The 121,896-nt window shown below is 37.0% G+C and overlaps 1 protein-coding gene across 3 annotated transcripts; it reads left to right on the top strand.

Moving 5' to 3' along the window:
* Positions 1-1,535: 1,535 nt before the first annotated feature.
* CUL3 (cullin 3) lies at positions 1,536-99,091 on the top strand. Of its 3 annotated transcripts, XM_004262640.4 has the most exons (16): positions 1,536-1,942; positions 21,759-21,956; positions 44,100-44,213; positions 60,026-60,186; positions 61,192-61,306; positions 63,420-63,648; positions 68,128-68,273; positions 69,016-69,192; positions 70,389-70,559; positions 71,177-71,284; positions 75,613-75,737; positions 76,332-76,428; positions 78,119-78,253; positions 85,815-86,001; positions 95,717-95,862; positions 98,619-99,091. In XM_004262640.4, the coding sequence occupies exons 1-16, from the start codon at positions 1,877-1,879 to the stop codon at positions 98,748-98,750; spliced, it is 2,307 nt and encodes a 768-aa protein (XP_004262688.1). In that variant the 5' UTR covers positions 1,536-1,876; the 3' UTR covers positions 98,751-99,091. The 3 variants fall into 3 exon arrangements, with proteins under 3 accessions (XP_004262688.1, XP_033282467.1, XP_033282470.1); XM_033426576.2 differs by lacking the exon at positions 21,759-21,956 and having other exon boundaries at positions 1,537-1,942; XM_033426579.2 differs by lacking the exons at positions 1,536-1,942; positions 21,759-21,956 and adding an exon at positions 23,128-23,203.
* Positions 99,092-121,896: the final 22,805 nt, after the last annotated feature.

The following is a 121,896-nucleotide window of genomic DNA, read 5'->3' as shown; positions in this document are numbered from 1 at the left end:
GACCTATTTTTAGCTTCAGTATTTACACAGATACTGCTTCAAGCAACATCCTTGTTTCTTAAGCTCTATTCTATTAGCAAATACCAGAAAACAAAACAAGAAAATATGATGTTTCTAATGGGGCATTTCAACCAAGTAGGGGGTGAAAGCACAACACTGGTAAATCTAGCTATCAGGATTAAGCTAATTTAGGGAAAATTCAACCTTATAGCGAACAAATCAAAAGGTATATTTCAGTCCACTTATTTTAAAAAAAAGTATAAAAAACCCAGTTTCCAAATGCTACAAAAGTATTACACTCCAGATTTTTTTTAAAAGGCTTTAAAAAATAAATTTAAAAAGTATTACTACCCTAGCTTCCAAATGTAGGGTCTTATTTAAAATGAGATCACAAACTCATATTCCTCTGCAGAGTCAGAAATCCAAATATAACATCAATTGGGCAAAGAGGTAAATTAGTAAGTATAATCCATAATAAATGAAAAGCAAAACTAGACTTTTTGATCACAATGCCAAAAATTTTTTTTCCCAAGTTATCCGCAAACTGGAATCAAAGACAAAAATTTTGGCTTTCAAAGTCTATCATACTCTTGTAATGGTAAAAATGATTTGGCAGGTTAAGGATAGGTTTCTAATCATCCTATCTTCTACTTAACACCATTTACCAAAATACTGCACTGCGTTAAGGGAGTTATCTCAATGGCAACGAAAAAGAGATCTTAACACTAATAAGTTCTGGGTCCCTCAGAAAATATCAGTGAATCTAGAGCTTATGCTGTTTAAGGAAATTTTGGGGATTTCCACCCCTCAATCCTGACAGCTGGGGTGTGCACATCCGATCTGAATACTTTGTTAGGCATACAGGAACCGAATTTCTGACACTGCAGGTAACTCCTGCACAAACTCTTCTTTCAACTTTCTGGCATCTGGTCAAGTACCCATCCCTAGTCCACATCCCTAGTCCAGTTCTAGGACGTGGTTATCCACCTAGCACCCCACGCTCCACCCCGAGACTACTCGCCTCCCGCCCTAGCTCAGCCCACCCCGGCCAGCCCAGCCCGGCGGAGCCGGACCCTGCCTACTGCAGTCCTACTGCTCCGGCTCTCCGAACTTCCCCCGCCCACTCCGTCCACGTGATCGGGGACCGCGCCGCGGTCCACCAATCAGCAGCCACCTCGCCCAGGATCCGGTCTCCAACGATCCCCTTTCAAAAAGTCAGCTTACACCTCCCGCCTCAGTCCCGCCCCTTTCCTACCTCCCCGCCCCTCTGGTCCCTCCCACCTCCCCAACTACCGGTTCCCCTTCTCTCCTCCCGTTGCCCCCTCCCGCTCCCAGGCTTCGCCCCGCCCAACCCAGGACAGAGCACTCGCCCTCTTCTCGCGAGATCTGAGCGTCCCCCGCAGCGGCCGTCCGCTTCCCCTTCTCGTCTTCCCACCCCCCTCCTCCCAATCTCTCCACTCTCCGGCTCTCTTCCCTCCCTCCTCCCCCCTCCACCCTCTGGGCCGGATCTCGTCTCGCTGAGGCGGAGGAGGAGAAGGAGGAGGAGGAGGACGTTCGGCCTGCGCAGTGAGATGTTTGTCCGTCGCCGCCGCCGCCGCCATCGCGGAGGAGCGCGATAAAGGGAGCCGAGCCGGGCGTGAGGGGCACCCCGTGGAGCCGCCGCGCCAGCGCAGCCCCCCAGCCAAGCCCGAGACGCCGGAACCCGAGCCGCCGCCGCCACCGCCGCGGCCGCCCAGGGGCCGGCCAGCTCCCCAGCCCAGCCCGTGGGCCGCGCCGCCGCCCCCAGCGTCGCCCCTCGCCTGCCCGCCCGCCTTAAATGTGACACCGGCGCCTCGGAGTGCGACCCGAAGCCGCCGCCGGGGAGGGGACGAGCACCATGTCGAATCTGAGCAAAGGCACGGGCAGCCGGAAGGACACCAAGATGCGGATCCGGGCCTTTCCGGTGAGTCTCTTCTCGGAGCCTGGGACCCCGGGTTGGGGGCCCGGCCAAGAGCCGCACGCGAGGCCCGGGCTGAACTCCCCCAACAGGCCGCAGGCCCGGCCTCCCCTCCCCCACGCCGCCGGCCGCGGGGCGCTAGCCTTCCCGGCAACTGGGCGGCGCGGGGCCCCGGCGCGGCCGCCCTCCCGGGCCGTTCCCCGCGCCCGTCGCCCGAGTCTGGCGCCGCTCCCCCGCCCCGGAGCTGCGCCTCCGGTCGCTCTGCGGGCGTCGGCTGCGGCTGGGGCCCCTTCGCCGGTCCCAGATTCTCCCCACGCTCCTGGGGTGTAGGCCCAACCCCTAGTACTCCGCTCCCGCTCGGTTCCCGGGACTCCCAGCCCTGCAGGTATGGGGACTGTCCAAGTCCTTCTTGTTTGGGGGGTGTGTGTAACTTTTCACGTGGGATTTCGCTGCGGTTGAAAAAATCACCCAGCCTAAAAGATGGCCAGCCCAACGATGAGGGGGACTGTCCTCTCCCGCTCTTCCCCTGTTCAGGAAGGGCTATGCCATCCACCTGCCCCCCACGCAGTGACAATGGTTCCACGTAATGCTCCATAGTAACATACCAACAACGTTCTGTGTGTTTACAGCATCTTTTATCCACAAGCTTCCAAAGCACTTGACAAACTCTCTTGTGCAGGAATTGCCTTGCCAATCAAAGGGAAATAAGAGAAAACAAATTGGACGGTTGGTTCTCCATTTCTTAGCCATGGAATCCCAAAAGAATGAGTAGTCACCACCCTGAGTTGCTTTACTCTTAGGGACAGCAAACGTAGTCTGTTTAGAAACTTATTCTTTTTTAGCATTACGTTGAGTCATACCCTTGCAGTGTTTAGTATATGGGGTATAACTTTGGATGTCATATCTGGTTCAGATAGCCAATGGCAAGCAATTACAGTGTACTATTGGAACAGAGGAGCTGGACATACTTGCTCATGTCGCTACAGTAACAGGTATATGTCAAGATAGACAAACTAGCAATGGAAAAGAAGATTTTAAAACAGTAAAAGTAGAGAAAGAACTTGGGTTTCCTTTCTTAGAATCACAAACACAGTATATCATGCAAGGAGGGAAAAGAGGGTTTGTATTCACTTCATGAAGCATGCTTTTTCTAAAGTGTAGTTTGCACTTTAGAGGGAAGACTTATTAATATAATTGTCCTAGTTGAGTAAGAAAGCGACCCAGAGAACTTGAGGACCTCTCTGAATTCTTAAAATTTAGAAGAAGGAAATACACCTTATGCAGAACTCTGAAGTTGTAATAATAAATATTAATATCAATGTGAAGAGTCTTCAGGGTTTATGTAAATAAATGTAGGATATACTCAGGAGAATTAAATGTTTTGATGCTCATTAAAGGGATTTTATATCTTTGAAGTTTTTTTTCTAAGTAATCATGAGAAAGTACAAAGAAAGTGAGAAATGTTGACAGAAGAGAACTGATGAACTTCATGTGCACGTTTTTCCTTATAATGAAACAATGAACTGGGTTTATGATTTTGTGAGTAATGTTAGTTCTCCTGCTAAACCAGTTCTGAATATTTTTAGCAGAATCTAGAATTACTCAGAATTTTAAATAGTTTAGTACAAGAATTTTTTAAGAAAAAATTAGCTATTCTTAAAGTCTGAGTTCTTCTAATTCAGATTATTACTAAAATGTGGAGTAGTTCACATCTGACATCAGCTTACTTATGTGGATATTCTGATTAACCAGTTGTACCTTTATGTGTAGTCAACTCTTTGATCTCTTGGTTTTGCCTGTTCCTACCTGTTCTTCCATTCCTTCATTCATTCAACAAATATTACTGACGACTGTGTGCCAGGCACTGTCCTAGGGTCTTGGGATATATCGGTATAGCTTGAAAGACCAGTATCCCTCCCTTCTGGATCTTGTATTGTTGGGAGGAAGTGGTGGGAGAGAATTTCATTATTCCTTTAGCTGAAGAGTATAATAGTATGTGACAAGTTACCACATACTACTGAAACTGATTTTTTTTTTTAAGCAGCATTATGGTCATGAGCTAGTTTAGACCCTTTCTGTCTAAAACTTGTTGCCCTCAAAGTTTTTCTAAAATCCTTAAATGAAGTTTGTAAGTGGCTAGTGTTTGATATTCAATACTTAATATCTGCTAATTTTTAAAAGCATTAAGATTTTTTTTTATTTCATAAGTATTAACATCACTCATAAGTAGTTCCTACTGAAAAGAACCATTATGTTTTTTAATGTGTAACTTTTAAAGTCATAGTTCTTTGAACCTTCATTCAGGATGGATACATACCTCAGTGGTGTGGTATTTCACTGATTAATTTGGTAACTGAGTGCTTCTAGACCTTCAGAATTTTTTTTTTATTCCAGGTTAGCAGTCTTTTACAGAACTATAGTCTCCATGGATTGCTAGTCAGAAGTAGTAAATGCATATTATTCCATAAAGAAAATATTATGTTCATATGTACTCGTGTGTACATACTTAAAACTGTTGTATTTTACATTACCATTTGAGATAGACAGTTACTCTAAGGGAAATTGCAGTGTAATCGAAAGCCTCACGTGCTCTTTTCAGAGTGTGTTTTATAAAATTGGTGTGTAAAAAGTATAAAAATATGTTTCGGGATTGTTTTGTTTTCATTGCAAAATAGTAAGTGAAGGTACAGGATATTTTGTAAATGTGTAAACCTACTCCAGCTATAGTCCCATCAGTAAAATCAGTTTCTGAGAAATTGGTTCTTTTTAAGGTGGGAAACAATGAAGAGCTTTCTGCACTTATAGATTGGTGATGGAGGAAATATTTATTCCAGTTTGTAAACTTTCCTGCAGTGGACAAAATACATATCATTTCACATCTTTTGGGGTTTTTTGGTACCCAAAGTAACAGCAAGGGCCACAAAACTTTTTTAAGGAAGAAGTCTGTAGTTGGGAAACTTCTGGAAACGATATGGATTTGGACCAAAGAATGCTGCCCCCAGAAGTTCCTGGTCCTCTTTCCTTGCTGTTGCCATGTGTCTCACTCCTGAGCTTTTATTCCACTATGTAGGATTAGTTGCTGTCAGGTGAACCTTTTGTCCTTATCTTTGAAAAGCCATTACTCACCATCTGTACTGTCCACTGTCCACGTGGGCTTGAAAAGCTTGATTGGTTTGGAGGGGATATGGTTGAATGGAAATACTGGTCTCTCCTCTGATTTGCCTTCTTGTCTGAGCCTTCAGAGTTTAGGAGACGTGTTATGAAAGTGATTGTCTTTAGAGTGTGATCTGGAAATGGTTTCAGTTTTTGGTTTATAGAAGCATGCTAAATCATGATAATGAATCTCTGGTTGTAGTGTCCACTCCATAGTTCTAGATGGGCTTCACAGAGCACCACCTGTGTGGCGTGAACAGTTACTGATGTAGAAGTTATTGTTAGATGGAACCCGCAAAATGACTGAGATTAGAAAGAGATGAATTTTAAGATCATTTGTGATGTACTTAAATACTTAAGAGGACAAGAATTTAATGACAAATGGGGACAGTTAATGTTTTTTTTTTTTTCCTGGCTATAGTGATATTTGCTAGATATGGAGGAACAGCTTTGATCTTCAAAATAGGTTTCTCTTAGGGAAAGTAGTTGTTGCCTAGAACTAGCTGGACTGTACATAGAGAAAGGCTGAATAATAGTTTTGGAAATCACACAGGGCGGGGAATTAACTATAAGTTTGTTTTGCATTCTCTAGTGTTTTGTTACAGAGATGTTATGGAGTAAGATATAACATTCATTAAAGTGTTGCTTTCACTTAGACTGATTTTGTTCTGTTTAATGGTTTTAGGACAGTCAGCTGTGTTGTAGCTGTTAGTACCTCTCAGGCTTTAGAAGTTTAAAAATAAAAAGATAAAGTAGTTATCTATAAAAGTATATATTTTGCGTTATCTCCCTAGAAAGTTCACAGGAGCCAAGAAAATTATTACTGCCAAATTATTAATACTAAAGTTACTGAATTTGAAACAATCTTAGTAGTATAGAATATAATGTGAGAATTTGGCCTTTTAAATAATACACTAGTCACAAAGTTCTTTCAAACAAAATAGAGAAAGTGTCATTTGTACATCATTCATTCATTAAATGTAGCTAAGTAATAATAGCATTTCTCTATTTCAACAAGAATATATAATTAAGACTAGAAAAAGTAGTATGTCTTCCCTTTGTGTTATAAATTGGGAGACCTTAGAGATAATTTTTTGCTGTTATCTTTATTCAAGAGTATCTGGGTGTTAACAGTTTTGTTAGATTTTTATAAAAGTTATTGGACAATTTGTAGTTTTAAATAATGGAACTTTGAAAATAGTTCTTGTTTGTCCATTGTAAAGTCAGCAAAAAAGTAAAAGTGCTACTAGTAAGAAATCACTGAGATAAAACATGAAGTACATTTAGTGTCTTTCTATTGTGAAAACTATTCAGTAGTAGTCTGTCAAAGCTATGAATTCATTTTAGTAGCTTTTCTAATTAGAAAAGTGATGCATATTCATGATAGAAAATTTAATAAGTATCTAAACTTATAAGTAAGGAAATAAATATCACCTGTAACCCTGCCACTTGGAAATAAGCCATATTAACATTTTGATGTGTTTCCTTTTAATCTTTCATAAATGTATAAGCACACAGTAAAACTGAGGTACGACCTTTTCATATGCTGCCTTTTAAAAAATATATAGTATCTCACTGTACATTTATTTCCATGTTAAATATATAGAAAACATGATTTTGGATGACTGGGTAATACTCTCCAGTACCTTGGCTTATACATTTCCCTACTGACAGGTATTTTGATTGATTCCAGTGAATTCGTATTTTCTCTGTTATAAAGAATGCAACTGAGACTATTTAGGCACATAAATATTTGAGCCCATCCATGATTATGGAATTACTGGGCTCGACATAATTGATACATATTACCAAATGGACCTCCAGAAGGGTAGGAGTAATAATAGTACCACTCACCGAATGCTTATATGCCATACAGTTGTTCTCTGTACTTTACATGTGTAAACTAATTTCATTTGCACAATAGAATACTACTATTATCATCTTTTTTTACCTAAGAGGCCTTGAGAGGTTAAGTAGTTTGCTTAAGATCACTTTGCTTGTAAGTGGCAGAACTAGGGTTCTTTCTAACCTAGGTAGTCTGGCTCTAAAGTGAATGCTTTAAGAATTAATTACATCTCTCAAGCTTGTATCAGTAATGTCTACCATGTAGCAGTGTCTTAGCTAACATATCTTTAATTTTGTAGGTGAAAAAAATAGTACTTCAGTGCTTTATTTTGCATTTCTTTGCCTACTTGTAAGAGTAAAACTATGGATAGTCTAGGGAATTTTCATTTAGTTTTACATTAGAGTATTCAACATATGTTTTAGAAGTATGACTAAAAAGTAAAGAGACTGAGAGCATAATAGTTAAGAGGGTGGGCTCTGGACTGTCAGAGTTTGAATGTCAGCTCCACCTCTTTCTAGTTGTGTTATCTTTAACAAGTTACTTAACACTTCTAGCCTCAGTTTTCTCCTCTGTAAAATTAGAATATTTATAAGACCTATTTTACAGGGCTGTTGTGAGATTAAAAAAAAAAGGTATTAGAACAGGACCTAGCACACAATTAACTATTGTTATACCAACATTTAGCCGTGATTATGCCACAGTTTATATATTAAAATTGAATGTTATTTTTGCAAGTAATTTTATTTACTGTACAGTTATTTTAGTGATGCCGCCATTTTTTGGTGCTTACATTTTTAGAACTTACATTTTGAAAAGCTTACAGAATCAATCTGTGAACCACATTAAGAACTCAGTGTCAGGATATAGGTTTGGTACCACTGGGGTGCTTCGAAAGAATGCCACTGGCTCCTGGATGAGGGGTAGATTCAAAAGAGAAGATCCAGTAGTGATTATCACATAATCATCGGAATAAGTATGTAATCTTTCTGGGGTAACTTTATTGAAGGAGTAAACACTCATTTGGTGTGTACATTCTAATATGTACATTAAGTGTTTATCTAAAAATACATTTTGTTTTTATTTCCTTCCTTTTTTTCTTCCACCCTCTTTTTTGTTTCACTCATGAACTAGGCTGCGGTCCCTGCCCAAAGCTTATACCAGACACCCTTTTGAACCTGGAAGTACTTAGCATAGTGTTAGACACAGTGTGGGTGGTTAGTGAATGATCGATTAAATGAGAAACTAGCCCTTTAAGACAAACCATAGAAATTCATTACTTAGGTAAATCGATGCAGGTAGTACTCCAAAATGTTTGAACTCTTTTCAGCTGTAAGTGAAGTCTTAATTTGTAGGTCATTAATGATCATGTGGCACTTCCCTTAAAGGTTAGTCAGTCTAATCTCTTGAAACTGTAATGACTTGAAAGTAAAGGTAGTATGTACTGGCAGTAACCTTGGATTGGCGTGTCAGAAGACTTAATCTCTGGCCTAGTCTTTTCTGTTTACTAGCTGTACTCTACATTTTTTCCTTCCACCATGACACCTTCCTCCCAGCCTGTTAACTATACATGGTGATCCCCTACTTCCATTGCAGGTTGACTACCCTGTATCATCAGCCTGTTCTGTGAATTCTTTTCATCTGAAATTTACCTTTGCCCTGAGGATACAGGCTTATATTCTTGAATTGAGGTATCTTTTTTCCTTATAATCTTTGAATCACTGGGCCCAGATGCCATTCATTGCCACATCTGTGATCCTCTTGTGTCTTGGGCCCTCGTGAACTATTTTTTTGAGTGCTTCCTGTGACCATCTCCTAACTTCGTACATATGCTCCCTCAGTCACTGAAGACTTCAATACCTTATTTACAGACATTCTCTGTAGCTTAAATTGTAACTTTATCCAGTGCATGTGGGCAGAGTCATTCTTCTATTCATTCTAAAGTATGTTTATTGTGTGTTCCTACTAGAGGTCTGGCACTAAATATACAGTGATGATCAAACAGATCTGGCCTCTTCTGTATTACAGTGATCTTCACTTTGTCTTGGAGCTCGTCATCCCGCTACTTTAGAAATCTTAAACTTCAATATTACATTGTATCCTAGCTCCTTCATTTATTAGATGTAGGACTTGAGCAAGTCACTTAACTTCTGCCTGTTTTGTTCTCTCTCTTGTAAAAGGGAGAAAACAATATAGTACCTACCTCATAAGATGGTTGTAAGGATAGAGTTAATACATATAAAGCTCTTAGTGTCTGGCACATAGTAAGCATTATGAATAAATACAGACTGTTATTATTTCATTATTCTATCCTACTTGCTGCTTGTTTCTTTCTCACATTAAATGTGCTCTTGGATTTCAAGAAGACCCCTTGCATTCTCCCAGGCTGTGGCGCCTGTTGCTAGTTGCCCCTTCTTTCCTGCCTCCCAGAGCGAGGCCAGAAATATCAGCAAAAAGCATCTTGAACCATTCCATTCATCTGCCTTCACTGCTCATATTTTTTAGACTATTGTGCACTCCTGGAGAAAATTCCAAGACTGTGGTCTCTAAGCTAGTTGGACTCTCAGTGCCTCTGGGCGATATTTTTGTGTCCCTGGTAAACTCCCTCTCCCCTTTCCTGCATGAGCTATTTCAGACTTTAATCACTGTCCTTAAGCTCTTTATTGAGAGTTCTCTTATCTCTCTTTTTCAGGAAACTTAACTACTAAAGTTATCTTGTGTAAGCTTCTCTTTCAGTTATATTCATTAACCTGTATCTTTACTCATTCTCAGCTCCTTCCCTTGGGTCTCAGAGAAGGAAGATGTTCCTTTTTCTGTCTTCCCTACCATGGTAACTACCATACCATCTCCCTTCATAGCCAAAATTCTTCAAATAGTCAGTATCTCCTTTATTAGAACATGATTTTCTTTAGAGGAGGCAGCAGGTCTTTTTGTATTGATCTTTGTCAGTGCTGCACAGTAGTAGCCAACAATGTTGAATGAATAAACTGACAAGACTGGTTTGTTTTCTCATCTTTAAGATGGGAACTATGGCAATCTTTCTCACAGGTTAATTGTGAGGGTTAAAAGAAATAATGTCAGAAAGTGCTTGCTAATAAACAGTGGCATCATTGAGACAGTTAAAATGATTTTCTAATCATAAAGTTAGTATTTTCAAGTAAAAGTAATATGTTTCATGTAGGACATTTATTTTCAAACTCTTATAGGGTCTCCAGGACCTAGGAGGAGTGGAGTAGGTATCTTCAGAAGTTTCCCTCTCTAGTCATTTAGAGCAGTTTGTACATTGCTCTATGTGTAGAAGATTTCTTTTTAAAAAGTTCTATAACTATTGCTTTAAAATCACTGTCATTAATCAAGCCTTTTCAAAGTTGAGGAGAGTCCTACTTTCCCAAGTTGGTAACATTAACCAACTGAGAAATTGAGAACTGATCCTGTAGTTGTTGCAACCACTAATCCAGAGCTTTTGCTGCTAGAAGAGCTTTTGCTCTTTATTTTTTTAAGTCAATTTTAAAGTTGAAAATTAAGTAAAATTTCTTAATTTGACTTCCATTTATCTAGTGATCATTGAGAAAGGAATGGACCTGAATTTGCTCTTTAAATGAGAAAGGTTACTGCTAAGCAAATGAATAAAGACTTCAAAGGGATATCTTTTACCTACTTTAAGAAAATACAAGATTCCTTAGAGACGGTTTTCTATAAAAGCAAGCCGTCATTGCTAAGAGGAATGCTTTAACGTACTGATTGCAAGTCATCCTTATCTAAAGCAGCTCTTAACTGAGCAACACTTAGCCTCTTCTATTTGCCCTGTCCTCTTGAAAGTAATCATGAAAAATTCTTTTTCTCCTTCCCTTTTCAATTTATTTAATAGTATGAGAAGTTGCTTTATAAGATGAGTAACTACAACTTGTTCAGTGTCTACCTTGTGTTAGGCTCTTTGAACTATAATTATCTCAAATTCTCAGAACAATCTTTAGATGTTACTTCTGTTTTAAATCTATCCTGGAGCTCAGAGAGACATAGTAAAATATGTGTATTACATATATACCTATGGAAGGGCAGAGCTGGAATTCAGATCCCAGGTGTATCTGTCTCAAAAATTCATGTTCTTTTCATTACACCACACTGCCTTAATTATATTCCGTTAAGAATTTGCTAGATTCTGAAATATTTACTTTCATAATAGGAATATATTGGAAAGTTAATTCTAAGCTTGCCGTTTAAATGATTACCCAGGGACAGATCTAGGGCCCCTGAAGCTTATACACTGCAGTACTCTCTTTATAAAAAGGATTCAAAATTAGTTTCCAGATCTTGGAAGGAGCTTTTGCAAGCTTTAAACCTCACTAGATTCAAAGTATATGCACCTCTCATAAGAGAATACATGTTATAAAAACTTTGAATACATGTTATAAAAACTTTGAATCGATGGATGCCTATGTTGTTCAGTAAAATTTTAATATATAAATTGCTTAAGGGGGTCATAGTGTGTATTGAATAAAGCAGTCAAAATCATAACCAATAGGAAGGATATATTAGTTGACGTATTTCTTAGTTAACACTTTCCTTTTTAAGTTAAAGACTGATAGTACACATTTTTAAACTTTTTTCAATTAGAAATTTATCTTGTAAATATATGTTTAGGGCTTCCCTGGTGGCGCAGTGGTTGAGAGTCCGCCTGCCGATGCAGGGGACACGGGTTCATGCTCTGGTCCGGGAAGATCCCACATGCCGCGGAGCCTGCACGTCCAGAGCCAAATGGAGAGGCCACAACAGTGAGAGGCCCGCATAGCGCCAAAAAAAAAAAAAAAATATATATATATATATATGTTTAGAAAAAAGTGATTTTATGTCTTTCAGAATGTATTAAGAAGTAGTAGGTTAAACAATGAAATGAATTTTGAAGTACGAAGATCAGGTAGTTTAAAATAAGCAAATGAGACATGAAAGAAGTGTATTATTTTGATGAACGTTACCATTAGCCAAAAAAACAAGTAATTTATTTGGTCCTATTTGTTTTCATAGTTTAATTTTTAAGAGCCAGAAAGGACTTTAGAGAGAATATGTTCTAATCTTATTTAATACATGGGGAAGTGGAGAACTGGAGAGGGTGATTTTACCCAAAGGATACTTACAGCTTGAATTTATGGAAGAACCATGACTAAAAGCCTTATTTCTGGTTAAAAGCTCTTTTCTCTAGACCAAACTGAAATAAGCATATAGCCTTAATAATTCAGTGTTAATATTAGCCTGTTAATTATAAATTGATTTTGTAATATCAGACACTCAGGTGATTTGAGTTGACATGGTGTAACGGAAGGGTCCTTAGCTCAGGACACATGGATTCCTTCATTGCTCTAACTAGCTGAGTGATTGTGGATAAGCTACTTAGCTTCAGTTTCTTCATTTGTAAAATGAAGAGATTTTAATTTGGGGTTTTCTTAGGCTTATTTCCACTCTTAAAATTTCAGTCTAGAAAGCGAATGCTGGTGTGTTCTCCTTTGCTTTAAAACATTTTGTGATGTTGCAAATGTCACCTATCTTTTCAGCCTTAGAATAAGAATGGTATATTTCAGTGGTGATGATTAAATGCTAATATGAAGCAGTGGAAAAGTTAGCTATGTTCTTACATACTTCTTTTTGTGTAAGTTGGTAGTTTTAGAGAAATTTTGAGATTTGATATCAGATTTTTGTAATAATTTTATGTTATAGGCCTTTTGCTGTCATATCACATTTAGTTTATGGTTAGGTTCATTCAAAGACAGAGCTAACTGTGGCAGTTCGTATTGTTTTACATGTTTTTTTCTCTTTGGAGTGTGTGTAGCTGATTCTGGTATAAACTACTTTGTTATTGTCCAACAGTTTTATACATCTTTACACTTTATCATAGTTTTAGAAAAACTGGGTTTATCCATTTCAAAAAAAAATAGCGATGTAAGCTAAAGAGAACAAAGTATTGTCATTTTTTATTAAAATTCATAGTTTTAGATTGTAGGATAGAAATATGGAACTCAAACATGCACTTAGATATGAAGTATTTTTTGTCTGTAGCATTACTACTACTACTTTGAGATTCCATCCAGAAATATATGATTCTTGCTTTTCTATTATTTTTGTTTTCCAGATGAATGTTTAAGAGCTAGTTTATACACGAGCCCTTACTATTATTGAGATTTAATAGTATATTGAGAAATACAGCAAATGTTTTTATAATTTTAAAGTGTTGATCTTACAGATGTAATAACTAATCTTCTTAACAGGGAGAGTCTCTATGTTTGAAGAGTTCTAGTCAAGATGAATATTGTATTCTCTGGATAAAACGTGTTTCAGGGTGCCAATAACATCTCTTTATATCAGCGAAAATAGCACCAATAGGAGAGTGACAAACTTCTTGACTCAGGGAGAATACTTATGATTGCATATTATTTTTTGTGGTCATCATCAGACTATGAAATGTTACATATACATTTTTTCACATATGCAAAGACCATTCACAGAGATATCGTTGAAAGAATATTGTTAGTACTCTTAAGTCACTTGTGACTTAACTGAACTTTAACAGGCTAATGTGAAAGCTTGAACTTAGTCTTTGAAAGAAATGTTCCAGATTTTTAAATTGATTTTTGAACAGCCTACTCATGTTGAGAACTGAAATGCAGATTATAATAATTGAACCGTCTGTTGATGATTTAACTGTCTCATTGTAAATGTTACTGTTCTGTAATTTAGTGATATTAGAGGCCAGTTGAGTGTAGCTCAGCCTTAATTGTGATTTCATAGCATTTTCCCGGGCTACTATGCTTTTCTAATTGATAATTGTCATTATCAGTCGTTACTTTCGGCAGCACAATTCCAGCACAGAAGGCTGTATGTTTCTTCCTTGTAGTAAAGAAAAAGAAATTTATTGAGCAAGTGATGTGTGTCGGATGCTTTCACAAACTTTCTTAATTGCCATACAATACACCATTTTCTCCCATTTCTCTTGTTACAAGCAGATGAGGAAAGTGAAGTTTGGAAGGTTAAATAACTTGCCCAAAATCTGAATGTGTCCCACTGGGCTGTTTCCTCAAAGCTTGGATCTTTGGCTATCTTTTGATGGTTGAGGATGTTTAAAAATTAACTGATGAATAAATGGGATTATTGGAGATGTCATAAGTCATTGTGTAGCCATTGGTCATCAAATAGGTTCATCATCATTACTAACTCTAACGGGACTGCATTCAAATCAACTAAGAATCATAACATGTATTAAAAAGGATACAATAAAATAAGGGAACAGAGACTTGATATTAGTCTAAGGTGCTTATAATCTGGGAGGGAACTTCCTTACAAAATTTATGGCTTAGTTGTATTTATCTAGAATATTGCCATTCCTCAGATATTTGTACCAAAGCAGCTGTTTTGAGGCTGAAGCTCAAAATTAAGATCAAGCATTTTTCCTTGTTTATTTTTTTTCTAGCTGTGTCATTCTGAATTGCCTGGAATTTCAAATTCTCACCCTTTTCCCCCACCCACCCTGTTCTAAATTTCTTGTAGAAAATTATTCACAGGGGACTAAAGACTTTTTGTCCTTTGTATGTAGTGGATGTGAAGAGTACAGTTCTCTTCCTTTTAGTTTTAATTGGCTAATGCTGTAGTTCTCCAGCTCTCAGTAATTACAGAACCTTCAAGATGTGTAAGTGTATAATAGACTGACATCCTTTTAAATGCAGCATTTTGAAGGTTTATGTTTTTATATCTTTTAAGTAATGTAGATGAAAAACCAGAGATGTTTGTGAAAGAAAATAAAGATTGTTAGTGTTATTTTTGTTATTGATACTTACTAGTGAGGGGATTATAATCCTGGATTGGGGACAGGGAAGTGGGCAGAAGTCACTTTTAAAAAATAAAGTCTTGTTTGGTTTCTAAGAGGTCTCACTAAACCATGGACATTTAAGAATACTCAATTATATCTTTCCTTTGAAAAAGAGCTTTTGTTTCTTTTCTTGCTAAATGAATTTACTTTGCTGAACACTTTGTAACTTGAGCTTGTTGGGGAAAGATGCAGTATATATCTAAAATAAGCAGACATTAAATGTTTGTGTATATACGTATGTGTGCATTTTATCATTTTATTGTTTTGCTGAAGCATTGTTACCAGATCCCTTCCTGAGTGTATTTGTAGTTATTGCAACCTGAGTAAGTCAGTTTCATCAATGGGATTAAAATCCTGCTCAAATACTTTGGAATATTACTTTAAAGTGTTAGGGCTTTTAAATGACTCTGAGTGAAGTCTAGAGTGATGTTTTTAATGGTTAACATTGATGACTTAGAGTTTATCATCTAGTCCTTTTAACTTTCATTGACAGTTAATGTTGTATTCTCTATCAAGGATAGGTGAGAAATTCACCCATCAATTAATCAGTAATGTAATTATTTTGCCACTGCTCATTTGATGCCAGGACCAAAGCGGGTATGTAGCAATATGTACTTGAAGCCTGTTTCCTTGGGTGTATTGTTTTTGGACTTATTTGATTTGGGGAAAGACTGTAACTTGTAGATCTCCTCCTGAATAGCCTTTTTTTAATCCACTATTTTCCTCCTAGTTAACATTTATTAATAAAGTTAATGATTAAGCAGCCTTTTGAAGCATTTAGTTAGGTGAATGTGAAAATACTACTTGATATATGAAATTTGAGAGTCTTTTGCTTGTACATTATTGTACTTTATTTCTGTTTGGAAAATATATTATTTTAAAATTACATTAATCGTTACATCAACATGTTAAATTATTTTTCAGTATCATTGTGCTTAGTAATTCAAATGTTCATGTTTTCAAAATTACATTGGTATAACATAGGTAAAACAACATTCCCCAGACATTTGTTTATGGCCTTCTAAGTAACATTGGAGAAAAATGCACAATCCCTCAACTATCTCATAGTCTAATGGAGGAAAAAGATTCACAAACAGATAATTATGCAGCAGTATGGTAGGGTAGTGATAGATATAACCCGAGTATTATGAAAGAGCTGAGAAAGAGTTGTTAACTTTGCTTGAGGAGGTCAGGGAAGGATTTTTGGAGGATGTGACACCTGAGCTGTGTTCAGAAGCTATGTAAAGAATCAAAGAGGCAGAAGAGGGGTGTATAAAGAAGACATGAGAGGGTGGTGTGTGGAGGGGAGGTGTGACAGTGGACAGGAATAACCACTGGTTTAATGTTGCCAGGAAGTGAATGTAAGATAGGTAGTAGTTAGTGAAAGATGAAGTTAGAGAAGTAGGCATAGACTGACTAGATCATGAAGTGTTATGTTCCCTTTTAAAGCACCCCCCCTCAGTTGCTAATGAGAGGTGGGTTTTGAACAGGGGTGTGATGCTGATGTGGTTATTTTAATGATTTTGAGGAAGATGGATTCCAAGAGGTTATTAGAGTTCATGGTGGCTGGAAGGCTGTTGCAGTAATCTAGATGAAAGTTTTAGGGCAACAGTATTCAGGATGAAAGATTGGGAGCATATTTGAGAAATCTCTTGGGCCTGATGTTGGTAGCACTTGATGATTGGATGAGAAAGGGATGAGAGAGAGGAAAGAAGAAAAGTTAAGGCTTACGCTTCTAGCTTGTATAACTAGGTGGTTTGTGTTGCCGCTACTGAATTAGAGAATACAGAAAGAAGATTTGGGTGTGTTTGGAGAGTGAGTTTACCAGAAATTTTGGACATGATAAGTTTGATATGTGTCTGGAAAATTTGGTTGGGCATATCCAGCAGGTGGTTGAATACAGTAGTTAAGGCTTTGGGTGAACTTCTGGGCTGGCAATATAGATTTGGGAGCAATTAACATGTAAGCCAGTAATTTATCTTCTTTGAGATGAGGACCAAACTTCTTGGGAAATCTAAGAGCTAGTGACCCACCATCCAGAAAAGAAGTGCACACACATTATATTTGCAAAATTTTATATGCAGTTTTAGGAGGCTCCAGAATCCCTTGCCAATCTAGAGCCTTGTAAATTTTAGAACCCTAGAAGTATATATATATAGTAGTTGTAACTATGATAATGAATGGAAGTGCAGCCAGTGTAGAGTGAAAAGAAGAACCAAGGACAGAGCTCTGGGGATTAAAATGATTTAAATGACACTGGAAGAATAGGAGATATGAAGTAGGGGAATATTGTTTCTGAAAGAAGGCTACATTTTACTGACTTTCATTTAGCATAGTTGTCCTCTTAAGGTACTTTTGTTTTAGCTGTTTATTTGCTAAGCCTAAAAACTATTTTTTTTCCTGACATTTGATGCCCATAGATGAGAGTTCAAGAGATTCTGTCAGTTATTCAGCATGTGAGGGATTATACCGTAGTCCCTCGGTATCCATGGGGGATTGGTTATAGGACCTCTTCAGATACCAAAATCTGAGGATGCTCAAGTCCCTTACATAAAATGGCATAGTGCAGTCAACCCTGTATCTGCGAGTTCCATGGGTATGGAAGGCTGACTGTACTGTGCCCTAGGCTGGGCTGAATTCTACTGACATTTGCATTTAATCCTCTTGATAGTCTTTTTGAGATAGGTATTGTTATTAAACCCACTTTTTTACAAGTGAGGAAATAAAGGTTTAGAAGAATTAAGTAATTTGCCCAAGGTTGCGTGGCTTATGAATTTAGCAGAGCCATGACGCAAATCCAGGCCTGTCAGACAGCAAAATCTATACTCTCTACTAATACACTGTACTGTGTTTACCAAGATAATCAGTGATTATACTGTGATATTACTTTACCCTATTAGCACAGTGGGATGGGAGGTGAGTTCAGTGGTTTGTACTGGATTTGAGAATATGAATTCCGATTCCAGCTCTGTGATTTTGGGTAAGTCATTTAATCTCTCTCGGTCTATTTTGTTCTCCTTTGTTTGAACATTTTTATACCTGAGCAATCACCAGAAGAAACATTTTTGCTCTCTGTCTTCATTTCTATCTATAAAGCACAAATACTGAGGAAAATACTACATACCATCTTGGATTTCAAAATAATGCTTGATTTATATATGTGAGAAATGATTCTTTTATTACAATGTAAGAGTATTTGTACAATATTTGAAGCCTCTTAGTTTATATCTTTAAAATACTTTAGTTTCTAATAGAAAATTTAGTAATTCATGCTGAGTAGAGACTTTTTGTATGTTTTCTAGCTTTCATGGGATCTTATGTTACAGAGCCTGAAAAGATCATTTGAAGTTTTTGCTCAACTATTAGCAGTATAGTTATCTCTGGAGTTTTTAGTCCGCATTAACTTTACTCTTTTTTGAAATTGGTTTGAACGTTCTGCTTTATATGTTCGTTGTTTAACCGCAGGGATGGTGTCTTAGCCTGCTTTATTGTAACCTCTACATATGCTGTCAGCAAACTAAAACCACGTTGCACATACATGGAGTATTTGAGGCCATCATTATCACGTTGTCTTGTGGGCTTTATTTGTGAAAAGTTGCAAATAGCAACATCTATTTATATTTTATATGGATGGCATCCTCTGTATGAGAATATCTGATAAAAATAGGTAGTAGTTTAGATGTAAGGGTAAATTCTCTTAAGGCCATTTCAGAGAAGTCTCTGATAGACCTGGATTTGAATAATATTTGAGTAACAGGAAAGAATTTGTTTTCTAAAGAGTTCCTTTTTAAGCTCTCCAGAAAAGATCAGAATAATAAGACTCAGTTTGAGTCATCTGCTTAAGAATCCTCTTGATTGGGAGTTGAGCTTGTTTGACTGAATGAACTGTTTTGCCTACCTACTTCTTCCTCTTTCACATTCATACTCATTGTACAGGACTTGGAGAGGATTCTTTTTTTTTAACCACTTTATTGAGGTAAGCTGTACATATTTAATGTATGCAACTTGATGAGTTTGGAGGTAAGTATTCATTTGTGAAGCCATCACAATCTATGCAATAAACATATCCATCACCTCCAAAACTTCCTAGCTGGAGAGGATTTTTTTAGCTTGGTATCTTTTATCCATTTCAGGTCAGAAGTGTACATGAATCTGATAAGTAGTTGATGCAGTGTTTCCCTGGTTGTGAACGTGGAACTTGTAGGTTTTCTGAGCATGAAGAGGGCCGCTTAGTCAGAGATTAGTAGAAAATCAATCAGCAGGTGTAAGTGCTTGTTATATGCCAGCTGTTATTTTAGTGGCTGAGGTTATTCAGCAGTGACGAAAATCCCTGCCTTCATGGAGCTGACATTTGACTGGGAGGAGAGAGGCCAGGAAAAGAAGTAATGTGAGGTTGGAATTTGAGGGTCACTAGTAGGAGGAGGCTGCTGTTGTAAATAGAGTAGCTAGTTAAAGCTTTATTTTAAGGCGACAGTTGAGCAGAGTTTTGAGGTTGATCAGTGAATGAGCCACTTAGGTATCTTGGGGAAGCGCATTCCAGACAGAGAGAGTAGCAAATACCAACTTGAAGTGAACTTGTTTGCCATATTCCAAGGAGTAACAAGGAGGCTGGTGGGGCTGGAGCAGAGAGAGCAAGGAGGAAGAATAGATGAAGTCAGAGAGATTATCAGGTCGAATAAGACTTTGTAGAATAGCGTAAGGACTCTGACTTTAACTACAAGAGAAATGAGAAGTCACCGAGGGTTGTGAGCTGCCGAGTGACATGATTTGGTTTGTTTTCAGAAGGTCACTCTGATTGCTCTATGATATTGGGCAAAGAGCAGAAACAAAGACCAGTTAGGAGGCTGTTGTAATAATCTGAGAGATAATGGTGGTTTAGGAGCAGTGGAAGAAATGAGGAATTAGGTTCTGGGTACATTTTGAAGGTAGAGACAACAGAATTGCCTTTTGTTTTACAAGTGAGGTGAGAGACTAAAGAGGACTTGATTACAGACTTTTTGGCCTTAGCAACTGGAAGGATGGAGTGGATATCTGCTCAGTTGGAGAAGACTGCAGGGGAAGCCAACTTAGGGGAAAAGATTAGGCTTTCTGTTCTAGACTTGATTGAGATGCCTAGTAGATTTTCAAGTAGAAATATTGAGTAGGTAGCTGAACATAAGACTCTGGTGGTGAGGGCTCCAAACAGGTTATATAAATTTTGAGGTTAACTTAAAGCCATGAGACCAGATGAGTTAACTTCACCTAAAAGCCGAGCGTGGATAGGTAAGAGGTTCAGACAAGAGGTTGGAGGTTGTGGTGATGAGTAAGAAGCAGTAAGCACGCTGACAAATAGGAGCAAGTGGAATAGGAAGAGAAATGAGATTGTAGTGCTTGGAAGGCAGGTGAGGAATCTGTGTCAAGTGGTAGGAGTGATCAGCTCTTTGAATTACTGCCAGAAAGGTCGAGTACGATGAGAAGTGAGACTTTGTTAGATTTAGCAGCGAGGAAGTCACTGGTGACCTTCTCAAGAGTAGTTTCTGTGAAATCGTAGAGATGAAAGACTTATTGGAGTGGATTCAAGATACAACGGGAAAAATGTGACTTGGAGACAGTGAATATAGAAGTCTTCTCCGTAGCCCTGTGATTTTGTTGTAAATGAAAAAGAGAAAAATTAGGTGGTGCTGGAGTAATATGTGGGGTTGTGAGGATTTGTTTGTTTGTTTGTTTTCAAGATGGGAAACTGAGGGTATTAAATGCAGGTGGAAATTACCTAGCAGGAAGGAAAATTTTGATGATGCTGGGAAGGGAGATTGCTAAAGGGAGGTCCTTGAGTAGGTGAGTTGGGATGGAACTAGAGCAATACTTGTTAAACTTCATTTTGTATAGGTATCACCTGGGGTTCTTGTTAAAATGCAGATACGGTTCTGTAGGTCTGGGATGGGGCCTGAAATTCTGCATTTCTAACAAGTCCCTAGATGATGTCTGTGCTATAATTTGAGTATAAGAACTTGGCACTTTGAGCACAAGAACTAGCAGGTTATATTGGTATACAATCAGGTAGGTTAGTGGATATGGCCAGAGTTTGTGCAGTGTCTCTTCAGGTTACTTCTGTTTTTTCAGTGGAACAGGAAGCAATTCATTATCCTGGAGTGGATGGAGGAGATGGTGTAAAATCATCCAGGAAAGTAGAGTCCGTCTAGAAAAGTAGGATTGTGGGGTTGTACTAAGGGCCGACTTGTGGTTAGTGGTTATGAATTTAAATTCAGATGGATTGAATATGGTTGTATGTATGTTATTCTGTAGTTGCTTTCAGCTGTGTGGGTGCATGTGAGGCGTAGGTGGGCAGTTGGTGTTTAGAATGGCAAGTATTTTGGAGGGGGGGAAGGGGGCAAGTTATTTATGGGTGTATACAAGGTGCTTAGAAATGACGGACCATGGAATCTAAAGTGGGAAAGGAGGAAAATGAGAGAATGCTAGGTTTAACAAAGAAAATGTGTGGTTTTATTGGTTTTTTTGTTTTTTAATTACAGATCTCCTCATCTTTAATTTGCTAAGGAGCTCTGCAGATCTTCAGGAGAGGAAAATAGTGTTCATGTCCCCAATTTTTTTTCATCAAGGAACCTTTCTGTCTCTCTCAGCTCATATTCTACTAAATAAATTTAGGGAAAATATGTCTTACACTTTTTGGCTAAAGCAAGTATTAACATCAGGGATTATGATTTTATTTAAAGTGGAGGGTTGTGCTGCAGATAAGAAAGAAGGGAGGTGTTAAAAGGATTTGTTAAAAATGTCTTCTATCAGCTCTAAAAACTTATTTTAAAATGTATCCCTTTATTTCTGTTAAAATAGATTGTTAACATCCTTGTAAGTCATGCAGATTTATAATCATAGCCATATAATAAAATATTTACTATATGGACAAATACAGAAAGATTTTCAACCATTGGTTTTTTTTTTTTTTTTTTTTGTCTCTTTCTCTCTTTTGGATATTACAGATGACCATGGATGAAAAATATGTAAACAGCATTTGGGACCTTCTGAAAAATGCAATTCAAGAAATCCAGCGTAAGAATAACAGTGGTCTTAGTTTTGAGGAGCTCTATAGAAATGCATATACAATGGTTTTGCATAAACATGGAGAAAAGCTCTACACTGGACTAAGAGAAGTTGTTACCGAACATCTCATAAATAAGGTATCCAACTTTAAAGGACTGTTGCTAACTATATTGAATCTAGAAGTATTATTTTTAAAGGTTCCAGGAAGCCTATAGAAATAATAATTAGTAGCTATATTATAAAACCTCACTTAAAACTTACAATCAGCTAAACCAGAATTTTTGATAATTGAGAGAAGGTGAAGTTTGTGATCTTTGATAGATATAATCTCGGAAGCAGACTTTTAATTTACATATGCTTGTTTATTAATATGTTAATTACAGATCATTATTTCTTTCTTTAAAATGCTTAATCAGCCCATTTTAGCTTTCTCTTCTTTCTCTATATATTTGAAAATAATAAGACTACATTGTTTAAAAAATATTGTCTAAGTCTTTTCACCAAATGAAATTAACTTTATATAAATTTTTTAAGATAAATTAGTGTTGGACTGTTAACATTATAAAATGGTTCTTTGGTTCCAAAAAGATGTATTTGTTTTTTTAGAGCAAATGTTTTTATAAAGCAGACTCTTCCACTGAAAGTATGTCTTGCTTTAAGATTGTCAGATAAGATGTAAAATACCACAGATAAATAAAAACTTCTCAAAGTTTTTGTGTGGTATTAAGGTATTTGTTTTTTAAACTTTATTTTTAAAAAATGGAAAGTTGCATCAGTAGTACAATGATTTACCAGTTGTCAACATTTTGCCACATTTTAGCCAGTCTTTCTATTGGTACTTGTTATTACTGTTACTGGTATTATTATTATTGCTGGACAGTTAAGAGAATAAGTTTTAGATTCATTTACTCTTAAATACTTTGGAATGTTTCTCCTAAGAACAAGGAAATTCTCTCACTTAACCAAAGAACAATGTTCAAAATCAGGCAGTTTAACATTAATATAAAACTGTTATCTAATATGGTCCACATTCAAATTCACCAGTTGTCCTGTGTGGAGGTGATGTCATTTATAGCAGTTCGTTTTCGGATCCAGGATCTAATCCAGGATCACACACAATTCCTCAGCCTTTCTTTGTCTTTCAGCACATTGACATTTTTGAAGAGTATAGGTCAGTTGTTTTGTAGATTGTCCCTCAGTTTTTGGTTTGTCTGATTGTTTCCTCATGACTAGTTTCAGGTTATGCATTTTTGGCAGGAATAATACATAAGTGATGTTGTGTCCTCAGTGCATCACATCAGGAGGCACATGATGTCAGTTTATCCCATTATTGGTGATGTTAACTTTGATCACTTGGTGTCCGCCAGATTTCTCCACTGTGAAGGTACCTTTTTTCCCTTTGTAATTCATAAGTAATTTGTTCAGATATATTTTGAGACTGTATAAATATCCTGTTCCCCAAGAAACTTTCATGTGATGGTTTTAGCATCCATTGATGATTCTTGCATGAATCATTATTGCTACGATGGTTACAATATAGTCACTTTCTATTTCTACTCTTCCTTCTGTAATTCTTTTCTCTTAAATGGGATTACATGAGCAGGTAGCTAGTATCTCATGAAGCAAGGTGATTATGTTCTTCATGCATTCAACAGTTTTTTGTTAAGTGCCTGCCATGTACAGCTTTCTAAGAAAATCTAGTAGATGCAAAGAGATATGATGCTGTCCCTTCCTAGGTTTGTTTTTGCTTTTATTCTGATGGAGAGATGATACACACATTTAGGTAACAGTGTGAGGCATTATATAATTCAATGGCAAATGAGTTGTATGGGCAATAAATGGCTTAGGAATTCAAATGAGGGAGAGATTACCCTGGGCTGTAAGATTTCATGGGAAAGGATGAAATTGAACTGAGCCATGAAAAATTTGGGATATAAGTGAACAGTGTGGAAGGTGTTCCAGGATGGCAGATGTCACATGATTATACAGAAATAAACTTGGATGATAAGTAGAGTTTGACTGAGGTGTATAATAATTTATGGGGATTAGTGGGGTATAGTGTTGCAAAGTTGGTTTGGGCACAGATTGGAGAACTTCAATGCCGAGCTAAGGAATTTGGACTTTACAGTGGAGGTTTATTGGAGGTTTTTAAGTGGATGATAATGTGACAAAATATTTTAAGAAGATTAAGATGAGAATGATATAAATGTAGAATGGGGGGGATGTGTGCTATAAACAGAAGACCTTGAAAAATCTACGTTAAGGTGATAGGCTAGAAATGAGTGGATGATGTCAGAAATTCTGAAGACCAGGTAGAATTTGGTTACTGGGAGAATTATGGTGCCACCAATAGAATTATTGTGAACTTATAGTGGAAAACTTATTTGGAATGCGTAGAGGAGATGACAGATTCTGTTTTAGGTTATATTGGAAATTTTTATAGTTAGAAAGCACCTTAAAAATCATTTTACATGTGATAAAATTTGAGTGTGAGATTGTAATAAGATGTCCAAGTAAAAATATGATGTGTTTGGAGATATACAGGTTCAGAGCTTGGGCAGGAACTCAAAACTGGAGATCAAGATCTGACATTTGGTAGCATGTACTGAGGAATATGTGTTGGAGTGCAGAAAATGAAAATCCCAGAGCCAAGGGATGTCATCTTCAAAAGCAAACTGTGGTAAATAGGTGTGGGAAATGAAGACTGATTTAAGAAACTTGACATCAAAAGAAGGAAGAAAAGTAGAGTGGGGGAGTTTTGCCTAAAGCGGTTGAAGAGGAGAAGATTGGAGCAACTGAATTTTTGGGTATGGAGAGAGTGTGGAATTGAACAGTGGAGAAGTGAAGGTAGAAGAGGGGCATGTTCTCATTTGCCAGAGGTTCTATAGGGTATGATAATAATATCCCCAGCTAACTCTTATTTAGCATTTACTACGTGCTAGGTCCACTTCTAGTGCTTTTAGATGTATTCACTTATGTAATGGTCACAACCCAATGAGCCAGATACTACTATTATCTCTATTTAAAAGTGAAGAAACAGAGGGCACAGAATTGGTGATTTGTCCAGATGCATGTAGCTAGTAAGTGGCCTAGCTGGAACAGTATTGAAGTAGTGCGGCTTCAGGCCGAGTCCTTAATTTTTCTATAAATCTGCTCCTGAGGCATAATGAATTGATCAAGATGCAGTAAATATATGCTGAAATTGAGGGTGCATGTGGGGTTTTAGGAAAATCGGTTCAGTTTTTGTAAAGCTATAGTCCTTTAAACTTTAGTTCTTGGTTTATTTATAATTAAAATGAAGGAGTTGGCAGTAATATCTTTGAGATGCTTTAGTTCTAAGACTATCATGAATCTAATAATTAAGCAGTGCAAGTTCTGAAAATGAGATGAAGAGACTTGGAGTAGCTCCTGTGGGGAATATACTAAGGGAACTGGCAAGTGAGGAAAGAGATAGCTCAGTAGGAGTTGTCCTGAATGTGTGATCTATCGTGTGTTTTGTTTTTTTTTTTAAGCAGTGCTTTGCAGCTTGGGCACAGATGCAGAAAAAACATTTGTAGTTATTTGGTTTGGTTGAGAATCGGCTCTTTCAAAAAGTGAAGAGTGGAGGGGAAGCCAGAGTGTGAGGTCAGTGTTGATGTGATTGATATTTGGACTCTGAAACATGGTTAGGTAGAAATCGAAGTCATGTGAACGATAACTCCATGGTAACTGTAAGAGCTTCAGCATATTGTTAAGTCTCTTAAAGTGGTCCCATATCTGAGATTAACTATCATTTCAAAATATAGGCATTTCCCTATAATACATTCCAGAGAACATGTATTCAAGTTGATTATGCTAAAGAATTACAAAGTGTATATGCTAAACTTTTATTTCTCTTACAGATGTTAATGATATATCAACAGCATCTGAAAATATTCTTTAATTTTTATTTCTTTCACAAATACTCATTTGATCACCTTAAGCTAGTCAATTTCTGACTAGGGGATGTACCATTGTCAGCATATCTAATGATTGATTTCTTTATTTAAATTGAATTAAGTTTTTGAACCTCTGTTAGTATCTATGCTTTCATTTTTGTGTTTTCCATTGATCTTATTTCACTTTTATAAGACACTTTAAAAAGTCATACAAATACGGTACTGTCTGAAGGGGACACTGTTAAAGGAAGTCTGTTAACTGATAGGGCCATCATACAGTAGACCAAAATGTTTGTCCCCTGATGTCGGAAGTCTCCATTTGTTTACTAGATGGGACTTAGGGATGTTTTTGATCTAATGTGCAGAAATATAGTTTGCATGGAAATCAATATTGCCTGTCTCTACATTGCACCTTCTGACTGGAAGGTAAGAGAGTGGTTTAGGGTTCTGTGGTATCAAAGTAACTGTCTCAGTCTCACAGAATATATCCCTTTTTATGGTTCTGAAAGCATTCCTATGTGGTCCACTCCTCATTTTTTCGTTTACTATGCTTTTAGCAGTTAGCTGAACTGCCTAAGTAATAATAATATTTTTTTAAAGCAAAGTTATTTTCGACTGAAGTGAACCTTTTAGTGCTATGGTATAGACAGCCAGGACCTATCTTTTCACATTGAAGAATTCAGAGGAAATACAATTTTTTCATGGCATCAGAGTTCGTTGGTACTCCGATTTCAAGATGAGAATAGTGAACATTTTGAGGAACATTTTTGGTAAAGCAGAGTGGTATAAACTACAAGAGGGCAGCTGATGGGAGGATAGTTCTTTGCAATGAAAGTAGCTGATAATGGGCTTCGGAAATAAGTTTACAGAATTGAAGCAGGCATAGAAAAGCTAGATGCTGTTTCTCTTTCTTAGTAGTATATTCTTCCTACTAGAAGAATGTTTCCCCAAGAAACTGACACCCAAAGGAATTCAGTAAATTTCTCAAGACCGCAAAGCAAAACTTAGGGTGTGATGTGGCCTTTGTGCCTTGTCATTAAAAAAAAATTCTTGTGTTATTTAGTAAATATGAAGACATTTCAGAATTCACAGGGATTATTTTCTTCTAAGTAAAATACCTTTAAAAGTATGGTTATGTTGGAGAAGAAAAGTTGTGCTACTTTCCAGTTTTAAGGATTTTTAAATTACAGGTCATTTTGTCAGAGCCTCAAAAGTATCCCTATAAGATTTATCATCACAGAATTTAACATTCAAAAGTATTTATTATTTGCTAGGCTGTGGCTCGGGTGTAAGAAATATATTGGTAAATGGGTTGCATCTGATCCCTGCATTCATGGAACAGATAAAGTAAACAAGTGTTTAGTTATAAAAAGTAATGAAGAAAACAGGGTACAGTGATAGGGAAAAATGATGAGAGCAACTACCTAGGCCAGGGTAGGGTTGTTTGAGAAAGTGGTGGTGTTTAAACTGGGACTTGAAGGATGAGAAGGTGCTCATGAGAAAAGTGGGTTGAAGAGCATTGTAGGCAAAAGGGAATGGTTATGGAACATTTTTTCTATAAAGTGCCAGATAGCCAATATTTCCAGATTTCTGAGCCATATGTTCTCTGTCGCAGCTCCTCAACCCCTCTGTTGTAGCACGAGAGCAGCAATAGACTACACACAATGAACAAGCACAGCTGTATTTCGATACAGCTTTATTTTTAAAAGACAGAAGGACTTCCTTTGCCAATACCTGGACTAGAGAAATTTGGAGGGGCGGGGGCATGTCGTGAACAGGGAATTAAGAGTTGGCGGGGAAGAATGGAACAAGATGAGTTTGGAGAGAAAAGCAGAAGCTGCATCATGCCAGGCCTTGAAGCCATGCTGTAAGGGGGTCATACTTATTGTATGTACTGTAGGTAGCCATTCAAGATTTTAAGCAAGACAGTGATATGATCTGATGTAGATTTTTTAAATATTACTCTGGTCGCTATGTGGTGAATAAGCTACAGGGCCCAAGAGTTGAAGTGGGGGCAATAGGATAGAAGATAATTCAGATGAATGATAGTGGCGATTTATACCAGTCTAGTGACACTGGGGATAGAGAAAAGTTTTCAGATTCAAGATTTATTTTGGATGTAGAAAGCTTGTTAACTGTGGTTAGGTTGATTGTATGGAATGAGGAAGAGGGAAGAATCCAAGATGACTTCTAGGATTTTGGCTTTTGAACAACTAGGAGTTTCCATTTTTTGGTATAGATTTGGGGTAGAAAAAGAAACTCCATTTGGCAGGTTAATTTTAAGATGCCAATGAAATGAGATATGTAAATCTAGTTCTCTTGAGAAGTTTGGACTGGAAGTGTAAATTTGGGAATTGTGAGCATATAGATGATACTTAAAGCCCTGGAAGTAGATGAAATCACACAGGAAAAAAAAAAGAAGAGGGCCCCAGGTTGAACCCTGAGGAACTTAAACATTTCAGGTAGATTGAGGATTGCAGTGGAGACAGAAAAATGGCCAGAGTTAGTGGTACTTTAAGATTCAGCTCTAACCTTAAATTATAAAATAATTTAATTTTGACCTTTATTTAGCAGCGTTGTGGTTTTCACAGTGTGTGCGTGCGCGCGCGTGTGCGTGCGTGTGTGTGTGTGAAAAGACAATTTTAAATTCAAAAATAGTGCTAATCAGGGACTTCGCTGGCAGTCTGGTGCTTAAGACTTGGTCTTCCAGTGCAGGGTTGTGGGTTCGATCCCTGGTTGGGGAGCTAAGCTCTCACATACCTTGTGGCCAAAACCCAAAAAAACATAAAACAGAAGCAGTATTGTAACAAATTCAATAAAGACTTTAAAAATGGTCCACATTAAAAAAAAAAATCTTCAAAAATAGTGCTGATCAGTTCTATTACTTGAGGGCAGGGTTAGGTTAGGGTGGAGCCATATTTTTTTATGTTTTTTTCCCCCCAGCTTTATTGAGATATAACTGACCAAATTGTCAGATATTTAAAGTGTTTTGTTTGTTTTTTTGGAGTCATTTCCTTTTAGAAGATTCCTATTTGGGATTCAAACTTAATAGAAATTCTCTAAGCTCATAGTAAAGTAATGGAGGACTTGTCTTTTTTTTCTACACACTGCTAAGTACTCCATAATAATAAGAAATAATAATATCAATAGAAGTAATAATAGGAGTTTAATGATAAAGAAGTTAGAAGTAGATGCAGTGGAAGAAGTACCGGATAGAAAGTAGGGAAAGGTAGGCTTTAGGCCTGATTCTACCACTAACAATCTTGAACAAACTACTAGATTTTTCTGGACTTCAGTTTATTAATGTATAAAAGGAGATTGGGATTGGTTTTGTTAGCCTCAGTGGGCTTAAAATTATATAATGACTAAGACTTAGGAAAATCATGGTTTTTGCAGTTTACCATTGTCCTTTCATGTGCCATAATATGTGTTTAGAAGTTTTTTCATTTTTAATTGTTTCTTAAAGTCAGGGGAGAAACTTTCTTTGGTTTTAATGTGGCAAGAACTTTATTTTCCCAATTTTGTGATGATTAAGTTTTCTTAGATTTGACTGGTGCTTAATTTCCCCTTTTCTTTCAAATTATTAGTCTATAGTAATAACTAAATAATGTGGAGTCTCGTAAGTGAGCTTATAAAAGCTAATTCCTGTACTTTGAAAGTTTGTTCTCCTCTTAGAAAAATAGCTGGACAAAAAAGATGTTGACTTCTTAATTCTAGTAGTACTCCTTAACTCTAGTAGTACTAGAGTCAACTCTAGTTGACTTCTTAACTCTAGTAGTACTCTAGTAGTTTATTACTGCTAAAAAGAATATTTATTCCAGTGGTTTTCAAAGTCTTTCTTTCCATCTTGTTCTTCAAATAACAGCTTACTTTAAATGTGAGGAAGGCAGAATAAGAGGAGCTTCATCCTCCTCGCTTTACGTTCATTCAGAAAACTGCCTATTGAGGACCTGTTACGTGCCAGGCATTAGGCTAATAAGCATTTGTGTTATATCAAAGATCCCTGTCTTTCTGGAACTTATATTACGGACTTACATACTTGAATCTGTGCCTTGTAATCCTGATCAGTTCTCAGCACTTTGCTTTCCAGGTAGGAAAAATGAAGCCTTGAAGGGGAATTTCAATTTTTAAGTGACTTTCTTGTTGAGTAATTTTTTGTAAAGTCTCCTTGTAGAATAACATCCTACCATTTGTATTTTGTATGTAGGGTCACATTTGCTGAAAATGATGTTTCTATGTAAACTACTTGTTTACAGTATATTAATTTTTCTCCCCATTTTTAGAGGGAGAATGGGAAGAACCAGAGTTTTAAGTATTATGTTTATTCATAGTTATATTTAGATGTTTATGTAGTAGTACTAATTGCCTGAGGGAATGAAGTTGGTAATTTTATGGTAAGCTCTGGACTATTTTGTAGGCCAGTTATTTAAACAGATTTAGCTTTAGCTTTTTTAGTGCTTTTCCTTTATTTCTAGGCAAATGTGAATGAATGTAGAGACTTTTAAAATGGCATTTATGTACAACACAACGTAAATACAGTGATTGCAGTTAATTACGAAGGACATTGATAGAAACACTAAGGACTAAGATTTTCATTAGCAAAGACAGATTCACTTTAGAGGCCCACAGATACTGAGTCTCTCCTGTGTTTTATCCACCAAAAAATAATTAAGACACCATGCCTATCAGCAAGAAACCTCCCAATTTTAGTGAGGGAATCAGATTTGAAGGGGAATTACTTTGCCTGCAGAATTCAGGACAAAGTAGAAAGAGGAGGTCACTTGATGAGCCTTAAAGGATTATGAAAGATTCATCATGTAAACAAAGGCAAAAGATAGTCTCAGTAAGGAAAACGGCATGAGTAAAAAAGGCAGCTAGGTTTGAGCATTGTCTGGTGGACCAGTATAAGTGTAAATGGAACATAAAGGACTTCACATGCATTTGTAGGAAACGAGAATGGTAAAGTTAGTTGGACTAACATTGTAGGGCATTAGGCTTTTATTCTGTGGGTGGTAGGAGCTGTTGGGTTTTAATTTTTAAAAATAGATTGAAATGGAAAAGATGGAGTAAAAGGTTTAGTAGGAGTGCCATTTTCAGTGCTTCTTTGCCACTTATCTTTCATTCTCCTGCCATCTTGTCTTGTCCTTTTTCCTAATTTAAAGTTGTTGGAAGAAACTAAGAACCCATTACATTGAATATTGGATCAGCTTAGGGTGATGACAGGAGTCAGAAAGAAGACGAAGGCTCTCAGCTAGGTATACAAACCCTTAAGAAATATGATTTGGAAGAGTGACTTGAATATAAATAGGATAATCGCAAAAGAGAAAGATTATTAGGGATAAGGTGAGGAAAATGGGCTGTTAGAGAGTCAGAAAGATACCAATCATAGAATATGAGGGGCATAGGAAATTGAGTAGTTTCTACTTTGAAAAGATTGAAAGAGAAATGATGTTGGGGAAGAGCCAAGTTTAGAGTGTTATTTAGCAAGTTCACCCATGTTAAATACCAGCTATTCCCACTTAAATTGTGGAATAGACAGTAAGCACTGTGAGGGCAGGTACTCCTCTCTATTGTAGTTTCTAGTGATGTTCTTTTAATATTTATTAAGCTAAGACCTGTTTCATTCATTTTTTGTGTCTCCTGCTCTTCATATTTGCTCTCCGTAATTGTCTATTGAAATGAATCTCTAAGAATAATACTAACAGTCAAATGGAAACCATCATGGTTTGTATCCATGAACTGCAGAGATCTGTTTTGTCTTCTGTATGTGGGGTAATACTTCTACCTACCCAAGTTAATTACTCCTGAATCTAACCACTTTAAGCAGAGTGTGTTTCACCATTTAAAAGCACAGTGTAGTTTTGGGGCTGTATACCTCTGATTTCTTGAGGCTGGAGTCTGTCTGTCTGCTGGGAACCAGATTGTGTGATCTTGTGGAACTGTTTTTTTCCTCCATGGTATTCAGGAGAACAAAAAGACTAGTTGCCATATTGCCGTGCTTTGTATATATTTTACTGTTTATTATTTCAGTGTCCCTGTTGTTCAGAGTTTAACTATGGTATTAATGCTATAATGTACTTGATGCTTTTAATGTATATCTTATTGTCTTAACCATTGGGAATGAAGTACTTTACAAATGATAAGCATATTGTCCTTCTATGGTATACTGCTTTTTTATTTCTGTTTTCCTTTCCAACCGTTAGGTAAAAAGCTACCATTTTTCATGATACTACTTTGTCCTTAAATCCCGATTTTCCAAGTTGTGTTACTTTTTTAAGAAGTTCAAAAGAATATTTGAACTAAGAATGTATTTTTTAGAATCCCAAATTTGGATTTTTTTATTTTCTTCAACATGTAGCAAATTTTCTTTGTGAAACTATGAAAATCCATTGTTCTAATTGCCATCATGTGCCCTTGCTTTGGACCTCACAACTTCTTTAGTACTATTCATTGGATTTCACTTTGTATTGAGGCCATATGAATGCTAATATTAGGCTCCTGTTTCCTACCCTCCTGTATTTATAGAGATTGTAAAGTGACTGCATTTTGTATTCTCCATGGTGCCTAGCACCCTGCTTCACTTTTTGGAAGTAATCATTAAATATTTGAATTGTCAGTTCAGGGAAAGATGTTTATGTATCCTTTTGAATTAAGAGCTTCGTTTTGGACACTTTGTGAAATTCTTAAACTTATGTCACTAACTATGTATACATTAGTAAACTTATTTATAGAAGAATCTTCTGACAGCAGTCAAGAAAAACGTTTTCCCTGTAGTGGCTATCTTTAGGTTTGTTAATGATACTGGTATGATTCCTTTGATCAAGGTTGCCACCTTTATTCTAAAAATTAGTGAAAATAATGAAAACAGTACTGTCAGTGTAGAAAATATCAAGAGGGCAGTGAATTTTATTCCATTCAGGAATCTCTTGTCATTAGTGAATTCTTCGAAAGTTTAAAATATCTACAAAAGTTAAGGTTAGCTCTCCTCATCTTTAGTAGGAGTTTGCTTTGAAATACAAAAATCTTAAGGTTGTACAAAAATCTTAAGGTTGTTATATGTATTACGAGATAGCAACATCTATTCACCAAACTTAATGGAGGTTGGCTCCATTACGAACTTCTCAAAGTATGAAGTAAAAGAATTCCTTCTAGTTGTGGAGAAATTTCTGTTCTTTAGAGGAAGGAAAGCAAGAATCAAGTGGAAATTGAGAGTTTAGAAAATACTGTATAAAATATGTGAATATATAGGTATACGTGTTTTATTTATGTTGCTTGTTTCAGAAAATTTAAGGCACTTATGAATTTTCTGAGTATCTTGTTAAAATGCAGATTATGATTCAGTGGGTCCAGCTCACCAGTGATGATGATGATGATATTGACCATGATTCTGCTCTGTGCATACCACACTCTGAGTAGCAAGATTCAAATACGTATATGAATAATTTTAAGAATATGTAATACAAGTAATATTATAATAGAAGCAAATGCTTATATAGCATTTACTGTGCGCTAGGCACTGTTCTAAGTATTTTGTGTATACTGATTTTATCCACACAGCAGCTCCTTGAAGTAGGTGCTATTTCTGTTTTTATAAAAACTGATACATAAAGAAATTAAGTAAGTTGCTCAGGGTCACACATCTACTAAATGTGTGTCTGTGATTTGAATCAGGCAGATGGGCTTTTTAGCATCTGTATTCCTGTGCTGCCACTGTTCACCATGTAATCTTTTAAATCAAGAATTCTCGGTATAACGGGAAGAGCTGTGGAGCTTTTTTCAAAGGATGTGTCGGATTAGGAGACATACCGTCTACACTCCATGGCTTGGCTTCCATTGAGATTTACTTATACAGTAAGCCACTTTTATTGATAGGTTTATGTCACATCACTTTGGTGTGATGAAGTGAAAAATATTTTGAGATCTTCAGGAATTATTCTTTAATGGCATTTCTAGGAAAAACAGGGTTTATATAACTGGTAAAATTTGTAAAGTGACAAGCCCCCAGATCACATACACAGGGCTCTGAAAAATTCAAATGTTGTGAGAACTTATATGCTATTTTTGATCATGGTAAATGTTGCATATTTATGTAAATACTCTGGTTTCATCAGGTGCGACAAGCAGTATGTTTTAGAATTTAGAGCCAAGAACGATACTTAGCAAGTATCCAGTGGCTGTCTCAGTTACAGGCACACCTTGTTGTGTTTAGCTTTACTGCACTTAGCAGATAACTTCATCTTTTTTTTTTTTTTCACAAATTGAAGGTTTGTGGTAACCCCCTGTTGAGCAAGTAGGTCAGGCACCACTTTTTCAACAGCATTTGCTCACTTCACGTGTCTGTCATATTTTGGTAATTCTTGCAGTATTTCAAACTTTTCATTATTATTATATTTGTCATGGTGATCTGTGATCCGTGATCTTTGATGTTGCTGTTATAGTTTTGGGGTGGGAGGCACAAACTGTGCCCAAATAATATGGCGAACTTAATTAATAAACGTTGTGTGTGTTCTGACTGCTCCACTGACCAGCTGCTCCCCTGTCTCTCTCCCTCTCCTTGGGCCTCTATTCCCTGAGACGTAACAATATTGAAATTAGGCAAATTAATAACCCTAATAATGGCCTCAAGTGAAAGGAAGAATGGCGCGTCTCACTTTAAATCAAAAGCTAGAAGTGATTAAGCTTTAGTGATGAAGGCATGTTGAAAGTTGAAATAGGCTGAAAGCTAGGCCTCTTGTACCAAACAGCCAAGTTGTAGATGCAAAGGAAAAGTTCTTGAAGGAAATTAAAAGTGCTTCTCCAGTGAACACACGAATGATAAGAAAGTGAAATAGCCTTATTGCTGATACGGAGAATGTTTGAGTGGTCTGGATCGAAGATCACACCAGGAACAATAGTATTCCTCTAAACCAAAGCCTAATCCTGAGCAAGGCTCTAACTCTCTTCAGTTCTGTGAAGGCTGCGAGAGGTGAGGAAGCTGCAGAAGAAAAGTTGAAGGCCAGCAGAGATGGGTTTGGAGGTTTACAGAAGGGAGCTGTCTCCGTAACATACAAGTGCAAGGTGAAGCAGCAAGTGCTGATGTACAGACTATCAAGTAATCCAGAAGATTTTCAGTGTAGACAAAACAGCTTTCTATTTGAAGAACATGTCATCTAGGACTTCCATAGCTAGAGAGGAGAAGTCAGTGCCTATCTTCAAAGTTTCAAAAGATAGGCTGACTCTTGTTAGGGGTTAATGCAGCTGGTGACTTTAAGTTGAAGCCAGCACTCATTTACCATTCTGAAAACCCTAAGCCCCTTAAGAACTATGCTAAACCTACTCTGCCGGTGCTCTATAAATGGAAGAACACAGCTTGGATGTCAGCATGTCTGTTTACAACATGGTTTACTGAATATTTTAAACCCACTGTTGAGACCTACTGCTCAGAAAAGAAAGATTCCTTTCAAAGTATTATTGTTCTTTGACAGTGCACCTGGTCACCCAAGAGCTCTGATGGTGATCTATAGACGATTAATGTTGTTTTCATGCCTGCTAACACAACATCCATTCTACAGTCCATGGATCCAAGGAGTAATTTCAACTTTCAAGTCTGTTTATTTAAGAAATACATTTCATAAGGCTATAGCTGTCATGGATAGTGATTGTTCTGATGGATCTGGGCAAAGTCAAATGAAAACCTCCTGCAAAGGATTCACCATTCTAGATGTCATTAAGAGCATTCATGATTTGTGGAAAGAAGTCAAAATATCAATACTAACAGGACTTTGGAAGAAGTTGATTCCAGCCCTCACGGATGACTTTGAGGGGCTCAAAGGGTGGAAGAGGTAACTTCAGATGTGGTGGAAGTTGCAGAAGAACTAAAATTAGAAGTGGAACCTGAAAAGTGGTTTCTTAAGATGGAAGGTACTCCTGGTAAAGATGCTGTGAAGGTTGTTAATGTGATAACAAAGGATTTAGACTATTATGTAAACTTAGTTGATAAAGTAGTAGCAGGGTTTGAAAGGACTGACTCCACTTTTTTTTTTTTTTTTTTGCGGTACGCGGGCCTCTCGCTGTTGTGGCCTCTCCCACTGCGGAGCACAGGCTCCGGATGTGCAGGCTCAGCGGCCATGGCTCACGGGCCCAGCCGCTCCGCGGCATGTGGGATCTTCCCGGACTGGGGCACGAACCCGTGTCCCCTGCATCGGCAGGCGGACTCTCAACCACTGCGCCACCAGGGAAGCTCCTGACTCCACTTTTGAAAGAAGTTCTACTGTTGGTAAAATGCTGTGAAACAGCATTGCATGCTACAGAGAAATCATTCTTGAAACAAGGAAGAGTCGATTGATGCAGCAGCTTCATTGTCATCTTATTTCAAGAAATTGCCACGGCCGCCCCCGCCAGCCTTCAGCAAAACCACCACCCTGATCAGTCAGCAGCCGTCAATACCAAGGCGAGATCCAGCAAAAGATTACGACTCCCTGAAGGCTCAGGCGATGGTTAGCATTTCTTAGCAACGAAGTATTTTTAAATTAAGATATGCACATTATTTATTTAGACATTTATTTAGTCTGTTGCACACTTAATAGACTACTGTATAATGTAAACATAACTTTTATATGCACTAGGAAACCGAAAAATTCATGTGACTTGCTTTATTGTGATATTCACGTTATTGCAGTGTTTTGGAACCAAACCCAAAACATCTTCGAGGTGTGCCTGTATTTTTAAAATAGTGGAAAACCCCACTTTTAAAATCACACAAAACCAGTATAAATCATATTTAATCAGGGGAAACAGTGCCCACCCTGGAGTGGTACTGAGACATCTTAGTGGAGCATTGCATGAGTGCCATTGATCTAATCAACCCCAGCCATATTACAGGGAAGAGGAGCTGCAGACTGTATAGGTCAAAGTCAAAGTCAAAAGTCCTAATTAGTAACTGCCCTTGGTAACTGTCTGCAAATACTAATTTTTTTAACGTCTTTATTGGAGTATAATTGCTTTACAATGGTGTGTTAGTTTCTGCTTTATAACAAAGTGAAATCAGCTATACATATTCGTATATCCCCATATCTCCTCCCTCTTGTGTCTCCCTCCCACCCTCTCTATCCCACCCCTCTAGGTGGTCACAAAGCACCGAGCTGATCTCCCTGTGCTATGCGGCTGCTTCGCACTAGCTATCTATTTTACATTTGGTAGTGTGTATATGTCCATGCCACTCTCGCACTTCGTCCCAGCTTACCCTTCCCCCTCCCGTGTCCTCAAGTCCATTTGCAAATAGTAATTTGATTGTTTTAGCTCCTGAGTGAACATTACAATACTACAGATTTCTAAGAGGTTGCACCTCTTAACATTATATCAGTAGTATCTCTGTGATACTTTTAAATGTTCTTTTTTTAGCATTATGCACCATTTTATGTTTTTAATACATGGTATATATATTTCAGTGCAAAATAATGCTAAATACAAATATCTGTATTTACAGAGATTTATCTGTGTTGGAATTAAGTATTGTGCTGAGTTTTAAGACTTTCTAAGAAGGAAGTCCTTTTCAGTAGTCCATACCATCATTAATTATATGGCTCAGTTCTGGTTTCAGTAAACTTTAGAATTAAAATCTTTATAATTAGTTTTAGCTGATAAGTTTCTTTGTGTTACCTAGATATTAGGATTGGCTTGCTGGGACTTTGCCCCAGGCATTTAAATTTAGGTGAAAAAATTTTAATTAATGATTAAAAATAAATGTGTTATGTTAGAGGGTGGGGGGATACTGTGTAGATTATTAATATCCTTCAACTCTCCATCCAGCCAGGAGCTGCTGCCCCAAGGTCAGCCTCCTTGTCAATCCTTGTAGCTCCCAGTCATGCTCATGCCTGCTGGCCTTCCTGTCATCCCCTTTTCCATCCTTCTCCCCCTCCCTTTGCCAGTAATTTGATTGATTTGAGGATGTATTTCTTGCAACTTGGATGTTAATTTATCAGTGAACAGGTGTTGTTATTGATACAACATTGAAAAATAAAAGTGGGTTTTTTTTTAATTTAGTAATCTCCTTTAATCTTTGCTAAGTGTGTAATAAAAAGGACAGGGAAAGCTCTATTCACAGAAATGGAGGATGTGGTATGTCAATTTGAACTATAGCAGAGGCCTTTGTAACGTTGGTATACTCAAAATAATTAACAATTCTTCATTGTTTGGCATTCAAGTTGCTTTTATGAATAAAGATTGTGGCATCATAGCTTACATTTATAAGATGATAATAGAACAGGACCCAATTTTGAGAATCATAATTACTGCAAGTTTTAAAAAGTCAATATACAATAAAATTAGCCTTTTATTTTCATGTACAGTTCTGTGAATTTTAGCCCATTTATAGATTTATGTAACTGCTATCACAGTCAATATAGAACATCCTTCACCCCAGAAAATTTGTTTTCCCTTTATAGTGACATCCTTCTCCCACCCCTAATACCTGGCAATCACTGATCTCTTCTGTCACTATAGTTTTGTTTTCTCAAGAATGTCCTATAAGTGGAATCATACAGTTTGTAGCCTTTGAGACTAACTTCTTTCATTCACATAATTATTTTGCAATTGAGCCAATCTGTTGTATATATCAATAGTTTGTTCCTTGTTATTGCTGAGTGATATTCTTCTATATAAATGTATCAGTTTGCTTATCCATTTACCTGTTTACTTGTTGCAAGACATTTGGGTTGTATACAGTTTCTTCTGATTATGAATAGAGTTGCTATGAACATTTGTGTACAGCTTTTTGTGTGAATATAAGTTTTCGTTTCTCTAGGATAAATTCCTAGGAGTGGGATTGCTGGGTCACGTGTAAGTGTATGTTTTACTTCATAACATACTGCCAAACTGTTTTCTGGTAGGGCTGTACCATTTTGCATTCCCACCAGCAATGTATGAGAGTTCTAGTTGTTCAGAATCTTTGCCAGCACTTGGTATTGTCAGTATATTTTATTTTAGCCATTCTAATGGGCGTGTGTAGTGGTGTCTCATCACGGTTTTAATTTGCATTTCCTTAATGGCTGATGTTGGTGAACATCTTTTCATGTGTAGAATTTGTTCGAGTCTTTTGCCCATTTTAAAATTCTGTTGTTTGCTTTCTTTACTGAGTTGTGAGAGGTTTTTGTTTGTTTGTTTGTTTTTATTCTGGGTACAAGTCATTTAATATTTTCTCCCAGTCTTTAGTTTGTCTTTTTATTGTTTTAACAGTACCTGCAGAACAAAAACTTTTAATTTTGATGGAGTCCAGTTTATCATTTTTTTCTTTTGTAGCTCATGCTTTTGGTGTTAGGTTGGACATTGCTTAAATCTCAGATGACATTGTATTTTTCTTACATTTCATTCTGCTATACCCTTTTTCTTGGAATTATTACAGTGCTTTGGAAATGAAATGATATAGCTAGAAACTTTTCTCCTAAAGTAAAGTTTAATGTTGAATGTTAATGGATGGCTTAAAAATATCAGGACTCAGAACCACATCAGTATGATTATTATTATAACTATATAAAAAATATTCATATTGAGGAAATTCTGCAAAGGGAAGGAACAGAAATGGCTAGTGTGGCTCTTTTAAGTCAGTGGTTTCCTAATCCTGGCTATTGTATCAGAATCATTGGGGTAGCTTTAAAAAGAAAAATACCCAGATTCTCTTTCTTTTGATCAGTGATTTTTAGATCAGTAAATTGGTGGGCCCCCCAATTTTTTTTAATAGACTTTATTTTTAGAGCAGTTTTTGATTCACAGCAAAATTGAACAGAAGGTACAGAGATTTCCTATATGCCCCCTGACACATGTACAGCCTCCCCTACTATAAGCATCCCATACCAGAGTGGCACATTTGTTAAAATAATGAACCTACACTGACATACCATTATCACCCAAAGTCCATAGTTTACATTAGAGGGTAATTCTTTCTTTCTTTTTTTTTTTTTTGCGTGGTACACGGGCCTCTCATTGTTGTGGCCTCTCCCATTGTGGAGCACAGGCTCCGGACGTGCAGGCTCAGCGGCCATGGCTCACGGGCCCAGCCGCTCCGCGGGATGTGGGATCTTCCCGGACCAGGGCACGAACCCGTGTCCCCTGCATCGGCAGGCGGACTCTCAACCACTGTGCCACCAGGGAAGCCCTAGAGGGTCATTCTTGGTGGTGTTTATTCTGTGCATTTTGACAAATGTGTAATGAAATACTATTATAGTACCATACAGAATATTTTCACTGCCGTAAAAATCCTGTGCTCTGCCTGTTCATTTCTGTTCCACCCTAATCCCTAGCAACCACTGATCTTTTTTACAGTTTCTTTAGTTTTTCCTTTTCAAGAATGTCATATGGTTGGAATCATATGGTACGTAGCCTTTTCAGATTGTCTTCTTTCATTTCGTACTATGTACTTAAGGTTCCTGTGTGTCTTTTCATGGCTTGATAGCTTATTTCTTTCTAGTGCTGAATGATACTCCATTGTCTGGATGTACCACAGTTTATTTATTCAGCTACTGAGGGACATCTTGGTTGCTTCTAAGTTTTGGCAGTTATGAATAAAGCTGCTGTAAACATCAGTGTGGGGGGTTTTATGTGGACATAAATTGTCAACTCCTTTGGTATTTATTCCAGGGTGCATAATTTTCTGTATCATATAGTAAGAGTATGTCTGGTTTTGTAAGAAGCTGCCAAACTCTCTTCCAAAGTGACTGTTACCATTTTGCATTCCTACCAACACTGATTGAGAGTGCCTCTCGCTCTGCATCCTCACCAGATTTGGTGATGTCGTTTTGGGTTTTGGCCATTCTAATAGATGTGTAGTGGTATCCCATTGTTATTTTAATTTGCAGTTCCTTACCGGTCAGATGTTGAACATCTTTTTATATGCTTATTTGCCATCTGGATATCGTTTTGGTGAGGTGTCCAGGTCTTTTGCCAGTTTTTAAAATTGGGTTGTTTGTTTTCTTATTGTCGAGTTTTATGAATTCTTTGTGTATTTTGGATTACAGTCCTTTTTCAGATGTGTGTGTCTTTTGTTAATATTTTCTCCCATTCTATGTCTTCTCATTCTCTTGATTGAAATCTGTTAGTCTCCATGGGATTCTATTTCTTTGCCAAGTTTGTGATCTACTGTTTTAAATTACCGTGTCTTGCTTTATCCTTTGCAAGGCTAGATGTCTTGCATAGCCATCAGTTTTCAGCTACTAGTTTATCCTCTTTGTCACAGCTGGTCCATCCTGCTCTCAACTTCCATGGTTCTTCATCGTTTCACTCTTCAAATTCCAGTTCTTTATCTGGGTAATCTTCATGTAGATTTTCTCAAGTAATGATGCTGGTCGTACTTGATCTGCAGGTCCATTTGGTTCTGGTACCACCTCTACATCAGGGTTGCCTTTGCTGGTGCAAAGATTAATCATGTTACAACACACAGTTCCCACTTTCTATTTCAAGTTTTCTGTATTGTTATGTTAATAATTTGTAAAATAAAGGTTAAATCTTTTTTTCACTTTATGTGTATTTTGCTTTATATGCCAACTTAATCTTCTTTTGAAAAGCCTGTTTTGATCTTCATAAAGATTGAATTTTCACCTCATTCCTACCATTTTGTTGTATATGTTTGAACAAATATGCATTCACTTTTCATGTATCAGAGTATGAAGATATTTTTCTGGGGCAGTTTTAGAGGAATAGTTTTTTGCTCATAAAGTGATCTGAATAATTAAGAGATAGTTGCAGCAAGTGTGCCTAAGGGTATTTATCTTTCATCTTTTAGTCCTGTCCGTGTGTGTAATCTTTCAAAAATAAATATAACAAAATTAACAGTTTATAACAGCTTATTTTCTGCTAAGTAAAATTCACTGTTACTGATTTGTCAGCATGATTTTTTGAAGTATAATGCAAATAAAGCAATTTTATCATTTATGACACATTGTGCTAGTTGATCGCATTTTAATTTTGTTGAAAGGCAGGTATCTTACACTTGTTGCTATGTTTTAGTGTATAAATCATTGATTTTAGAAAATATGCCTTATTTTATAACTTTTAAAATTTAATTGGTAAATTTTTCATTTATCCAACAAATATACCAAGCATATTCTTGCATTCCAAAATCAGGGTGACTTTAATACAGTTAACATATAACTTGATTTTATAACAAAGAGGGTATATAGAAGTTCACTTAAGTCCTTACAAATAATTAATTCCTAGATATTATGGTGTTTGGAATATATAATTTAATTTTTGTTATGTAGTACAGTTTCTCTAGTATTGTCATGATTTTGATTTAATTGCTACTCAAAGTTTAGTGGTTCAGTGAAAGAATATGAAGGTTGAAGAATTTTGTAAATAGGTACATTTGCAACTTGCTGTGTTTTTGTTTTTAGCGTTAGCTACCTTTGGAACTTGCATATGATGAGTGGTAGACTTAATGAGTTGAAATAATTGGTATATTACCACTTTGCATGAAAGTGTTTGTTTAACACAGTACTGTCAACTAACTGACGTGGATGTTTATCACTCTTGATGTAGTCAGCATATTTATGGAGTAATCTCTGGGTGATATATTTGAAGTCAAGGAGCTGAGTCTGTGAACAAAAGATTATGTAATAACATTCTGAATTATGTGGTATAGGCTAGTGGTTTTCATACCGTATGCTTAGTAGAATAGATTTATTGTCCCATCACTAAAATCTCTCACTGACTTCTTTTCCTCTATAAATAAGAAAATATATAGTTTTCACAACTTCAGCTTGCTCTCCTGTGGGTTGAGAGCAATGTGTTTTGTGTATTTTTTTTTTTAATCTTTCGCACTTCGAACCACTTTATTCTAGTTCTAATACACAGTGACATTTTATTTACATGTATCTATAATATGGGTTTACAGATGTCTATATATCTCAACACACATATTAAATAATTTGTTTCTCAGAGAACATGATGACTTCAGATTCTCCCCAACCTGAAAAAGTTGAACCACTACTGCAGATTTTCTATGGTAAAGAATGTTTAGAGATAGAAGATGTCACTTTAAGCTGGAGTTATTGAGAGTTGAGCTAGACCATGGAGGATTGGTTGGATTTGAATAACTGCATAGGTTGGCAGTATAGTCCCAAAGTGTTGTAGGAACTTGGAGGACAGACACACTACTTTTTCATGACAAAGCTAGAACCAGAGTCTAGATTCTATTTCCTAGTCAAATAACCTTTCAGTTGGACTGATAGCATAGCAGGAAGAAGTAGTGGTCAGTAAGCTCATATTGGAGAAGGTGTCAGTATGCTTGTGGACTGTGAAATTCCTGAATTCTTATCAGGATTGCATTAGGAAGGCATTTCAGACTGAAAGGAACTTTATGTGCAAAGGCAGATATCCTGAAAGAGCTTACCTTGTTGGACGTGGATCATGGTATTGGAGGGTGGGGATGAAATAAAGGGTCTTTTATATGCCAGGCACTGTTCTAGATGTGGAAGGTACACATGGAAAAGACAGACTCCCTGCTACCGTGGAGCTTACATTTTAGTAGGAGAAATAATAAACATAAATATGTAATATACTAGTAATTAGTGATGAGTACTTGAGGAAAAATAAAGTGTAGGGTAAAGGAATAGAGATAGACGTTATTGAAATAGGATGTCAGGGAAGACCTTTTTGTGGAGGTGAAACTTGTGCAGAAAAAAAGGCAGAGAGTGAGGTATGTGAACCAGCACAGAGGAGATGGCAGAGCACATTTGCTGTATGCAGCTCCATGGTAGCTGTAGTGCATTAAGTTAATGGTTTATGCTCACTGAGTGTTTACTGAGTGCCAGACACTGTTCTACCTGTATTACTAGTGGTAATTCAGTCCTTAAAACCATCCTATAAAATGGATACTATTTCAGATTTGAGGAAACTGAAGCACAGAGATTAAATACTTTACCCAAGGTTGCACAGCTAGTCGGCGAGCTGGGATTCAAGCCCAGGTAGTTTGACTCCAAAATCAGTGTTTTCGACCATTCTTCAAAGATGGGGGAGGGGAAGCGTAGTAGGAAATTTAATTGGAGCAATAGCCTGGGGCCAGTTCTGTGGGGCCTTTGTGGTTCCTTTATAAAGTATTTAGGATTTTATGCTGACAGTGAGGTTAAGTCATTGGCGGGTTGAGAAATGCCCAAGAGGTTGCTTTATGATTCTGGAGGTCAAGAGAAGGGTCTGGACTATACAAAACACATTTGTTAGTTATCCGTATATAGGTTGTATTATAGCTTAAAATATTTCTACTGGTCTGTAACATGTTTCTTTGTTCTAAAATCGAAGATTCCACTTCATTATTTTGTTGAACAGATATGTGCATGTATACATATGAGTGCGCGCGTGCTTGTGTATAAAGAAACTAATGAAGTTTTCTGTTAATAGGTGCGAGAAGATGTACTAAATTCATTGAATAACAACTTTCTTCAAACACTAAATCAAGCTTGGAACGATCATCAGACAGCTATGGTGATGATTAGAGACATACTAATGTATATGGTAAGTAGAGCTTTGTTGTTTTTCCTTTAAGTTAAGCATTTCAAAACACTGTCTTTTTTCTGTCACATTTATTTGGATGGTACAACTCAGTGTGGAAAGCTTTTTTTCTTTTCTTTTTTTTTTAAATACTATTTCCTTCATAAGGGCCAACCTTAGCTTATATGAGTAAAATCTTAGTTGCTCCTATACTTAATGATTAGAATGGAAAACTGAAAGGGAAAGATTTAATATTTTTCTAAATATCTAGCACTTATGCTTCAATATGTGAAATACTGAAAAGTCTGTCTCTTCTTGAGTAAGGGTGATTGAGTGACAACATGAGAGATGAAATATTCATTCTCTTGCAAGTTTTTAAACCCTAATGTCCTTATATCCTCAGTTACAGGGGATGTCATATTAATACAAATATTTTTGTAATAGCTGCCATCTACCACTCCTAATGATAAATCTCTCCCAGTCTTACAAGGACTGTAAGTCCTTGCAGTGTATATATAAATTCTTCAGATATGTATTGCCTTTTTCACCTAGTATTACTGTTTTATTATCATTCAAGAAAAATATCTTGTTCATTAAAACAATTTGGAAAACATGGACCTGAGGTAGGCTGTTTAATAGCTTTCAAGGAGATTAAACTCTCAGGTTTTTTTAACTTTAGAATGATTATTAAGATTCGTCAAGCTTAATTATTGTGTCTGCAAAATCATCAAGCCCAGTAACTTACTTCATTGTTTATGTTTGAGAATTGGACGTAATGATTTTCTTCTAAGATTTTACTCTCTGCTTTTCGAATTTTTATTTTCAGTTTCTTTAGTTTTGATTATTAGTGTAATGGTGAGAGCGTGTCCTGGTTTCTTTTACTTGGTAGAATAAAGCAGTGTTTGGAAAGAATTTCCAATGAGAGCAAACAGCTGTAAAGTTTTTTGTTCTGCTGAGTGAATTCAATCAGGCCTATTACCCCAGGTTTTATAGGGCTTAGTGACAAGAGGGTCAAGGAGAAGCTACTTCATTTTGCAGGGTTTTGATAAAACACTTAACAAGTTATTTAGCCTTTCTGAACCTCATTTTCCTCTTCAGGGTATAGATTCATTTTATGTTGACATTTTGAGGTAAATGTGATAGCGTGTGAAAACATATTGTCTGGGATTTAAATGTGAAATAAGCTAACTTACTGCTGTCCTCTTTAAGTTTTGGATTTGGTGAGTCTTTAAATACAAACACTGAGATAGAAAATTACTTGTGATTTCATGGTCCATCACTCTGTTGATAAAAGGAGTATTTTAAAATTATTTATATACTTTTTATACCATGCGATTTTTTAAATTTCTGTTTTATTTCAGCACACACACATACCACTTTTTTTGTTGGTTGGGGGGCAGATGAAATCTCAGACCTTGAATCCTGGCTGTTATGTGACCATATCATTCCTCAGCTTCCTCATTTATAAAATGAAAATAATATTGTGCTAATTGGGTAGAGTGGCCATGAGGCTTAAAGGAGCCTTTCATATGAAGCACCTGTATGGCCTGGACTATAGTAATGTGCTCAGTAAAAATTAACTAGTATTAATATTTCCCATCATCTTTTCATCAAACCCAGCTGGTAGTACCACAACCCTAGATAAACCCAGCAACTTGCCTTTCCTGGGCTTCTGCTGGTAGAAACCCCACTTGGGAAACCTCACACAGGGTAGCTCAGTGCCACTATTTGTCGCATTTTCACAAACCTCTAGTCAGCCCTCCACACTGCTCAGTAGTCTCACTCTTCTCTATTCAGCTCATTCCGCCACTTTGAAAGAGTTATTTCTCTTCAAACCTCCAGCTATCCTGCTGGTCCCCTTACTCTTAATAAACAGTCTTGCCCTCTGCCTCTCAGAGAGAAGGAGAAAGCATCAGGTGGAAGCTGGGTTCATCTCTTGCCTCTGAATCTACAGGTTTCCCTATATTTTCTCCCCTTTTGTGTTTCTCTTTTTCCCTCCCATTTTAATGGAGGGCAGTGTTTCCTCACCTATCAAATGCCATTTCTTCAGTTGTGCTAAGAATCTCATTTCTTTCTGCTTTGTCAAAAAACAGAATTATTTTCAGGTTCTGCCTTTTTACTGGTCTTACTCATCAGCATTAGACACATTCAGGTCACTGGCATCCTCAAAATAAAATCCCACTACATTTTCAGTTGGACCCCTGCACTGCTTCCCAGGGTCTCTCATTGCCATGCACAGCTAAATGTCTCATAGGAAATGTTGACACTTGCTATCTCTTTTTTCTCATCTTTTATTCATTTTGAATATGTTTTAGTCACGCTTCTATCTCAACTCTTCTATTCATTCTCGCTCTTAACTAGGATCACCGCGCCTGCGCATCTCTGACAGCAAAGCTCACTGCTAATCCTCATGCTCCTTGACTTTTCCAGCAGCATTGGCACAGTTGACTACCTTTTCGTCTTCTAACACGTTGGGTTCTTAATTTCTGTGACCAAACACTCCCTTGGTATGCCTCCTGCCTTTCTGTTTCTTCTCAGTCACTCTTCCTTCTCCTCTGCCCTTTAAAAGAGAGGCATTCTTGGGGCTTAGTCCTAGGCTTCCTTCTCCTGGTACCTGTTATTTGCTTACCTTAGCTCTCTGTTGTGCCTCTGTTCAGGTGATTCCCACATTATGTCTCCAGCCTCATTCTCTGAGCTTCAGACTCGTAAATTCATTTATCTAGTTGGTGGCTCCCTTCATTGTCTGAGAGGTACTTCAAACTTGGCGTTTCCAAATGAGCTCATAATCAGTGTCATTCCATCTGATCGTGACAGAAACCTGGGAATTATTCTTGTTAGTTTCTTCTCCCTCTCTCCCTACATCATGTATTTCTAGAACCTGAAATTTCTGTTTTCATATCTAGTACCTAAGACCAAAGCACCTTCATTTCTTAGTAACTAGTCATATAGTATTCACTATGCTCCCCTCTATTCTCTTTTTCATATTGCTCTAGAATTATTACTTTAAAGCACATGATTATGTTACTGCCCTGCTGAAGTCCTTCTCTCTCATCTCAGGATTTTCACACGTCTGCTGTCTGGATATGTTTCCAGAATGTTTATGTGATTTTTATGTGATTTTTTTTTTCCTACTTATCCTTCAAGTCTTAGCTTAAATTTCTGGTAAGCTTTCCCTGACTCATGCTGTGTGCTGCACACTGGCACCAGCTGCTCTCACTGTACTCGGTACTCCTTTTGTAGCATTTATCATTATTAACAACTGTTTAGTGCCTCGTTTCCTCACTAGACTGAACTTTATGGGGGGGAATGTCTGTGTCACCACTGTGTCTCCAACACCTAGCACAACTCCCTGCACAAACAAGGCACTCACATACATCTTTGAATTAATATACACATTTTTTAAATATATCATGCTTTTTTTCAAAATGCTCATTAAAATATGCAATTATAGATGCAGAAAGAAATTTAAGTGTTGATAAGGTTCTATAAGGTTCATGTTCTATAAGGTAGACTTCTTTCATCCTTCATTCTCTTTGTTTTTCCTTTTTATGTGTAGTATTCTGGGCTTAGTTAAATAAGTGCTTTTAAAAATTAATGTAAAATTTATATACATTGAAACGTGCAAAACTGAAGTATATAAAGTTATTTTTGACACATGTATGCTCCTTTGTAACCAGTACTTCAGTCAAGATAAATAAATGCTTTTAATTTTCCAAAGATCAAAAAAAAATTTTATGTTGACATCTGTTATTTTCTGTGAAGATTTTTACCCTCAATCAGACTTATCAGATCACTTTACCTGGTAGATAAGACATACACCTGAGGTGTGCAGGTTTCTAGACAGATTTCTCTTTACTATGAATTCTGGCTCTAACTGTTGGAACTTTAGATCTCAGGCTCAGAGGGAGGAGAGAAGATGCTACACTGTCTTCCCACCTCCCTCCTACTCAGCTAGCTGACTTTTTCTCTGACAAGGAGGTGTCTGTATCTAAAATGCCCTGCGTGAGCCTCAGTGTATATAGATAGCATGGGACACACTGACTCTTGAAAGTGGAAATGGAATCAATCACAGGTTATGTGGAGGCAGCCGTTGGTCACAATTTGTCCGCACTCACTTTGTTGTTGGCAGGTTCAGCGTTCCAGAAAGAAAAGTGTACATGTCTCTAGATGGAACATGTGATCTATACCCCTTTCTAACATTTGAGACTTGCATTATGTATTTTGCCCCTGAAGGCGCTGGAGTTTGTAATCTCTGCTTTGTTTCTTATTTTTAATTCATTCTCTTCTTTAAGAAAAGTTAACATGTTAAACTTATAAGATTGGTTTGAGCCTACTTAGTATAAGTTTCCTTTTCAATTTTTTAATTGTTTAAAAGATTAATGATTGGGGAAAGATCTGATTATTTTATGGAGAAAATGTGTTATAGGTTATATAATCGCTTTAATTATCAAAATAATCCACAGGTATATTTATATTCAGTTCATTTCCCTCCCCCGCTTAAACTATAAAATGAATACAATAACAAGGGAGAGTTAAATTTATGGATGGTATTCTGTAGGTTACTTTTGAGCAATTAGAATTAATGTCAAAAGATATAGGAAAGCATTTGCTATTGTGATATGTAGGCTAATAGAAGGTTAATAGAGGAATTTTCTGCATAAAACTCTGGTTATTTTCAAAGATATTTTCATGTTTTTACTTGAATTTATCTATATTCCCAGTCATTTTCACAAATAACAAAGGTATAGTACTATTGCAGGTTATCCTTAAAGACTAGAGGCTATAAATTCAAAGTCCTGGGGTGGAGAGTTGACCCAGGAAAGAAGGGTCACTGCTTCTTTGAGCTATATGGGAAGTCATCAAGGATGGTGGGTGAAGAGGTGAAGTGGAATGTAGCAACAACTTTGTGAAGAGGAAAGAAGCTGAGGAACTCTTCTGATGCTCTTGGTCTCCTTAATAAAGTAGAAGGTGGGACCATCAGTTACGGGTGACAGAAGCATGTCAGGTGTTGAGGAGTGTGGTAGACTGAGTAATGGACCCCCAGATATGCCCATGACTAACCTCTGGAACCTAGGGATTGTTACCTTATATGGCAGAAGGAACTTTGCAGGTGTGATTAGGTTGAGGAGCATGAGATGATGTTTTCCTAGGTTATCCTGGTGGGCCCAGTAGAAGTGCAGGGTCTTTATAAGAGGGTTGCAGGAGGGTCAGAGTAAGAGAAGTCAGTATGATGACAGAGACAGAGATTGGAGTGATAATGCTTTGAAGATGGAAAAGGGGCTATAGCCAGGGAATACAGGTGGCTACTGGAAGCTGAAAAAGACAAGGAAGTGGATTTCCCCCTCAGAGCCTCCAGAAAGCACCAGCCCTGTCGACATCTTGATTATCCTAGTGAAACTGTTTTCAGTCTTCTCAACTGTAGAACTGTTAGAGAATAAGTAAGGTACTAAAGTTGTGGTAATTTCTTCAGCAATGATAGGAAACTAACACATGGAGGAAGTTTGGAATATCCCCTGTGCTGGGGTCAACTATCTATAAATAACTAAGTGGATCATCTGTAATTGTGAGGAGATAATTTAGGGTAAGCTGGCACAAATTTTGTATAGTGGAGGCAGTCAGCAGCATTTATACTTTTTTCGGAGGTACTTAAGCAGTCTCAGAGAAGAATATTCAAAAACTAAGGAAAACCTGCTGATATAATTTGGCTTATTCGGTATGGGGAAGAATTCTAAGATAGTAGCATTGTTAAAATTGTTGATCGTGGATCTGTGCTGTTTAATAAGCAGGCAAGTGAATCACAAGGTCCCAGGAAACAGAAGTATTAGGTGTAAGGGATCAGTAGACCTGGAGCTCCAGTTAGAATGCGGAGCAGTTGAAGTGTAACCGAGGAGAGGCAGGAGGAAAGAGGGTCTGTGATACCAGGGACACCTGATGTCTTCTATGAAGAGTCTCAAGATTTGTCCATATCAATATGTGGGTGAAGGGAATCCTGATAAGATGGGAGATGAAAATTTAGGCATCTGTAAGGAGTGTGTCAGATTGGTCATTATTATGAAAGTTGCAGTTACCAAAGGTGATAGATGTCAAGGAGTAGAGTTGAGAGAAATAATGTAAGCTGTTTGCTGAAGCTACCAAGGATTTGTATGTCCTTGGAGATCAGAAGACAGGATGAGAACATGGAGATCACAGAATTTGTGAGTCTGTTTTTTCTCTCGTAGATTTTGATACTTTTAGTTCCAAAAAAAATACGTCTTTACTGTATTCTAGATTGCACATTGAGAAAAGTTTGAAAATAGCTGTATTCTGGAAGAACATAGGTAGGTTGCTTATGAGTCTTCTTGGTACTTTCTCTGTTTTCAAAATAACATCTTAGAAGAAAATAGGATCAAGTGGCTTTGGGACTGTTAAGCTTCACGCTTGTTCAATATATTTACTTACTGCTTTTGCAAGAAAGGTCTGTGCAAGACAGGTTCCCCATATGTGCTCTAGGGTTTGCGTTTGTGACTGACAGTATAATACCTTGGCATCTTTTTATGGTTAGGTCAAAAGCCAGGTACTAGGCCTTTATGTAAAATAAAACTAGGGCAACATCGTAAATACTGTAAAGGTTAAGAGTATTGTGCTTGATAATTAGGATTTCTTCCTTGCCGTCCATTTTAGCTCCTCTTTCAAACAAATTAATAGAGCCATAAACACCTTGATTACTATGCCCTGTGAACTGTTTTTGTGTGTGTGCACTGATTATGTAGCAATCTATGACTGAGTTTAGGGAGGCAAGTATTAATTCAGCCAGAGGTAGGCCCTGTGGTGGTGCAGTCATATCTTGCTGTAGGAAAGGAAATGAAACTTTTGTCCATAAAGGGGCTGCTCCCCATATATATACACGTGTGTGTGTATGATAATTTTATGTAATATCATATATATATATGATAATTTATTTACACAGAGTTGAGCTAACATTCATTCACCTTTGTGCTTAGGTGGATAAATTCATTCATTCAGCAGGTATAAATGACTGTGTATTATGTATCAGACACTATATTCTAGACAACTAGGTTCCTTTTTCCAGTTTCTTCTATCACTGGGCAGTTTTATGATGTGGACATCCCATTTGGGCAGATAATCTTGGTTTCCCAAGCCTAATTTAAGAACAGTGATTTTATCAATGATCCAGGTGTAAGCTATCAAACATATTAGACATCTTTAGTATTGTTTCTTTTCTCATTTTTTATTTTGAATTTGATAATAAAATTCTCATTGAAGAAGTGACTTTCTAAGGCTTTAGATACCTAATTGTCATCAGAAGTTATTTAAAACCATCATTATTAGAACACTTAGAAACTCAACACAAATACTAGATACTGTAGCAATTATTCTAACCACTTGATAGGATATTAGCCTTAAACTAATTTGAAAGTCCTCTTCTAATTTTTTTAGAAACACTTTTCTTGATATATAACATAAATTAAACTACACAATTTTTTTTGCCCATTTTTTTAAAAAATGTGGGTTTTCTAGGGTTTGTTTTTTTAGTAATTTGTGAGAGTTCTTTATATGTTCTGGATAAATGTTCTTTGTCAAATAATATATGTATTGTGAGGTAGTGTCTTCCATTCTGGGCTTGCCTTTTCTCTTAGTGGTGTCTTTTTTTTTTTGCGGTACGCGGGCCTCTCACTGTTGTGGCCTCTCCCGTTGCGGAGCACAGGCTCCGGACGCGCAGGCTCAGCGGCCATGGCTCACGGGCCCAGCCGCTCCGCGGCACGTGGGATCTTCCCAGACCGGGGCACGAACCCGTGTCCCCTGCATCGGCAGGCGGACTCTCAACCACTGCGCCACCAGGGAAGCCCTTAGTGGTGTCTTTGAAGAGAAGTTTTTAATTTCAGTTAATTTCAGTTTTTCAATCTGCAATTGTTGGATAAAGTGTTGTAAGTTAGTCAGATTTACTAATCAAGTTCAGATCTTCCACGTCTTTACTAAACTTTTTGTCTGCTTGTTCTATCAACTACCAAGAAATATTAAAATCTTCAGATTTGATTTGTTTGTTTATTCTTTTAGTTTATATATTTTGAGGTTTTGTTACAAAGTGAATATCAATTTAGGGTTTTATCTTCCTATTGAATCGACTTTTTTATTTTTCTGAAATATCTTTTTTTATTACTAGTAATACTTCTTGCTTAAAGACTGCTTTGTCTAGTGTTACTATATGAGCTTTCTTACAATTAATGTTTGCATGGCAAACTTCATCTCATCCGTTTCTTTCCACCTTTTTGTGTCCTTATATTTAAGGTGTGTCACTTGTAAGTACCATATAACAACATGCTTTTTAACCTATCTGATAACCTTTGTTTTTAAATTGAAGCATATAATTCATTTACATTTAATGTGATTACTGATGTATTTGGGTTTATTTTTGCCATCCTACTGTTTTGTTTTTTTCCTGTTTGTCTTATCTGTTCTTTTGATTTTTTTCAGCTTTCTTTCCTCCTTTTAGGTGAATCAAGTATGCTTTATTATCCTATCCCCTTCCCCCATTAGCTGTTATTTATATATACTTTTATTATTATTATTTTAGGGATTACCATAGAGATTACAACATAGATCCTTGACTTATAGTTTACCTTATATTAGTTTTTTTTTTAAACCACTTCTGGATAGTATCAGAGTCTTAGAATACTTTGACTTCCTGGGGCTTTTCCCCCTTAGTTTTTAGACATTTGATCCTGGAGTGCTTGTTCTGTTTTGGTGTGGGGACAGGCCTGGTAATTTGTCCAACATTGTGTATGAAAAATTGTGGAGGCCCTGGATGATGATGTTTTCCTTCATAGGATCAAAGATCACCATGATCTCGTTGAAGCTGGCTTTTAGGCTTTGTTAAGGCTGATCTATTTTCAGTTTGCCTTTTTTTCCAGGGCATGTTTTTACGCACAGGAAATAACCCCTTCTGGGGTCTCAGTTAAAAGCGTGAGTTGTTTACTGGTTTGCTCTTCACAGTTACTTGTGCCTTGAGATACCAGCTTTTGTCTCTCTCTACCGCAAGTCTGCCAACAGTCTCTGTTCAGCTCTTAGTCTCCCAGTGCTGCTTTCTGTTTGGTGTTTTGGTGTCTCATCCACGCTTAGGTGATGTGTCAATAAACATCTCAGTGAAAATTGCTTGCAGAATTTCTGGCTCTTCTTTACATTTCTCTCTTCTTCAGACTTTTGCCTCATAAGTCTTAGCTGCTTGATAGCCAGCCCACCTGTGACTTTCTGCTTGGCCTCTTTTTCCAGTCCTCCAAATACAACAAATGACCCAAGGGAACGAGTGAAGGCGAATGTAGGGCTCCTCTCAGTATACTTGTCTTTTCTCCAGAATCCGGGTCCTGCAAGTCCAGGTTGCTTTTGGTGCTCTTTGATGCTTTTAAACAGTATTTGTTCGTTTGTTTTAATTGTTGTAAAACGCACATAACATAAAATTTATTATCTTAATCATTTTAAAGTGTACAGTTAGTTCAGTGGTGTTAAGTACATTCATACTGTTGCACAGCCATCACTTCCATTCATTTCCAGAATTTTCATCTTGCAAAACTAAAACCCGATACCCTTTAAATGATAATTCCCCATTCCCCACCCCCTGGTCACCACCATTGTACTTTCTGTATGTATTAGCCCACTCTAGCTACCTCATGTAAGTGGAATCATAGAGTATCTGTCCTTTTGCAACTCAGGTTTCATCCATGTTGTAGCCTGAGTCTGAATTCCCTCCCTTAACAGATTAGTGGTTACCAGAGGGAAAGGGGGATGGGGGCAGCACAAGATGGGTAAAGGGGGTTGGCTGTATAATGACAGAAACTAAACATTTGGTGGTGAGCACATTGTAGTGTATACAGAAGTCATAATATAATGTTGTACACGTGAAATTATGTAATGTTATAAACCAATGTTGCATCAATTTTAAAAATTGCCTTTCTTTTTCAGGCTGAATAATATTCAGTTGTATGGATATACCACATTTGCTTATCCATTCATCTGTCAGTGGTCACTTGGCTTGTTTCCACCCTTTGGCTGTTTTGAATAATGCTGCTATGAACATGGGTGTATGAATATTTCTTTAAGACCCTTCTTTTGACTCTTTTGAGTATAAACCTAGATGGTAGAATTGCTAGATCATATGGTAATTCTGTTTTTATTTATTTATTTACCCTTTTTATTTAAATTTTTTTTATTTTTTAAAAATTTATTTAATTATTTTATTTATTTGGTTGTGCCGGGTCATAGTTGCAGCATGCGGGCTCCTGCCACTTTTCTAGTCTCTTTTTTTAAAAAAAACATAAACGAAAACAGTTATAGATCTTGCTTTGAGGACAAGAAAGTGAAAGAAGAATTATTTAAGTTTAATTAAGCTCCTTGACAGTGTGCTTGATAAACCAACTTTCAGAGCTATTCACTTCAATTTAAAAAGTGGTCTTTGCCTAAATAAATAGCTACCATTGGTCATAAGTGGGATCAAGCAGGGAAGTGTAGATAAATGAGTACTAATCCATAACTGCCCTTAGTTCGTTAGTGGTGGTATTAAAAGTACTGAACTGCTGGTATTTGAAGCAAAAATTTTATAACAAGCTCCCTCAAAAAATAATTGAGACAAAGGACTATTGTATTTATATTTGTAGTACTGAGTGTTCAGAGTTGAATGTAACCCAAAGGTTAGTTTTAGAATTTGCTTCCCAAATACCTGTTTAATCTTACAAGAAAACATTGTTCAAATGAGACATTAGGTATGAGTGATATTGAAAGAGCTTATAATTTTGTCCTTTCCTTGGGTGCATCATTGATTCCTATGCCGAGTACACATTTATCCTAGTTTGCTTTTTCGTGATACAATGACTGTTGGTTAAAAATATTTCCCGTACCATTTCTTGTGGATAAAGTAGTAAGAGTTATTTTTTGAGGTTCATTATCAAATTTTTGTTGTTTTATTTTTATTTAAATACCACTCCCTGAGTCATGAAGCTTTTTAGCCCACTTACACAGTCACTCCTTGACTTTGCACAGGTTTAGCTTTCATAAAATCTATATTTTCGCATAGTGTGTCTTGACACATCTAAGAATACTTTTGCATGCTGAGTTAGATCTCTCATATATTAGTTAAATATTTAGGTATCTTGGTGGATTAGGTGTCTTGGTGAAGCCATCAGTTAAGGGGAAAAGATTTGCTTGGTCTAGGAATAGCATCTCCCAAGAGGGAACCATAAACAGAGATTTTAAATGTAATTTTATCTCTGTAGTTATGAAACTCACATCCCTTTAGTAAATCTAATGTTTGATCCAGACGTGAGGCTTTCAAGTGGATTTTTCAGAACATTTTATACTTAAAATGCCTGTATTTTGGCTTTCAAAAGGCAAATAGAAGCAACCACCAGCTTTCTATCTCTGCTGAGCTCTCTTCAGTAGATAAATGACTAATGTTGGACTCATACAAACTACCTTTTGGTCACATTAAATATTCACATAGAAAGGTATACAAAATAAAAAGTCCTCCAGTGATTTAAATGATTAGAGCTAAATTGATATTGTATTACATAAAATTAACCACTTATTTTTTAACAAAGAGAGATTCCTGTTAGAATCTATTATGAAAGGCTGTTGTGTACCCACAGGCTGAATTCCTTCTGATAGTGCTGATAAACAGTAAACAGAAGATTTAGCATGTTCATTCAGCAGATATTTTAATAATCATGTGCAGATCACAAGTTTATTGTGGATGTGTGCCTGCATTAGTTTAATGTACGCACACGTAAGCACTCAGGTGTATGTATGTATAGCTTTTATTTTACTTGATGGTAATTAATCATATGTACCAAACAATATAAATGACTATTTGGTATTACTCATTTAAGTAGCTGTACTCATGTTTGCAGGTTTTCCCTTCTCTATTTATTAGCTCTCTGGTATCTATAATCATATTTCAGGGTTAACGGCTTTCCTTAATATTATGTCATTTAATTATAATCATTATACACCTTGACAGTCTCACATTAAAAGACAAGGGTTTGGTTTTTATCCTACAACATCTGTACTTCCCTTATCCCCAGTCATCCTCCATGGATGTAAATTTTCTATGCGTTGCTCAAATACTCCAACCATGTGTTCCCATCATACCTGGCTTCTTTTACTCTGAAACATTGTTCTCTTCCGTATGCATTATGCCTGAAGAACTCATCAGCTGCACCTGGCTCTCTTTCTGTCTTTTTGCCACAGGGCTTAAGATAGCAGATATTATAGGCCAATACGGTTATAGACGCACCTGCTTTGGTAGTGATAGCATCACTGTGTTTAGGATTGAGAAGAGAGTACCCAGGCCAGGGGAGACTGATAACAGAAAGGGAAGGAGTAATATTGAAATGTGTCTTGATCCCTAGTATATGTTAATTTTTGATCAGAGAGTTAAGCTTCAAAGGAAATCAGAGTTTTAGAGAATGTCTTTACCAGCCCTTTATGTTACCCAGGACCGGAGTGGGTAAATGGCTTACTCAGGGTCACACCACCAGCTAATGGTAGAGCCAGAGATAATAGGAAGAATTCTATAACTGACATGTCCACTTTAGAAAACAAACAATTTGGCAATTTTCATATAGCTCAATAGTACTTCTACTCATAGAAATCCATCCAAGAGAAATGAAAGCATACGTCCAACAAGAAGATTGTACCCAAGTGTTCATAGCAACATTACTCATAGTAGACGGGAAACAGCCCCAAATATCCATCAGCTGATAAATGGATAAGCTAAATGTGGCATATCCAATACAATGGAATACTTCAGGCCAAAAAAAGGAATGAAATACTAATATATGTTATATTAATGAACCTTAGCAACTTTACGCTTGATGAAAAATCAGACACAAAAGATTACATGTTCTATGATTCCACTTATATGAAATGTCCAGGAAAGGAAATGTATAGAAAGAGAAAGCAGAGGTGCTGGAAGTGGAGATTGACTGCGGAAGGGCTGGGGGGATCTTTTTCTTTTTTCCTATTTTTTTTTTTTTTTGAGTGATGGAAGTATATTCTAGAACTGGATTGTGGCAATGACTACACAATATAGAAATTTACTGTAAATTATTGAACCATGCTCTTAAAATGAGTGAATTTTACGGCATATAACTGCAATAAAGCCAAAAGGGGAAAACGTTAAAAAATTTTCACTTTAACACTCTTAGTTTACTCTGAAGATTACATAGCATGTGTCTTTTGTTCTGTAATTCTTAAAAGTATTTGCCTTTCACCAAAAACAATAAAATCTGACTTGGTTCTTTGACATTTCTCTTAGCCTAAATTAAGAACATTTGGTTTCCTAAGAAAGAGGTTAGTGTCTTAGTAGACATATGTTAAGTTTGCTTATATCATATGTATGTGATGTTATATATCCCCCACAAGATGTGCTGAATGTTACAGAGGCATATCGTACAGTTGAAACTTAACAGTACCTGCTCGAATTAACAGTACTTTCTGTTCTAGCTGTGAAACAGCCTGATGGATACAAAGTTCTCTCAGTGCTGTTCCACTGCTTTTCAGTGTATCTTCTCTGTTTTGCTCTTGTCAGTTGAGCTTTGCTTACTGAGAGTCAGTTGTATTTGTTTTCAGGCCTGTTTATGCTAGTTGTACTTCTTGTTATTACATCATTTTATATTGTGTAAGTCAATAAAAATGCGAAAAACAATTAAATTTGTTATTTGGCAAACTAGATTGAATGTTTTGGAAAGACTTGACAAAGGCAAATCACTAAATATTGGGTAATTTGGTAATTTAGACTGGAGTGGAAATTGTAAAAATCTAGAAGGCCATTTACATTGCTTCACAGTTGTCTCTGGTCAATAGCCATCTTAATGAGACTGAAAGTAGACAGACTAGATATTTATGATGTATGGGTATATGTGAGAAAGACAGCATTGACTTCTAATCACAGGACTCATGTTCAGAGAAAAAGTCTTTATCTCAGTGAATGCTTATATGTTTTAAATTAAAATGTTTAAGGTGCTGGTGTGGTGTGGGGGGGGGTGTGTGTGTGTGTGTGTGTGTGTGTTTAATATTTTTCCTCTTTTACCACATCAGCTAGCTAGTTACTGGTTTTGATTGCATTGGGTAAGAGTGATTCTGTATTTGGTACAAAATCTGTACCATAGAAATTTATAATCAAAATTGTAAATATCAAATTTATAAATAATTTACTCAATAATTGGAGTGATTATTTTCTCATTGCTTTATAAATTATTAGATTTATACCAGTTTTTATTGAATGTGTTTTGTTTTATGCTGAAAAGTAAGCCAGAATCAGTATGGTAGTGGCGGGTGGGGAGTGTTGGAGCTGAAGGTCATGAGAGTAAAGAGTAACTTCAGTACAAAGAAAACAGTGAGGCCATCAGAAAGGAGGAGGGATGCGGTCAGGGCAAAACTCAGAATTTAAGATCTTGAGGAAAGAAGTATGAAATTCAAGAATTTATTGAAGAAGTCATCAATGAAAATTTTGAACTTAACTGAAGTTGCTGTCAGGATTTGAAAAATGTGATATAAAATGTAGAAAGTGAGCACCAACAATGCTAATAAAAGAGCAGCTTTCCTTGTAGTCATTAGGTATGTACCATTGTGTGAGATGAATGAAAGTTGGAGGATAGTGTCTGTGAAGAGAGTGCTACTCATGGAGAATTTAGTAAAAATTGGCTAGAAAGGTGATCAAGACCATTTAATACTAATATGGTAGAACTTCTGTTCATGTTTACCTTGTATTCTATTTGATGTTGCTTGTATTAACAGTGTTCCTTTAAAAGTTCAGAGATCACAGTTTGCAGTGAGTCTTACTGTTTTTGGATTACAAATGCCTTTAAGAATCTGGTGAAAGCTACGGATGGACTCTTTCCAAATACTTACGTAAGAACAAACACACAATAATTTAAAAATTTTAGGAAGTTCACAGACCCGCCAAAGCCCGGAGAGATCCTGGTTAAGAACAGAAAGGAATTCTGTTACTAATCCTTTTGTGAATTAAGAACAGTAGTTTTATTTCAGTGTATTTTGGTGTAAATACGGATTTTAAAATATTTCACAAAATAGGACTTTTATGGCCAATAATTCTGGATTATCTGTACTCTATTAAGTGAGACACCAGTAATCATGTTGGTAAGAACTTGAAAGTTAGATGACTACCAGTAAATAATCTGAAACGGCAGTAGCTAGGGGTGTTTTAATTATGTAATACTGAATGCTACTCTGTTATAAGCATTAGAACCTTTCAACATTTACCAGTAAACAATCAGCTTAAGTCACATGCATCTGTATTTCATTCAGCTCTCAATTTTACTTAAAGAATATGATCTTCAGGTACAGTATTTAAGAAAATAAGAACCATATTTGTGCATGGTATGACTTTGGGAGAAAGGAAGTTCTGCCTGCCTTGCTGTCTACCTTTCTCCTCTACTTTCTGCTGACTTGCCTCTCTCCCTGGGTGGGGTGCTTGCCTTTTTCCTCCCTTTTTCTTAGGGCAAATGGGCAACCGCCTATAGCCATTGTTTCAGTAGCAATTGTAAATTGTAAGGACTTACTATATATAACTTTTATATAACTTAGGAGGTACTAGAAAATTCCATGTTGCTTGAAGTGTTTCTCACCTGCAAAATTGACCACTTTTGGAATTTTATTTCCTTTATTATTGTAACTCAAAAGGATGTAACTCATAAAAGATCCTTTTGAACATAAAAGATCAAAAGGATCTTTTATGAACTCAAAAGATCATAAAAATATATAAAACATATTTTTATGTTCGCAAGAGTTGTACTAATGTTTATATTATGATTTTGTTTTAACTGCAGGACCGTGTGTACGTACAACAAAATAATGTGGAGAATGTGTACAATTTGGGATTAATTATTTTTCGAGATCAAGTTGTACGTTACGGGTGTATTAGGGATCACCTACGACAAACGCTGTTGGATATGATTGCCAGAGAGCGGAAAGGAGAAGTTGTAGACCGGTATAATAATCTTTTTACTCTTTGGGTTTTGGTTTTTAGTGGTTATAGCTTGAGAATCGATTCACTGTCTTAATTTTATTAAAGTAAATTAAAGTTTGATTGTCCAGCATATTATGAAAATACTCAAAAACCTTATATCACAGTTAACAAAGTTAGCTAGATTGTAACTAAAAAGCACACATTTATTTTTAGAAGAAACTATCCTAAGCTTTTGTTGAATATACTTTTAAAAAGCAAATCAGCCATTAGTCTTTTTGATTTTTAATGTATTTTTTATGCTGTTTGTTTGTTTTTTTGCTATTTGATAATATTTTTTTCTTCTTTAAAAGGGCTTTTGGCTAGCATTTATTTTTAAGGTCTTTGAAGAAAAAAATGTTGAACATAGTCTAAAATGACTAAGAACTCTTGTACCCCTTTTGTTAAGTCATATTCCACCCCCCCAAACATTGTTGCAGTGCCATTTTTGTGACACTGCAGCCAGAGTGGCTTGAAACATGCAAGCCTGCTTTCTTTGCTTCTTTGTATTCAAAGCAGCTGTTAGAGGAAGACTTGTAAAGTTCTTTTTATTTCAGCTTTGGTGCTTGGTCACGATTGCCCAAAAGCCATTTGGTGCAAAAAAATTATATTGCCTAGGAGTAACTGTGCGTTGTACCCATGTCAAGTGCTGTAGACTCCCTCTCTCCTCCCTGCTTCCTGATAGGCTGTTTATTCTTTTTGCACTTTTAAATACACAGGAATATTTAGTCATTTTAAACATATTTTCTTCAAAAATCCTAAGTTACAACAGCATGAGAACAACTTGAGATAAATAGCTGTGCAGTCAAGATAGGCTTTCCAATTAAAATTACTCTAAATCCTTATGTTATAAATTAGTTGCTTATGGGAGATTGGTCACTTTGGTTAAAAAAAACTTGCTCTGAAAGTTTTTCTAGCTACTTCTGCTGCATCTTTTACATGAATCTTTAATGTGTTTTTATTATCAAGTGGTTTAACTTCTTTTGACAGAGGCGCAATAAGAAATGCTTGCCAGATGTTAATGATTTTAGGTCTCGAAGGACGATCAGTCTATGAAGAAGATTTTGAGGCTCCTTTTTTGGAAATGTCTGCAGAGTTTTTTCAGGTAATCAGTGAGATATAAATAAATACTCTTTTAAGATGTTCTTAAAATTACCGAATATAGTTAGTAATTTAAGCATTTTGACCTTTTCGTACTGAGGCCCTTTGGGGAAGAGGGTGCAAATTACACCCTTCAGCACACCTACCCCACAGTCTCACATTCCAGTGAAGGAACTGTCTGAAAATAAGTCGAAGAGGTTGGACTTAACGTGATTTTTTTAAAATTATATGTATAAAACATATAAACTTAGAAATAACCTTAAATTTTATTATATTTATATGTTACTAATTATTTACCATAGATTCACAGGCAGTACATCACCAATGAAGTTTCACTGTTCAGGCTTTTTGGTAATATAAGTTACTAGTAAAATAAATATAGATATATGCATGATCCCATAAGGCATATATATGTCTTAAGAGCTGTTGATTAGGAAATTAAAAGTCAGTAATTACAGTTGATAAAAATTTGCAGCAGTATGTACAACCCCGAATCAACTACGTTGCTGAAAGTAAAGCTAAACCGGTACTATTTTGTAATGAAATGATAATAACAATTACTGAGTACTACGACAAATGATAAGACAATATTTATAAGGTCATGATAATCAGGCGTTCTTCCTGAAAGCCTCAACTATCTGAGCAATTTATAGTAGGAGCTTTGTAGTGTTGCTAAAGTAGACTTTACTGGTCAACTTTAGTAATAACCTTTTAAAGAACTAAATGAATAGAACGATACAATAACTCTACAGTGCGTCATTCGTAGAAGCCATCGGATGAGTATAGAAGTAGACTTGGTGGGTTTTGGTGTCCTTTGGACTGGCGTAACCCCCAGGCCGCTTTTCAGAAATCAGCTTGTAGCCATCAGGAAGCTTTGTGTGGCCTGTACTGGTGAGCCTGGACCATACTTCATGAACTATTAATTTTATAATGTAGGAAACAGGCTTTATTTTCTGGTAACACAGCAACTACTTCTAGATATTTCTGGCAACGTTTTTGACGTTTGCATTTGTTTTGATTACCTTCATTACAGTATAGAAATACCAGTAGGTGATTAATTGTCAGGATCCCAAAGTGTGTTACAGTGGCATATGGATATATCTGTGTGTATTTATAAAATACAGTTTTGACAGTGAAGTGACAGTCTCACCAAGATTTTTGTTTGGTGTGTTAATGTTTATTCTTAGAAACTTGATTATTTTAAACTGCTTTCTATTTTTAACATCTTTATTGGAGTATAATTGCTTTACAATGTTGTGTTAGTTTCTGTTGTACAACAAAGTGGATCAGCTGTATGTATACATATATCCCCATATCCCCTCCCTCTTGAGCCTCCCTCCCACCCTCCCTATCCCACCCCTCTAGGTGGTCACAGAGCATCGAGCTGAGCTCCCTGTGCTATGCGGCAGCTTCCCACTAGCCATCCATTGTACATTTGGTATAAACTACTTTTTATTAAGAGAATGGGAAATGTTATTACATTTTGTACATAATTTATATTAATACATCTTTTATGTAATTCTTAGGTATATTTGTTAATTTTACTATGAGATTGAAGTCAGTTGAGCCAACATTTAAAATTTACTGGAATTTCTCTAAGGCTGGTGTTAGAAGACAATATTAATAGTAACTCAAAAGCTCTATTTCTCAAACTTTATATATATTCCTTTGAGAGCGGGAGTGGGGTGGCAGGAGGACTTTAGTAACTACCAGTATGCCAGCAAAACTGTATGATAAACATGATGAATCTTTTTAGGCATAATTTTACAATAAAACAAATCAAAGAAGAATTTCCCACTCTCACTTGGGGTCAGATGCTTCATTCTATACTTTTGATCTTCACTGGCGTGTGCTTACTTTTTCTGCTATTTGGAATACACTGGCAAAGTCTGAAAAACGCTGCTTAAGGATAATGTATTAATTAAGTCTTATGTAAGTAATGCTTTAAAGGGTATAATTCGGACTATATGAATATATATAATAAGACAGTATATAAAATGTTAATAGTGCTTGGGATATTTAGTTTGGTTTATGAGAAACTGTAGAAACCCAGTTAAAAGCAGAAGCACATTTTGCTTCTGTGTTTAAAAAAAAAAAATCATGCTTCTTATTTGCAGATGGAAAGCCAGAAATTTTTAGCAGAAAACAGTGCTTCAGTATATATAAAGAAAGTAGAAGCTAGAATTAATGAAGAAATAGAACGAGTGATGCACTGCCTTGACAAATCAACTGAAGAGCCAATTGTAAAGGTGGTTGAGAGGGAACTCATTTCCAAGCACATGAAAACTATAGTAGAAATGGAGAATTCGGGGCTAGTACATATGTTGAAAAACGGAAAGACAGAAGGTAAGTGTTAGCAGTTGAAAAATAATTAAATTCTTATAGTTCTACCAGGTTCTCAGTATTTTTTTTTCCTATTGTAGTTTATGAATGTCAATTTTCAAGAAGTTGTGGTGTTTGTCATTAATTTATCACTGTTGTTACTTTACACGTATTAATGAGGATTTTAGATATTCCTAGTGAATCAAGCGGCTTTTTTTCTTCTTTCATCTTAAGTCTCCTCACTTTTTGTTTTTCTTAACCCAAAAGGTAAGTTTAGGGACTTCCCTGGCGGTCCAGTGGTTAAGACCCCGTGCTTCTACTGCAGGGGGCACAGGTTTGATCCCTGGTTGGGGAACTAAGATCCCACAAGCCACACGGTGCACCAAAGGGGAGGAAAAAAAAACAGAGGAGAAAATAAAAGAGCTTAAAAAAAAAGAAGATGATTAATATTATTTATAAGGTCAATGATCCTCACCTATTCCTGTACTTTATATTTCTATACCAGGGTGTTTAGACTCCTCTTTCCCACACACTCTCCTGTAGTTTTTGTGATTCTTTTACAACCTGAAGTTCCAATCTTAAAATTTTTGTAAGCATTTCTTTGGGAGTTAGTTGTGGTAAGGGTACCAAAAATGCAAAAATATGTGTCTTCCATGTTGACATATTTAGATAAATTAGTAGATTGGATATCTTGTTATAGAATGAAAGAGAGAAAGGAGAATTGCTTAAAAGTAAACATTTTGGAGGTAACTGTAACATTTACTCTTCTTGGCTATTTACCTGATTTTCCTAAAATGTTATTTTGTAACAAGTACCCAAGGAGAAATTGTAAAGAATAGTCATGTTGTCCTCTTCAGTTTCTGAAGATTTTCTTTAAAACTATGACTGGAGGGCTTCCCTGGTGGCGCAGTGGTTGAGAGTCCGCCAGCCGAGGCAGGGGACGCGGGTTCGTGCCCCGGTCCGGGAAGATCCCACATGCCGCGGAGCGGCTGGGCCCGTGAGCCGTGGCCACTGAGCCTGCGCGTCCGGAGCCTGTGCTCCGCAATGGGAGAGGCCAGAACAGTGAGAGGCCCGCGTACCGCAAAAAACAAACAAAAAAAAAAAAAACAAAAACTATGACTGGATAAGTCACTGATATGGTACTTAAAAATAAACAAATTTGGTGCTCTTAGATGAAGTCTTAGCAATATTTTAGCCATGTATTTCTTATAAAATAAATGCATATTGCCTGTTGGGTCATGACATAGGTAGGGAATGGGAAAAAATTTTTTTAAGTTAATAATTTAAAAGAGGAGGATGTAAGAGGAGGGAAAACAAAGATGGTAAGCAGAGAGGTTGTTCCATTCTTTCTCTAGTGGAATTTTGCCTTGTGTTTTCAAATGGTTATATTTCTATATATGTGCTAAGTTCCTAAAAAGTTGTATGTAAATTTATTGTTTTTATTAAACTAGAGAAAGTTACTTTTTAAAAGACCCTTCTGGTAAACCTTTTTTATAAAAGCAAAACAAAAATGATTTTTAAAGATGTTTGTCATGTTTTCTAAAATAAGCTACTCCTGGATGCCTATGGTCTGTCAGGGATTGGCAAGCTTTTTTTGTAAAAGGCCAGATAATAAATATTTTAGATGCTTGGACCAGACAGTAAACTACTCATCTCTGCTGTAATAGTGAGAAAGTAGGCATAGGCAATAACACAAACGAATTAAACTTGACTGTGTTCCTATAAAACTTTGATTTTTATTTTTCAAACATTGAAAAATGTGAAAACCATTCTTAGTTTGTGAGGTGTACAAAAACAAGCAGCGGGCTGTAGTTGGTCCATGGACCATAGTTTGATGACCCTGATCATAGTGGTCCCTGGCAGATAGGACTTTATGAAAAGCATTTTCCTTTACTTAAAATGAGAATCTATCCTTTTTTTAAAAAAAAAATTATTTATTTATTTTTGTCTGCGTTGGGTCTTTGTTGCTGTGCGCAGGCTTTCTCTAGTTGCGGTGAGCGGGGGCTACTCTTCGTTGCGGTGCGCGGGCTTCTCATTACGGTGGCTTCTCTTGTTGCGGAGCACGGGCACTAGGCGCGCGGGCTCAGTAGTTGTGGCGCGTGGCCTTAGTTGCTCCACGGCATGTGGGATCTTCCCGAACCAGGGCTCCAGGGTGTCCCCTGCACTGGCAGGCGGATTCTTAACCACTGCGCCACCAGGGAAGCCCTCAATTTTCTAATGTACTGTTTAGTTATTGAGTTAATGCTTTCTTAGTCACCTTGGGTGGGGATTATTGAGGAGGGGAGATGAAATGGGCTTGGAGATTAGAGGCTAGGAAATGTTTGATGGGGAGGTTGTTGAGCATACCTGAATTATAGTAACTGTAACCTGCATGGAGACTTGTGTTAAAGGCATTAAGTATACCTAACACATGGCAAGTGCTTAATAAGTGCATAAATAATGGAGTATCAGAATAGCCACTTACCATAGTTTCTATTTAGTACTTAATGTTCTCCACAAATAAGCAGCTTTCTGTGATTCTAAATTAAATTTTAAAATCATGGCTTCAGTTTTCCTGGCTTTCCACTAGAAACCTAATTGCAGAGTATCTTTAATTATGCTAGGCCCTGCTCGTGAGCAGTATGTCAAGAATATGTCAGAGACACAGCTTCACCATTATGAAGCCAAATATCTCATAAATCAGAAAGTGAAAAAGTTTTTTCCCACCATGAACGGAGGATGAGTTGGATTGATAATTAAATGCAGATAACATTATGAAATTAAGTTTGAATGGTATCATTTTGTTTTATGAAGTGTATACAGAAATAATGATATTTAATTTTTGAATGATGCATATTTTTCATTTTCTCTTTCACATTCTCCACTAAGCCATACATTTATTTATATACAGTGAATTATTACATATAATGAAATTGTATTAATTTACATACTGTTAAATATACATGTGACTAAGCAAAACTGTAACAACATAGGAACAAAGTAGACAAAGTTGGGAACTATTTTGTCATGAGGTATTTGATATGCCAAGTTTACTGTAGTATATATGTTCATAAATTATTGTTTGTAATATTTGTTTTTAACATGGGAAACTTGGTTGTAATTTATAACAAATGTGAGAAACTGTCAGATTTGCTGTGTGTAGATTATTTTGGACATATATTATTGATGAAAGCACTTTTTAATGAAATTTGCTTTTGAAAGTCATTGAAACAAATTTTGAAGCCCTTTTTGTAAAACTTGTGTCCAGGTATCTTTAAAATACATACAACTTCAGTTTTAAGATCTAAGTTGCTCTTATAAATGTAGACCAGGGTGGGCAAATTATAGCCTGTCTGCCAAATCTGGCCCACTATCAGTTTGCTTGAAAAAAAAAAAAGTAATATTTCATTACACATGAAAATTATATAAGTTTTAGATCTCAGTGTCCATAAATCAAGTTTTATTGGAACACAGTCATGCCCATTCATTTATGTATTATCTGCAGCTTCTTTATGGCTACAATGGCAAAATCGAGTAGTTGTAAAAGAGACCATATGGTCCACAAGTTTAAAATATTTACTCTCTGGTGCTTTACAGAAAACAGTTTTCCAGCCACTGATCTAGAAACTGCTGTACTAACTCCATATTTAAAAGTTCTCAATCATAAAGCCTTTTTATATCATTGTAAAGTTTTGACACTATAGCCTCCCAGTAAATTCGTATTTCATAGATACATTAGACGTATGGAAAAGCAGTATCTTAACTCCACATTTTAATCTTGTAAAAAATAGAGTCCAGAGTTTTCCTTCTAAATAAAAACAATGTAGTGAGATAAACCAATTTTTAAAATATACATATTGGCTTAGGTCAACACCTGGGAAATATTAGGGATTGCTCTGAGGAAAATATTAAAGAATAGGAATTTATGCTGTAAATTTCACATGAATTTTACCATGATGTGTAATGAAATAAATCCTAGTATATTTAATTTTATTTGTTGTCATGGTTGTCATTTGAACGTTTGAGACAGATATACTTAAAAATTATCTGTAAGACTTTAATTCGTTTTTAAATTTCTTCTTTATTACATTAACTGCCAGGTATACCACAGTTAAAGTTATCCTTTTGATAGTTGTTTTGCAGTATTAACTAGATTCTAGATTAGAATTATATAGGCTAAATTATGTAGGAACTCAAAACTTCAGTTTTCATTTTTTGTGACTATTATGCTGTTTGGACATCTCTTCCATGTAAACTAAAATTTGCTATGACATTTTATTGATGCTTTTAAAGTATCTCATCTGTAAGACGTATTTTGTAAATTGCAATAATAACCATTAACTAGCTTTTTTTCCCTGTTTTCCTGGGGTTTTTTTTTTTTTTTAATAGTTTTTCATGTGGTCAGCAAATGATCATAATGGAGAAATAAGCTTCTTTAAGTATCGCAAATTAGCATGAACAGGGATTCAAATTTCTTTTCTTAATTTTTAATGTAGCCAATTTGTGTGTGTGTTCTGATTGCAGACCTTGCTTGCATGTACAAGTTATTTAGTCGTGTGCCAAATGGTTTGAAAACAATGTGTGAGTGTATGAGTTCCTACTTGAGGGAACAAGGTAAAGCCCTTGTTTCTGAGGAAGGAGAAGGAAAGAATCCCGTTGACTATATCCAGGTGAGTAAATACAGAAGATTCTCTTTATCATAAAGTAATTTTGACAAGTGCTAAAAAGGTCACTTTTACAAAGCTATGTAGTATGTATTTCTGACTTAATTTTTCCAGTGGTAAATTAATATGTAATTATCCTGAATATTTTAGAATTTTGGAAAGTATGTATATTTATATCAGGGATACAAACTCACCCACTTCTTTTCATTTATGAGCTTGTCTGATGAAGAAGTCTATTTAAATAGTCTCAAGAATGAAAGTTCTTTCTACTTTTTTGTATGCTTTAGAGTTCATATACTACCTTAGTGTGTTCAAGAAAAAATAACTGTGTTTTAGTGACTTTTTGGTTCAAGATATTTTGCTTTCAAGCAGTACAACAAATATATTACGCTCTCAAGTTTTTCATATTTTAATATGAATAAGCTTTCTCTATGTATTTTTAAAGCTAATTTTCTCTCAGGCTCACCCATTCAGTCAAGATAGAGGAAGGTGGGGAGAAAAAGTGAGGAGAATCTTTGGTTCATCTTTAATAGAATAATACATAAATGGAAGATAGAATACTTCTCTCACCACTGACATTTTTAACAGGCTTAGAAACAGGCTTGAAAATAGCAATATAGAATCTGTAAGTTTAACACTGAATGCACACATTTATTACCAGCAAAGTTAAACGTGTGTAGTTACAGATGTATTGTTTATAGAAAAGTTATTATAATGTATCCTAAGTTTCTTTGTTTTTATTTGGAAGGGCTTATTGGATCTGAAGAGTAGGTTTGATCGCTTCCTCCAGGAATCGTTTAATAACGACCGGCTCTTTAAACAAACTATTGCGGGTGACTTTGAGTATTTTCTCAACCTCAACTCCAGGTCCCCTGAATACCTCTCATTATTTATTGATGATAAGCTGAAAAAGGGAGTCAAAGGGGTAAGTATTAATGCATTTGAAAATATATTGTTTTATTTGTAGATATAAAATTAGGAAATAAAATTAGGGAATTTTGTAGATATAAAATTAAACAGTCCTCCTTTGCTGTGCTTAAATGTGCACTGTGATATTTGAAAGGATTGTTTCAAGTATTTGAAATGGTCAAAAGTACTTTGACATTTCATTGAATGTGTAACTGGCATCAAAAACAACTACACATCCATAGACTTGAGATTGTGAGGGTTAGATATGCTATAGAGATAATAAGGAACTAGAATACAGCTATCCATGTGGCACATAGAATGTTGCTTGCTGTCACCTGGTTCTGGGGGTTACATATCAAACAATACTTGAGTGCCAAAAATTTGAAGGCACAGACTAGAATAGGTATCAGAAAATAGTTTGAAAGCATATATGGAAGCTCAGTTTCAAGCCTTTATAATATATCTGGGATCTTGGAAGCTCACTCCAGCACAGAAAATCAAAATAAGCAGATTGTGATCACACGTGAATTGGTCTTCTTGACTTCATCTTGGGATTTGTGAGACAGAAGGGCAAAGCAACAAATAGGTAGCTATAACAAAGAAACAAATAAGAGGAAGATTACTAAGGGCACCAAATAGAAAATACACAGCTGAGTAGTCTACCATATTTTTAATATAAGCTTAATACAACCTGCCACAGTATCATCTTGCCCTTATTTAAAAGATTAGGGGCAAGAGTCCTTTTTACTTTTGGAATTATAACAAATTATTACCGTTCTGGTTGCACAATTTAGATTTTGAATGAGCTTATATAAAAATACCTGTCTTTTGGCCATGTAAGTTTCTTCCTAGATACTATGCAAGGGCATGGTAAAATTCTTTTATGTGATTAAAATTTCATTTCTTCTGTTCTCAGTCATCCTTTAATCCAGCCATGTATCACTTCATGCCTCCCTTTCAGAGGTAGCCCACTAGGGAGTGGAACTCCATTCCAGCCCCTGATTAATGCTGCACTAGATGAGGATTTAAGAGTCGTGCTACTAGATAAAGTAGGAGGCACTTTCTCGCACTAGATCCCTCCTTCTGACATATCTCAACCAGATGTTTATGTTTGTTATCAAACAGTGTTTTTAAACTATTGATGAACTGTGATGCTGTTTTTGTAGAACTAAAATTGTGTAATTGTTAAATTGTCTTTTCAATGGTTTGCAGCTAACAGAACAAGAAGTAGAAACAATATTGGATAAGGCAATGGTCCTTTTTAGGTTTATGCAAGAAAAAGATGTATTTGAACGTTACTATAAACAACACTTGGCAAGGAGACTTCTCACAAATAAAAGTGTTTCTGATGACTCTGAAAAAAATATGATTTCTAAGTTAAAGGTAAGGTGTATTTAAGATGGAATGGAAAAAAAAAAAGATGGATTGGAGTGCACGTCACTAATGATTATCACATAATTGAGCACCAGCAACATGTGACTGGGAAATACTTAATTGATTTAAAATACTTACTTCTCTAAATTAATAAAACTAGATTTTTTTGAGCAGGCTGTACTTAGATTTGTTCAAGTTCTGGGACATTCACAGTGTGCTGGAATTTCTCTTGGTGTGGCAGATACATTCATTCATGGAGATCTGGGGGAGGATTAGTACAAGGGAAACAATAAAGGGAATATCACCATATAGTTCTGTTTCACAGAGTGTGGTCCACAGACTACTTGTACCCATATCACCTGATATGAGTGTTTCTTGCTGAAAACATAAGAGTTCTGAGCACTGCCTTCAGTGAGGTTTATGGGAATCTCAGAGAGTCTGGGAATTTGCATTTTAAAATAAAATTCTTGGATTAATCTTAATCACACTGAAGTTGGTATCCACAGACATAGAACAATTATTGGAAAGATTTAGGAAGGATGACAGTAACATGGAAGAGTTTCTTTGTACATTTTCTAATAGTAAAATCCATCATTTATTTGTGTATATTTGTTTTTCTTCCACAGACTGAATGTGGATGTCAATTCACATCAAAACTGGAAGGAATGTTTAGGGATATGAGCATCTCAAACACAACTATGGATGAGTTCAGGCAACATCTACAGGCCACTGGGGTAAGATTCTTCATTAATTTCTACTTATATAAATGTGTTTATGTAAAGTCTTCTGTAATGGGCATTTTCATCCAATCAGATAACTGAATTGCTGGTGTTATTTATTTTTTTAAAAACTTTTATGGAGTATAGTTGATTTACAATGTTATATTAGTTTCAGGTGTACAGCAAAGTGAATCAGTTGTACATACCATATATCCACTCTTTTTTTTTTTAGATTCTTTTTCCATATAGGCCATTACAGAGTATTGAGTAGAGTTCCCTGTGCTATGCAGCAGATTCTTATTAGTTATCTATTTTATATATAGTAGTGTGTATATGTCAATCTCAGTCTCCCAATTTATCCTTCCCCCCACCCCATGTCATTTCTTTAAATGCCATTAGTGACAACATATGTATTGTCTGTGAGTGCTTTAAAAATTATTTCTCCCATATAACCTCTTTTTCTAACTATTAATCTTAAAATATTTTTTCTTATTCTTATAAAACTTAGTTTATCTTCCCCACTTGAAGGAATATACTGAAAATTTAATAAATAGTGATTCTGCTGTTATAACCATTTTTAGGTTAGGGAAAGAATACCAGGCTTAGGCAAGCTTACTGAGTTTTAATGCTCTTCCTTTTACTTTACCCCAGGATGGTGCTATCTTAGAATTGTTACCTGATTTTCCTGTACGTCAGTATTCTTATTCATCTGAAATGTCAGGATAAATGGGCCTGACATCCTCAGGGTCGGTGGAGGGTGAACTGAGTATAAAAACACTGATGCTAGTGTGTTATAAATATGGTTTTGTATTGTGATTCCCAGAAGGCAGTAAGCTGCAACTTATATGGCCTTGGAGTCCAGTGGGGTTTTGTGAAGATTCAGTGGGGTTTAATGAAGTTCAGAATTTTCCCTTCTCTCTTCTTTTTTTTTTAAACTGTTTTTCAACTGTAACTTTAAGTTTAGAGAACTCCACATTTTTTCTTTAATATTTTCTCTCTCAACTGACAGTGTACTACTTCATAATTAAGACATGTCACAACCATTTAAAAAAAATTGGAGGTCTTTTCTTTGATATTTAAATATAAGATCATCACTTCTACTGGTCCCATAGGTCTCATCACAAACAAAACATGTGAAAATACCTAATTCTGTAGAAATGGACATTTATATATATTAAGACATTCTGACTCAGAGGGACTTCTGTTTCCTCTTTGTTATAAATAGTTGTGTGATTTGCCTCGGATGTTTACAGTGGAGAAGGGCTGAGAGCAGGAAAGATAGACTCTGTGATAAATAGAAATTTGAGTGGGCAGGGACTGAATAATGTGATTATCCTAGATGTTTTTCTCTTTTAGATTGTTCAGGGATTTGTGCTTCATTCTGTCTAATGCATTGATAAAATCATATTTTCATATGGTACATTTTTTGTTTTTTTTGTTTTTCTTCCACTAATGTTACACATATTAAGAGCTATAAGGAGATAACCTGGTCTGAATAAATGCTGTATTGAAACCATGTAAAGGAATGTTCCCGGATGGGTCCAGAACCCTTACTATTTTTTTAGCTGTCTAATTACCTTATCTGTGGTAGTTGAAGGCATTTTGATAAGAAAATTACGGTCTTTATTTACTCTCGACCACTCTCTTGCAGTTTTTAAAGAAGAGGGAATGATTGTTCAACGTGATCATTTCATCAGATTGTTTGCTTTTGTTATTTTCTATTGTTATGAAGTTGTGCATTTTCTATTCTTTCATTTTGATTATTCAGATATATCCTGCACTTTATGGTGGAATATTTGTTTCATAATTTGTTATCCCAGTAAGTAGAGTACTTATCAAGATGTTCAAAGTTGTATATCTGCTAATCTGGTTGCAGCTTTCACTTTGCAAGGCCATTATTCGCATGCAATTATTGGCTATTTTGTAATTGTTTAAACTAAGGATCTTAAGCTTTACGTCTCCTAAGCCTTAATCTTCATTAGAAAGATTTGATGAAAAGTGACAGAGGAATCAAAACAAATCTTGAACTTTCTGAAATCTTGGAACCCTTTTAAAACATCATCAATCCTCAGATAATTCTCTGTAACTTTCTTGAAGGTTCTTGGCCTGTTTAAATATACCAAGAGAATGACTCTTCTGTTTACTTTCAGAAGTCATATTAACAAGTACTTTTCTTAAAATGCTAAATACTTGTATATTTTATTAGATAAGTCATATTTATTATGCTGAGGGAAATTTAAGTGTGCATTTTTTTCCTGTGTTTTACTTTTTTAATGGGGATAGGAACAGGAAAACCACCTTGCTATCGTATTTCTGTTTATTTATATCAGCAAATCGTATCACATCCAGACAGACTTTTCTGGTACCTCTGTTTCTGTGTACTTGTCCCTGGCATGTGCTATCTTGGAAAATAAGCTGAATGGTTTAAAAATATTACTAAGAGGGGCTTCCCTGGTGGCACAGTGGTTGAGAGTCTGCCTGCCGATGCAGGGGACACGGGTTCGTGCCCTGGTCCGGGAAGATCCCACATGCCGCGGAGCCGCTGGGCCCGTGAGCCATGGCCGCTGAGCCTGCGCGTCCAGAGCCTGTGCTCCGCAACAGGAGAGGCCACAACAGTGAGAGGTCTGCATACCGCAAAATATATATATATATATTACTAAGAGAGGTAGAAAGAAAAGGTCCAAACCATTAGAGTAATAGTTCCTTGAGGTTCTTTCTTTTTCTTTTTTAATAAATTCATTTTATGTATTTATTTATTTATTTATTTTTGGCTGTATTGGGTCTTCGTTGCTGTGCACGGGCTTTCTCTAGTTGTGGTGAGCGGGGGGCTACTCTTCGTTGCAGTGTGCGGGCTTCTCATTGCGGTGGCTTCTCTTGTTGTGGAGCACAGGCTCTAGAGCGCAGGCTCAGTAGTTGGGGCGCACGGGCTTAGTTGCTCCTTGGCATGTGGGATCTTCCCGGCTCAGGACTCGAACCCATGCCCCCTGCATTGGCAGGCGGATTCTTAACCACTGCGACACCAGGAAAGCCCTCTTTTTCTTTTTTTAATTTAACAAATAACTCATTGTTTCTGTGCCAAGCATTTTTCTAGGCACTGGTTATACAGCAGAGAATAGACAAAAATCCCTGCCATGTTGGAGCTTACTTTCCAATCTGGGAGACGGATGATCAACAAGATAAGTAATTACATAGCACCTTAGCTGGTGATAGGAGATATAGAGGAAATCTGTAGCAAGGAAGAGTGGTCGAGGAAGACCTCCTTTAAAAAACGACATTTTGAGGAAAGACTTGAAGATTAGGGAGCAAGACGTGGAGATACGGGAAAAGAGATGAAAGACTTCATTGTCTTGGGTGGATTGAACCAAGTTGTGACCCCCTTCCCAATTACAAGTGTACAAACAGTTCTCAGCCCCTTCTCCATTCATCATCTAAGAGTCTGCTGTGATCATCTCTCCTATGTGTCATGTAAGATTTCTGGATTCAGTTTCTTTAAAATAGAGTAAATCATTTATTAGATATTTATGAAGAAATCTGAGTGTGGAATACTTCTTGATATTTATAAACTCATTTTTCTCTTTAAAGAATTTCTATCACTAAATCATCCAGGTTACATAAAAATGGAATAATGGTTTAAAACAAGCTGTGAATATTAAAAATAAAGATATTTCCCCCTTTAGAATTTCTGTTGATGTGTTTTATTTTTGTTTTCTTAAAATTGTAATTTATTTAAAAAAAAATATCTAATTGTGATGGTAATGCTAGCATATATTTTGTAGAGGTAGTCAAACATTATGCAAATGCTTATAGCGCACCTGCTGTGTAGAACTGGATCTGGTGTCCTATGCAGAGGACAGAGGATAGAATGTGAGCTGCATGTGAAAGCATGGAGGTTATGGTCAATATAGTTGAAATGTGACTGGGATATTAGAAATGTGTTGTTTCTGTGTTAAGATGGTAAAAATGTTTAAAAGCTGAGATGAAAGGTATTATTCTAGAATTTTCCCTAAAATGATACTGATAATGGCCCCTTGACATTTTATCTGAAAAAAATCTTGAGGACCAAAATCTTTGTACTTTTCAATGACACCAGTAAGACTTTGTTCATATGCTAGGAACTTTGATCAGTATTGTAAATTCAGCATCTTAAGCAATAATTATAAATGTGCCAGGATAGTTAAAATTAGGAAAACATTGGATGAGTGTAACTTTTAAGAAGATGTGTTTTATTTGCTGAATGTTGGATATGGAGATAACTACTTTGATAACTCTAACACAGTGTCTGTATGGAACAGATAACACATCCTAGCTAATTAGGGGGGAACATTTTCTTCTCTTTTCCACAGGTATCTTTAGGTGGTGTTGATCTCACAGTTCGGGTGCTCACAACAGGTTATTGGCCCACTCAGTCAGCCACACCAAAGTGCAACATCCCACCAGCACCAAGACATGCTTTTGAGATATTCAGAAGGTAAATGTAGATCAGACTTTGTATTTCTAAGTACAAATTGTCCAGAATTTAGATAAATTTGAGCATTCAGTAGTGTCCCCAATTGAAGGGGTATATACTCCATTTTTTAAATCTCATGTTATCCTTTATGCATTTAATATGTAAGGATGAATTGCATAAACTTTTCAGAGGAATATCAATCTGCTTTCTTCAGCATTAGTGCATGGTTAGGAGTATATTTTGTATTGTTGATGTCTGACACTAGCTTGGGGTGACTTGCTTATTGGGTTAACTGTGGAGAAAGGAGGTCATATAAACAGCGGTGGCTGAGCAGCAGCCAGGGGCAAATAAATGTACTGGTGGAAAGTGCTTAGTGTGCTACCTTTATCACTTAATATCTAGCTAAGTTTCTTAGGTCTGTTTCCCACCCAGCCACCCCCACCCCTTATTTAGGGCTTCTTTTCTGTAAAAAAAAATTGGAACTGAACTTGATTCCTAAGGTTTTGTTTAGCTTTTAAAGTCTCCCTTGCATATATGTTTGTTAAGGGTTGGTAGTTTATAATTTCACATATATAAATTACATGATTCTCAAAAACCTGGTTTGATTTGCTGAAGGTTTTACTTAGCCAAACACAGTGGTCGACAGCTCACACTCCAACATCATATGGGTTCTGCAGATCTCAATGCCACCTTTTATGGACCAGTTAAAAAGGTAAATATTAATAGTTTGAAGGTATTTTTATTAAGTAACTTAAAATTAGTCTGCAGAAGTGATTTGTGATTTTTGTTGACTTAGATTATTTATTTCTTTTATTTCCTTACCTGTTTCAAATATTAAAAAGAGGGAAACTTCGGCTTTGATTTATTGATTTCTGTTCCCTTAGTTGCTAACTTCATTTGACAATATGAAGACTATACCAGTAGCCTTCCTTATGGAATAAATAATATAATTACATGTTTTATTTATAAGATTAGATTTGAGATAATATTGCATAAAATAATGGATTTGAGGGCATACAAAGCCATGAGTTCCTTTTCAAAATTCTCAGTCTCCTATAATCCTTATTTCCAATAAATTGAAACCGGGAAAGCTAACACGTAAGATTTGTGAAATATACAAAATGTTGCTAAAGTGATTATTTAAAAATTAACAATACAGGGGCTTCCCTGGTGGCGCGGTGGTTGGGGGTCCGCCTGCCGATGCGGGGGACGCGGGTTCGTGCCCCGGTCCGGGAGGATCCCACGTGCCGCGGAGCGGCTGGGCCCGTGAGCCGTGGCCGCTGGGCCTGCGCGTCCGGAGCCTGTGCTCTGCAGCGGGAGAGGCCGCAACAGTGAGAGGCCCGTGTACTGCAAAAAAAAAAAAAAAAAAAAATACACTAGAGAAGTGCCTTCATTTAAAGAAGTAATTGCTTTTTTATATGTAAAATTGTGAGGTTTAGAGTAATAATTTACTTCATTGCTTGGTATAAATCAAATCAGGGTCATTTGGCTTAAAATGGCAAAATAATAAAAAGCTTCTAAAAAACATTAAAATACCTAAGTTGTCATCTTGGCAGCAAGTAACAGTTTCATTAAATATTTTAATTAAAATCTTACTTGTCACTGCAATACCAAAGTTTTTTTTTTAATATTGTTGAAGATGCCTATATACATGTTCTAATTTTTATATTTAATGAAGTGGGAAATAGTCCTTAGAGTTCAGTTAGTTGAATAATGTTTGACACTATTATATATTTAACTGTAAGTGGGAAGGTCAAGGATACATACTAAAGAACTCAGCTTTTAATTATTGCTTTCTTGTTTCTGTTTTAAAGGAGAGGGTTTTTTCCTAAATAATCATGTTATCTTTTGAGGTTTTATTAAACAGATCAGTAGGTTTTAAAAACATAATTCATATGTTAATTATTGAGGACTGAATTTCTACTTTGTACTTCTAAATCATAGAGCAGGAATAGGCTTTAAGGATGGCAGAGGTTTTTTCTTCCCATCCTATGCTATTATTTGAACTCTTACCATGATCAGACCACACAGAAAGAAACCTAATACTACTTTAGGGTAGTAGTATAATGGCAGTAGCATCTTATAAGTCCATTATTATCCCATTGTGTACTGTTAACATAATTTTAGTTATAAATATAAGGAATTACTCATTACTTGCTCAGATACATTAAAATGTTCATAATGGAAAAAAATGGGACAGTCCTAAATAAAGACTTTGTGTGTATGTATACACACATATTTACACGTACACTTTTAAAATAACATTTCCTTTTTATATGAGTTTATATCATTTTGTTAAGGGGAGGTTGGGCATTACAGAACTTATTTTTCAAATATACTGTTAAAGTTACTAGGAGATAATTATATCTTGTTTCTATTTTTATATTTAAAAAATTAAACAGGAAGATGGATCTGAAGTTGGTGTTGGAGGGGCACAAGTAACTGGCTCTAATACGCGGAAGCATATATTGCAAGTCTCCACTTTCCAGATGACCATATTAATGCTCTTCAATAATAGAGAAAAATACACATTTGAGGTATGGGCTGGTTATGTGAATTTTAACCAATTGTTTCTGATTCTCACCCGGCATTTGGGTTGTTCTCAGATCTAGACTGTAGTGAACAGAGCTATATGTTTAACTTTTTAAAGAAGTTGCCAAACTGCATCCCGAAGTGATTTTTACCATTTTACATTACTGCCAGCAGTGTAGGAGAGTTCTAGTTGCCCCACATCCTCTCCAAAATTTAGTATTGTCTTTTAAATTTTAGCCATTTTAGCTGGTGTGTAATTGTACGTATACATTGTGGATTTAATTTCTTTCCTTGACTAATAATGACATTGAGCATTTTTTATTTGTTCATATTGCCACTTATATGTCTTGTTTGGTGAATTCTTCGTTCATATCTTTATCGGGTTTTTTAAAAGTTCTTTACAAATTCTGGATACAAATCCTTCATCAGATCAAATCTATGTTCTGTGAATATTTTCTCACAGTCTGTCACTTGACTTTTCATTTTCTTAATGTTATATTCTGAAGAGCAGAACTTTTTAATATTGACGAAGTCCAGTGGCCACTTTTTTACGTTTATGGTTCATGCTTTTGATATCCTATCTAAGAAATTATTGGCTATCCCAAGTTTGCAAAGATTTTCTTCTAAGTGATTTATAGTTTTAGCTTTTACATTTAGGCCTGTGATCAATTTCAAGTTAATTTTTTTGGTATGGTTAGAGGTAAGGATTAAGAATTATTTCCTCCCCACACATAGGTATTCAGTTGTTCATTTCAGCATCATTTGTCCAAAACACTAGTCTTTTCCCTTTGAATTACTTTGAGCCCTTTATTTAAAAAAAAAAAAAAAATTCAGTTGACCATATGTATGTGGGTCTATTTCTGCACACTCTGATCTATTTCATTAATTTCTATGTCTGTCCTTATGCTAATTTTACACTATTTTGATAGTGTCAACTTTCTTTTTTTTTCTTAGAGTATATATATTATAATATACTTTTTATTTCTCCCATTAAGTCATGATTTGATTGAATTAAATTCATTTAGTCTTTTCCCATACCTTTGATGAGTAGGTTTGAGTTGAAATGAAGATCATGTGATTTTTAGTAAGTTTAAAGATAAGGAATGAATATTTTAAAAAGCTGTAGAATTATAGCCATATTTATACTTAACTGAAAATCAATTTTCAGACATAGGTGAATGAATATAGGAAGAAATAAGTTTAAGTTTGAAATGAAGAGCAAGATTAAATTCTAGGCCTATTTTAATACTCATCTCCATATTCCCTTTTTGTGATGATGATAAATAGTTAAGAGATGACTGTTTTTATGTGATATACCTCAAGGAAATATTTTGAAACGTAAGTGTTTTATTTTTAGGTCAGTGGCTAAGCCAAGAGGTTTTGCTCTTATAAATTTCCAGGCGTGTTTTACCTAGGGAATAACTTTAAGTTTCAAGCACAAGTTAAATGTGATTGAGTTCTAAAGAATATTGATTAAGTAAGTATTGAGTACCTTACCCAAATATTGTAAGCCTTGTCAGACAGGTGGAATTGAATTATCTTTAACAGCATGGATGTTTTAATCTGCTGTTCTCATGGATAATATATTTTAAACAAAATAAGCTACTTGATAAATGCTGCAGTTGGTTTTCAGAGTCCTACTTTATAAAGAGCTGGCAAAAATAGTGGGATAAACAAAAACATAAATTGATTTTCTTAAGCCATTATTGGAATTGCTAGTAATTTTAGTGGTTCAAGCTTCCTTTTCTCGTCCCAGTCAGCTTGCGATCAGTGAGGCTAGTGAGCAGTGATTTAGGTAGAAGGTAAAATTAAGTAGAAAATTCCTGTAATATTTTAAATTTTAGCTAAGTCACAAACCAGAAGCCTGAGCATAAGTGGCGTATGTAAAATGCCATTCCTATGGCTCCAAAACCTTCTGGCTGCTTGCATCTCAAACCAGGGAATAGTGAAAAGGCACATGAAGTTTTTTGTCTTTACTCACACTATGTGCTTATAGTCAGTCTGCCGCATAAGTTTTGTTAGACATCTCTTTTACAGAAATTGCCACAAATTAGAGGAGACAGTTAAAAGTATTTAACTATAGTAATTACTAAAGGAAGCTGATCTCTTATCTTTGAATATTCTTTCTTTATAAGTTCAGTAAGATGGTGTATTCATTATTTAATGCTACACAACAGGTCTCAAATTCATGTTTTAAAACAACCACTAACAGTTTATTATCTTTCGTGGTATCTGTGGGTTGGGGATTCAGGAGGGGCTTTCTGGGTGGTTCTGGCTTGGACTCGTTCGTGAGTTTAAGATGTCAGCTGGGGCTTCAGTTGTCTAATGTTTGTCTAGGGCTGGAAAATGCTATCGGTATGCGCCTTCTTCCACGTGGCTGGCAAGTTTGTTTTGGCTGTTGGTAAGAGGTCTTAGTTTCTCTCCACATGGGCTTTACCAAACATGGCTGTTTGATTGTCCTTGCCTCCTGGTGGCTAACTTTCCCTAGAGCAAGCGATCCAAGAGACCCAGGAAGAACCTGCAGTGCCTTTATGACCCAGCCTTGGAAGTCACGTATCGTCACTTCCTTATTTTGTTGGTCACTCAAGTCAGCCCTGGTGCAGTGAGGGGACCACACAAGGTTAAAACATACCAGGATCATTGTGGGCCATCTTGGAAACTGCCTACAAAAGGTGACATTTATTGTAGTGTCACATTTAATCCATAGTAGTCAGGCTACTCAGGCTTTTTCCTCTTTTTATATAGTTTTTGGAATGAAGTCCGTATTGTGATTTAGAACAGCTAAAATACGGAAATACATATAGTGGTAATCTGTACCTTAGATTTTTAGTAATAGCATTTAATTTTTGAAAGAGGTATGGATATTAATACATTTTTCTGAATGTTCTTTATTATACTTTTCAAAAATTTCTGAGAATGAGTCTGAAATATAAAAGCTAATTGTAGACAGTAGCAAAATTAATGTCAGAATTTGAATAGAAAACCATTAAACAGCAGTGGTAATTGATATTTCATCAAGAACTTATGTCAGTAATGCGGCATAACAATATATGAAGGAAAATGGTTGGAAGTACAAGGAGAAATAGACAATTCCACAGTTACAGAAATCCCTCACAAGTGTACTGATTGACAGAGGGATATAGAAGATTTGAATAACACAATTAGCAAATTAAAATTGAAAGCTATATAGGGAACTTTAAACTCAGAAAGCAAAATACACAAATTGTTCTTGGGAAATATCTGAGGCTGGCATAACCTTATTGCTAAAACTGAACAAGGAAAATACAAAAAAGAAAGGGAAGCTATAGGTTATTCAAAATAAATACACAAATCTTAAGTAAAATATTATTAGCAAGTTATATTCAGCAGTCTATTGAAATAATAATTCAGTCTGTCCAAACAGGGTTTATTCCTGGAATACAAAGAAGGAATTTGTTAACAGATAGTTACTGAGATTTTATAATAATAATAAAATTAACTGATCACCTGCTATATTACCAGACATCATTTCAAGGAGAAAATCAATGATTTCCACAAATGTGCAAAAAGCACATGAGAAGAGTCAGTCCCCACTTCTTATTTCCAGATGGGGGACTCTTAGCCACCTAAGAATAGAATGAAATGCCTAATGGCATATGGGTGTATCTAATGAGAGACCTAAGCCTTAAATGAGAGACCTAAGCAAACAGTAATTCGTAGTAAAATGTTAGACACCTTCCCATTAAGGTTAGGAAAAATTTAGGATACCTGCCTTTACTACTGCTATCCAGCCTTGTTCTGCAGGTCCTAATTAACACACTAGGAAAGAAAAAGGAATGCAATTTATAAATATCAGGAGTTGACAAAGTTTGTCGACAGTATGATTGTCAGCTGTAATAATCAACTGAGAAATGAGAGTTTGGTTGAAAAGTTTTTCTATAAATCATACTTACTGTAAGTCAGCTTTTCTCTACATCAGAATTAATCTGAAAATGACATGAGAAAAAGGATGTTTTAATAAGAATCATAATCTTTCTAGGAATCATTCTAACCCAAAAAGTAGAAGACTTAATCGAAAAAGGCAATAAAAGAAAAGAATATGGAAGGGTAAATGTACCTGAAAGGGAAAGCTATGTGTTATAAAGGACTTTTTTTTTTTTTTAAGTCACCTATAAATTCAGTGAAATGTCAGTCCAAATCTGCGGAAGATTTCTTTTCTGTGAAACTTGACAGGCTGATCCCAGAGTTCATCTGGGCAAGAAAATGCACAAGAATAGGCAAAGAGGGTCAGGGATTTGGGAGATGGGAAGGCCCAGTAAGAGGGAAAGGAGTATGTCTTAATACCCAGACATACCTCAAAGTTAAAATTGTTTTTAACATGTGTAGACAAATAGGTCATTTGAACAAAATAGTCCAGAAACAGATGAGTATATAGAGAGGTTTTTGGAATGCGATATATTTACTATTTCTAATAAACTAAATTAAAATAACTGCTACTTCATTTGTGGGAATGGAAGGAGAATAGTATGGCGAACTTAGTTCCATATGTCATATCAAATGTAAAATCAAATTCCAGGTAGATGTAAGTACAAATCTATAAATGTAATAGAAAAAAACAGTATTTTGATAAGCGTGATATAAGTAAGGCCTTTTTTCAAGCCTGTTACATAAACCACAAAGAAAAAGACTGACAGATTTAACCAAGTAAAAAGTAATAAAACATGTAAATGATGAAATAAGTTAAAAGAGAAGATAAAGAGTCTAGGAGAGGGCCTCCCTGGTGGCGCAGTGGTTGAGAGTCCGCCTGCCAATGCAGGGGACATGGGTTCGTGCCCTGGTCCGGGAAAATGCCACATGCCGTGGAGCAACTAGGCCCATGAGCCATGGCTGCTGAGCCTGCGTGTCCGGAGCCTGTGCTCCACAGCAGGAGAGGCCACAACAGTGAGAGGCCCGCATACCTCCCCCAAAAAAAAAAAAAAAAAAGAGTCTAGGAGAAATTATTTACAGCAAGTAAGAGTATTGAAAACTGTAATACATAAAGAGCACCAGTAAATCAATACAAAAACAGTTGAATAGAAAAACGTGGAAGGAATACGAATAGATAAAGCACAGAAGAAGAGTTACAGATATCTTGTAAACATAAAAAGATGGTTTTTTCTCCTATTGGTTATAGAAGTACAAATTAAAATAATGAGATAACATTTTTAGCCCAATAGATAGGCAAAAGAAAAAGCCAGTTCTCTGTTTGAAGGTAGAGAGAATGAATACTTGAAACTGCTGTGAAGTTAAATAGTTAAGAAACTTGAAAGGCAGTTTGTCACTGTCTGTAAAATCTTTATAACTCTGAGGAAACAAGTACATTTCTAGAAATCTGCTTCAGAAACCTAGCTCTTGTACTCAGGCAGAAATGCACGCTCCATCACAAAATTGGATACCATCTCAATCTCCATATTGTGATAGAGCAGTACTATGGAATTCCTGTAGCTTTAATGTCGTTATGCAAACATGCAAAATCATCAAGAAATTAATGGAAGAATTCATATGGTGTGATCCTGTTTACATTTAACACTGATACTAGTGTACAGGTAAGTATGTTAATGTACATAAATGTATATGTGTATTTGTATTCATATGTGTGTGTGTGTGTGTGTATATGTGTGTATGTAGATGTATTTTTAAAAATGGCATAGAAGGATGAACATTGAATTGCAGTACAGACAATTCCTGACTTATGGTGGTTTGACTTAAGATTTTTCAACTTTATGATGGCACAAAGCAGTACGCATTCGGTTGAGGCTGTACTTTGAATTTTGATCTTTTCCCAGGCTGGGATCAGCAAGCTGCAGCTCTCAGCTAGGTGATCACAAGAGTAAACAACTGATACACTTATCACCGTTCTGTACCCATACAACCATTCTGATTTTTACTTTCAGTACAATATTCAATAATTACATGAGATATTCAACACCATTATAAAAAATAGGCTTTGTGTTAGGTGATTTTGCCCAACTATAGGCTAAGGTACGTGTTCTGAGCATGTTTAAGGTAGGCTAGGCTCAGCTAGGATGTTCAGTAGGTTAGGCGCATTAAATGCATTTTCAGCTTATTCAGTACTATGAGTTTATTAGGACATAACGCCGTTGTAATTTGAATAAGATCTGTAGCTACCTCTAGGAATGATCTGTAGTTGTTAAAATACCACCTAAGAAGGTATTTCCGGTTCTTTGACTATGGTTAAACAATAATACATGTAAATAAGTCACTTTTATCATGTACATAATAATTACAGTTAACATTCTAATTATTAGTAGCACCTGTTTAATATGGTGGGATTAACATTTATATGTCTAAAGTATGTAGACATGCTGAGATCATTTGAAGCAAGGGAATATGCATCGTCATCACTAAAGGTCACATTTCTTTCAGTTTCACTTACCTGACAGTCCTTTAGAAAAGCCTAAACTGTTCTTCAGAGACTTGTGAAAGGGAGAACAACTCTCTCCAGATCAGTTACATACTCTGAATAACACCATCTTTATACCCACTCTTCCTAAGCTCCTTCTGAGAAAAAAAATCTTTATACAATGTGAATCAAAATGATGTATCCTAATACGAAGATTTGCTGCACCATACAGTACTGTAGATGTGAAGGGACTAAATCATATACATGTACAATTCTCTTACTGTCCCATTGACATAAAAAGAATATAATGAGGGCTTCCCTGGTGGCGCAGTGGTTGAGTCCGCCTGCCGATGCAGGGGACACGGGTTCGTGCCCCGGTCTGGGAAGATCCCACATGCCGCGGAGCAGCTGGGCCTGTGAGCCATGGCCGCTGGGCCTGCGCGTCCGGAGCCTGTGCTCCGCCACGGGAGAGGCCACAACAGTGAGAGGCCCGCGTACCACCAAAAAAAAAAAAAAAAAAAAGAATATAATTTAAAAGTTACAGATTCACTCTTTCCTGAACTGCTTTTTTTTTCAGTATTACATTTTATTCATGCCATAATAATGTAGCAAAAATTATCACCTGCACTTCAAAACATATTTCATGTTGCTTTTCATATTTAGTATTAATTACCAAGTATTTAAAAAATTTTTTTCTCAATTTGATTATACAGGCAGTAAAAATGGTCGACTTGGATTGTAAATTTTGGTAGTATGATGGAAGACCTTAGGTCACTCTTACTTTGATTATTTCTAGGAAAGAAGTTGCTAAGCAAAAGAGTAGTATGGATAAACTTGAGAGGATGATTGTAGAGTATTTATAAAATTAGCAATCATATGTTGATTAACACTTTGTTTTTTACCTAAATATTAAAGCAGGTCCCTTAATAATCTGCTGGATGACATTCTTAGACTACACTTTATATCTCTGAAACAAAAAGTACATGTCTTCTCAGTATTTTGTAATTTGAACTACCTTTTTCTCTAATTTGTTCAAATAAGTGAGATTTTAGAGTCATAATAGTCAGGAAGTTCTTTGTTGTAAATTATTTAATGGAATTACCTCTCTAATTACTGCTTCGTCAATTTTACTTACTAATTAATCTTTCAAAAAATCTAATTATGTTAATCTGATGAAATTTCAGGAAATCCAACAAGAGACAGATATCCCTGAAAGAGAACTTGTTAGAGCCCTGCAGTCCCTCGCCTGTGGTAAACCAACACAGCGGGTTCTCACAAAGGAACCCAAGTCAAAGGAAATAGAAAATGGTCACATATTTACAGTTAATGATCAGTTCACATCCAAACTACACAGAGTCAAGATTCAAACAGGTATCTGGAATTATATTTTTCTCTCTAAAAAAATTATATATATTTCTTCTTTCTAAAAAAATTCTTAATTGTTGGATTTCTATTTTTTAAAAAGTAATGCTTTTCTGGTGCTGCATGACATATAGGCTTAAGAAATAAAGCACTTTTATTGATATGTATTCCTGTCAAAATGCAGTTGAATCCAAGTACAGTAAGCATTTAAAAAAGTCATTCATAATGTGAACAAGTATTTATTTCCATATGGTTTTCTACAAGTGAAATATAATTTTATGAACATATTAGTATTTATAATTGTTTTTAACTGGTTAACTGATAGTCATTGATATCTGTTTTAAAGCATTTACAAATTTCTCAAAATTGGGAGTTACCTATTTAAAATTTAATCTTTAAATGCAACTATTTATATTTGATAAATACTTTCTAAGTTTCAAAATTTTAAAACCCATATTCTCTCTCTAACTTAAAACCAGTGATGACCCTGTTGTGAACAGATTTTGGTACAGCTTTTTTTTAGGTTGATGGTAAACGTCCTACTTATTGTATATTTAGCAATGTAAGGTGTATATTTTCTATGCATTTAAGGAGGAAAAAAGGCACTTTACCTTTGCTGATTTTTAAAACTCTAATGTAGCTTGCTACCTGGTTTCAAAACTAGTATTAGGTAAGCTTCCCAATGCTAGTTTATCCATTACAGCTAATACGTCTGTACCGTAAGATTAACTTTTTAAATGACTACAATTTTCTGATTTGAAAATGGTTTTACATTATATATTAATAAAAGATAGTCTTTTAAAAATTATTTTAATGTTAAATATACAATTGATTGCCAGAGTATATTGATTCAAGAACATTTTAATATACTTTTGTTTTTCTTTTTGACCCTAATTGGATATTCTTTTCAAAGCAGAGTGGTCTCTCTTTACAGACTTGACTACTTTGTCCCATCATTGCAAACCTTATCATTGTATCTTATCTTCATCACCAAAATTGATCCATATATTTGGGACACAGATGTATATTAAAAATAAAACAGAACTGTGCTAAGGAGGGTCATGGAATAAAATTTCTTCTTCTCCTAGTACAAGACATATGACTATAGTTTTGGGCAGAAATGGGTTTTGGATATCAGGACTTACTTGAATCTCAGATTTGGAGGATATATGGTGATACATATATGAAATACCCAGCCTCACCCTGCTTTATCCTAAATAAATAAGTGTCTATGTAATGCAAGATTCCATCGTGTCCTGCAAATATTGTCAGATATTATTGTGATTATCAGAAAAATAGTCTTCTTCATAGATTGTTAATTTTTGGTGTTAAGTGTGTGTGTATAGTATTTTAGATCTGATTAAAATAGGAATATAGTTGTACATGATGAAGAATTTGACTCGATGACCTTTTAAAGTTCTTTTCAGCTGTAAAATTCTGTAAAGAAAAATGTTTTTCATTTTGAAATGGTGCTTAGATTATCTTGGCTCTTACTGATATTTTGTAGAAGTTAAAATTTTCTCTCTGGTGATAAGTATTGTGACCACATAGTGTTTTTAAAGTTGTCAAAATACATGTTTGCCTTTTTGAGAAAGTACTCAGGCTCGTAATCAAATATTCAGGGAGGCTGATCTTACCTACTTATGCTGCTTTTTACTGTGGTCAGTAATAGACATTCAAGCAAAAACTGAAAAGCATTTACTCAAATAACACAACCTTTGAAAAGAATTAGATTCGTTGTATTTTACAGTGATTTCTATATTTGACAGCCTTCCCCACCACCAGCACTCACCTTCTCTGTCCCTTTCCTCCTAATACATCTAGATACTTAGGTACCCACTTACACAGCACATACCCTTATGCTCTTCTTAAATGCAGAGAGTATTGTGCTAGGCTCTGGGAGTGAGCTCCTGCCCTCACATTTTTAAAAACATCATAATTCAGTGTGTATCACCACAATCTTCCCATTTATCTTGGAGTATATTAATTTAGGTGACCAGATTTAGATGAACCAAGTGGATTGTTAAAAAGTTTTTTTCCCTCCACCATTTTATTTTATATATTTTCACATCTGCAGGAAAAGTGAAAAATGCTCTAATAGATAATCGTTAAAACTTTGCCACATTTGCTCAAGCACCCTTATTTCCACCCTCGTGCTCTCCCTCTCTCCCTTCATATATGTATATATTTCCTACAGCATTTTTTAAAATATTTTTTTAAATAGCTCTTTATTTGAGTATAATTGCTTTACAATACTGTGTTAGTTTCTGTTGCACAAGAAAGTGAATTAGCCATGTCCCCATATCCCCTCCCTTTTGAGCCACCCTGCCATCCTCTCTATCCCACGTCTCTAGGTCATTGCAAAGCACCAAGCCCATCTCCCTGTTCTATGCAGCTGCTTTCCATCAGCCAACTATTTTACATTCGGTAGTGTATGTATGTCGATGCTACTCTCACTTCGCCCCAGTTTCGCCCTCCCACCCCATGTCCTCAAGTCCATTTTCTGTGTCTACCTCTTTTTTTTAGATTCCACATATATGTGTTAATATATATTTGTTTTTCTCTTTCTGATTTACTTCACTCTGTGTGACAGACTCTGGGTCCATCCACCTCACTACAAATAACTCCAGTTTTCTTTTTATGGCTGAGTAATATTCCATTGTATATAAGTGCCACATCTTCTTTATCCATTCATCTGTCATTGGACATATAGGTTGGTTCCATGTCCTGGCTATTGTAAATAGTGCTGCAGTGAACATTGTGGTACATGTCTCTTTTTGAATTATGGTTTTCTCAGTGTATATGCCCAGTAGTGGGATTGTTGGGTCATATGGTAATTCTAGTTTTAGTTTTTTAAGGAACCTCCATACTGTTTTCCATAGTGGTTGTATCAGTTTACATTCCCACCAACAGTGCAGGAGAGTTCCCTTTTCACCACACCCTTTCCAGCATTTATTATTTCTAGATTTTTTGATAACGGCCATTCTGACCAACATGAGGTGATACCTCATTGTAGCTTTGATTTGCATTTCCCTAATAATTAGTGATACTGAGCATCTTTTCATGTGCCTCTTGGCCATCTGTGTGTCTTCGTTTGTGAAATGTCTATTTGGGTCTTCCACCCATTTTTAAACTGGATTGTTTGGTTTTTTTATATTGAGTTCCATGAGCTGTTTGTATATTTTGGAGATTAATCCTTTGTTGTTTCATTTGCAAATATTTTCTCGCATTCTGAGGGTTGTCTTTTTCTCTTGTTTATGGTTTCCTTTGCTGTGCAAAAGCTTTTAGGTTTAATTAAGTCCCATTTGTTTATTTTTGCTTTTATTTCCCTTACTCTAGAAGGTAGGTCAAAAAAGATCTTGCTGTGGTTTATGTCAAAGGGTGTTTTTCCTATGTTTTCCCCTAAGAGTTTTATAGTGTCTGGTCTTACATTTAATTCTTTAACCCATTTGGAGTTTATTTTTGTGTATGGTGTTAGGGAGGGTTCTAATTTCATTCTTTTACATGTAGCTGTCCAGTTTTCCCAGCACCACTTATTGAAGAGGCTGTCTTTTCTCCATTGTATGTTCTTGCCTCCTTTGTCATAAATTAGTTGACCATATGTGCGTGGGTTAATCTCTGGGCATTCTGTCCCGTACCATTGCTCTGTATTTCTGTTTTTGTGCCACTGCCGTACTGTCTTGATTACTGTAGCTTTGTGGTGTAGTTTGAAGTCGGGGAGCCTGATACCTCCAACTCTGTTTTTCTTTCTCAAGATGCTTTGGCTATTCGGGGTCTTTTATGTTTCCATACGAATTGTAAAATTTTTTGTTCTAATTCTGTGAAGAATGCCATTGGTAGTTTGATAGGGATTGCATTGAATCTGTAGATTGCTTTGGGTAGTATAGTCATTTTCACAGTATTGATTCTTCCAACCCAAGAACATGATATATTTCTCCATCTGTTTATGTCATCTTTGATTTCTTTCATCAGTGTTTTATAGTTTTCTGAGTACAAGTCTTTTGCCTCCTTAGGCAGGTTTATTCCTAGGTATTTTATTCTTTTTGTTGCAGTGGCAAATGGGAGTGTTTCCTTTATTTCTCTTTCTGATTTTTCATTGTTGGTGTAGAGGAATGCCAGAGATTTCTGTGCATTAATTTTGTATCCTGCAACCTTACCAAATTCATTGATTAGTTCTAGTAGTTTTCTGGTGGCATCTTTAGGATTTTCTACATATAATATCATGTCATTGGCAAACAGTGACAGTTTTACTTCTTCTTTTCCAATTTATATTCCTTTTATTTCTTTTTCTTCTCTGATTGCTATGGCTAGGACTTCCAAAACTATGTTGAATAATAGTGGCGAGAGTGAACATCCTTGTCTTGTTCCTGATCTTAGTGGAAATGCTTTCAGTTTTTCATGATTGAGTATGATGCTTGCTGTGGGTTTGTCATATATGGCCTTGATTATGTTGAGGTAGGTACCCTCTATGCTCATTTTCTGGAGTTTTTATCATAAATGGGTGTTGAATTTTGTCAGAAGCTTTTTCTGCATCTATTGAGATGATCATATGGTTCTTATTCCTTAATTTGCTAATGTGGTGTATCACATTGATAGATTGCATATATTGAAGAATCCTTGCATCCCAGGGATAATTCCCAATCATTGATCATGGTGTATGGTCCTTTTAATGTGCTTTTCGATTCTGTTTGCTAGTATTTTCTTGAGGTTTTTTCCGTCTATGTTCATCAGTGATATTGATCTATAATTTTCTTTTTTTGTGATATCTTTTTCTGGTTTTGGTATCAGGATGATGGTGGCTTTGTAGAATAAATTTGGGAGTGTTTCTCCCTGTGTAGTTTTTTGGAAGAGTTTGAGAAGGATGGGTGTTAGCTCTTCTCTAAATGTTTGATAGAATTCGCCTGTGAAACCATCTGGTCCTGGACTTCTGTTTGTTGGAAGATTTTTAATTATGGTTTCAATTTCATTACTTGTGATACATCTGTTTATATTTTCTAATTCTTTCTGGTTCAGTCTTGGAAAATTGTACCTTTCCAAGAATTTGACCATTTCTTCGTGGTTGTCCATTTTATTGGCATATAGTTGTTGGTAGTAGTCTCTTATAATTCTTTGTATTTCTGCAGTGTCAGTTGTGATTTCTCCTCTTTCATTTCTAATTTTATTGATTTGTGTCCTCTCCCTTTTTTTTTGATGAGTTTGGCTAAAGGTTTATCAATTTTGTTTATCTTCTCAATGAACCAGCTTTTACTTTTATTGATCTTTGCTGTTGTTTTCTTTGTTTGTATTTCATTTATTTCTGCTTTGATCTTTATGATTTCTTTCCTTCTACTGATTTTAGGTTTTCTTTGTTCTTCTTTCTCTAGTTGTTTTAAGTGTAGGGTTAGATTGTTTATTTGAGATTTTTCTTGTTTCTTGAGGTGAGATTCTATTGCTATAAACATCCCTCTTAGAACTGCTTTTGCTGAATCCCATAGGTTTTGGGGTCGTCGTGTTTTCATTGTCATTTGTTTTAGGTATTTTTTGATCTCCTCTTTGATTTCTTCAATCTCTTGGTTGTATAGTAGAGCACTGTTTAGTCTCCATGTATTTGTTTTTTACAGGTTTTTTCCTGTAATTGATTTCTAGTCTCATAGCATTGTGGTCAGAAAAGATGCTTGATACAATTTCAATATTCTTAAGTTTTTCAGGGCTTGATTTGTGACCCAAGATGTGATCTGTCCTGGAGAGTGTTCCATGTGCACTTGAGAAGAAAGTGTATTCTGCCACTTTTGGGTAGAATGTTCTATAAATATCAATTAGATCTATCTGGTCTCTTGTGTCATTTAAAGGTTGTGTTTCCATATTTATTCTCTGTTTGGATGATCTGTCCATTGGTGTAAGTGGGGTGTTAAAGTCCCCTACTATTATTGTGTTTCTGTCAGTTTCTCCTTTCATGGTTGTTAGCATTTGCCTTATGTATTGAGGTGCTGCTGTGTTGGTGCCTAAACATTTATAATTGTTGTATCTTCTTCTTGGATTGATCCTGTGATCATTATATAGTGTCCCTCCTTATCTCTTGTAACAGTGTTTATTTTAAAGTCTATTTTATCTGATACGAGTATTGCTACTTCAGCTTTCTTTCCATTTGCATGGAATATCTTTTTTCCATCCCTTCAGTTTCAGTCTGTATGTGTCCGTAGGTCTGAAATGGGTCTCTTCTAGACAGCATATATATGAGACTTGTTTTTGTATCCATTCAGCAAGTCTGTGTCTTTTGGTTGGAGCATTTAATCCATTCACGTTGAAGGTAATAATCAATATGTATGTTCCTATTACCATTTTCTTAATTGTTTGGGTTTGTCTTTGTGGGTCTTTTTCTTCTCTTGTGTTTCCCCCTTAGCAAAGTTTCTTGAGCGTTTGTTGTAAAGCTGGTTTGGTGGTGATGAATTCTCTTAGCTTTTGCTTGTCTGAAAAGCTTTTGACTTCTCCACTGAAGCTTTTTTTTTTTTTGGTGGTACGCGGGCCTCTCACTGTTGTGGCTTCTCCCATTGTGGAGCACAGGCTCCGGACGCGCAGGCCCAGCGGCCATCGCCCACAGGCCCAGCCGCTCCACGGCATGTGGGATCCTCCCGGACTGGGACACAAACCCGCGTCCCCTGCATCGGCAGGCGGACTCCCAACCACTGTGCCACCAGGGAAGCCCTCTCCATCGAATCTTAATGACCTCCTTGCTGGGTAGAGTAATCTTGGTTGTGGGTTTTTCTCTTTCATCACTTTAAGTGTATCCTGCCACTCCCTTCTGGCCTGCAGAGTTTCCACTGAAAAATCAGCTGATAACCTTATGGGGATTCTTTTGTATGTCATTTCTTGTTTTTTCCCTTGCTGCTTTTAATAGTTTTTCTTTGAATTTAATTTTTTTTACTTTGATGATTACGTGTCTTGGTGTGTTTTTCCTCCGGTTTATCCTGTATGGGACTCTGTGCTTCCTGGACTTGGGTGACTATTTCCTTTCCCGTGTTAGGGAAGTTTTCAATTATCTCTTCAAATATTTTCTCAGACCCTTTCTTTTTCTTTTCTTCTTCTGGGACCCCTCTAATTCGAATATTGGTGAGTTTCGTGTTGTCCCAGAGGTCTCCGAGATTGTCTTCAATTCTTTTCATTCTTTTTTCTTTATTCTGCTCCTCGGCAGTTACTTCCACCATTTTGACTTCCAGCTCACTGATTTGTTCTTCTGCCTCAGTTATTCTGTAATTGTTTCCTTCTAGTGTAATTTTCATTTCAGTTATTATATTCATCTCTGTTCTTTAGTTCTTCTAGATCTTTGTTAAACATTTCTTGTATGTTCTCAATCTGTACCTTCATTCTATTTCTGAGATTCTGGATCATCTTTACTGTCATTATTCTGAATTCTTTTTCAGGTAGGTTGCCTATTTCCTCTTAATTTATTTGGCCCATTAGGTTTTTACCTTACTCCTTCATCCGTGACATGTTTTTTGCTGTCTCTTTTTTTTTTTTTTTTTTTTAATGAGGGGATTGTGTTCCTACCTTACTGGTTTGTCCTGAGGCTTCCAGCACTGGAGTTTGTAGGCTTATTGGGTAGAGCTGGGTCTTCATGCTGAGCTGAGGACCTCTGTGGTCCTCACTCTGATGAATATTCCCTGGGGTCTGAGGTTCTCTGTCGGTCCAGTGGTGAGATAAAAGGAAAAGGGATAGGGGCCTTGGCTGTGGAGGGGTTGCTTAAGCAAGAGCGAGGTTTGGGTGGTGGGCAGGGCCTATGCTCAGGACCCACAGGGCTGGAAAAGGCCCTGGGGGCTGTGGGGGGTGGAGCTTAGGCTCAAGGAACAGAAGGGGCCCAGGCTTGCCCCCCACACCTGGTCTCAGAGGGCAGGGGACCTCACCTAGGGGCTCAGCAGGCTTCCTGGGCTCAAGTGGTGGGGCAAATGCCCTCCTCCCCTCTCCTGCGCCTCTGGTCTGGGAGGGCCCCTCCTTATCTCCTGGGCTTCCCTCCTGTGCCCCCAAGGACCTACGTGGCCTGGAGGGGACTTTGGGGGGCAGGGGACTGGCCTGGGAACTCAGCAGGCTCCTTTCCCACTCTTCCTGGTGAGTCCCTCCTGCCCGTGTCTTCTGACCTACCCGGCCTCAGGGGTGCCAATCCTGTCTGGCCTCCACTTCTCCTCCCCCCCTCAGTCACCCTGTGTCCTACCGGTTCACTTTGCAGTTCCTCCCGTCTCCTTGGGCATGAGAGTCCCCCACCAGCAGCCGGCAGGTGCCCTAGTTGTGGGGAGACGCTAACTCCGCATCTTTCCACGCCGCCATCTTGACTCCGCCTCCTTTCCTACATCATTTTAACTTAATTTGCCAGCGTTATAACACTTCCCACTTAAATACTTGAGCATATACCTATCTCAGAATTAAGATTTTAGCACATAATTGTAATACTGTATCACACCCCAAAAAATTAATTCCAAACATCTATATATCACCCATATTTACATGTCCACAGTTATCTCAAAAATGCCTTTCATATCTTATTTTTTGGATCCAGGATTCAGTCAAGGGTTCCACATTACATTGATTTTAATGTTTCTTTAGTTCTATTCAATCTAATCCAGTGCCTCTATCTTTTTTTTCCCCTTATGACATTGAATTTTTGAAGAAAAGCATTTTTCTTCTTTAGTTGAGCATTTTATTCTAATTTTACTCTTTTTTATTAAGGTATTGATTAACTTGGGAGAAGATACTGAAGCAGAATTCTTAACCAAGGGATTCTAATTAGAAACAGCTAAATGAATATGCACACCAAAATGATCTTCTAAATTGTACAGTCTGCTATCTCCTGGTTGTGCCCAGGCCTAAGTCAGCAATGTTGCATATGGTTCTTTGTAATTTTACAATTTCTCCCTCCAGAAACTTCACATCTATCTCCTATTGATGACCAAATAAACAAAAAAAAATCTTTCTCTGCTGCTTCAATTAGAGCAAAGTTATAAGAGAAAGGGACTTTTATACTTATTTCTTTAGCAGTTGCCTTGAAGACTATAGGGAATAACAGTAAAACTTCTAAAGAGTGGAATATAGTTTGCATTAGTCATATTGAGATTATGACATTTAATAATTACCAAGATACATGTTAAGAAATTGTTGAATAATTGATGAGAGGTACAAAAGAATTGTTACGGAGTTAAGTGACATTCTAGTGGTACTTTAAATTTTTTATTTAGTTAACTAAATCTTGGCAATACCTGTTCTTTCCTCCTCTTAAAGTCCCCACATTTCTTCTGTTTGAGGTACTTTTGGTGAGGTTTAACTTGGAGTCATGGTGGTAAAATACTAGTTAACCTCTGGAAGTTACAAGCAATGAAAACTATTTACTGATAATTTTACTGCTAAATATATCCAGCTAGTGTTTTTCTTCTAGGAAAGGAGTCATTGAATTCTATAAAAATAAAATTGGTTTTATTATCTCTGTAAAATTAAACTCCTAATATTTAAAAAGAATAATATAGAATTGAAGAATTTTTATATCACTGCTTGTTAATTATTTAAATATTTATTAAAGTAAACGTTGAATTAGGCACTTTTTGAGTGTTTAATTAATAAGTATATGTGTGGTGTATATTCAGAGGTTGACATTGATTTCTCTCTTGATAATAGTAAATTATATTAAGTTTGCTTACAAACATGTTTCCTTACTTTTGAAATTTACATCATAATCACATGGTAAATGTCTTTATTTCTCTTTTAGTTGCTGCCAAACAAGGTGAATCTGACCCAGAAAGGAAAGAAACAAGGCAGAAAGTAGATGACGACAGAAAACATGAGATAGAAGCTGCTATAGTGCGGATAATGAAATCTAGGAAGAAGATGCAGCACAATGTGTTAGTAGCAGAGGTGAGGACACTTCCAGACTGGATTAATGTAGAAAAGACAAAATTAACTATTTAAATTTAGGAAAGTACTGTATTCAGCTAATTTAAAATACAGTCTTAAAATTAGAAAACCGTAGTCAAATAACACATTATTAAAAGCATGGTACTTGCTTGATAGTTAAACATAGCAATGCGTCAAAATATGTGCACACTTTAAGAACTAATATGTTTGTAATGAAGATAATAATAGAATATTGTCACATGAAGAATAAAGAAAAAGCTTTTCACTGCTATTTAGTACTTTGATGTAAAACAAACTACCTATACTTCTAAAAATTAATGGCTTATTTATTGAGTAAAAGTTAGGAAACTAAGGAGGGGAAGACCATTGTGAAGCCATTGGAATAGTGAGGAACAAGGTGATTAGGGCTGAATAAAGTATTGGTTGAAGATAGAGAGCTGAATGAAGACACATAGGAAGTGAAATTGACAGCATTTATTGACTGATCGTGGGAAATGAGAGGGAGGAGTGGAGGACGACTCTGAGGCCCTTGCTTGCTTGGCCAGGTAGAGGCTGGTTTCTTTAACTGAAAAGGGAGGGGCAGTGTGCTGCTGTGTTCCACGGGTCAGCTAATACCACTTTTTATAAGTTGACTTCGTATCACATGGCAGAGGAAGAGAATTATAGGTGAGTGGTCAGTCAGTAATTTAAAAAATCATTAAAAAACCAAAACAAGTAAACCTTTAAGACATGTTGGCAATTAGGTGACTGGTTAGTTTTCCCGTTTTCATTGGACTGGTAAGAATAGACATTTGATGGCAGTTCCTTGAGAAGTAAATGGAGGTGAAACCACCAAGTGAGTGGTTTCTCCTTTGAGGTGTTGGCTCGTGGGAAGGGCACAGAGAGCAATACTAGAGGATTAAGTGTTTAGTTGAGGGCTTCTGGGTACTGTTTTTCTAGATGAGAAGACATTGAGTTATATTTATATTCTAAGGATAAGAAGAGATGCTTAAAAACAAAAAGGAAGAAAAATGAGATGAGGGGTTACTTGATGTACTCAAGTCTAGAAAAAGAAAAGCGAGAGGGTTGTATAGAGAACACAGGTAGGTGGTAGATGTGTTAACAGGGATGCTACCAAATACCTTTCCCGAGAACCCAGGGCTGGGTGCAGGGGTGGTTGGAATGAAGCATGGAAACAAGCATGGACAAATGGATAAATGGATAAATGTAAGGTTGTGGGAGTTTGAGGAATTTCAAACTGAAATGGCCTCTTTTCTTATGTAAAACAGGATGTGAGGTTATGGTGCTTGAGAACTTGCTGACCTTGAATGCTGTAAATTTGTGTTATCAGCCTAAACCAGAGATTGGCAACCTTTTTTTAAATGGCCAGTTGCAGCATGAAAGCACCCGTAGATAACAAGTGAGTGTGCTGTGTTCCAGGAGGGATTACAACAGGCAGCGGGCTGTATTTGCCTGTGGACCCCAGGTCTACACAAAAGGTGTAAAAACGACAACTTTACTCAAAGAACCGAGTAGTGGATTTCGGGTGATGTAGTAAATGTAGAATGGGTGCTTATGGAACAGAACCAAAGGAGTCAGGGAGTTGAAGGTACTGTTGGGGGTGCAGCTCAGGTGATCTTTTATGAAGGAAAGAGGTGAGGTCAGACAAAGAAGTTATTGATAGCTTAGAAGAAAGGGCCAGAGGATTGATTGAGGGTCTCAAGTGGGTTGAGAACAAATTTGTTGATACTGGAGTGATAATATTAGAAGAGTGATGGATTTTAGTTGGGGAGTGAAGTGCTGACGTTTCCGATTTTGAAGAGTTAATAATCCATTGCAGCCTTCGAAATGAACTGATCCAACACGAGTAAAAGAGAAGCTGGCTTATGGCTAGATGAGTGATCTGCAAGATCACTAACTGGATTAGTGAGAAAAGCATGGGCTTCAGGGGCAGGAGGATGTAGATTCTCATCTCTTCTGGCTCTATTTACTACTTGTTCATATCATTTTTCCTTTCTGGCTTATTTTCCTCATTTGTAAAACGAGACAACCTACTTTGCAGGGTTAAGAGCATTAAATAAATAAATATAAACAAAACTGACTGATACATAGTGCATAGTCAGATTTCGGCTACTGCTGTAGTTCCTGTTGTATTATTACCGATGTCACAATACCTAGAATCCCGACAGCTGTTGGAGAAAAGAATACCAACAGTAGCACTTAACTGTGGACTGGGCATTATTCTAAAGCATCACATCTGTTAACTCATTTAATATACACAACAACTTCATGAGGTTAAGTAACTTTCCCAAGGGCCCAGAGCTAGTAAGTCGTAGAGCTGGGATTTGAATCCAGGCAAGTCTGAGTCCCGAGTTTGTGCTTTTAAACACATTATGCTACCCAAATTCTGTGAATTGGGAGAGTAACCCAGAAGTCATTAGATTATAGCTTCAAAATGGGTTAAACTATACAGTGGTATAAATTCATACTAGTATATTTCAACTAATTCGTCTATTAATCCACTTTAGCATTCACATTCTGATGTGAGGAGGTATGTTCTAGCCATACATTACATTTTCAGATAGAATCCTTTTTAATTTTCTGTATTTTTAATGTTCATAATCAAATTAGTAAAGTTTGAGCTGAGTCTTAAAATGACGTATCAGTTCTACTCAAAAATAAGAATTTTTGTGTGTTTATATAGAAATGTTTTTTGTTTTTGTTTTTTAATTTTCTGGTAGGAATTAGTGTTGTTTTTTTTTAACCTTCTCTTTTAGGTAACTCAGCAGTTGAAGGCTCGATTCTTACCAAGTCCAGTTGTTATTAAAAAACGTATCGAAGGACTCATTGAGAGAGAATATTTGGCACGAACACCTGAGGATCGCAAAGTATACACATATGTAGCATAAAATGCATTCAGAAACTTGATTTATTATTGGACTGTACTCTTCGCATGGACTGGGAAGTTCTTTTAAATCATTAAATATTAAGACGACCATCTCTTCTATTAAATTACAGTACATGTTTTAGACCATTCAGATCAAGCCTTTACTCCCTTTGAGAGTTTTCAACATCAGTTGATTGAGCTTCAGGCTTTACAACGTTTATCCCTGTAGAGATCATCTTTACAGTTCCTCGGGAAAATGTGAATGTGCCGCGTTTTGTTTTCAATACTGTATGAAAACAGGAAAAAATAAAACAAAATTTAGAAAATACAGCTCATTAAAATAAAATTGTTGGATTTCATTTCCCCAGGTCTTCAGTGTTCATGTAAATGTGTTTTTGTAGTGTTGCTTAGCACTTTGCGCATTGTATAAGTTGGGTAACAAAAATGGTAAAGGAAATGACACAATTCCCATCTCGCTCTGCTTAAGGCATTTCTTTAGCTCGTCTTGTTTAATTTAAAGGTTTGATAAATATACAGAGACCCAAGCATAAAATTTGAGCATGCTTTATTCTACCACTTGCACTTACTAATCTAATAGCCTAATGACCAGGAACCTTTGTTTTGGGCTCAGTATACACCCCGGTTTGATTTTTCCCTACTGTAATTTGAGATGTCGCAAATTCTTACAATGATTAGGTTTTGTTCTGCATTATCTCTAGAGAAAGAAAATATTTTAGTATGTATAAATTGTACAATAATTTTTTGCTGTTGTACTCACTGCTAATAGTGGATTGTATAGGGCAGTGTTTTTATTTCATTTTATTGTAGACAAAAATAAATGAATTTAGTATACACATACTCACTAATTCAGGTGTGTCAGAGCACAAAGTTGGCAGCTGGTTGTATTTAATTCAGCCCCTCTGAAAAGCACATACAGTCTACACTTTGTTTCTAAATATCTTAGGTTCACCCTCTCTTAAATATATATTTTGGTGAAGCTGGGATGCACTGTTAATTTTCTGTTTCAAAATGCATTCTAAAGATGCAATAAATACAATTACCTTAATATTTTTTAATAAGATCTTTAGTTCTTGCAGCTGTGTTTTGGAAAGTGATTAAGCAATATTTTTCAAACCTGATGATTCTTGGATCATTCTTAGCTGTTGTCCTCCAAAGAGTCATCGTTTCATGTTTTCAAAAGATGTGCTTTGTGCTGAAGATTCATGTCAGTTATCCTGTGCTTCCAACTTTCACCAATATTTTTTACCTGATTGATCTCCCGAGGATTATAGTTTGCTTTATTTTAACTTCAGAGTATTTTTATCTTCAGTTTTATTTAATTTTGTTTTCATAAGACAATGTTTCAGATATGTAATTGGGGCAAACCACTATAGATTTCTGTTGATAGAAAAATGACATGTTACTAATAAGTTCAAGTAACCAACTGACTATGATACTGTTGATACATTTATTAGAATGTATGTCTCAGAAGATGGTATCTGTTTTAAATTTATGGTCAAGTTACAACTGAATTCTAATATGGATTAAAAACTCCACATAAATATTTTTCCCCATGCGTCTTGGGTTATAATTTTCCTTTAACTTGCAAATATGCTCTTCCTACATTTAATTTTGTCTCCATCTGTCCTGTAGAATTATAAGTCTTACGCTCTTAATCTCTATGTTTTCCACTTTTACATGATGCAATTAAGATACAAATGAAAACTATCATGAACATTATTCTCAGGATACTTTCACCATACTTGAGTGATAGTAGGTCAGGTGTAACAAGGAAAGCCGAAGGGTTTCCCTTTCTGATTTTACACAATTGGAATTTCTTTAATGACAGGGTGTTTACCTACAGGAAAATACTGGTTCTTTCACGTTTCATAATTTTTTTATTAACTTGACAATCTGAGTGTTCTGTTTCCCAAAGTGTTGTATATATCATTTAATTGGTATATATATAACACTTTGGGAAATAGAACACTCAGATTGTCAAGTAAATAAATATGAAAGATGTAAAAACTTCCATTTGAAGTCTAAATGAGACATTAAAACAAAAATTTAAGTGCTGGTTTGAACTATTAAAAATCAGTCAAGTTAAATTTATGTCATTGTCTCAAGTGTGGATGTACAAATCACATTTAGAATTCAGAGACATACTTGTTAGTTTTGGAGAACAGGTTTGATATTTATGCTTCTGAATGCTTGTAAATGTATTAAAACATTTCTGAATTGCAGTTGTATGGTGGGCGAAGGCAACCATTTGCATTCAGTTGCATTTCAGTCAATTGCAGTTGAGTCGAGTGGTCGCAGAATGATGCTGCATTGAAAAAGAAAATTGGATCACCTAACATGTTTTATATGTTTTAGCGCATTTAGTGCATTTTATTTTAGCTCGTTAAGCTCGTAGTGATACATTTTGACCTTGCTTTCTTTTCAGCAAGAGATCATTCATGCCGTTTTTCTTCATTTTTTAATGTCTTAATCTCAAAAGAATAATGCATCCTAACCATTCATTTAATCCTGTTGATGTGAATAGATTTTGGTGATTTGCTTGAAGAATTTTAAGGAGGATGGATGCATAGTTTTCCAACTGCAAAAATGATGTACTCTTTGTTCACTTGTTAAATTGTAATTCTCTGCTATCATTTTTGAATTCAGGACAGTGTTTATTTTGAATTGTTATATAGTTATATTATTTAAAGATTGAAAATTCATTGCAGTTAGGGAACACACAGCCTCACAAAATAAACTGTGGTTGTGATTGCAAGGTTCTTTATGTCAATGAGTTTTAAAAGGGGATGGGAAGGGGTGCATGTCTTGCTAAAGGATGTGTTAGAATCACGTGTGTAGCACTGTAAATATAGACATGTACCACCCCCAAACTCCAAGATGCTAGTACACTTTCTTGACAAAGAACTTGTCATAGTGAAGCACTGTTGATGTTCCATCCCTCAGTGTGTATGTTGGGTAGCAAGAAAGGCTTAGGTGGCAACTAAGTGATCTTACAATTATGCCTCCATCCCTAGGAGACTAGTTGGCATGATCTCAGGCTTCTAAATATTTAGTTCCTAATTTTGGAAAATAACTGCAGTGTGTTAAATCCAGATAATGCTGAGGGTTTTTTTTTTGTTTACAGTTTTAAATACTCATTTTGAATAAGTATTAGAGGGTTATATCTTTGCCTGCCTACTGTAACTTAAGACTCAGTTTTTATAGCCTTGTTTTTCACATGGTATCTGATGAATACTATTAGATTGTTTCAGTCTGGGGAGGAAAGCTGTCACCTATCAAAATTGTAGATCGTGTATTCTATATGGTGCATATAGTCAGTCAATAAGTGTTTTGTACTCTTGATAAGAATGTTAAAACATTTCAGGTTAGCAAAATAACATTTATATTCCCAAAAGCGGAAACATTAGAAATGTTAAACAGTAACAACATACGTACTTATTATCATGTGCCAGACACTATTTCTGAGTGCTTTTTATATGTGTTTCATTTAGTCATCACATGGGCTCTGTGAGATGAGAACTGTTAATTATACCAGCGTTGCCCAAGGTTGCTACTAGGAAATGGCAGAGCCAGGAGCTGGACCTAGGTTTGATCATATATCTGGCTCCTAGCTTATCTTCCATATTGCAGGTTGGCATCATTTTCTATTTATAAATTTATCATTTAGTTTGTATCTCATTCACATGAAAAAGAACTTATGGCAAGCTAAAGTTAAAGATAATACACAAAGCATCTCAATATGGAACGTGAAGCATCTCAGTATGGAACTTAAGACAATTTTATTGCCTTTATACTACTTGCTGATCACAGTTTTTAGTAGGAAGGGATACAGGGAAGGTAAAGGCCGCTATTCTGGAGTCTTAGTGAATGTCTTACATACTTTAATGGGTAACATGGAGAGATGCTTTATTTAAATTCAAATCTTGGGTTTTAAGAAACATTTTACTTACTGCATGCCTTTTCTATACCACATTATTTAGCCAGAAGTAAGAGAAGACCTAAGAATGACTGAATTTAACAAGTAATGATACAGAGATTGGTCATGAAGCTAACTTAGGGAAACATGAATAGCTAGAATTAACTTGAAAGCCCATTTAATAATTTCAGAAATAGCAAATTTGTAAATGGGTCATTTAAGTGATTTGATCCTTAGTATTAGGGTCTAAGGTGAACCTCCAGTAAGCCATGCCAAGATAACTGTGTGTGAGGAGCTCAAAGTAATCTTAGGAACATTTTAGTCACAATGAAATTGTCGAAGTTCAGTATTCAGGTAAAGTACAGTTCAAATAATACACGAAACTTTAGGACTTTTTGCAGTGTGGGAAAAATAAATTCTAAGTCTTAAAATTCTTTCTGCAGTTGTGATTCTTGAATAAATGCCTCAACACAATGTCTGGCATGTGGTGGGTGTAGGCACTCAGTAAATCTCAGATGAATGTGCTTAACGATCACGAAGTGATTTGGAAGAAAGTCTTAAAAAAATTGAACTTCATAAATTAAAATTTGTACTGCATTATCAGGAGTATGACAGTATTCATGGAGTAAGGATTATATTTTTTTTACTTTTGTAAATGGAAATCACTTGATGTTTGGTTTTTAACTAGGTAAAAAGTGGGAAGTGTAGACCAACTGCTGGGTTGTTCCAGATGGTATTAAATGCTGATTTTAAAGCCCTCTTGACTCACAACATCCCATGGAAAAAACTCACTCAGACTAGTGATATAAAAATTCATGATCCCACTTGGAGATAATGGGGTACAGGAATTTGGGCACAGGTCTGTGTGATTCCAAAACCTGTGCTTCTCTAATTAGTGTTAATGTGTCCCCAGTTGTTTTGGCAGATGGTGGGCAAAACTTTATGAACTGAATTTGCATCTGAAAGGTGATTTTCTTGGTGAGTATTATGGTGAAAGTTTGTGTTGATTTTTTTTTAGAAAGTGTTCTTTGGAGAATTTGATACTGTGAAACCTGTGTAGAACCTGCACAAGAGAAAAATTGGTAATATTAGCTGTGCATATCACTGTATGTGGTATATGTGTATTTTGTTTATAGTAAGTTTATAGAACTGATGTCAGATAACAATATAGAATTAATCTTTTATTTCCTACATGATGCTATCCTCTGTATTAAAAAAAATAACCACTAGACTGATTTTTTTTTTAATGGAATGCAGTTGTAAGCAGAAAGAGACAAAACTTACCTAAAGGGCATGGAATCAAGTGAGGAGAAGCATGAAATCTGCATTTTGTTCCAGTGTGTAGCTCTAGCAATAGGCAACCAGTGTATGTAACTATGAAATAGACTCTGTCAAAAGCCTGTTGCAACTTCTACATCGGAATGAAGGGGGTGGGGTGGGAGGGGAATGCCCTTAAAGTAAGAAAGTCTATACATATTGGGTTGGCCAAAAAGTTCGTTCAGATTTTTCCGTAAGATGTTACAGTACTATGTTTATAGTATCACTTTAAAAAAAATTCCCCCTCTTAGGTTTGGCTGCAAAGGTGTTTTGCAGTACTCCTAAGAAAAGCAAAGTTACTATCTTCTGACCGAAATTAGTATTATCCAAATTTGTAGTAAGGCATCTAATCCACCTGACTTGAGCTGATTAGAAAATAATGCAATCCATTCTCAAAGGAGTGACAGGTTGCAGTAGCTTTTAAAAGCTGCTCCAGAAGAGGAGTGACAAGTGCTTTGGTGTTTTAAAACCTAGAAGTACACCGGAATTTCTTAAGGAAGCTTTAAAACCAAACAAAAACATAACGCCTCTTGTAGATTATGATTTAGTAGGTCTGAGGTGATTCTTCTGTGCAGCTAAATCAGGAACCATTGCTTTAGACTACATGTGTTATAATAAAGCATATAAGTTCCCAGTTTTCCTAATTGAAGAGGACATTCATTTGATATGGTATGCAAGTTATGAGATGCTCTTACACATCTTACATGTACTTATTTAAACCTCAGCTGGTTATGGCAACATGTTGGTCAGGTCAAGTGGTTTGATTACCAAGTGGACCAGTTAATTTCAAGCTACTCGTGGTCACAGATCACAGTATTAATCACAACCAATCAGTTGTCATTAGTGGATCCTCCTAAATCCGGGGGTGGGGGGGTGGCTGGATCAGTAATATTGTAATATTGTCCTCACAGTCAAAGGGGAACCTGTGGTCTTAGAATTTTAATTAGGCATTTTCACTGGGAGAAATTAAATTTAGAAACCAAGTGTTCAAAGCCCAGTGACCTCCATCCCATTAGTATGAGTTTAGATAACAACATAAAAGAGTGATTCTAAGAAAAAAGTCAGTGCCCACTGAACTGATTTGGTTTTTTTCTCCCATAAAGAACCATTGGTTTAGAATCAATTTAATGAGATCTGGGTGACCAAAAAATCGGTATGTTTGTGTTGCCAGCCTTGTAAGATCATAAACAAGTGTAAACCATAGTTTTGGCCATTATCAGTGTAATCCAAATGGTGCAAAGTATTTGCAGGGAGAGTTAGTCTGGTTTGAGGATCATCCACTTACTCTGACAGGAGGTGACTCCCTTAAGGCCAGTAATTGCTGCTTCAACCCAAGTATGGATACACAGCATATTAATGTTTACTTATCTTTCTAATGTTTACTTCTCCGTTGGCCTCAACCAGGAATCCAGTGGTAGAACTAGGTGACAAATGGCGTTACTGCTCCTGAGGGAGAATTTTCCCTCTGTAGCTTTACTTAGAAAATTTGGAACTAGAATTTATCAAAGGAGCAGCTGCTGGCATGCTTTCACTGTAATAGCTCTTAGCGCGATACCTGTCACTTAGTTTTCAAATGCTAACTTCATTCCACCCCTTAATAACAACATTCACTTATGAGACAATGGGTAGGGTCCTCCCTGTTCTGTATAGTTAATAGCCCTGCTTATGAACCCAGGCTGCTGTATTAGCCTCATTACATCATGCTCTAATCAACTGAGCCCATTACCTAGAAACTTTGATTTATATACTAAGCCAGTTCATACTGTTCTCCCCTTGCCTTTGAACTAGTGTATCTTGAAACAAAAGGCTTAATTATCTATTATGAACTTCCTACAATCCTTCCTTAAAAGCCCCATATTTCCTACTTTGCAATCAATAAGACCAAAAAGTGAGTTGCTAAAAGAGTTACGTACAATACAGTCAAATTATTGAAATCCATTTTTTTTAATTGGAGTATAGTTGGTTTACAACGTATTAGTTTCAGGTGTACAGCAAAGTGAATCAGTTATATTTACGCATATATCCACTTTTTTTTTTAGATTCTTTTCCCATATAGGCCATTAGAGTTCCCTGTACTATACCATAGTTTCTTATTATGAAAGCCAGTTTTGTATAAATGTTTTTGTACATGTATATATGTATGTACAGTAGACCCTTGAACAATGAGGGGTTTGGGGTGCTGATACCCTCTCCTACCGCACCCCACCCCCAGTCGAAAATCAGTGTATAACTTTAGTCAACCCCTTGTATCTGCAGTTCTGCCTCAGAAGATTCAACCAACTACGGATCATGTACTGTAGTACATATTTATTGAAGAAAATTCTGTGTTTAAGTGGACCTGTGCAGCTTAAACCTGTGTTGTTCAAAGGTCAACTGTATGTGTGTGTGTGTGTGTGTGTGTGTGCATAGATTTGGGTATGTGTGTGTGTGCCCATGGGTTTGGGTATGCACATTTGTGTGTGCATGATAAGTGACATAGATCTTAAAATTAGGTATCGGATAGATGGTAATTTCTGTTATAAATTACTAGATATATAATTTATCAAATGGCAAACCACATAGTAATAAAGTGAGTTTAGACCCATTTTACTTTACTACCTTTGCTAAGAAACAGTGTATTATTAAATACCAGTAAAATTCTGTTAGGCAAAAAATGGTATGCATACATATAAGCCTGCATAGAAGGAACTCTAGGAAATTTGTTGACTAATAAATATTAAAGTTGTATTCATATGAAGTTAACTTCACATGGTTAAGTGTGTATTATCAGATATTGTGATGTAAATAATTTCCTTTGGTAAGAAATGTACATACTAGAAAAGCAAAAACAAAAAATGTGTACATAAATACAAAAATGCTGCATTGATCTAGCACAGCCAAAGATTTACATGATTTATATTCTTTTTGTAATTTCTGGTGTCAGCTTTCTGCAACTGTGTTCCACATGTATGCACCTTTTTTGAGAAGAGGTGAGTGGATATATAATCTGATCTCATGATTCTGGGCATCAACTATAGTCAAGTTTTGTGCCTTTTGTCTGGGGCTCGTCTGTGGCCTCCCTCCAAGTCTGGTGGAGTCTGGCTGCAAGTTGCCTTCTTGTTCAGTATGCTTGCCTCTAACAGCCTCATTGCTTCTCCTGTGCTACAGATGGAAACAAAGTAACTGCAGTGGTGAAACTGCTATTCAGCAGTAAAGGAGACTAAGACACAAGGAGGGGAGGAATAAAGGGCCTGGCTTTGTGAGAGTTTGCAGGGCAACTTGGGTTTGGATTCTGAAGTGTAGGGGAAATCTAACCTCCAGAATAACGGCGTGTAATTGCGTAATGTAAAATTGCCTCTACATTGACTTGCAGTTAATTTTAAGTTTGTCAGTTGGGATTTACTAAAAACGAAACAAACTTTCTTGAAAAAGGAGTGAAGTTAAAAGGGGACCGTGGAGGATTGGGTGACAATAGCAAATCCCATTACTGAATTCACTCAAGACAGAGTGTGTGCAGACAACTTATAAGATGTGCGTATTTTCAGAAGCTACCAACATTAGCGATGGGAACGCCCACGATCCACAGGTGGAATTTGGGTGTTGCTGTTAAATGAACATTCCCAATCTGTTACCTAGTTTGTGTATCATATGTAACCTACTACATTTAAAGAATATGAATGTAATGAAATTTAGTTAACTTACGTTGACTAATATAGTTTTGCATAGAATTCATTTGTTTATATTATGTATCTTTAAATAGTTAACCATACTTAATATGTATCTTCACACCTATTTAGGTATATATCTTCTCTGTGCCCTGTAGTTTTATTTAGGCACCGGCGACTCAGCAGTGAGCAAAATAGACAAAAAACCTTGCCCTCAGGAAGAGTACACTGAGGAGAATTGCCAAATATAATGAATTATATAACATGAAAAATGTGATAAGAACTGTGAGAAAAAAATAAAAGCAGCTCAAGGGCACGAGGAGTGGCATGGTGGAAGGTGGTTAGGCCCTAATTCTGAACAGGATGATGAGCGTAAGTCTGTCTTATTTAGAAGGTCGCATTTGAGCTAGTAGGATTTGGAAGAAGTGAAGGAGCAAGCAAGCTGTGCCAGTACCACGAAAGCATGTCCCAGGCAGAGAAATAAGACAGTTGAAAGACCTGATTAAAGTGTTAAAGCAACAGAGATGGAGCTGACGTTGCTAGTGCAGAGTCGGGGAGGGAGAGAGAGAAGTGGGAGGTAAGAGGGGCCAGATGGCGGAGGACTCTGCAGGCCCTGGAGAAGACTGGCTTTTACTCCAAGTGGAATGGAGAGCCATTGTGCGGGCTAAACAGAGGAATGACACCCTCTAACTCATCCTTTGGAAAGACCACTCTAGCGGCTATGTTCTATGGCTACTGCAATACCCCGAGGTGGGTGATGATGAGAGCTTGGACCAGGGTGGTGGAAGTGGATGCAGAAAAGTGATGAGATTCCACATATATTTTACAAGCAGGATGTGATTGATAGGATGTGGGCAGTGAAAGAGATGACACCAAGGCATTTGGTCTGAGAAACTGAAAAGACAGATTTGCCATTACCTAATAGGGGGAGAAGGTGAATAGGGTAGTTCTCTTTTTTCATTTTTTTAGATTTTTGACATTTATTATTTTTATTAATAACCTTTATTTTTTAGAGCAGTTTTAGGTTCACAACAAAACTGATCATTTTATTTTCAGGGAGGGGTGAGTTGAGTTCAGTTGAGAGCCTGTTAAGTTTCAGTGTCTAGCAGACAACCAAGTGTGTACATCGAGTAAGCGGTTAGATATACATCTGCAGTTTATGGCAGGGCTGTGGGGTGGAAATAATAAATTTCAAAGTTGTCAGTAGGTAGATGGTATTTAAAGCCATGAGACTGGAAGAACATACCAAGGACATGTGTCAGTTATCCACGTGATGCCTCAGCTCCAAATGCGCCCTTCATCTGTGCAAATGGACCTGCGGCCTTTAAACAGTTCTCCTTTGCCCGCTGACACGTTGTTAAACTCTATCAGTAGAAGGTGTTGATGGGACGTTGCAGGGGAAAGAGTTTTCTGTCCTGGGCCTGGTGGCTCACCCACCAGGATCTAGGGGAGGGCCCTTTTCTTCGGTCCGCTGCTCAGCTTGCAGTGTTTTGCCAGTGCTAGGCGCCCACAGGGTGTAGCTCTCTCCAGCATTTAGCCGCCACCCTCAGGGCTTTCTTAAGCCCTGACTCAGGCTTAGCAGCTTGGCTGGGAACCCCAGACAGTGTGGACCTGCACTTCAGCCAAGATCGCTGCGCCCTCACCCTCTCCTCAGGCCCCACCCCCAAGCATGCCAAGAGGCCTTAATAAACCAGCCATTTGACTTTCATCCCACGCAGCATTCTAGCCATCTGGGCCAAGCCATGCACAGAAGTTCACAGTGGCTCTCTAGCCCCTGGTTCCAGCAGTGCCTGCAGTGGGGCGCCAACCCCCTCTGCACGCCAAATTCCCTCTGTACAACCAGCACCCTCTGTACAGCCAACCCCTCTGTACAGCCAGCACCCTGTGTACAACCAACCCCCTCTGTACAACCAACCCCTCTGTACAGCCAGCCTCCTCTGTACAACCAACCCCTCTGTACAGCCTGCACCTCTGTACAACCAACCCCTCTGTACAGCCAGCCCCCTCTGCACAACCAGCCCCCTCTGTACAACCAACCCCTCTGCACAACCAGCCCCCTCTGTACAACCAACCCCTCTGTACAGCCAGCCCCCTCTGTACAGGCAGCCCCCTCTGCACAACCAACCCCTCTGCACAACCAGCCCCCTCTGCACAACCAGCCCCCTCTGTACAACCAACCCCTCTGTACAGCCAGCCCCCTCTGCACAGCCTGCCCCCTCTGTACAGGCAGCCCCCTCTGTACAGACTGCACCTCTGTACAGCCAGCCCCCTCTGCACAACCAGCCCCTCTGTACAACCAACCCCTCTGCACAGCCAGCCCCCTCTGTACAGGCAGCCCCCTCTGCACAACCAACCCCTCTGCACAACCAGCCCCCTCTGCACAACCAGCCCCCTCTGTACAACCAACCCCTCTGTACAGCCAGCCCCCTCTGCACAGCCTGCCCCCTCTGTACAGGCAGCCCCCTCTGTACAGCCTGCACCTCTGTACAGCCAGCCCCCTCTGCACAACCAGCCCCCTCTGTACAACCAACCCCTCTGTACAACCAATTCCCTCTGTTAAGCCACTGAATCCTCTGCTCACCTACATCCTGGGGTTTGTTCCTCATGGCCTTTCCAGCATGGACACTGTCAATTTCGAAAGTCCTTGCACCTGCAGCCGCACAACTCCTTCCACACAACTACTATCAACCTTGGCTTGCCTGCATCCCAGAGGATTGTTCCTGCTTGCTGGGTGATGACGGGTCAGGAGATTCTCCTCCTTCCAGTGGACGGCACCTGCGCCTTCTTCGATTGTCCTTCTAGCACTCTGCGTCAACCCTAAGGTGCCCATTAGGGTTCTCTTGCAATCTTCACAACTTTCCCCAAATAGCTTAATAATTCCTTATTTTAAACTTACCCTGTTTAAATTACTGTGTGGTATCTGTCACCTGATTGGACCTGGACTGATACCAGAGTTGAAAATTAATGTGACTTGCTTATTGCAGTAGTCTAGAACCAAACCTGAAATATCTCCAAGGTGTGCCTGTAATCTCCTTAAGAGATCATGGTAGCGTTTGAACAAGGATGATGAAAGTAAAGATTGAAAATAGATGGATTGGGGATTTGTTTTCACTCCTGCTGATTGAATGTGGAAGCTAAAGCTGGACCCAAATAGGACTTCAGCGTTTAGGCAGAGAGGTGGGTAGAGGTGCTCTTTACTGGGATGGGAAAGATGGGGAGGAAGGCAAAGCCCAGAATGTAAAAAACAACTCTTGTTTGACTCATCATGCATATTCCAGATAAACTGAACCATAATGTTTTACATACACAATCTTTTTATGCTTACAGTTGAATTCAGGACTTACTTACGTGACAATAAGATGAAGTTCACTTTTAACATGATGTAATGTTTCTAATGAGAAACAAGCATTTGACAATTGTATAAAATATAAAGATGCTTTTCTTAGATCTAGTTTATCATTGTATGTAAACTTGCTTAATTCCTCCTCCTAGAAGATAATTAAAATTATGTTGAAGCAAAATTAAAATATCAGTGAGGAGGTACTTTGAATGGTAATTCCACTCATTACAAAAATAATCAGTAACGGGAGAAAATAAAATAATTATACTGTCTTAATTCTCAGCAAGTCACTTCCCTTTTCACACCTTCACTTCCCTATTTCCCCAAATGCCTTATTCCTCCAAAGATTCTGATAAACTTTACCATTCACACGTTCATTTTCTAGCATACTATGACGTGTGCTAAATAGCCTTCTCCCAGCTCCCCTCTCCACAAAAAATGTTCACCTCTTTACCTGTTTTATTCAGGCTGTGGTCACACATACACGTGAAGCAAAGTGGGACTGAGAATATTAGTTCCAAGTCTGCTGGTGTCTGGAAGTAGCAGCCACCTGAAGAAAGGGCCCCTGACGGACTGAGTGTGTGGGGTTCACCCAGACTGGCTCTGACTTGAATCCTTTGGTTCCTTTTCTGAGTCAGATGCATCCCTTCTTCCTATGAGTTTCCAGTTTTGCTCCTATTACACATCTGATTTAACTCTCCCAACACAGTTAACTTCCAAACCTGAACTCTGACTTGCTACTACTCTCCTTTCTTCTACCTGTTTGCTTGAGGTTATGGACATTTCCCTGATCTCCAGTGAAGCTGATGCTTCTCAAGGGAGAGCGCTCCTTTACAGAGTGTGCCAACACACTGGATATGACCAGCCTCTCCAGACAGAAACAAAATGGGGATTTGACCCCAGTGTAAAGGGCACAATTGCCAAATATAGTCTCCTGGCCTCCAGTGCATGGGATCTGTCTCATTTAACTCATCCACTAATTAGCATTTTCCTTTGAAAATTCTGATTTACACACTGTCAGGAACATTTGCATTTTTCTTAATTTTAATCTAAGTCCGACCATTAAAAATCCACTCCTTTTGGTTAGATGTGTGTTGCTTCCCAAGACTCCTGGATAACGGCCAGTCCTCCCCAAGTAGACTTTCAGTTTTCCTGGAGCCCCCGGATTGACTGGACATATTTTCATACACATACACACACACAAGTCCTTTTGTTGTTATTGTTGTTTGTTTTCTTTTTTTTCCGTACATGTCAATCCCGAACTCCCAATCTATCCCTCCCCACCACCCTTCCCCCCTGGTAACCATAAGTTCGTACTCTAAGTCTGTGAGTCTGTTTCTGTTTGGTGAATAAGTTCATTTGTATCATTTTTTTTTTTTTTTTTTTTTTTTTTTTGCGGTACGCGGGCCTCTCACTGTTGTGGCCTCACCCGTTGCGGAGCACAGGCTCTGGACGCGCAGGCTCAGCAGCCATGGCTCACGGGCACAGCTGCTCTGCGGCATGTGGGATCTTCCCGGACCGGGTCACGAACCCGTGTCCCCTGCATTGGCAGGCGGACTCTCAACCACTGCGCCACCAGGGAAGCCCTCATTTTTTTAGGTTCCACATATAAGCAATATCATATGATATTTGTCTTTGACTTACTTCACTTAGTATAATAGTATTTAGGTCCATCCATGTTGCTGCAAATGGCATTATTTCATTCTTTTTAGTGGCTGAGTAATATTTCATTGTATATATATATATATATATATACCACATCTTTATACATTCATCTGGTGATGGACATTTAGGTTGTTTCATGTCTTGGCTATTGTAAACAGTGCTGCATCGAACATTGGGGTGCATGTATACTTTCGAACCAAGTTTTTCTCTGGATATATACCCAGGAGTGGGATTGCTGGGTCGTATGGTAGTTCTATTTTTAGGGAACCTCCATACTGTTCTCCATAGTGCTGTATCAATTTACATTCCCACCAACAGTGCAAGAACGTTCCCTTTTCTCCACACCCTCTCCAGCACTTATTGTTTGTAGATTTTTCGATATGGCCATTCTGACTAGTGTGAGGTGATATCTTATTGTAGTTTTGATTTACATTTCTATTGTTTGTTTTCTTAATTTCAAATCAATTTGTTCCAGAATGAAAACTACTACTAAGTGGATTCTCTTTCCCTGAATGTATGTTTCCTATTGCTGTTGTGATAAATTACCACAAACATAATGGCCTAAATTTATTATCTTACAGTTCTGGAAGTCAGACGTCCAAAATCAGTCTCATGGGTCTAAAGTCAAAGTAACAGCAGGGTTGGTTCCCTTGGAGGCTCTAGGGGAGGATCCATTTCTTCACCTTCTCTAGCTCCCTGAGGCTGCTACATTCCTGGGCTCCTGGCCTCTTCTTCCATCATCAAAGCTAGCAGTGTAGGGCTTCCCTGGTGGCGCAGTAGTTGAGAGTCCGCCTGCCAATGCAGGGGACACAGGTTCGTGCCCCGGTCCGGGAAGAGCCCACATGCCGGGGAGCGTCCGGAGCCTGTGCTCCGCAACGGGAGAGGCCACAGCAGTGAGAGGCCCGTGTACCGCAAAAAAAAAAAAAAAAAAACTAGCAGCATAGCATCTTCTCTCCTTCTCCCTCACTGCTTCTGTTGCCACATCATCTTCTCTCTGACCCTGACCCTCCTGCTTCCCTCTTACGAGGACACTGTAATCACATCAGGCCCATCCTGATGACCCAGGATAATCTTCCCTCTCAAGAGTTTTAACTTAATCACATCTGCAGGGTCCCTTTTGCCCTATAAGGTAACATATTCACGGGTCTCAAGGATTCGGGTGTGGACATCTGGGGAGAAAGGGAGCATCATTCAGCCTGCCAGACCAAGTAAACTAATTATTTTCTCTTTTTCTTCAAAATAAAAATTATAATTAGTTAAATGAGCCATAGGTCAAGATTTATTTTCTTTATGGATAGAAGCCCAAGGAGTTTAATGACCTCTACACAGTCATGTGATGAGAATCGACTGGCACAAAATCAAGGCACATCAATCTGAGATCAACCAGTGGATCACCTTCAATTTTTTGTCACATTGACCAGTTTCTTTTCTTCTGTTACTTCATAACATAGAACAGTATTCCTAAATTATTAACAGGCCATCCTTTAATCTGGCTGTACAATTTGTTTGAAGAAGGCTGTGTGAAAGTGTTTTGCCAGTAGAAAACTCATGTGAAGTTGAGGGCCAATAGTATAATTTGACATCTTAATTCTTTTCATGCTGGTGGCAGCGTATTTGACAATTTATCATCCTTGGGTTTGAAATACCAAAAGTAATTGGAAGAGTGGGTACAGAATGAGGTTGATTTAGCTAGTAGCTATCAAGAATCCACTACAGGGACTTCCCTGGGGGTCCAGTGGTTAAGACTCCGCGCTTCCACCACAGAGGGTGTGGCTTCGATCCCTGGTCAGGGAACTAAAGATCCTGCATGCCCTGCTTCGCGACCAAAAAAATAAAATAAAATAAGATGGTTAATGAAAAACAACCCACTACATGCAAGGCACTTAGCCGACCACCTTAAGGAACATGCCTTCCAAATGGAGAGGCAAGACCATCACGTGAACACTCAGCAATGTGGCACGCAGGTGCTATTGAGGAAAGAACCATCCCGTCCAGAAAGACTTCACATTGCCCCTCATGCCCTCGATATTTCATTGGAACCTGCTTTCACTTGGGAAATTATGAGGAGTAGGAAGTGGATGGGGAGGTATAGTTTGTTTTTTTTTAATTAATAGACTAATTTTTAGAGCAGTTTTAGGTTTACAGAATATTTAGCAGAAACTACGGAGAGTTCTCACATACCCCATCTCTCTCCTGCTTACAGTTCCCCTAAATTTTTTTTTTTTTTTTGTGGTACGCGGGCCTCTCACTGCTGTGGCCTCTCCTGCCACGGAGCACAGGCTCCGGACGCGCAGGCCCAGCGGCCATGGCTCACGGACCCAGCCGCTCCGCGGCACGTGGGATCCTCCCAGACTGGGGCACGAACCCGCGTCCCCTGCATCGGCAGGCGGACTCCCAACCACTGTGCCACCAGGGAAGCCCTCCCCTACATCTTGAGTTACTGTGGTACATATGAACCAATGGGGACCCACTGTTATTAACTAAATGTCCTTCACTCTTTGTGCCATACAGTTCTATGGGTTTTGACAAATGCCTAATGTCATGTATCCACCATTACAGTATCATACAGAATAGTTTCATTCTGTATTCATTCATTCATTCATTCATTCATTCATAAATCCCTTGTTTTCCACTTTTTCATTCCTTCCTGCCTCCTCTCAGACCTCTGACAGACACTGATCATTTTAGTCTCTATATGGGTCTGCCTTTTCCAAAATGTCACATAGTTGGAATCATATAGCCTGTAGTCTTTTCAGACTGGCTTTATTCACTTGGTAATAAGTATTTAAGGTTCCTCCTTGTCTTTTTGTAGCTTGATAACTCATTTCTTTCATCACAGAATAATATTCCATTGTAGGGATGTAGTACGGTTTATCTATTAAAGGACATCTTGGTTGTTTCCAACTTTTTCCGATTATGGATAAAGCTGCTATAAATATGCATGTGCAGATTTGCGTGGACATAGTTTTCAGCTCCTCTGGGTAAATACCAAGGGTTCTGGATCATAGGTGATGACCACGTTTAGCTTTGTAAGAATCTGTCAAACTGTCTTCTGAAGTGTACCATTTTGCATTCCCACCAAAAATGAATGGGAGTTCTTGTTGTTCCACATCCTCACTGGTATTTGCTCTTGTCAGTCTTTGGATTTTAGCAATTCTAATAGGTGTGTAGTGGTACCTCATTGTTATTAAATTTGCACTTGCCTAATGACATATGATGTTGAGCATCTTTTCACATGCTTATCTGCCACCTCTGTATTTTCTTTATTGAGGAGTCTGTTCAGATATTGCCCATTTAAAAAATGGGTTGTTTTCTTATTGTTGAGTTTTAAGAGTTATTTATATATTTTGGCTATAAGTTCTTTATCAGATATGTGCTTTGCAACTCCTTTCTCCTAGTCTGTGGCTTGTTTTTTCATTATTTTAGTCATGTGTTTTGCAGAGCTGAAGTTGTTTGTTTTTGTCTTTTAATTTTGTCTTTTTTAATTGAAGTATATTTGATATACAATATTATATACATTACAGGTGTACGGTATAGGGATTCACAATTTTTAAAGGTTTTATTCCATGTATAGTTATTATATTATAAAATATTGGCTATATTCCCTGTCTTGTAAAAATATATCCTTGTAGGCTTATTTTATACATAATATTGGGTTGGCCAAAAAGTTTGTTCAGTTAGTGAACACATTGTTCAATAAAATTTTTGGTGAAAATTAAAAATGTGTCTTTTATTTTTACTTAAAACTGAATGAACTTTTTGGCCAAACCAATAGCTCGTACCTCTTAATCCCCTGCCCCTATATTACCCCTCCCCCCTCCCTTTCTTTACTGTTAACCACTAATTTGTTCTCTATATCTGTGAGTCTTTTTCTTTTTTGTTATATTTATTAGTTTGTTGTATTTTTTAGATTCTACATATAAGTGATATCATACAGTAGTTGTCTTTCTGTGTCAGACTTATTTCACTTAGCATAATGCCCTCCAAGTCCATCCATGTTGTTGCAAATGGAAAAATTTCCTTCTTTTTTATGGCCGAGTAATATTCCATAGTGTGTGTGTGTGTGTGTGTGTGTGTGTGTGTGTGTGTGTGTACATATATATATATATATATATACACACATACATATACCACATCTTCTTTGTCCATTCATCAGCAGAGCAGAAATGTAAAATCTTAATGCAGTCCAACTCATCAGTTCTTGTTTGAATTTTTCATTTAAAAATTCATCGCTGAACCCAAGGTTATGTAGATTTTCTCCTATGGTGTCCTCTAAAAGTATTATAGTTTTGTGTTTTATATTTAGGTATATGACCCATTTGAGCTAATTTTTATGAAAGGTACAAAGTCCGTGTTTAGATTCACTTTTTTTTTACACATGGATGTCCGGCTCCAGCACTATTTGTTTAAAAGACTATCATTTTTCCATTGAATTGCCTTTGCTCCTTTGTCAAAAATTAGTTGAGTATATTTGTGTGAGTCTATTTATGAGCTCTCTTTCTGTTCTATTGACCTATTTGTCTATTCTTTCACCAATATCATGCTGACTAAATTATTGTAGTTTTTTAGTAAGTCTTGAAGTTCAGGTAGTGTCAGGCCTCTAACTAAAATGTATAGTTTTTAATATAGCCCTCACATGCTTCCATGAAATATGTTTTTTTTAGATGAAGTTCTTTCCTGGAAATTTAAATTTTTTTTCTATATTTGTGAATACCATCCTGTTGCATTTCATTACAGCTCCAAATTGTAGGGGATTTCCTTTCCAAACTCATTCACATGCAGAACAATTTGATTGGTATTGATGGGCTTTGAGTAGGAAATGATTACTACCTAGTAAGGGAAACAAGGATCTCCTCTTCCCAAACTATGACTGTTTGCATAAAATGGATTATTACACTGAAGGTAGATGCTCAAATCCCTCCTACCACAACTGTTAATTGTCAGGTACTTGTGGACAAAAGTGCAGCCTAAGAACATGCTCTCTGTCTTTGATCTTCATCCCCCTCCTAGTTCCTCACACAGGTGTCTCACCTAATATGGAAAAAAAAAGCTCTCTCATCACTGACAGCTGGAGATGGGTACCATCTGCAATTCTGGTGCCATAGGTGTCAACTGAAACAATACAAATGAGACTGGAGAATTTGCCAGTGGTTATTTTGCAGCGAGAAACTCACATATCAAGTGAATTCTTTCTGGCCATTGTGGGAAAAGAATAACCTCTGCTGGCTTCCTAAACTCAGGAGGATCACCTTTAGCTTTTAAGAGAGAAAATTACCCCAACATCTTCCCTGCACCTAAGCTGGAGTGTCCTGCAGTGAAACTGACATGGATACTAACAGAGCCCACGTCTCCATCCATACAATGGGCTCCACTATCACAGGTGAAAATGGAGACAGACAGCAACGTGGATCCTGAGCAACATCAGCCACTTGAACATATGATGCCAAGTCGAGTAGTTGATAAATGCTCCCAGTAAGATAGAATTAATGCAGAAAACAGAAGAGAATTTAACAATATTTAAACATGTATTTTCACATTGATTTCGGGGCTATTGCAACAATAAATAAATCTTGCCATAAAATAGGACTAACAACAAAAATAAGAAATAATTCTTTCAAATGAAAAAACATAACTGTCAAAAATTTTTAAATTATTAAAAACATTGTTAAAAAGAACATTCCCCAAAATGAAAATAATGATTTATAAGGGTAAATAACTCATTCAGAGTACAGAGCAAAAAGACCAAGAAAAAGATTTTATAAAAGGAAAGATGAGGGCTTCCCTGGTGGCGCAGTGGTTGAGAGTCCGCCTGCCGATGCAGGGGATGCGGGCTCGTGCCCCGGTCTGGGAAGATCCCACATGCCGCGGAGCGGCTGGGTCCGTGAGCCATGGCCGCTGAGCCTGAGCGTCCGCAACGGGGGAGGCCACAACAGTGAGAGGCCCGCGTACCGCCAAAACAAAACAAAACAAAACAAAACAAAAAACGGAAAGGTGAGACATGAAAATAGAGCAAAGAGACCGCATATTCATGAAATAGGAATGCTAGGAAACAATCAAGCAGATAGAGTATAAGCCGAAAAATAAAAACAAAGCAAAACAGAACAAACACCCAAAGGAAATTTCCCCAAGTTTAAGAATCATATGAATTCCAATTCAAAATGCCTCACAAATATTTGGCAGGATTATTGAAAAAATTGAAACAAATTGAAAAATACATTTGATTTCTAAGGATAAAATAAGCATTTTCTAATATAAATACAAAATATAGTTTGACTGCAAAAGAAAGAGATTGCTGACATCAGAATTCTCATTTGCAATACCAAATGCCCAACACAACTTGGAGCAACGATGGCAAATTTCTGAGGAAATAACATTTTATGAGAGTTCTGTATACCAGACAAACCATGGGTCATTTCTGAAGGCAAAAGAAAGATATTTTTCAGACCAGCCACGTAACTTTCTAGAAGGAATTACTTTGAAATTCTCCAGCCAAGTGTAAACGTGAATCTGAGTTCGAATTTGAAAACACAGGGAAGTGAAAACAAAATATCAAACAAACAGTGATAAGCAATGAAACTCAGGCTCCACACCAGACCTAGTGAATCAGAATTTTCGGTTTAGCAAGATTCCCAGGTGAGACGCTGTGCTCTTTTTTTGTTTGTTTTTATTTTATTTTATTTTTCGCTGCGTTGGGTCTTTGTTGCTGCGCGGGCTCTCTCTAGTTGTGGCGAGCAGGGGCTACTCTTTGTTGCGTTGCACGGGCCTCTCATTGCGGTGTCTTCTCTTGTTGTGGAGCACGGGTTCTAGGCGCGTGGGCTTCAGTAGTTGTGGCACGTGGTCTCAGTAGTTGTGGCTCACGGGCTCTAGAGTGCAGGCTCAGTAGTTGTGGCACACGGGCTTAATTGCTCCGCGGCATGTGGGATCTTCCCGGACCAGGGCTCGAGTCCGTGTCTTCTGCATTGGCAGGAGGATTCTTAACCACTGCACCACCAGGGAAGTCCAGAAGCTGTGCTCTTAAAATAATTCTGAACACCCTTACAACCACCAGCTGCTGAGCAGTGAGAAAATTTTTAAATTTTAGTCCAGCTTAGTTTGATTCCAATTTGTTTAAAACAATAATTTAAACAATCTCTAGGTTTAACGCAGTTTATTGGAGGGGGAGGGGCTGATGGTAGTCTTGCGATTTCTCACTGCCCCTCCTTGCTTCTTTCTAACATGGTATCTGGAACATGGTGGGAGGGTCACCTGGGTCTCGTGTTATTTGAGGGTAAATGGAACCCCCTGATCTCAAGTTGGTCCTTGGTTGTGCACTTGGGTCTGCTGCGAGGTGAATGGTCCCCTCCTCCTCTGGGCTTCCTGCTGGTGTCTGCCTCTGGAGGTGATGAATTCACAGTGTGTTCTTTCTAGGATCCATCAGGACCCAGCTGCCCCTCCCTCTTGCCTCATCAACCTCCCTTCGATGTTCACGGAGGCTGGGACCCTCACACACATCTGCTATCGCAGCTTTAGCTTAAGCAATCCTTTGTCCTTACCTGCTGGCTGTCAGCTCAGCAACCCTTACCTCCAAGGATGTGAACTGGAATTGGGGCCACAGATTTAGATCCTCCCGTCGTGTAACTACACTGCCTTCCCTTGTTAGACCAGGGCTGCCCTGTACCTCAGGCTCCTTCCACAGTCCCAGGTGGAAATAGAAGAAGCCTCCTCATCATCTTAGCACAAGTTTCCCTCAACAAGCCAAGGCTCCAGGAGAAACCAGGACATACACGGGACTCCTTCTTCCTACGACACAGTCTCCTCTGGCCTCTTTGTCTTGCTTTCCAGACACCTCCCCAGGACCAGCAGGGACTAACTCCCTTTTACTCCATTTAATATCCTCTACCTTATGATTCCAAATTCTTGGCTAATCCCTATTGGCAGACAAAATTATTTTCTATGAACTTTGGGAGAAATACTGCTCTGTGATTCACGCCTAGCACCGGATCTATTAAATAGAAGCAAAGGAGTTTTCAACTGACTTTCAGGCACATTTGCCTGTTGTCTTCCTGCAAAATGCCATGTAAATATCAGAAACTGAAAACTCTTTGTTCATCATTACATTTCTTCTCTACAAATGAATCTTAATAATTTTCATTTTCTAACATCTCTTGGCAGCAGGTGAACACCTTGGCCTTATATATGTAGAAAAAGCACTTTTATGCATATAAATATTTTTTAAAACGTTATCTCCATTATGCTACATAAACTTTAAGGTTAAGTGTACACAGTTTTCATAAGGTAGTTATAAAGTTTACAGGTGGTAAAAATAATTTTTAAAATAGAGTGGCATAATATACAAAATAAGCAAAAATTTTAGTAAAATGTTTAGAGTTTTACTTTTTCTGATGGCCGGTGAAGTAAGATTAGACATTAATAAACAAAAAGATAACAAAATCAATCCCATTTGGAAACTTCAGACTGCTCTTCTAAATAACTCCTGTCAGGAAATCAAAATTGAAATTGTAAGCTCTTTAGAACTGAATGACATTGGGAATACTGTATATCAATAACTATGGAATTTGGCCACAATCATACACTGAAGAAAATTCAGGATTCAGTGCTTTTATTATTAAATGAGACTGAACATTCAATTCAAGCACGTAATAAAAATAACCACACAACAAATCTAAGGAAAGGAAAAGGATATAATAAAATAAAACTAGAAGTTAATTGATAGGCAAGCAAAAGTAGAAATAATGGATAAAACTAAGAGTTTGGGGAGTTCTCAAGTTCATTTGAAAGAACAAATAGAGACCACTAATTAAAGATGCCAGATTGAACACATGTATTTAACCTCCACTCCCTCCTGAAATCCTATAAAAATGAGAATAAAGGTGTCTTTCTTTGTCTGATTTTTGCATAGATTCTCAAGGTCAGAGAAGGCAGGAGAAAGCAATAACCAATGTTAGGCTCTGCAAAGCAGATGGATAATGGCAGCTGACTTAGCAGTTCCTAGAAAGCTGAATCCTAAATCTGGCAGTAGAAAAAAATCAAGAAGCAATCTGACTTACACTACAGACTTCTCAAAGTCTCAGGAATTGGATGTATCTGGAACCTATGAAAGTGGATGAAGAGGTGAAGCCAAAAACTGGAGAGAATGGGTTTCTTATCTGTTTAAGTTAGAATTTCAGTATGGTCTCCACCATCTCCACGGTCTTTTTACTGGCTCTCTCCCGCCCCCAAAATTGGACTGGGGTTGTTTGTTTTCCCAGAGAGAGCAAAAGAGAAG

Source organism: Orcinus orca, chromosome 7 (assembly GCF_937001465.1).
Source record: "Orcinus orca chromosome 7, mOrcOrc1.1, whole genome shotgun sequence".
Taxonomy (NCBI): domain Eukaryota; kingdom Metazoa; phylum Chordata; class Mammalia; order Artiodactyla; family Delphinidae; genus Orcinus; species Orcinus orca.
This window is presented reverse-complemented; position numbering and strand designations above follow the sequence as displayed.

Coding starts and splice junctions, on each gene's coding strand:
- CUL3 (XM_004262640.4), top strand. CDS start 1,877: ATGTCGAATCTGAGCAAAGGCACGGGCAGCCGGAAGGACACCAAGATG. Junction 44,214..60,025: donor GAGACATACTAATGTATATG/GTAAGTAGAGCT, acceptor TTTTAACTGCAG/GACCGTGTGTACGTACAACA. Junction 71,285..75,612: donor AACATCTACAGGCCACTGGG/GTAAGATTCTTC, acceptor TCTTTTCCACAG/GTATCTTTAGGTGGTGTTGA.